Genomic DNA, 144179 nt, shown 5'->3' with positions numbered 1-144179 from the left:
TCTAGTGAAGGCTAACTCAAGGGACACACGAGTTTATTAAGCTAAGCAATCACATATGGAGATGAAATTAATTAAAGATCAAGTACGCAGCAAAGACGTTATGATGAAAAAGATATTATCAGAGAAAACTCAAGCAGATTTTTCTTTCACTTAGTGAAATGAATGGTAGTTTGATATATCTAGTACAAAGACCTACTTTGAGTATAAGTGGGAGAGTTTTTGGCGGCGGGTATACTCGAAAGCATGTTTTGAGTATAAGTGGGAGATTGTTAGGTTCGGTATACTGAAAAGCATGTTTCGAGCAGTTTCGCGCGAATAGAATCTTGCTTGTATACGTAAAACTCTACAATCCATTTTTAACCCGATTTAGTATTATTCGAGCAGTTCCGCACGAATAGAATCACTATTATTATTACATTGTGTTTGCTTGTGCATTTATAGGATGTTTTATAAACATTTAAATATATAAGAAGTAAACCGGTCTACTAAGCAAAAGATTTAGACTTTGTTTACTTCTTATACATTTAAATGTTTATAAAACATCCTATAAATGCACAAGCAAACACAATGTAATAATAATAGTGATTCTATTCGTGCGAAACTGCTCGAATAATACTGAATCGGGTTAAAAGTGGATTATAGAGTTTTACGTATACAAGCAAGATTCTATTCGAGCGAAACTTGCTCGAAACATGCTTTTCAGTATACCAAACCTAACAGAGAGTTCAATATTACTTCTGTAGTGGTTGTTCGTAATATTCCAATATAAGCGTGTATTAAATTGTGGGTTCAATTTAATTAGTAAAAAGCTAATTAGGCGAGCCCATATCCAAAACCTTCCATAGATCCCTGTCTGGGCCCAAAAGGAACTTAATATAAATAGGAGAATAAAGGAGACAGAAATTATTATTATTCATGATGAAAATTTCGATCATTTCTCTCTACAGAAGGAGACGATTTTTTCTTGTTATTTTCTCCTCCGTGAAAATTTCAGCTCCTCCTCTGTGAGGAATTTTCTGTCTTCTTTATTCGAGTCCTAGTATTTTGATAAGATCAGCCCATCCTGATATCGAGATACAGTTCGGGAACCAGAGAGAAGATCCGTCGTCTAGTATTGAAGATCTTCACGTGGAGAAGGCGCGAGCAATCGACGATTCTTTGGAGAATCAAATCGGTAACTCTAAACCATAGAAATTATGTTTAGGATTTATATTTTTCTAAGCATGAGTTATTTGCGTTCCAGCATGCAATTATTTGTTTAACATGTAAATTGATTAATCGCATAATCGGTCAAATAGATCTGTATCTAATTTATTTGTTTTGTAAAAGTCTTCCACTGTGCAAGGGGCACCAAACCCCAACAATCTTTTGACCTGTTTGCAGAACTTTTTCTCTTTTTCACTTATTTTGCCTTCAGCACCCCTTGCGTGATTTTAAACTATTTCCTGCACATTTTACAACTAATTTGCGCATAATATCTGTTTAAATGCGGTAAACTAGTTAGTAACCAAGGCACAAAACTCGGCTCATAAAGAGATAATAACCAAAAAAAGATGAAGATAGAATCAAGTATGCGAGCGAACGAGCGAGAGAGAGAGAGAGAGAATAAAGTCACGAAGTAAAAAAGTATTTTTTTCCAAAAATAAAAATGACTCTATTATGTTATAATGTCCCAAAAAAGAATACGACTCAATTAATGCAGAATGCATGGAGAATATTTAATCAATAATATATTGGCTATAATTTATTTACTACTCTATCCGTCCACGAATTATAGTCTTAATTTGACTTGACACGGGTTTTAAGAAATGTGTAGGAAAATGGTGAAAAAAGTTAGTGAAATGTAGGTCTCACTCTTATATATTAGCTTTGTAGTAGAATGTGAGTGTAAAAATTTAGTGGATATGAAGTACGGGCTTGAATCCCCTGCTCTGCTTCCTCCAAAGCAGGGGTTGTTGTGCTCTCTCAATGTAATATTTTACCATGCTGTGGAGGAAGCACAGAAGATCAATGGTCGTGGAGTCCACTACCTAAAATGAAAAAACTAAGTGGGACTTTAAATTATGGATGTCCCAAAATTGCAATTTGGGAAATAGTTAGAGTATACTATATAATATACTACCCCCTTCGTCCCACCATAAGTGACTCACTTTGCTTTTTTGGGACGTCCCACCATAAGTGAGTCATTTTCTTTTTGGGTAAAAAATCATCTCTCTTACTTTTCACTCACCTACTTTTCTCCCTCTCATACTTTACTCTCTCCATTTTAACATACTTTACTCTCTCCATTTTAAATCTTTAAATATCAATTCCTTAAATTTGTGCCCAAAAGAAGTGGCTCACTTATGACAGGACGAAGGAAGTATCATTAATGACTCCCTCCGTCTGTGAAATTTGTTCCATTTTGCAATTTCGGATATCTGTGATTTAAAGTCTCATTTGTATTTCTTCTATTTTAAGTAGGCAAATTCCACCACTCAACTAAATCATTACATTCACGTTCTATTATAAAGTTAAACGATTTTTTAAAACTCGTACTGCATTAAAATAAATTATAAATAGCGGTTAGAGAGAATCTCATAAAATAATCATACAACACTTTGCTGTAAAATTTGGTTTCTATTAGATATAATAATAACTATTAAATCTAATATGTATGGCATGAGTAACACTAACCTCAATCTTACTCCGCCAGCGAGCCTCTTCAGATATGGACTTTTGGGGTGACAATTTACCAATGGCACCCGCTATTGCTATTCTGTGTGGGTAATAATTTTTTAGGGACATGAGCGATTAATAATGTTTTGACCTATTTTAATGTCAGTGAAATAGTTAGTAGCATCCATCGATAAACTAAAGAATTACTAAGGGAGGTTTGTCAATAAAAATTTTATTAATAAACCCTACATTTTATAGTTGAAATATATATTTCTCCCTTCGTCCCTTAGTCCCTTATTAATAGTCCATTTTCGCCACTTTCATGATTCGTTTATTCACTATTAATTGTCCATTTTCACTTTTTACCATAAATGATAAGTAGGTCTCACATTCTATTAACTCATTTCATTCACATTTTATTATAACATTTTATTATAAAATAGATATACAAAAGTGAGTTCATATTCCACTAACTTTTTCAACTCACTTTCATTTACATTTCTTAAAACATGTGTGTCGGAACCAAAGTAGATAATTATTGAAGGACGGAGGAAGTATATTAGATTTTTTTTATGCACAAAAGGCGTTCATAATGCACAAATATAATATCACCAAACTTGAGGAAAGTTTCTATATACTGTCCAATTTGATTATTCGTACGACGAGTTCCAATTTTTATGTGGCTAAACAATGAGGGCTTACACTTGATCAATTATTCAACATTTAATGCAATTGGATCAATATTAGTCAATCCTTGGATACACTTTAGAAAGGGTCAAACCAATGGAGTGTAACTAAAATTTAAATATCTTAAAAAATCATTATTTATTCTTAAAATAACTTTCAACACTCCATACATACCTACCCACATATTTTGTATGAATTAAGACAAAATTGACTAACGAACTACAGTGATCTATCACTCTCTATATGAACCCTCAGTTACTTTTATAGCCTTGTATCCAACAGAAAAAAAAATTCTGATGATGTTTTGTTTAAAAGTAGCAACACTAGCTACAATTCTTGCTCTTGCTAGAGTTCAGGCCAGAAATATTCCTGGATATGCAACGAACATTGTAGTACTCCGTCCATCCCACAAGAGTATGTACTCTTTCCTTTTCAGTCCGTCCCACAAGAGTATGCACTTTTTTATTTTAGAAACTATTTTCTCTCTAATGTGGTGAAACTCGTTCTCCACTAATAATATTTTAATTACTTTTCTTTTTATCTCTCTCATACTCTACTAATCTTGCAATAAAATTCGTGTCCAAGTGCATATTCTTGGACGATGGAATATTAAGTTAATATCTTCCCCCTCTCTCTCTCTCACACACACACGCACGATAGTGAATTTTAAACATGATATCTTAAAAAGTTAATTTCAAATTGTGATTTTGCAGATGATCATGATGATAATCCGAGTATCAAGGGAGAAACTTTATTTAAATTGCATAGCATTTGCAATTCCATTTCCATCGGGATAGCTCATCACTCAGAATCGAGTAATCTTGGCAAAGACGCGCTGCCGCCGCCGCCGCCGCCGCCGCCGCAAGCAGGCACTGGACCGAGAGAGCTTAGTTCATACATACAAATGCCGCTGAAATCAACATTTTCTGAAAAATATTAGTGTAGTTTGTGTGAAAGGCTTTTGCTGTGGGGTTAATGGTCCTCACAGGATTATGTCTTGACTATCTTTTTATCTTTGTATTGACGTTTCTCAAGTTAGCTTTTTACAAGTGTGTGTGGTTTGAGCATCTACAACCTCACCCTCAAATCCCGTTTATTTCTGAATTATTATGATAAATCATCAAATTATGTTGTAAACAATTTGAGCATTGAAAAGATAATTAAGTAAATGAAAGCATGAAGGAATTGTCCCAGTCTGGTGAGACTTCTCAAAAATGAATACAAATCACATATGATGTGATGTGGTTAGAGCGGTAGACGATGAAAACAAGCCGAAAAGGTTTTTTGTGTTGGAATGATTTAAAACTCGCGTGGTGTTTGCGAATCAAGCTTATTTTTGTGAACTCAAATCGAAATGACTTCGTTTAAGGTGTGAAACAAACAATTTACCGTTTTTTTCAATTTATTTTAAATTTCCTAGGTTTTGTTTTATTTCTTATTGGGTCCCTTGGGTTTTTACGATCTTATAAATAGTGAATGTCTTTATTTTGAATGCATTTTTTTATTATTACGATTATTTACATTATCAAGAAACTAAGATCTACATTCCTGAAAAGTATGAACTACTACATCCATCCTAAAAAAATAGACTAGTTTTACTATTTTGGGTCGTCCCCAAAATTAGACCAAGTCCAAATATAGAAGTTTTTAACTAATTACACACCACTATAATATGGACTCCACAATCCAATAACACTACTTTCACTACATGTTCCCTCTCTCTTTTTTACTTCATCTCTCTCTTACTTTACCAATTACACATTAAAACATGTGCGATATATAAGTTTGTCTATTTTTTGGACACAGAGGGAGTATTTCCTTATTAGTCTGTCCTCGAAAAGTATTTAACTTTCTAATGTTGAAATAGTTAAACAACATATTACCCATGCACATCATTTTACAGACTAAAGATGTGTAGCCAACTCTCGACTAACACTACTTACACTACTCTTGATGTCTCTCTCTTACTATACCAATTATACATTAAAACTCATGTCGAATCAAATGTTCATATTTTTCACGGACGAGGGGAGTAGTATTACCTATCAGCCCGGTCATTGTTTATACATTTTTTCATCATGATGAGATGGAGGGAGTATTACTCCCTCCTACCCACTCCTCCCTCCAATGACGGACCCAGGAGTTAAAACTCGTGGGGTCGAATATAATAGAAAATAGTAATAAGTATAATATTTAAATAATTATTTTTTTTAAATATTTATAATTTAAATAGTTTATTTTCTAACTTAAAAATATGTTATTGAAGTTCAATTTAACTATTTTAAACTAATCTTATTGATGTTTATCAATAATTTTAAATAAAAATTTAATAATGCATATAATAAAATTATCAAATGAACATTATAATTATAATTATTCTTAATTAATCTATTACTAACTCTCATCACTTTTTAGATAAAGTAGTAGGCCCAAGCCCATTTCATACAAATGTAAAAATTAGATCTTCTTATCCATTGATTCTTTCCACAGGCGGCAAGTCGGCGATCCCTCACTCTTCATCTCCATCTCTCTCGTCTAATATTTCACTGTTATTCTCTATCCTTTTCATTTCCCGCAAAGAATAAAGATTTACGGCGGAGATTCGTGGGGTCGAAGGTGGAGTTGCCCGGATCTCGGAGGTCCATCAATGGAGTTTCCGGCATCTCTCGGCGGGCGACGGTGGGGCCGGTCGACCCCACCTGGGTCCGTCATTGCCTCCCTCCATCCCATAGAAATAAGCTTATGGGAGATGGCACGAGTGTTTAATGCGTAATTGGTAAAGTAATAAATAATGAGAAAAACTAGCTGAAATAATGTTGTGGATGGTGGGACCAATAAATGATAAAGTAAAAACTGAAATAAAAAAGAAGAAAAAGATTTTCATAAACGGATATAGACTATTTTTATGGGACCGGTGGAAAAAGAATTTAGCATATTTTTCTGAGACGGAGGGAGTATTTTTTTTTTAACGCCTCATTAGCGCCAAATATGTACTTGAGTCATGTATATATCAATTAGTCTTTGATCCAATGGTGGTTCCAAACGCATGATAAAACCGACGACTGAAAATATGTACTCCTTCTGGTCACTATTAAATGTTTCATATTTTTTTATTTAGATGAACCTTGATAAATGTCACATTCGCACATATTTTATTATAAAATCAATATATTAAAGTAGGACTTATTTCCATCAATATTTACAAAGTCAAAAAATTATTTAAAGTCCACCTATTAAACACGGGATATTTAATGAGTACCAAAGAGAGTAGATATTTGTTTGCGTGTGCACGTCTATCAATATATAAAGTGAGAGTTGTGTGAAGTTGTTTTTGGCGGGAAACATGATAAATTGTGGACAAACTAATGTTATATCTTCCGAAAAAGTTAATTGCCCATCGATAGTATAAATATTTGTTCGGGAATTAACTTCTCAAAGTGTGTTTGATAGAAAGAGATAGATCGGATTTTCTCGATTGACAAATGAAGAATGGGTACGGGAGTTTATATAGCCGCGAAGATTTCTAGGAGGTTCGATATGTTATCGTGGTGAGAGATTTCTGCTGAGGTCCACCGAAGACTTGGATGGTTCTTGGCCAGTTAATAGAAACATGGAGTAAAAGAGGAAAATTGAAGGAATCAAGAGAAAATGGCGTGAAACTGAAATGGAGAGTTCAAAGGTGAAATTTTGGAGAAGAGGAGTCGCGCCGCCCTATTTTGGGTTGTAGTAAACCCAGATTCATTTTTATTAGTTTTACATTAAGTTTTATGTTTTATACTGCTTCTCACACCGTGTTTCTTGCGAATCTATATCTAAAGTAATAAAGTCATCCAAAAAATTCTAAATTAGACTACTTTAAACATTTGTGTACAACATATTGATATTGAAAAAATATAATTTAGAGATCTATACGCACAGTTTTTGCTTTGTCGCCTAATTTGTTGAATCTACAAAATACTTTTGAGAAGGTCATGAGACAAGATAAACTATAAACTACTCCATTAAAGAAAATAATATTGTCTATTAAATAATACGCATAAAAATGTGGAAGTGTTACTGTTGTACAAAATGCTTTTCAGTTTTCAACTATGCAAAAAAATAAATCAATTTGCTAAAAGAATGTCACCATAGCATTTTCTGCTGTGGCATTTTATAAGCAGGGGATCCCAACCTGTTTGCTTATGGGTTTGATATAATAAAAAGTGGGCATGATTCAAGACCATATTTTCAATAATTAACATAATTACATTAATTATAAAATATAAAATTAATTCTGATAATACTACTCATTATGGATAATCTTATACATATAATCATTTAATACTAATTGGACCTATAAAAATATAATTGAAATATTCATAATTTAATACAAGTTTTAGTTATTATTAAAAATAATTTTTAATTAAATATTCTGAAATAAGGACAAATTAGTTGACATTTTATTAAATTTTATTTTATTTAACGGAATGAGTCGTGCCTGAACTTTTGTAACCTTTTCATATCTTTAGCAAAATGAATATATGGAAAGAAAAATCTCAACTTTGGTTTGAAGGAAATTAAAGATGCATCGTGGTTTGATATTTTATATAATTCTATTTATTTAATGTATAATATACTCATGCTAAATTATTTGCATCCATATATTTAAGATATTTTGATCCCTAAAATTATTAATTTTTCCAAAAATATGCTACTCCATTTTTCTCCATATGTTTTCTCATAGTTGAGGTGAAACTTTTTCGACACGAAGTTTAAGAAAGAAATGTTAAGTGTGTTAAATAAATAGATAAAAGAAGTAAGAAAAAGAAAATGTAGAGAGAATAAAGTAAAAAGTTAATAAAATAGAGATAATAAAGTAAGAAAGAAGTGAATAAAGTAAAGATAATAAAGTAAGAAAGAGAAAAAAGTTACTATCCCCTCCGTCCCGACTAAGATGACACATTTCTTAGCCGGCACGGGAGTTTAGGAGTTATTGATTAATGTATTTAATTAGAGGGAGTAAAGGTGGGTGTAAGTATTAAAATATAGAAATAAAGAAAGATGAATATTTAAATAGGAGTGAGAAAAAGTGGTTGAGTGTATTAATTGGAGAGAAAAAAGTTACCAAAAAATGAAATGTGTCATCTTAGTTGGAACAAACTAAAAAGGAAAACGTGTCATCTTAAGTGGATAGAGGGAGTACTATATATGGAATTGACTCAACTATGAGGGAACTTCTTGAAATGGAAAAATGACTCAACTATGATGAACGGAGGGAGTACAAAAGTGGTGTGAAAAGCATAAACTGTGGCATAACTTATTTTTTTTTACCAGCCCAATCCGCTTTTAAAATATTCTGGCAAAATTCGATCTACGTGGACAATTGTAAGGTATGCATTTGCACCAAAAATTTAAAATCTTACTCTCTCCGTCTATGAAATATTGTCCAAGTTTGACTCGCCACGGGATTTAAGAAATGTGGAGAAAAGTGAGTTGAATAAGTTAGTTGAATGGTGACCCCACATTTATATTAGTTTTATAATAGAATGTGAGTGTAAAGAGTTGCGAAAAGTGGGGTTCATTTACCAAAATAGACAAAAAGCAAAGTGGACAACTTTGCACGGACGGGCCAAAATGACAAAACTGGACAACATTTCACGGGCGGAGGGAGTACGATGTTATGTCCTTCCTAGCTTTTTCGATAAATCTAAGAATTTGACTAACAAATCGTACTTTGAATCGGCTAATATACGATTTTGTTTTTTAAATGTTTTAATTTTAACCATGTGATTTTACACATCATATGCTATGTGGAGAGAAGTAACAACAACTATGATTAAAAATGTTACGTAATCCATCTAGATCCACCTTCTGACCTGTCGTGAGAAAAATAAACGCCTAAATTTGTGATTTCTATTAGTACCAATTTTATAGTTCATGGGTAATTTTACGTAATCCATCTGGGACGCAAGGAGCAAAATTTTGGAAAGAGTGGGTGTGTATTAAATGGAGAGAAAAAGAGAGGGTGTAAGTAGGGATAAAGATAGTTGAATATTTAATTGAAAAGACAAAAAAATGGTTGGGTGAATTAACTGGAGAGAGAAATTACCAAAAAGAGAAATGTGTCATCTTAGTTGGCACAAACTAAAAAAGAAAGTGTATCTTCTTAGTTGGGACAGAGAAAGTATTCTTAAATTGTATTTTGTTTAATTCAATAACATTCATTCTCATAAAGTCGTTTTACTAAATATAAAATGTATCAGAGTGGGTTGAAAGAAAGTATATTTCTCTTTTTGTTATTGTTTATTTGTTTATAATGTTTTTAGTTGTTTATAATTGTATGAATGCTTATTTTAATTAATACATATATAAACATAATTATATTTTCTTTATCTTTATTATTTAAAAATCTTATGTCCCGTGCATAGCACGGGTGATAACACTAGTTATATATAAAACTACACTTAAAATATCAACTAAAATATAAGGGTTTGGTCTGAACTAATGTTTTGTTTGATTCAAATGGTTTAGTACGGATTCACTATTCTAATCTAGTAATGGCACTATAAATTATTAGTATTTGTTAAAAAATTATTAAATATGACACTAGTCATTCATAAATAAAGATAATAAAAATGTGTAAGCCAACATTATAAAATATTATAAAAATGAACAGTACAAAATATAAAAAAATTATAGTAAAAATAAGAATTCAAAGCAATGTGAAAAACATAAATGTACTTATCTTGGCGCATACTAAATGAATAATTTAACTCTATAATGAATGAAACATTTTAAATTCGGCAAATAATTTTATACAATTTTAATTTATGATCTAAGAGGAGTAAAAACAATAATATTAATGACAAATAAAATACGTGTGGAAAATGATCAAAGAGTATAAGTTAATTAAAATAAGATATACAAATAAGAAAAAGGAAGAGAACATGGATAAAATTTCGAAAACCCATATTTCGGAAAATTCGCATGCCACGATCCCATATTACGAAAGATTAGCTAACTTAATCCTAAATCTCGCGAATTGAGACCTTTTTTCTGAAATTTCTCGATTTGTGTGAGGCCTTTAATCTCTACACAGAATATAATTTTTTACCAAAGGATTTCTTGAATCTTCATCTCCATATGATGAATGATACAAAATCCTCTAATATTAATGCAAAAATGGAAAAAACTCAAATGTGTAAAACTGCTCATGCGTCTAAACTTTTTTTCCACCCATTTGAGTTTTAAATCTACACAATAATTGTTGATCTATATCTGAAATTACATTTTTCATTTATTTTCTGTTTTTTCACTTTTTTTATATCAACAAATTTTTTAGATCTATAAAAGATATGTTTTCAGTTTCAGATCTACAATATGAATTATTGATTAAAACTCATGATTATATTACTATTGTATTTTCGAAAACCAAAGGCTTTTATGCTAAGGAAAGTAGTTGTAGATCTAAATCTCGAATTTTGTTTAGATTAAATTCATATTGTGAATGATTTAGAAAAATTAAACTATGAAGACTTTTTAAATATTTACTTTTTATGTTCTTTTCTTCTACTTCACTATATTAACATCCTTTGTAAGCTATTGTTATAAATTTTTTGTTAAATCAAATATGCTATTACCTTACTGATTTTTGTAATCAGTTAGGCTTTTCTTGTTGATGATGATGAATTTACATAATTTATAGATGCTCAAAAGAAAATAATGCAATGATTAGAAACCATAAAACATACTTTTACCAAAAAAGAAAAACTGCAGTTATTAGTATTTACAGATTTACAGATTCAAGTTTGGGAATTCTGGTTCTTTAATTTGAATGCCTTTCTCTTCTCAATTCTTCATCTCTTCTCCTTCCTTTGTTGTGTGTAATGCCTGCAAAAGCTTATAAGATGTTGTAATAGAAGTGTTGTATATATTTCTTATTGTTTTATGCCTATATATAGGATCAAAGAGACAACAAACTAAAAAGATAAACACTGAAGCTAGGTAAATTAGTTAAGATTCATGAAATCCATAAAAATAATACTTTTAGATAATAAACAAATAAACTACACAAAATGAAAGAGAAAAGAAGTAGAGGAAACTATATCGTTGTTTTAGTCTCCTCTCTATTCAATTCACTTAAAGTTTCTGCAAAAAAATTGAAATTGTATTAGTAGTATTAAAGATTGTAGAGAGAGAGAAGAAAAACTGAAGATGCAATTTATCTTTAATAAAAACTGGTATTTATAGATCTCTGCCTCCAAAGTATTGTTGCATATTAATATTCAGAGTTGGGTATATTAACCATTGGTTCAAAGGTATAAGAGCAGATTCTTCAAATCTAATTCTATTATGGGTTTTTGGTTTTTTAAACCAAAACCTTTCCCCGAATTCCGGTTTTTCCCATAAACTATGAGATTTGTTTTTAAAACCACGAACTTTCATTTCGTTAGGATTTTCCCAACCCGACCCAAATAGCACATTTCCGACCCGAATAGCATAATAAAATGTTAAAGTTGTGTTTTGTTTATTCAGAAGTTGTCATTTGTTATGTAATAATTGTGACTGTATGTATTATTGTGCCAAATAGGATCCATGTAATCAATTTAGTGACAAATAGGATTAAAATTGATACGTAGACAACCCGGGTTTCGTCGTTGACCCGCCGGGGGAAAATCCTAACGAAATGAAAGTTTGTGGTTTTAAAAACAAATCTCATAGTTTATGGGAAAAACCAGAATTCGGGGAAAGGTTTTGGTTTAAAAAGCCAAAAACCCTTCTATTATCTAATGGTTGCAGTAATGTAAAGTAATTTTTGAAAAAGACAATTAAATAGTTTTAAAATAAACTACCAAAATATCCAATAGGCACAATTCCTCTTTGTGGTGAATTGATTTGGTCCTCCTTGATTAATTGATAACATAGTATGAATTAGGCAGATTAACTGTTGGTATAAAAAGATAAATTTAGTTTTTTAGAAACTAATTGTATTAACTGTTAGTTTAGAAAATGTCCTTCTTTTCAGTCACACGCACTACTTTTTAAGAGTCATATTACATTTAATACGTCCAACCATAGAATGAGAGATTTAATATATGAATCAAGATTTTTATAATATGCACAACTCACATTTTATTAAGTTAGGCGCCAAAAATAGCCAACAAAAACTGTGGAGTCAAACGCACTACTTTTTAGGAGTCAAAATACATTTACTATTTACTTACTATTATTTTTTCTTCATTTACTTACTATTACTTACTATTATTCTAATCTAGTAATGGCATTTTCCAGTATAATACTAGGACTTTATAATAATTTTATATTCTCTCAATTTCGCTATTAGTGAAGGCAATTTCTTCCGACACGGAGATTATAAAAAAATTATGATAAGTGAGTTAGATAAATGAAGAATAAAGTAGGAAATGAAAAATATAGAGTGATGAAGAATGAATAAAGTAAGTGAGAAGAAGTTTTAAATTTTTATGATTCAAATTATTTATATATATATAATGTGGATATGTTTAATATTCCATATATATTTTTTAAATTAAGCTATTAAATTTATATATAAATTTACCTATTATTCAGATTAATGACTTGCATAGCTCTATCAATAAACAACTCTCACGTATTTTCTTTATTTGTATATCTTATTCTAATTAGCTCATACTTTTTGATCTTAAGTCACATATCTTCTTTTTATCATAAATTTTATTGTTTTTACTCCACTTAGATTATAAATCAAAATTGCATAAATATTTCATTCATTAGGGAGTAGTAAATATTATTTCTATTTTTTTAAGTCTTCACGTGGCTTTGAATTCTTATTTTTTTATACATAAATTTATTATATTTTGTATCCATTATTTAAAACTCATATGTCGCGTGCAGTTGTGTATACTGTTGAGTTTCAGAAACGTGAATTGCCTCATGCACATATTCTTCTTTTTTTAAGCAACGAGGATAAACAACCTCCTCCTCGACGCATTGATGAGATTATATCAGCTGCACTTCCGATGCAGCAATTGACCCTCACTATTTTGAGAGCGTTAAAGAACTTATGATGCATGGACCATGTGGCATTGTACGAAAATCATCTCCATGCATGCGTGATGGACGTTGCTCCAAATATTTTCCAAAGAAATATGTTGCTGCCACAATGTTTGATGATGATGGTTATCCTGTTTATAGACGTAGAGATAATGGTCGTGTTGTTTTGAAGGATGGTGTTCCCTTGGATAACAGATATGTTGTTCCACATAATCGTTATCTCCTTATGAAATATGGTGGTCATATCAACGTTGAGTGGTGCAATCAATCGCGATCTATCAAGTATTTGTTTAAGTACATAAATAAAGGTTATGATAGGGTGACGACAACTTTTTTCCAACCTGATGTTGATGGAACTCAACGAAATTTGGATGAAGTGCAAATGTATATCGTCTTGTGAAGGTGCTTGGAGAATTCTTGGTTTTGAGATTCAATATAAGGATCCTTCAGTTGAAAGATTGAGTTTTCATCTTCCAAATGAGCAACATATTGTTTTTGATGAAGATGAGACATTGGATAGTGTTTTGGATAGTAAGACAAATTTTCAAAGCAAGTTCTTGGCTTGGATGGAGGCTAATAAGATATATTCTGAAGGTAGAGATTTGACTTATGGTGAATTTCCAACCAAGTTTGTGTGGAAGAAGGATCGTTGGCAACCTAAGCAACAACGTTATTCAATTGTGCGGTTATTTTACGTTGCTCCTGGTTCTGGCGATTTGTATTATTTGAGATGTTTGTTGAATGTTGTCAAGGGACCTACCTGTTATGAAGCCATTAGATCTATTAATGGTGTTCAGTATGATACATTTCGAGATGTTTGCTTCTCTTTGGGTTTGCTGGATGATGTTAAAGAGTATATTGATGGAATTGTAGAGGCTTCTTTTTGGTCATCAGCTCATTCTTTAAGATTGTTGTTTGTGAGTTTGTTGTCTTCAGAATCTGTGTCGCGACCGGAAATTGTTTGGCAAAAATGTTGGAAACATTTATCTGATGATGTTCTCTATAACCAACGAAAGTTGAGAAATCAACCCGGTAAGTTATAATTGTTATGTTTATAAAATTTTATTGTATAATTTAATAATTTCAAATAAGGGCTAATTGTATCACCTTCTTTGATGTTTCCAGGTTTGGTGCTTAATGATGATGATATTCAGAATTTTGTGTTGGCAGATATTGAAAAGTTGTTGTTGAATATTGGAAAAATTTGTGTGATTACCATGGTATGCCTTATCCAAAAGCTGAGTATTTTGAATCATGTGATAATAGATTAATTTTGGATGAGTTGTGTTATGATCGTGAAGCTTTAGCAAGAGAACACTTGGACTTTCTTTCAAAATTCACTGATGAGCAACTTCATGTTCATGATACGATAATGTCATATGTGCATTCATCTAAGGGAGGAATGTTTTTCGTTTATGGATATGGAGGTACTGGTAAAACTTTCATATGGAGGTCGTTGTCAGCAGGGATTCGTTCGAAGGGTTTTATTGTGTTAAATGTGGCATCCAGTGGCATAGCCTCTTTATTGTTACCTGGTGGTAGAACATCCCACTCTCTCTTTAAGATTCCTATCATTGTGAATGAAGATTCGATGTGCAATATAAAACCTGGTAGTGCACTAGCTGAACTTATCGTTCGTGCTAAGCTTATTATATGGGATGAAGCTCCTATGATTCATAAACATTGCATAGAAGCCATTGATAGGACTTTAAGGGATATTATGCGTGTACGCGGTGAGCACAGTTTGGAAAAACCATTTGGTGGAAAAACAGTGGTTTTTGGAGGTGGCTTTGGACAAATATTGCATGTGGTTCCTAAGGGTAGTTGACAAGATGTTGTGAATGCTACCATCAACTCTTCATACCTTTGGAGTAGTTGTACAGTTCTGAGGTTGACAAAAAACATGCGACTGTTGAGTCTTGAATCTTCTGATGACGCTTCAAAACTGAAGGAATTTTCTTCGTGAGTTGCTTCTATTGGTGACACAGTTATTGGTGGTCCAAATGATGGTGAAGTGGTTATTGATCTCCCTTCTAATCTTATATTGTCTAATGTTGGTGATCATCTGAAAATTATCGTTTCGAAGATTTATCCCTCTTATATGAATCCTGAAGAGTTAAGCAATTGTTTGCATGATCGTGCTGTACTTGCTCCCACATTGGACGTTGTTGATGAGGTTAACCAATACATGACTTCTTTGGATCACAACCAAGGTAGAGTATATTTGAGCTCTGATAGTATTTCAAACTTAGATTCAACTTCGAATGGTTCTAATGAGATACATTCAGTTGAGTTTTTGAATAATTTGAAGTGTTCGGGTACACCTAATCATGAATTGTTGTTGAAAGTTGGCACTCCTGTGATGTTGTTAAGGAATATTGATCACTCAAATGGGTTGTGTAATGGCACCAAATTGATAATTACAAGGTTAGGTGATTATGTTTTGGAAGGAAAAGTATTGGGTGGCCAAAAGAGAGGAAATAAAGTGTTGATTCCTAGAATGGCTTTGATACCTTCGGATGAAAGGATACCATTCAAATTCCAACGACGACAATTTCCTTTGGCTGTGTCCTATGTGATGACCATTAATAAGAGTCAAGGACAATCTCTTTCTAGAGTCACAAGCCGTTAAGGTCGGAAGATTTTAGTTTGTGGAGATGATGTTGATAGTAGAAATGATTCTACTGTTAATGTTGTTTATAAAGAAGTTTTCCAAAATTTATGAAATGTTGGTTTGTTGTTTTTCTATGTTTTTGTTTGCATATGTGAATATCTATGTTTTTGTTTAGAAGAGATTATGAACTTTTTATATGTGAGAAGAATATTATTTTTTTGTCTTTGGTCTTTTACGGTATTGTTTTTATTTGTATATCGAGTAGTTTTTGATCCACCATTTTCTTCTTTTTCATATATTTTACGTTATAATACTACACCCATATTAGATATTAAATTTATTAAATTGTATAAGATCGTATGCTGAATATTAATTTTTGATATTGGTATAAATGTTCATATTATTTATAATAGTATCAATACTTATTTTTCAATTAGAATACTTTAATCGGCGGATATTTTTTAGTGTAAAATATTTTAAATTATTTATGTACTACAATATTTTTTCTTTTATCTTCATATCTTGAAATTATTTTGTACCGTGCATAGCACGGATGGTGACACTAGTTATATATAAAACTACACTTAGAATATCAACTAAAATATAAGGGTTTGGTGTGAACTAATGTTTTGTTTAATTCAAATGGTTTAGTACGGATTCACTATTCTAATCTAGTAATGGTATTATAAATTATTAGTATTTGTTAAAATACAAGCAACGAATTGATTTTCTTTTCAAATCAAACATGGGTCAACAGTTTGGGTTTGCAATATGGACTTTAAAAAATCAATTCAATATTGCTGATGTCTTATTCAAAATGGGTCAACAGTTTGGGATCGGAGTATTATTCATGCATATACTCATGTGCATCTAGATATGCATAGTACATTCACCCTAATTCATTTCAAATTATGATTAATTAAGTTTAGTTGAGAATTACTAATATATTATAACTGTGAACTACTAAACTATCATTAATAATTTAATGATTAAGTATTACAACATTGTTATATATTTGATTTAAGAGAACTTGTCACGTGTAAGGTTAGAGATGTTGATGCATACACCAGTTGATCCACCTGTGTAAAATTGCAACATAGTGCTTGACCCTTGGAGTATTTGCTCTTTTTCCTATGGAATAATATGTCTAATATGAGTTCTCATTGACCATTTCATATAACGGTAGTCGTACAAATGTTAGTCAACACGTTACAAATATTAGAAATATGGTGGGTGTGAATTGGTCTAGTGGCAGTGGTAGAGCACGAAGTCAAATGTCTCATGTTCGAGTCTATGGTAACGCGTTCTTTGAATATATGTTTGTTTCCTGATAAGTCGTATTCTTAGCCTTGGTTACTGGTTAGTATGTCGTGATTTATATGTATTATCCGCAAGAAAAGTTGCCTAAGTGTGCAGGAAAAGAGTCTCAATCATTAGGAGAAGGTTCAGACAACTCAGGTGGAAAAGAGCGCTAGAAGGGTGTGATACTGACCAAAATTTTTGCAAGAGAGAAGGCTCGAGACAGAGAAGAAGGATTGCTGGGATGATCAACCATAAACAAGGGCAAAATAGTCAATTTGCGAAGGAAGTCTACCCTAAAAGTAAGGGCAAGCCTCCCTATAAAAGAAGCCACTTGGAGAGAGAGAAGGAGTTCGACCACTACACTTAGCTAGAATTCTCTCTCGGAAGATCAGTTCCTTCAGCATTGTCTACGTCTTTTCATTCCTCGCCACAGCCATGGTCACCTGAAGTTCCAAACGTCCACCGGAGAATCATCATCCACCGTTCCAGCCACTTCATCTCGTAGTAGTAGCAGTTTCATCGTCCGGAGTGGCAAAACAATCTTTAATCGCATCCTTAGTTTAATCTTTACTTGCTTTCTTCTTTGGATCTGTTGCAAACTTGATTCTTGTTATCTTTTGAAGTATTTCGTTAAGATCCAAACGTTTTTAGTAATGAAGTTTGTTTTACGCATCTCTTTTTGGTTCGAATCTGCTTCATTCTACCTAGGTAGGTTAAATCTATTTATCGCGTTTATTTTCTAAGTGTTTACGCATGTCTTCGTTTGAGTAGGCTAGATCTGGGTTTGTTAACTGGAATTTCGAGTTTCTCATTCGGTTTAAGGTTTCGTGCATGAGTTTTTCATTTTGCGTTACTGTTGTCACCTTGCATGCTAGCCAGTAGAAGTGGGTTGAGGAATTTTATTGATACCAGGTTCCAGTCGTCGTGCCAACGACTCAGCTAGGTTGGGATTTTCATCCTGATCAGTTGGATACACCCTTAAATTAACACAGCACCCGAAAACCCACTTTTTCATTTACTAATCAAAAAATTAAACATGGATCAAGCATAGTTATTAATATCAGAGTTTAAACTAACAATATCTTCCTACGTATGTATTGAAAGGATTACTTGTAATCTCTATATTGATTTAATAGAATTTTATCTGTTGAAAGAGATCACTAGTTTCTCCTTTGATATGCTCCCTCAATTAAAGTTAAGTAACAGGATTAATGAAACTTAATTTGTCCAAAATATCTGTGAAAATGATTGAGGTATTTACCTTGGTCAATATATCTGCTAATTGTTCTTCTGATAGAACAAAAGACAATTCGATAATAGCCCATCAATATTTTCTTTAACAAAATATTGATCAACTTTTACATGTTTGATTCTATCATGTTACAGTCGAGTTCTCTAAAATATTGTAGCCTTATTGTCACAAAATAATCAACATTCATGTATAGGAGTAAACTCAATCTCAACCAATGACTAACTCTTAATTTGTTACAAGCTATACCCGCAAGTGTATGGGGCTAGTGTAGTAGAAAGTAAAGAATATCTGATAAACACGGTTTTCGCATGTTTGTAAGACCTAGATTTGGCTCGTTTTGAATGTCAATCATGCATATTATGTCCATTATTGCTTAAATTTCTATATTTTGGTATCTTGACGTATTTGTGAGAGATTACAAAAAAAAAACTTGGAAAAATGTACTTCCTCAGTTCCATAGCAATAGAGTCATTTTGCCATTTTGGTACGTACCATAGTAATAGAGTCATTTCCCTTTTTAGTAAAAGTCAATACATTTTTCCAAACCTACTTCACTCTCTCTTACTTTTTTCTCTCTTCATCTCTCTACCTTTTTCATTTTTCACTTTATTCTCCATTTACTTAACTCACCTAACACAATTTTTCTTAATCTCCGTGCCGAAAAGAAACGTCTTCATGATGACACTATGGAACGGAGGGAGTACAAAATAGCCAAAACTGAAGTCCGGACCCAACAAGATGTACAGCAGCCTTAATTCGAGCCAATTAAAGCATCCCATTTTCTTCACCTTTGAAAGAGCTTCACGTACTGTATCTTGCACATCTTAATTGGAGTTCTGTTGAGAAAGTTATGACCATTCTACGAACATTATGCAGAGTAGTCAAAAGCTTAAAGAAATTAGGCAGAAATTCAAGGAAGGAAAGAAACTATTGTCTGTCCGGAGCCTTTGTCCTAGTGGCAAAGAGCTTAGACATTGTGACTGAGGTGTCGAGTTCCTCTTATCAACATTAACGGAACTGAATTTCCTCCAAAAAAAACATTCTAGAGTATGGAGCCACATACGGTGAAATCACTCATTATAAAAGTTTACTCAACACAGTTTTGTGTGTGAGTTGGTCAAGCGGTAGAAAGGTTAATGCCTGAAGCCAAAGGTCTCAGGTTCGAGTCCTTCGCGGCGGGGCCTTTAAATTTAAATTCATTTACACGAAAAAAATTAAAAATATTGCCTTATGAAGCCAAATCTCTTCTATTCCTTGTAGGATTCAATTCTTACCATGTTTAAACCTTTTTCAAGCCTATATATACCTTATAACCTTATTCATATTATTCATCTCTGAGCCTCAATCTGTCTCCATTTCTACACACAAATTCATCCCTAATTATGAGTAGCTCTGAAGACTACACATAGTTCATGCTTGTTTAGGCAACAGAAGACTGCACATAGTTCATCCTTATCTATGAATAGTAGTAAACATCTTTTGTGGAGTTTTTGGTGAAGGCTACTTTGATTATGTTTTGATTAATTGATTGAAATTTTTCTTAGTTCTTGTGACTATTTTGACTATTCTTGTGCTTTTATTGTTCTTTTGTTTGGTAAGCTCTAGAACTATGGTCGTTTAGCTATATTAATCGAGATATAGGTAGTTTTCATGTTTAAATATATAATCATCACTTAGATTATCTGCACGCTAGAGAGAAGATACCCTAGTTAAGAGGCTTGGGTCCATAGGAGCTACAAAAGTTAGATTCTAAATATTAAATGGAGACTTAAATACTCTCTCCGTCCCGAGGTAATTGAGTGGTATCCTTTCTTGTCTGTCCAAAGGTAGTTGAGTCATTTCCTTTTGTGGTAAAAATTTTATTTCTTCTCTTTCTCTTCATCTCTCTTACTTTATTTCCTATCTTAGTTTACTCTCTCCATTTTAACCTTTAATTACAATTCCTTAAATCACGTGCCCAAAAGAAATGCCTCAACTACCTTGGGACGGAGGGAGTATTAAAATTTAATCAACTGGGTAGGTGCACTCAAGAGGAAGACTTATCCTATAGTAGACACTTTCCTAATAATCTGATAGATATGTAAAGGTAGAGGTTCTGTGAGATAAATAATATTTAGTTGTTGTAGTTGGATCTTAAAACTCTACATTATTCGTATGCTTTATATATTTGATTCTATGCTTTCTATTACTACCTCCGTCCCACAACAAGAGTCACATTTGGTGCGGGCACGAGTTTTAAAAATTGTAAAGAAAAGTGGTTTGAATAAGTTAGGGGACTATGGGTCCACTTGTATATAATAGTTTTATAATACAATGTGAGTGGAATAAGTTAGTGGAATGTGGAGCATACTTATGATTTATGTTAATAGTGAAATGTGACTCTTATTATGGGATGGGCCGAAATAGCAAAATATGACTCTTATTGTGGATGAATGTAGTACCTATTTAGCTGTTTATGTCTATTTAATTTTGTCAAACCAAAAACCCCTTATCTTTAGTAGTATATGACACATAATATACGATAATACTCCCTCCATCCTAACTAAGTTGAGTCGTATTCCTCTTTGTGATGTTCCAACTAAGTTGAATCATTTTCTTTTTTAATAAAAAAGTAAACATCCAAGCACTGTTACTTTATTCCACTATCTACTTTACTCTCTCTTTATTTTTTGTACTTTATTCCTTTCTCCTACTTTTCATCACAATTTCTTAATCTCCGTCCCCTAAAGTTATGTCTCAACTTAGTTGGGACGGAGGGAGTATATGATAGTCAGTTGCAATCCTATTTCTTGTATTTGATATCCTAGTACTTACTTTTAGCTATACTATCTCTACACTGTATACTTGCAGTTAGTTGTAGTGCTAACAAAAAGTGCATCAGTATCGTATCCACGAAGACTATAGTTCCAAGACCTAAGTACTGCAACTAAATCTCGATCACTAACTATACGACCAACGTGAGATGAGTTAAATGACAAAATGAGAAATAAAAAGAAAAAATAAATCAAAAGAGCAAATATAATACAGTATCAAATGGAGGTAGAATCATGTGGATCAGATGATGATGACTCTATGACAATTTGTGGTCAATCAGTCTATGAGTTGTGCGGACTAGGGTCTCAAAAGTTGTTAAGATATCACTAAGGCAAATCATGTCTTCTCCTGAAGTACACGATTTGCAGGTTGCAAGCTAGGCCCAGAGTCTCCTTCTAATAAAAGGGTTTGTTTGCTTAATTAGAAAACAGATATGAGCTTAAGTTGTTGCATTTCGCTTGTTTGCTATGCAATTATTAATTTCTTGTTGGCCCGAGTTTACAGAGCGGCCCGCAATGTTTTCAGAAATGCAGTGTTTTCAAATCTGCCTAAAGTGGTGATTTATCATTTCTACCCATCCTTTTTTGACTCAACGTCAATTTTTCCCTCTAACTTGATTGGATTTCATCCTTCTACTAGAAGTACATATTCTACTTGGCAGACGTAGTACGTATTTCTTTGCTCCAATGGAATTTGCCATCATTCCATTGATAATTTTAACAAATGATAAAGCCAAATGCATGTTCAATTTGAGGCGCAGATCATCCATGCTATTGGAAAAGCAATTCATCCATGAAATTGGGCAAACATGAATTTTGGCGAGGATGAAGGAAATTATCCATTTGCATGACCTTCTTTAGAATTTGGGAGAATATGAATTTCAGGTCAACACAACTGGCGGAGCACTAGACTCCGACACATCCACGGTATAATCTCAATTTGTTGCTCGTTTCAAAGAAATTTTGGGGAAAATTTTGAAATACTCAAGCTAATTCAGGTTACATCTCTATTTGTTTGATTAGTTCTTTTTATTGTTCACTTTAAGATTTTGTGTATATATTTTTATAAGTGTTATGTGTATGTGTTATTGGGCATAATTTCCATGATTTATTTTAATGTTTTTTTATTAGAAAAATAAAATATGTTCACAGTTTATATGCTCCCTCCGTCCCATAAAAATATAGATATTTGGGACGGCACGAGAATTAATGCATATTTAATAAAGTAAGAGAGATAAAAAGAAAAAGTAATTATAATTTTTGTTAGTGGAGAATGAAGTCCACATAGAAAGAAGTTATCAAAAATTGAAAGAAATATTTTTATGGGACATCCCAAAATAGAAAAAAGTCCTTATTTTTATGGACGGAGAAATTATTAGTTGGAATTGAAATTTTACATATTTTCACATGTCAAAAATGCATTAACAGGACACATCAAATTGGACCGCCAACTTGGTATACCATGACCACTAAATATTTTCTCAATCTATGGGGGTATTTGTATGTGAATTCTTAAACTTCAATCCAATTGTGATTCTGCATACCAACTTTAAAATCCACCTATAAATTACCATAAATCATAATTCAACAATTGAAATTATTTAATGTAGTATAATACGATGTTGTTTCGCTGTTTAAAACGTAACGTCATCTTAATTGACATTTGATAATGTTACATAAATAAATAATCAAACTACTTTGGTATCAAAATCTTGATTAGTTGCACTTTTCTATATTATCAAGACCTAGAACCGGTAATATTAATCTTTCTCGGCCATCACTAGAGTCACCTCCACCACCTAGATCGCCTCCGGGGCCCACTCCGATAATTTATCGAGAGATCCAAGTTTTCTTCCACCAAGTTTCCACCACCAAGTTTGGGGATCTACTCTCATGTGTGATGTGATGAAAATAAGACTGTTTTCTTCCCACTACAACACCATTCTGTGTCTCATAGCATCACATGAGTCGTCTGATTAAGCGATTAATGTTTGAAATAGTAGGTAGGAGCACACAACTCAATTTTCACAATCATGGTTTAACAAATATACCAAATTCGATTCTAATGAAATGTACGTCAACATAACAGAAAAGGTTCAACACAGGTTATATGTAAAGATACCGACAAATACAAGCGAAACCTGCAGCAAGTCTTTCACATAATGTATATGAGAAGGGATAGAACTACCAAGAACCCTCAGCGCCCAGGGTGGGATTTTTGAAAGCATTGAAATCCCAGAAGGTCTTCAATGAGTATGGCTCCGAAACTGTGAAGCCCTCCTCTGTGATCTTCGCAATCTGGAACCAAGATCCATTATTAGGAACAAAGTCTAGGCAATTTCTGAATGAGTCAATACTAATAGTAAGAACGTAGGAACCAATTTTTTTATGCCAAGTCACATCTATAAGTATGATGTTTGAGAGCATTGTTTTCAAGTTATCTAAAGTAATCATAACCCAAGAGATAATAGTTCTGTAATGTGTTTTAAAAGACCTAACTAAACAAGCTCTAACTGTTTTCTAATTGGTAGTTAAATCACTGGTGTTATTAGGCTATTAATATTCTGACCTCTGAGTTGGTATTTTGCCTAGTCAAACATATAGGGATTACTACTCTGGTTAAAACAATATAGTACTATGATACACACCATTCACCATTCACTATTACACCAAAAAGATTACATATATATGCACATGGTTGAACCAACAAACATAAGCATACATTTCTTCCCAACACTCGGAACATAGTAGCCAGCCGAAGGAAGAGGTCAACAGGTACCAATATTTAACAATGGATTTCCTAAACAAAAGGATTATACTGGAGACATGATGGTCCATGAAAACAAACTGAACTATTTGAGCTCTAGAGAACTACTCCCTAACCAGACCTGTCTGTTTCGGAGAGACAATGTCATTAAATTAATTTATATCCAATAAGATCCTAACCAAATACATATACAGAATAACCAAATTAAATTTCATGAAATATGAACCATACCTGAAGTTTGTTGACAGCTGACCTATCACGGTAAAGAAGCACGCGCATGCATTTCTCTAGTAATTTCACACCTTCTTCATACGTCAGGTTCTCATGCCACTCATCACGGAGAATTGGCCTGGCCAAGTGGTTCCCAAATCCAGTTGCAACATGGTCGTCCTCATAATGTACGCCAATCATGCTTACCTGAAATTATATAACGAGAAAGTAAAAGCCCCTAGCTAGGACTAAATTTCAGTAACATGAGACAGAAAACTTAAAAACAATACGTACTGTTCCAAGATACTTCTTTCCATTTTTTATACCACCAAGTACAAGTGAATTCCATAGCGGATTGAACTTATTACGGCGATTATACATCACCCTTGTGAGATAGTTGTGCACCTCTTTAGGACCAAGGGAGTTTCCATCATCCCACATGTTGTCAAACAAGCTACATTCACAAAGCAAGCAGAAAATTGAGTCATATACAAATATCCAGTTACCATAAAGTAACATGAGCAGTTCAAAGAGTATTCACAATCAAAGAGATGCCCTTACATCAGCTCATCAAGGTAGCGCATGATCTCCTGAAAATCACTGATTTCGCCACTAGCACCAATGACAGAATGTTTCCCCACTGCCTTTAGTCTCTCCACAGACTTGTAACGAAGGGTAGACCCATATGAACCTATTATAAAAGAGCACTATGAACATTTATGGTATGCTAAGAAGCAGCCAAAGCATCTACCTTACACTAGTCAGCCAAAACAACAAAATCAACCATAGAATTACACCAAATCATACTTTTTCAACAGCTAGCATCACTACAACAATGAGGAACGAGATCAAGTAGGGAACATATGCTAAGAAGCAGCAAAAGCATCTACCTTGCACTAGTCAACCAAAATAACAAAATCAACCATAGAATTACACCAAATCATACTTTTTCAACAGCTAGCATCACTACAAAAATGAGGAACGAGATCAAGTAGGGAACGTATGCTAAGAAGCAGCAAAAGCATCTACCTTGCACTAGTCAACCAAAATAACAAAATCAACCATAGAATTACACCAAATCATACTTTTTCAACAGCTAGCATCACTACAACAATTAGGAACAACATCGAGTAGGGAACGTATGCTAAGAAGCAGCCAAAGCATCTACCTTACACTAGTCAGCCAAAATAACAATATCAACCACAGAATCACAACCAAATCATACTTTTTCAACAGCTAGCATCACTACAACAATGAGGAACGAGATCAAGTAGGGAACGTATGCTAAGAAGCAGCAAAAGCATCTACCTTGCACTAGTCAACCAAAATAACAAAATCAACCATAGAATTACACCAAATCATACTTTTGCAACAGCTAGCATCACTACAACAATTAGGAACAAGATCAAGTAGGGAACATATGCTAAGAAGCAGCCAAAGCATCTACCTTACACTAGTCAGCCAAAATAACAATATCAACCACAGAATCACAACCAAATCATACTTTTTCAACAGCTAGCATCACTACAACAATGAGGAACGAGATCAAGTAGGGAACATATGCTAAGAAGCAGCAAAAGCATCTACCTTGCACTAGTCAACCAAAATAACAAAATCAACCATAGAATTGCACCAAATCATACTTTTTCAACAGCTAGCATCACTACAAAAATGAGGAACGAGATCAAGTAGGGAACGTATAGAAGCAGCCAAAGCATCTACCTTACACTAGTCAGCCAAAATAACAATATCAACCACAGAATCACAACCAAATCATACTTTTTCAACAGCTAGCATCACTACAACAATTAGGAATGAGATCAAGTAGGGAAATCCTCTAATGTTTTTGTTTGTTATACATAATAGTTTCGATCACTTTCAATGTTGTCAAATAGCGGCTATGGCGGGGATATGGCACTATAGCATATCAGTTTTTAATGAAAACGCCATCGCCACAACGATACATGGCATTTTTCTGTGGCGGCCGCCATGCCCGCCACGGTCGTGGCGCCATGGCGCCACCATATCCCGCAATGGCGGTATTTTAGGCCAATTTTGACTTTTTTGGTGCTAATTTTGACTTTTTAATGGGGCTTTTTACATTTTAATTGAATTTTGCATAGGCCCAAAACTAAACCAGCCCACCCCAACAATTCTAACCCATTTAATATTTAATTAAAATGAAAAACTAAACCCTAATTCAACCAACGGCTACTCCTTCCACAATCTGCCGCCCAACCACTCGCCGCCGCCGCCTCCAGCAGCCCATCACCCTACAGCCCCTCCTATTCACAATTTGTCATCTAAACCCCACTCATCCCCACTCAGCCACCGCCCAGCCACTTGCCCCCGCCGGCCCCGCCGCCGGCCCCTCCTATTCACAATCTACCTCCTAAACTCCACTCAAAGAAGAGGAAAGAATCTTCTACATCTAGTACAAGTTGTCTTAGAGTTTCTAAGAAAAAAGAACCTATCATACCTAGTAAAGGGAAAGGGAAAAGGAAAAGGCTTGAGCTTGAGGATGAAGATGAAATGGATGTCGATGATAGTGATGATGATGAACTAGAAGACTATGTTGAGCTTGATGATTGATGTCTATTGAGCTTATCATGGTTTTATGTTTTGTTGAACACTTGAACTAAAGACTTTAATTACTAGACTTTTATATAATTGCCTTCTATTTTATGCTTTATTACATATTTTTAGAGTTTTTAATGTTATATTTTTATTATTTTCTAATTTTTTGAATTATATATGAATATATAAATATTATTTAATATATTTAATTAATGACCGCCATATCCCTGTGGCATTTTTCGGGCGAACCGCCATGGACCGCCATACTGCTTTGACAACATTGATCACTTTCATGAGAACCAACCTCCCATATCACTATCTTCAGAGAATATACATTCTAGAAAACTAAAATTCCACATGTTAAAAGTAGTTATACATATTGCAGAACCAACCTCCCATATCAGCAGCAAAGAGAAGGCCATCCTTGTACTTAATCCCAATCACAGAGGTCCCTGTAACATATGGATACCTACACAAAAAAAATCCATCATTACATCCATTCATTCACACGAAAACATGTAACTGAGCAATAATGGCTCGAATCAAACTAACCCTACAAATTACACCAGAAATTGAAGAAAAAAATGGTTCGCTCCTCATGTTATCATATAGAGGATACTATAAAAATCAAAATCGGGACAGCTAAAACCCTATTTCCTAAGATAAAATAATAATCAGATCTTCGCAAGTAAATAATCATACAGAGTTCTTTGAGAATCGGCTTCCGAACCGAGCAAATTGTTCTTAGCTGGAGCTGAATCGGCCAACTGCAAGCATTTTACCCCAGAAGATTAGAAAAATAAAAAAATTGAAAGAACAAGAACGATAATAGCATCAGTTTTATGCAATCACACGAACATAAAAATGCAGATCAGTGTAAACTTACATTCATCATTGTAATTTATGTAGCAGTTTCTGAAACGTTGATGAGAAACGAAAAACAATTTCTTTCTGTAAATCAGATGAACTGTGTTTATTAGTCAGAACTAAGTTTTCCCTTTCCTCAAGAAATCAGTGGGCTTTTCCTCGGATGGGCTTTAAGATAATAAACATAAGGCGTAACATAATTTTCTATGCTTTTGGGCTTTCATTTGGTCCAATAAAAGGTCAATTTGATGGGATGGTTGTATATAATTAATTAATGCATATTATTCCCTCCTATCCACGATTTTTATATATTTTGGATGTGCCAATTTAAATGATTCATTCATTTTTTATCAAAAAATTACATATCTCATCTCTCTTATTCTTTCTGTTCCACGTAGGGATGTCAATTGGGCCAGCCCAGCAAATTTTGGGTTAATCGGGTGCGTGCACTACTAAAAAATCATCATTTTATCACACTTAAAAATGTCAGCATATATAATTTTTTGTTACATTTCATCTATAATCACAGTTGGTGCAAGTGCATTAACAAAAGATGTAATAAGAGATTAAGTGTAACGATAAAGCTTCTAATACTTCATCTGAAAACGTAATGTAAAACTACTTGCAGTGTCACTCGAGAGTGTGATAAGACGTAATCTGAGATTACACTATCTTACTACACGTGAAAATTTACAAAATACCACCTGTGAATAGTTCTAATTACATCCCCACCCCCTAATCGTATGTAATTTACATTTGTCACCTACAAATTTCCATAATTTACATATTGATCCGTCAAATATTAAAAAAATATAATTTCTATCCTTTAAAAGCTTAAAATTTACATTTTTTAATATGTAATTATTTTTGTTACTTCCAATTAGTACAAAATACATAATAAACTATTATTAATAATCCAACAAACTTTTATCAACAAATCATCTAAATAAAATATAAAATTCGAATATATAAAAATCCAAAGTATTTCAAAACTCTAAACATGCATTCCAACAATGTGAAATGTCAATTCATTTTCTTCTTAAACTATGTGACCATACTAGTACAAACTATAATTAAATCTGTGAGCCTCTTCTTCCTACTTGTCCAAAGAACAAGTTCCTCTGCAACGTGCCCTGAAAAAAAATTAAAAATTTTAAATTACTATCATGAGTTGAAAAGTTACATGTGTTCTATAAAATAAAACCTCAATTAAATAAACTTCCTAGAACAAATTTATTAACACTGAAAGAAACACTAAACAGAAAAGCCTTAGTTAATAGTGTTAAATATCTAAGGGCTTAACAATATAAAATATTGTAGTCACAAATAAAACTTATAAAATAAAAAGTAGGACGTAACATGAATCAGTAATACAAGTAACATAATTAAGAGCATAAACCAAGATTGATCATGTAATCATTATAATTAGTTAACTAATTAACAATAGATTACCTTGAATCCATATGCAAATCAACATATTGCCACTACTCAATAGGCGTCACCTACATATATAAGTTGAAAATATACTTAGAATCAAACTAAAATGCATTTGGTAATTATATAGTAGCAATAAATAATAGATAGAGAATACCAAGGAACATGGCCAAGCAACCGTATCACCAATTGTTTGGGAAAGCTCTTGAAAGTTGTCATAAGGCCTAATCAATTGTTCCTTCGGCTCAATCACAACTTTAACACTAATTTCACACCAATTCAATCCTAACATTTGTCCGCCAACCTTTTTATTTGGATCAATGCTCTGAATAAATCCTTTAGCAACGATTTTCTGTGTGAAAATACTTCTCAAGGAAACATATTTTCCAACCTCCAAGAAACAAAAATAGATAAATAAGCATTTTAAATCTCTCTATATATAGGACTATGATATATATATTTCAGAACTGTAAAAAAAATAATGATACCTCATAAGTTTGAGCCGTCGTAGAACGTAGTGAAAGAGATTCGGATGCTATCGCATTTGGCCTTGCGTCTGCTTGTGAAGCACGAGGTCTTTGTTGTGCTCCAAGCATTGCCTCTAGTCGTGCATTTTTTTCTCTGTACTCACTTAGTAAACGGTCTGATGTGTTTATAGGAGTCCCATTCCATACATCTGAGGGACACACTCCTTGGCCCATTATTCTTACCTGACCAGGTTTGTCCTTCCCTATAACTTGGGCAAATATATCATTTGGAGCAATTACATTTTCAGAATCTTCAGATAGTTGATCCCTACATTCTGCCATAGCTGTCTGTTTATATAACAAAAATTAATGTATAGATTAAAATTAGTACATACTAAATTTGATATAATGAACATATCAATAACACATACAATTTTACTCGAGACAACGTCACTTGAGTTTCCATTTGAAGAAACAAAGCACGAACGAAATAGTTGAGCACGAGTCGGGCATCGTCCTTGTTCCTTTGTCTATGAATATGTATATTATTAGGTTACTAATATATTGTAAAAAACAATGATAAAATTAAATATATAAGAAATAAAACATTACCAATTTGGCCTTAACTTGCGCAAATGACGTTTTTCTGTTCTTTGATTCATTACCTTTTTTGCTCGAGCAATTTTATTTCTTTTACTTGTATTCTTAAAGCAAGTAAAAAAGGATTAGTAAATTCACAGTTTAAATGAAATGATTATTATATATATGTATTAAATATACCTTTGCCTTATCTGTTCTCCAATAAGCAAGGAGATTGATCCATTGATCTTCAGAAACTCTATCATCTCGGTCATGTATTAAATGCTCAATAGATACGTCGGCCCAATATCGTGGTTTTAAATGATGCTTCCAAGTTCTCCATTTAAGTCCGATGGAGGCTAAGATCCACTTCTCGGCAATGATAGGCATCTCGAACCGCGACTGCATGACACAAAGTCAGCCAATGTTAAAAATATGTATATATAATTGACTAGCTAAATGATAATTAAATAACCTTAGCTTTCTTTAAATGTTATTACCTTTACAATATTGAGCATCTCATCTTTATTCTCCTTTGGCATTGCGTGCCAACTTTTAATATCTAATGGACATTGATGGCCATTTCTTGCAATCGTACCTAAGAAATGACAAAGCTTGCTTTTCTCACCACCTATAGGTTGACCAAACTCGTTATATTCAACTGACATGAGGGGTAAGTTCAAAGGACGACCCCATATATTTTTCATATAGGTAGGGCCTCTACTTTCCTTTTCAACAATGCTAGCTCCAAATGCACCGTCTTGAAGCATAAAAAAAAATAATAGGATTAGTCTAAGAATAAAAAAGCTTACATAACTAATCACAGTGGTTGATTGTCCATTACCTTCATCTTCCTCTTGTTCAATGTCAATACTCATATCCTCATGGTTTGAATGTGTGACTGTGTTTGACTCTTCTTGATGTATGTTTCTAGTATAAACTCTTCTGCCTAATGTAGTCCTAGTAGTAAAATCTGCATATCATTATAAAATATTATGTTCAAATAAGTAAAATTATTTCATGTACAAAAGTAAGTCCACAGATAAACTTAACACACAAAGAGGAGAGACGCGATAAATGCAAGCTCCTTTGGCAAAAAATAATGAAAATGAAGAAAATCATACAACCTACAGATCACCCTATCCATTTGACACAAGGCTAATAACCCGAGAAGCATCAACGATAAATTCAGTAATCAGACACTAAATGCCTATTTTATATCCTTACTGATAAATTACAATAGACAAAGGCAAAATCAGCAGTGGAAAAACAATGCACAAAAGGATCAAAGATAAATCTCCATGCTACATTTCACATTCAAAGTAAAAAAAAGACCAGGTTATGCACGCCAGTAATATAAAACTAGTAAATATATATATATAAATTATAACACATCTTAAACAAAACACCCACAACATGAATCCCTCTCTTTTTAACTAAACACATTCAAGAAACATGAACATCCAAAATACAAAACTCACCTATCTACAAACAGCAGTGTAATGTGTAAATAACCCAATTTGGAAAAGAATATCATACACCAAAAATCAAATAAAACCAACTGTTGAGCATGAGCATGTTCTATCCAATTGTCTTTTTTACCTTCAGGATTTGTCAATCTTTGATGTGATATATTTGGTTCGTCTTGTAAACGAACATTTTTTTTACATTGCCTTCGTCCTTTAGAAGCCATAACTGCATACATTAGAGTAATAAAATAAGTATAGACAACTTTTAGGATTGAACGATTAGAATACTGAAATGAAATGGAAGACTATAGTATGTCGCCTTATTTAGTCTCTACAAATTTCATATACGAATTGAACGATTCAAAAATTCAATTACACAACAAAATGTAGAAAATTAAAAAGAAGCATTATAACAATCTGTAAATAGGACAAGGAAGATAAAAATACCAGAATACTCCTCACCTTTGCTGAGTAATCTGAAGCTTCTTCTGTATTTTTTCCGTCAAGAAGGTGTAGAGACTCTTGTGAGAGAGATAGGGTTTAGTTCTAGTAGGCGTCATAAAATACTGATTAAGTACCGCCACTATTTCTAATTCCTATGAAATAAGTACTATTTTAGTGGGAAAATTGCCGCCTCTATTTTTAATTATTTATGCACTTTTTAAACTTTCTATTCTTTCAACAAATTAGTGCTTAAATGTAAGTATAATATTTGACGGATTGCCACTTTCTAATTCCCATGTAATATTTTAGTGGGAAAATTGCCGTCACTTTTAAAATTTTCTACTCTTTCAACGAATTGCCACTATTTCTAATTCATATCTAATATTTTAGTGGAAGTTTCATGCACTTTTTTAATTTTATATTCTTTCATCAAATTAGTGCTTCGATGTACTATTATAATAATTGACTAATGTACATATTATTATTGTCATTACTAATTTATAATTACATAAACTTTGATTCCGTCTTTGTCAATTATATTTTGAATAATTTGTTTAATTACTTTCTTCATTAAGTAAAGTTCATTAGCAATTTGAAATTTTCTTTTTAGAGTCATGTATAAGTATTTGCCTTTAACAACTTCCGTGAGTTAAAAATAGGAGCAAATCACCATTGTTGTACTTAATAGAAGTGAGTATAGGACTGTGAGTATAAGACTGTTGAACTGACATTTAACTATAGTGTGACATCAGTGCATGATATAAATGTGAAGAAAGGTCAATGTATTGTATGAGTATCTATCCTCACAGTTTTAATAAAATGTGACTACTTTAATGTAATAACAGGCCATTTTTGTAGTAGCACTCAATCGGGTTGTGATTTCTTTTGGGTTATAAAGGTTCAACCCTAACCCTAAAAGCTCAGGTTTTAATCGAGTTGCTGCCGATAAAATTAACATGCGATCAATCCAATAAATAATGGTGGAAATTAGTTATATTTATAAAATGTAAAACATTTAATTATGATAAATTTGATAATTAGAGATATATGCTTAAACTTAAACATAAATATGAATAAATATTAATATTTGGGATTTGTGCAAAATGAAGTATAAACATATTTTGAGAAAATTTAAAACATGTTTTAAGAAATTTATATATATTTATTTAGTGAATTTTAAGTTTCTAATTTAAAATTTTAATATATAATTTTTATATTTAATATAAAATTGAAATTTATTATTGTAGTTATCTATATTATAAAAATAATCAATGAAGTGACGAATTATGAGTCAAATAAATAGAACAAAGAAATTTTATCGGATTTTCGGGACAGCCCATCGGGTTTTCGGGGCCCTAATGAGTTGCGGGTTAATAGGGTGCCGGCTAAAAGTTTTCAACCCTAACCCTATAAATTTGGCAGGCTATTCGGGCCAGCCCACGGATTGCTGACTCGATTTATTTTAAACACGAGAATTACCCGCAAGTGTACGGGGCTATCGCAGTATAGGCAAGTCAAGAGTATCGTATCCACGAAGACAAATTGTGTAACTCAAGTACCACGAACCGATTTGTGACTACTATCTAGAAAATCCGGAAAGGTTGGTTTTGATTTTGAAAAACAATTAAACATAAACAAGACAAAAACACGCAACAAAAGACGGGTTTCAAGTAAGAGAACGAGGTAGAGTCTTGGATCCAACTACAACGAACACGATGTGAACAACTCAACAACTTCGATTACCCATTTGAAGTCTCTAGGATTACTAGGAAAGCCGCTAGTCTAGACTAAGCCCTCTCTCGAGTGCACTTAACCAGTTGATTAATCATTAATATTGAAGTCTCCTTCTAATACTTAACAATTAACTCCTTAAAACAAAAGGCTCAAGCCCTCACTCTAGAATTCTTTCTCTCGAATGCAAATTATCTAGGTGTTGTTCATTCTTTTATCAATCCTAATTAGGTATCTCTCGATTACTCAAAACTAGGTCAACAAACCCAATTGGTAGCTAAGCAATTGAATTGAAAAGGCACAAGAACGAAACAAAGAAATCACAAGAGCAAAGGTAATCAAAAGTCCATGAATTAATCACAAGCATTCATTGTAGTCTTCACCAAAACTCTACAAATGATTTAGCTACTCATATCCAAAGCAAATTCATAAGAGAAATCCATAGAAAGAGATTTGAACATAGTAAACTAATAAAGATACTCCCAAGGGTGAATTGAATGGGCAAATCGTCTTCGTCTTCAAACTTGTTAATGAATCGGATTCTTTGTCACTTCAATCTGCTCTCAAAAGGTGGAAACTGCTTCTGGGGCGTGTGGAAAGTATCCTGGAGTCGAACCCTAGGTCCTATTTATACCCGGGGTGAAAATAGAAGAAATTCAGCAGTTACGAGCAATTCGCCCGGCCGGGCGATTTTTGAGTAACAAAACGCCCGACCGGGCGTTCTTCTTATCACACGGCTTGGGCAAAACGCCCGGTCACAGAGGATACGCCCGGGTTGGGAGGCCAAACGCCCGGGCTGGAGTATAAACACGCCCGACCAGTTGTAGTAAAACGCCCGGCCTCCTGCTTTGGTACCAGTTTCGTCCGTTTCCACCTGTTGTGACTACAAAAACTCGACAAACTCATCAAAACACTAAAATAAGGGATCATAGATGAAAACTCAAGTAAAGTGCTACAAAATACTCAATTATGCACTTTCAAACATCCTATACACTTGCTAAACTACGAGTTTATCAATTGCGGGCTGCACTGACATCCCTAACTTCAAGTGATTGGATTCTTATTTTTGTTTGTCTTACTATGATTGATTTCTATTTTTAATAAAAAAAATATCTCAGATACTTTTTCTTACTTTATTATTTCTTTCTTTCTCCACTTTATTCTTTTTGTACTTAACACAATAAATATAATTTTCTTCAATCTTGTGCCAAAAATAAATTCACCACTTGTAGTTGGACGAAGAGAGTACTTTATTCTATCTTCACATTTATACGTTATTATCTCTCATACTTACTCTCTTTCCACCTAACTCTTTAAATATCATTTTATAAAAAAATCTGTGCCTGAAAAACATCACACTTATGGCAGGACGGACATACTTAGTTTTAATTATCGCTCTAAGAACATCAACAACGGTGCTCTATGCGAAGGTATGGCCTTTCCATCGGGACGACACGCCATCGGAACACTAAGCATTCCGATGGAACGGTCATTCCTTCTTTGAGAGCACCGCTCGATCTAGTGGAACGACGCGCAAGCCCACGTGGCACGCTGTGGACGGGGCGGTGATGCCAGCATGCCCCCTACGAGTGGCCATCGTTTGGACAGTTGGATTTTTTTTTTCAAATTCATAAAAAATATAAAAAAATTTAGTTTTCCAAATTATTACCATTTTTTTTAACCCCCATAAATTGTCCATGAATACTCAATTCATGACCTATTTTTTTCACACCAAAAAAACTATCTCTCACTCATTTTTTCTCAAAAATTTCCATTTGCATTCTCAATTCAAGTATATCTAGAGGATGGGGACGGGACGGACCAAACCAAGCGATCCCCCAAACCTCCACGGTTGTTTTATCAGGAATGTTGTTCGTCGCTATAACGACCGACACTTTTTGTATGACGCGGTCACCGCCACCGCCGCCGGACCAAACCAAGCGATCCCCCCAAACATCCATAATTGTTTTATTGCATTACTCATGTCTCGTTTGAACATGTTGCCACCGCCGCCGGAAGAGTAATTATTTTTAGCTATTATATTAAATTATTTAATTTTTATTGTGATTATTAATTTTTAGGATTTTACTTGTGTAATTTTTAACTTTTAGGATTTTGTAATGCTATTTTCAGGTTTTTTTAATAATTTTTTATTAATAATATGTTTTTATGCTAATTATACTTTTAAATTGATGTATTGAAATGGTAGACTTATAAATAGTTAAAAAAATGAATGAATTGTGGAGGTGTTGTCCTTATTTAAGGAAAAAAAAATATAAAATGAATAAAAGTGGTGTGGGGCACATGAATAGTGTATGACATTCCTTAATTAAGAAATGTCATTGATGATGCTATAAGAGCATCCACAATGGGGTGAACGATAGCCCGCCCGATGCATCGTCCGCCCCATCGTCCGCCACTGTAGCTCTGCGGATGTGATACGCTCGGATTTTGCACTGTTTTAAGGCCATTATTTGGTCCGTTTTTTATGTCAAAGTCACTCTACACGTCCATTATTTGCATATTTTGTCTATTTTGGTATTTTGACGTGTTTTGTGAGAAATGTGCATGATTGAGCCAAAAAAGGGAGCCAAAACGCCAAGTTTGGGAATCTGGAGTCAGACGGCGACCGGCGACCGCCGGCGCCCGGCGGACAGATCAATGCAGCGGTCCGCCTCGGAAAAATGTGCTTAGAAGAGAAGTCTCGCCTGGCGACAGCCGGAGGATGTGCGGCGGTCCGCCGCCGAGGAAACAGACTCTCTGGAATCCAACGCGGCGACCGCCGGCCAAGGTGCGGCGGCCCGCCGGAAAAAGGCGGCGAATCCGAGAAGCCCTAGATTTGCGCCCAGTTTTACCATATTTTGGAGATTTTTTCCTTCTACAACAAGGCATGGATTTTCCCTATAAATAAGGCCTCAAGCTTCATCAAAAAAGGAGAGAACTTCTACTTGCAAAATAATTCGTAGAGATCAAGACCTAGAGTACTTCATTGGTGCAAGGAGTTGGAGAAGGATTTCAAGAACATCAAGAACGACAAGGATTCAACCTACGGGTTTTATTTGCTTTAGTTTTATGTTGAAATTGTCTTCCCTTCAATCTATGTTTTTAGCTTATTCAATTATGTGCAACTAAATTCATAGGATTCTAGGGATGTGTTAGTAACGACTTTGGTTATACAAGTTCCGTTTTCTATTTAATATCCGTTTTGTTTTTACTTTGTTTCTTCCCTAAGTAGTTTTGATGTTGCATGATTGAGTGACACAATCGTGTATGATTTAATATAACTTGCTTCATAACTGTGATAGAGTTCTAGCGAGTTAGATCCACTTAGTAGACACTACAATTAGCTTCCTTTAAAACGGCACTGTTAATTGAGAGTGAGGACTTTTTAAGGGTCATAGGAGCTTTTTGGAGTTACGTGTTAGGATCGACAACCCCAATCTTGTAATCAACGTTTGTTTCGCATGAGCATAACCTAGGTGACTCGTTCTATGAAAGTAATAACTGTGCTAGGGGTGCTAGGGTATTGTAGTTGGAATGTTGTATAACCATAACTGTGAACACACATCCCTGGGATTCCCTTATCTCTATTGTCTTTCTCTTGATTTATCTGCTCTTAGTTGATCTATGCTTTCTATTGTTTTCCGTTTTTCAAAAGTTTTCAAAACCAAAATGTTTTTCCAAATAGTGATTGAGTCTCAGTAGAGGATAGACACTTTGTGTTAGTCTTCCCCGTGTTCGATATCCGGTACTAACCTTTAGCTATACTATATATACTCTGTATACTTGCAGGTTTATTTAGTGCTAATAAAAAGTGCATCAGGATGATGGCTTCTCCTTCCTCCGCGGACGATGGCCTCAGATTACGCATCGTCCGGCCTATCGTCCGCCCCATTGTGGGGGGTGTGGATGATGCAACGCGTTTTCATTACTATTATTTATTTCTTCTATATACATATCTCCACTTTTCACATCAATTTAACACCTTTCACACTGCACTCTCTTCCCCCATCTCAATTTCTCTCTAGAATGAATCCCAGCAATTTCCCAAATCCGAATAGTTTCGACGGATTTCCAATGATCGGTCGCGGCGGTGGTGCCCAGTGGCCGGGTACAGAACCTGACGAATAACGGTTGTTCGATACACCGGGTTCCGGCGAGTCCAACTGGGATCTGAACACCTAGTACGATTCGAAATTCACCACGGATTCCTACTGGCTCTCCGACATGGAGCCGAGCCCCGCCCCCGCCCCCAAGGAAAGGAAGAAAAGAATGAAGTACAGAGCCAAGAAGTTGCCGCCTCCGGAGACCAACGAAGAATTAGCCCCAGGGAGGACAAACTACAGCATCGAGAAGACCATGCTTCTGATGAAGTGTTGGGTTGATATTTCGGAGGACCCGTGTTCGCCAACAACCAAAGACAAATTGCATCCTGGGAACGCATCGCTACGCGCTACAACGCAAACAAGTCAGCGCAGGAGAGAGCAGCTCTAAAAGCACTGGGATCCCAGGTGAAGAAGCAACTCAACTAGTTCTCAGCCGAGTACCTGAAGTGCTAGAGGAAGCAGGGTAGCAGCGAGAGTATGTCTGATTTACGCGATAAAGCGTTGGCGTCGTACATGTCATGTTTTTTTTTTTTCAATTTTTTTTTCTATTTAAACACCCAATTCTCATACCATTTTCCATCTTCCAATTTCTCATCTCTCACTTTCCAACTTTCTCACTAAAAAAAAAATCCCGACGGCGACGAATGGAGTACATCGGAAGGCATTACTCGGGCTTTATTCGATTGCGTTAATGATGTTGCGGCGGAATGCTTGACAGAAATGGAGTGCGAGCGTGAAGCGACGGAACAGGCGGCGGCGGCGCAGATCCCTTGGCCGATTCGACGTCGGACGTTTGTCCCCCGCAAGCACGACGTAGCTCACCAACGTCTGTTCGCAGACTATTTTGCCGATCAACCACGGTGGGGCCCGACAGTTTTCACCGCCATTTTAGTATGCAGCAAGATCTTTTTCTCCGCATTATCTAGACGTTGGGGGACATGATGTATATTTCCAGTATCGGGAAGACGACATCGGCAGACCCGGACTTACGCCGTTGCAGAAGTGCACGGTTGCGATCCGTCAGTTGGCCTATGGCACCACGGCGGATATGTTCGACGAGTAACTTCTCGTTGGGGAGACAACTGGTCGCGATTGCCTGAAGAATTTTTGTAGGGGAATTGTGGAGGCTTATAGCAGCACATATTTATGAAGGCCGACTGCTGAGGATTGCCAGAGCTTAATGAGGATGCACGAGAAGGTGTACGGCTTCCCTGGAATGCTAGGGAGCAACGACTGTATGCACTGGCAGTGGAAGAATTGTCCGACGGCGTGGAGAGGCCAATTTACCAGTGGGTACAAGGGCAACCACCCGACGATGATCCTCGAAGCCGTCGCTGACCATCGGCTCTGGATCTGGCATGCATACTTCGGTGTAGCGGGGTCGAACAACGACATCAACGTCCTCAACTCGTCCAACCTCTTCGCCGATCAATGCAGGGGTCGCGGCCCGGCCATCGAGTTCACTGCCAACAGACGCCAATATCATATGGGGTACTATTTGGCCGATGGCATATATCCAAGGTGGCCTGTTTTTTTGAAGACGATCAGCTTCCTAATGGGTGAAAGGAGAGTGTTATTTGCGGCAAAGCAGGAGGTTGTGTGGAAGGATGTGGAGCGGGCTTTTAGTGTGCTCCAATCGGGGTGGGAAATAGTGAAAGGTACGACGCATTTGTGGTTCAAGGAAGTCATCGCCGATGTCATGTATGCGTGCATCATCTTGCATAACATGATAGTCTAACAAGAAGCTGGACGTGTCACCGATTGGGCCGATGATGAAGGTGGATCTAGCTCCAGCACGACGACCCCGCCTCACGTTCGAGGATTACCGATGGGCTTCAGTGAGGTTCTAACTAGACAGACCTCAATGCGCAGCCAACAAGACCATGCTCAGGTCATGAACGACATGATTGAAGAAGTTTGGAAGCGTAATGACCATTGAGAATTGTAGTTTTTTTTTATTTCGTACTGTAATTTGAACTTTCAATGAAATGAAGTTGTTTTTTCCAATTTTTGTAGTGTTTAAATATTCAAATAATAAATAAAATGCTTAGGACGGACTATAGGGCGGCGGGCTATGGTCCGCCCTATTGCAGGTGGAATAGTAGGAGGATAGAATGATGATGTGGTGAAGCATAGAGCGGGGTTTAGAGCAAACTTTATTCCGTCTCATTATGGATGTCCTTAGTGGATAATGGATCTATATTATTAAATTGATATAACTTTTCAAATATTTTATTAAATAGAAATAGTCTATATTATGAAATAGTCTAAAATGAAAGAAGCGATATGCTGTTATGGAAATGCGAGTATTATTTTTTATACATGTCACGTGACTTTAGTGAGATAAAATTCTCTATTCTAGGTATACCACCTGATATGGTGGGTCCTACTTATAATATATTGTATAAGGAAAAAGATAAATTAATAAAAATTGTATATACAAAATACTCTTTAATTTAGTTCTATTTTTAGGATATAATTTTATGACTAATTCATCCTTATTTAATATTGACAGCACTGATTTAGATTATGAATTATTTATCGTAATACTCCACGAATTAACTCACTAGATAATTGAAGTACTATATTTAATTATAAAATAATTGCTAGTACTATATAATTTAATAAAGTAACATATATCTTTTAAAAGAAAATTATGTTTGATCATTTTATACTTTAATATTTAGTTTTTTTGTCATTTGTATTATTTTTTCTTGTTTGATCTTTTCTTGTTAATTATTTATTTTAAATTATCATGCGATATAAATCATCAATGTTGTGACAACAAAATAATTTAATATATGAAAAAATAAATTAAAATAATTAAGAATTTATAAATTGATATGTGGAATACATGAGAAAATATTATAACCATAATGATTTAACATTTCTTGCACTATCTTTTTATTTTTTTGCTATTTTCTTTTAATACTATTTTTCCTTAGCCGGTTTCCTTTTTCATTATACCCAAAAGCATATGTATGAATACTTGTTATTTTAATTTACTTTTAGTGATGGGTATTTTTATATTAAGAAAATATTAATCATTATTTCTTTCTTCATACATGCAGGGTGTTTATAGTAGAAATTAAGTACATGTAGTTGCATTTATATTTATAATTTTAGAATTATTCAATCATGAAATAGTTCAATGCAAATCATTTTAATTTACTTATTTTTTAATATTATATCAATTTTAATTTCATTCATAATTTTTTAATTCTAAATATAGAGAATAAAATGAAATTGACTTAATGATAATTAATTTGTTGAATGACTATACTCATGAATTAAGTACATATTCTAATCATTTTTATAGATTCCAATGTTTACTTTAGTCATTTTATAATTTACAATTTTTCGATGCGGATGACTAATATCGCTTTAATGTATTTTTTTAGTAGTACGTATCGAATTTATTTGTGTTTCATGGTTTTTAAATAATGTAGGGTAACGAGAAAATTGATCTAATAATTACCGATTAGTTGGGTGACAATAAAAAATTAAATATATAATAAATATAGTCACTTTTTAGAATTATTTAATAACAATAAATTAGTACGTGAATGACTATTAATTTTGTTTCATATTTTTTCAGTCAAGAAGAGTACATAAGTAAATTGACTTAATTGTCATTAATTAGTTGGATGATAGTACTAAACAATTAAATATATATATACTGCGGTTATTTTCATAATTTATAATTTAAGAATCATTCGATTTGAATGATTTTATCATTATTTTTTTTTGTTACTATTACTTATCAAAATTCTCTTTATTTCATGATTTTTAGGTCAAGATGTAGAGTATAATCGTATATATGCAAAGATATCGACGCAATGATCGTCAATTAATTGGATGATAGTACTAAAACAAACTATATACATGTAGTCATTTTTATAATTTATATTTATTACGATGATTTAATACTAAGGTTGTTGAATGTGAGTAATTGTTATCATTTAATCAATTTTCTAGTACACAAAAAATCAACGTACTCATCATCAATTAGTTGGATGAGAGTATTAAGAAACTAAGTATATATGTTATATATATTGTCATTTTTATAACTAAAATTTTTAAAATTGTTGAACATGAATGATTATTGTTATTACTTTAATTTATTTTTATTATTTTGTAACAAATTTATTTTTATTTTATGGTTTTAAGTCAAGATATTGAATACACAAAAAATTTGATTCAATGATCATCATTTAGTTTGATGATAATACTAAGAAATTAAGTAAATATACATATGGTTGTTGGGGAGTGTTAGGGTGCCACCACCTCTTAAAATAACAACATACCACCATTCCTAGCCAATCATTTGTACACGTGGACGAATAATAAGCTGCCACATGGCAAAAAAAATCTGAAAAAGACGGTCAGCAATATGTTGTACACTATACATCAATTTTTCTTGGCCAGCAATATCCAACACGCTATACAACAATCTATAGATTGTTGTGTAGCGTTTATAATATTGTTGTATAAGTGGTGTCACGGTGTCACTTTAAGGGGAGTTGTCATTTTAACATAAATCTATGGTTATTTTATAATTTACAATTTTAAAATTTACTAATAAGAGTATTAAAATAGTTGGCTACACATGACCGTTATCTATTTTAATTTAATTTTTACTACTTTATATTAATTTCATAATTTTTGAGTTCAAGATATATAATACTCAACAAAATAGCGTTAATTGATTTTTAATTAGTTGAATGGCAATACTAATTAATTAAGTGTATTTACATATAGTTTAGGTCATTTTTATTACACAATTAAATAATTTATTTTGAATAACTTTAACGTTTTAGTTTATTTTTATTACTGGTTAATTGAAATAATAATTTTCAATTAGTTGAATGGTGATACTAAAAATTAAAATAATAATATTTAATTAGTTGGATGACAATATTAAAAATTTAAATTCATCATATGATCTTTTTTAAATGACTACTAACATTTTATATGTAAATTTATTCATTAAATTTTATTGGATAAGGTATTTGAGTGTTGGAAAATAGAAGAAATTTAATATTCTTCAATACGTACCCAATATTTTCAAAAATGTTCGGTGAAGAATGTGATGAATTTATCTTTTTAATTTTGATTTAGCTATAATTATGTAGCTTTATGACATTCTTTCCTAAATGTGCAGCTATTGAACTTAGAAACTTAATCTTTCCTAAATAGTTATAAAAGGGTAAATATGTAATGTATAAATTATTATGAATATAAAATACCTAAAATATCCAGTTTTGTATACACAATTTTTGTTAATTTATCACTACCCTTGTTATAATATATTGACAAATGAAATCTACATGACTCCACTTTCAGCTGGAAATTACACCTCCACACATCCTACCAGACAAAATTTTACTTCAGCTGGAAATTACACCTCCACACATCCTACCAGACAAAATTTTACTTAAGCTGGAAATTACACCTCCACACATCCTACCAGACAAAATTTTTTAAATGGAAATTATGAATATCACGTTACTAGGCATAACCATATTATACACTCATACATAATATATATATACGCATTAAATGGTACTCTCCCCGTTTCTTCATAGTTAAGTCATTTTTTTATTTCACGAAATTTATTTATAGTTGAGTCATTTCTATACATGATAACCTTTTTCTCTTTCTTACTTTACTCTCTCTTACTTTATTCTCTCTACTTTATTCACTTTATACTTTATTCTCTGTACCTTTTCCTCTCTTTTACTTTTTTATCTATTTATTTAACACACCCAATATTTTTTACTAAAACTCCGTACCGACAAGTTTCGCATCAACTTGGCGAAACGGAGGGAGTATGACTTAAATCTCCCATTATATTTCCATAAACTGAAAAAATTATTTTGCAATTGTAAAATATGAAACTAATTCATTATATAATTAATATAAGTAATCACGTTTCACATAAATATTGATAGCATTGAACACGATAAATATGATTACATAGATTAAGTATTTTTATTTACTTGTATATTTTAATTACTACTCAATCCGTCCTGTAAGAATAATTTTACGATTGTAAACTATGAAACTATCATTGATTTCAGCTGTTGAAATGGAGTTAGTGTTGAGTGAATCCATTCCCTTCTAAATGAGGGGCCCCCTTGTAATATTAAATCACATTAACAACCTACCATATTAATAACTGACCAATTATTTTCGGCTAGCGTGACCACATTACTTAACATTAAGGTTCAATCCCTCTCAAGTTCGTATAACCTTGTCCGTGCCATTATTATTAGTCTGGATTCTTGACAGTTCCATTTACATTGGTCATATGGATATATACGTGGGATCTATTTTACTGCAAAGGACTCCCCGATCTCATAAAAATATAGACATTTGGTATTATTTGTAAGGTAAGAGAAATATAATAGGATTGTTAATGAAGAATGAGGTCTGTCTTGTAGAAAGAGAAAATTACCAAAAAAGAAAAGGATATTTTTGTGGAACAGTCCAAAATTGAAAATGTCCTTATATATTTGGGACGGGGAGAGTATTAAATATTTTAAACCTAAATAATATGTTTATAACTATTTCAATATATATATATAGGATTGTGTTAAAATGACAACATCTCTTAAAGTAACACCATACCACCATTCCTAGCCAATCATTTGTACACATGGACGAATAATAAGCTGCCATGTGGCAATCATAAAAATTGCTCAAGGGTAAATTTTCGCGGACTGCAATATTCAATACACTAGACTGCAATTTGTTCCGACTGCAATATCCAATACGCTGGACTGCAATCTATAGATTGCAGTCTAGTGTATTGGATATTGCAGTCTAGCGTTTATAATATTGCAGTCTAGCGTGGTGTCACAGTGTCATTTTAAGAGTGTTGTCATTTTAACGCACCCCAATATATATATATATATATATATATATATATATAATGTGATTTATAACAATGGCAAATGTACCGATTATTGAAATATTGTAGCCTTAGCAAGCAAATTCTTTATTACAATAAACCAAATTTAGAAAAGTAAATTAACAATAACTATAGCAAAGGTTAAAAAAAGCAAATAATGGTCTTCTTCAAATCGAGTCGAGGTATACATCTTCCTGCAAGACCAGATACGGATTGACATTACATCTCTGAAAATGAAACAACTTTCATCCTATCGAGTAGAAGCACCTCTAACTCGTAGGCATCGGCGAACTTGACGTCTAGTCGAGAATTGAGAAATGCAAAGCCACTAAATTTATTTATCACATGATTTGTCATTTATATTATTTGTTCATGATTTATATTCATGAAAATAATAAATACTATTAGAACAAATAAGTACTACATTGTAGTCTATAGACTCATGGTTATAGAATATCTTTCAATTGGTACCTTGTAATTAATTTTTTTTTTCTATATTGGTTTAATTTCAAGCTTATTTAATTTTATATTTATAATTATTCAACATATGGTTAGTATATACTTCCTCCGTTCCATAGTAATGGAGGAGTTTCTTTTCGGCACGGAGATTAAGAAAAATGTGTTAGGTGAGTTAAGAGCATCTCCAATGGTACTTCGGCCAGAAATCGGCCAGTAGTTTCTCCCTCTCCCACGTCAGCAGCACTAAAAATCCACCTGCCACATCAGATTTAGGCCAGCCATAGGCCAGCCGCAATAAAATAATTCAAAAAATACTACATTTGCGGAATTAAAATTACGATTAAATTACGGAATTAAATTTACGAGACATATACAGGAAAATTCATTAATTGCATTTAAAAAAGGTACATAGATAAAAAAAAAAATTACATTTAAAAAGGTACATAATAAAGAAAAAAAACTATCGCCGTGCAATCCTCCGTGCCCACAACTCTTCAATTATATCCTTTTGGAGTTGAATATGAGCATCCATTTGGCGCATGTTGGCAAATTCCTTGAGGCGGTCGGCTTCATCGAGAGGTACCCCACGTCGTACACTAGGGGTGGCCGTTCCGTGGCTTGGACCGACTTCATCATCATTGGCCCAACTAGTCAGTTATACGCCTTCGTCTTCGACGATCATGTTGTGCAGGATAATGCAGGCGTACATTATCTGGGAAACGCATCCGACATCCCACAAACGCGTTGGACCCTTAATTGCCGCCCATCGAGACTGGAGCACACCAAATGCGCGCTCCACGTCCTTGCGCGCCGACTCCTATCGTTCCGCAAAGTAGGCCTTCCTTTCATCACTTGTTTGCCTGATCGTCTTCACAAAGACCGGCCACCGAGGGTATATCCCATCCGCCAAGTAGTAGCCCATATTATGCCGGTTGCCGTTGGCCACAAATGAGACGGCTGGACCGACGCCCTGGCACTTCTCGTTGAAGAGGGGAGACGAGTTCAGGACGTTGAGGTCGTTGTTCGACCTGGCTACCCCAAAATACGCATGCCAGATCCACAGCCGGTAATCAGCTACGGCCTCGAGGATTATCGTGGGATTCTTTGACTTGTAGCCGGTCGTGTAGGCCCCCTTCCAGCCAGTCGGACAGTTCTTCCACTCCCAATGCATACAATCTATGCTGCCTAACATCCCGGGGAACCCATGCTTGCATCTGCATCAAATTCTAACAATCTTCGGGAGTAGGGCTTCGAAGGTACTGATCACCGAAAACGTTTATCACGCCCCCACAGAAATCCTTTAGACATTCAAGGGCCGTCGACTCACCGATGTGGAGGTACTCATCCCACATGTCTGCCGCGCCTCCGTAGGCCAACTGCCTGATTGCCGCCGTGCACTTTTGAATAGGGGTGTGGTCGGGTCTGCCAGCCGCATCGTGCCTAAAGCGGAAACACAGATATCGACGCTCTAATGCGCCAACGATGCGCATAAACAACTCCCTGCGCATTCTAAAACGCCGCCGGAACATGTTGGCAGGAAACCGCGGGTTCTCTGAAAAGTAGTCATCGTACAGCCGCTAATGTGCAGCGGCGTGATCCCGATCAATCACTGCTCGGTGGTGGATAACCCGTGGAAGGCGAGGTATCGCCTGCTGTTCCACCATACGCATGTACCGCTCCATCTCGCGGTTCATGTAGGCATTCATAGCCTCATTCATCCTCCGTTCGTACTCCTCAGCATCCCCACCACTACCACCACCGCTACCACCCGCGTTACTCATCGCTCGATGATGCTCTTGTACAGAAAGTTTTAGAGAGAGAGAAAACTCGTTAAAACAAGTGGTGCAAATGAAAATGAAACGAAAATCGCGTTTATATAGGTTTTTTAAAAACAAAAATCGCCGCTGGCCGATCGGGCCGCCACAATGGCGGCTAGCCGATCGGCCAGCGCATCGGCCAGCCCACGCCGGTCCGCTCGCCGATTTCGCGCTGGCCGCCTCCAATGGTTCGGCTAGCCGGTCGCTAGCCGACCATTGGAAATGCTCTAAGTAAATGGAGAATAAAGTGGAAAATGAAAAAGGTAGAGAGGTGAAGAGAGAGAAAAGTAAGAGAGAGTAAAGTAGGTGTGGAAAAATGTGTTAACTTTTACTAAAAAGAGAAATGACTCTATTACTATGGAACGTACCAAAATGACAAAATGACTCTATTACTATGGAACGGAGGGAGTACATTTTTTAATTTTTAAATCTTACGTGATGTTGTTGTTACTTATTTTATTAAATTTATTCACAAAGACAAATTTATAGACATAATTTATTTTAAGTCGCGCATAGCGCGGGAGTTAACACTATTACTTCTAGTAATAGAAGTAATAGTCTAGTTGTGAATTAGATTTAGTTCTTTATAATTCACAACCAAAGACGCGATATGCCATGATTCATATTTTAGCTTATTTTCACTATTAACCTATTTCGAAAACCTGATAGTATATTTAAGAATAACTATACAAAATAACACGAATTTATCTGTAATAAATAAAAAATACTCTTTCTGTTCTTTAAAAATAAATTATTTTTGTCATTTTGGGATTCCCTTAAATATAAATCAATTCTATTTAAAAAAAATTTTTCTCTCTAATGAGATGAGTCTCATTTTCCACTAAATAATACTTCAATAAGTTTTTCTGTTTACCTTTCTCTTACTTTACCAATTGTATATTAGAATCCATATTGTTTCAAATATTGTCTATTTTTTAGTGACTAATTGAGTATAATACATCACTTCAAAAATTAAATGACGGCAATGCTGCCTACCACCATCTACACAAATTCATTTGTTATATAGAATATCACATTTTTTTGCTTTCCCTGATTCGAGTTCAAACTTAGTTTGCAAAAGTAGAGGTTTTTAAATTGAAAAGGAACAACATTACAACTTGAACTTACATGACTCTCTTTCAACAAAACTCAGAATTAAAAAAGAGCATCAATCCTCTAGAGTGATATTCTGGGAAAAGAGAAATACAAAACGGCTACGGCAATTTCATAGCTCTGCTTGAATATTGGTTCATTGGTTGACAACTTTGTTCGGTTAATACGACAATTTATCTAAATAAAAACATGTTTGGTCTGAATATTGTAAATTAAGGTATATTTACTAATACACCCACCCTCAGATATTCCTCTTCCAAACAACAAATGAAAAATTACTTCGACTTCTTCTTTCAAACAGTACAACTGTGAGATATGAGGAGATAAAATTACTGCAGTACCTATTTTGGAATTTGGTTTTGTTCTCATCTCTTCACATTCTTGAAATACCCAAATGACAGAAAATAGGTTGTATAGCCTGATTTCTTGCAAAATTAGGCAATGGCAGAGATCGATTTTGTCGAAAAATAAAGGCTAGAAAAGGAATAAATGTTAGGGATCGGTGGTGCACACCCGAACTCCATATTAGTATGATATTGTCCGTTTTGGCTAAAGCCCTCACAGTTTTGCTTTTGGGGTACTCCCCAAAAGACCCCATACTAATGGAGTTGGGGTAGCCCATTTATATTTCTTGCAACTCTTTATCATTCTCCGACGTGGATATGATTTGCTCCCCCACAGACACAGTTTTGTCGGAGGGGGGAGGCGGAGACAGCGAGTCGTGGCACAATCCATCTCTGATTAAGTCTTGGATGAAGTTGTGGATAAAATATGTCCATCCGAACACGGGATTAATTATCTCTGGGCTACAATCTGTCCATCCGAACACACACTATATAGATGATTCTATTAGATGATTAAGCATTAGTAAGATGATTCTCCTCCAACCATTAGGTCAACAGTTCAAATTACCCCCAAAATAACTAGAGAACTAGTATTAACAAAAAATTTTAAAAGGAACAAGTCTATAGACTAATTAATTCATAAATTCAAAGAAAACTACCGAAGCCTGTTTGAACTTAATTGACCCATAATGCCGAAGCGTCGTTGTATATCTATTAAAATAATAGATCTAGAATATTTTCATCTGTGATTTTGTTACACAAAATTATTATCGAAATTAAAATTAAGTTACAATGGTAACTTTTAATATATAACGTCTTTCGAGAATAATAAGTAGATAGTAATACACAATAACACCAAGGAGTAGTCTTATCTTAAAAGAACCGGCTATATTAAATATATTAACACGTTTATTATGTTTTTTTTTTCATTTGAACATGGGAGAGTATCCAGTTAGTCAGGTTATACTTTGTTGCCATGGTCTATAATTCGTCTGACTTCCGATTGGATCAGATATTATTGTGCTAACAATGATCACGTCATATATTCGGACTATCTAGATGTCGTTAACGCTTCGATCCAGATTGTTATAAGAATTACGTAGGTTTATTGGCAAAGCTACAACATACAGGAATGGCCCGGCATTTAAGCACATCCTTAATAAAGTTTCCGGTGGTCTAGACTTCGCTATTGTTGCTATGTTTATCTGAGGTTTAACGCTCTATAGGCTATTGGACATTGTAAATTGTTATTAAAGACTTGAATTTTTCTCGTTTTAAAGGATACTTTATTGCACTGTCTTTTAGACAAAATTTCTTGTTGGAATAATTGAGTGAACAATTACAAAAAGCTCTCTATGATGATTAATCGAGAACGACGGAGAAGGAGCATAAGCTGTAGAGCGGAAGCGTACCTTGATCCATCGAGAATTGAACGGTGAAATTGCTTTGCAGCGGCTATGGATCTTCCAAACGATCAGAGACGTCATTTACAATAGTCTGCCAAGAGAATACAGAGATATTTAACATTCTTCAGATGTCTGGTGACCATAACCCTAGCTTATATTTATATTAAATATAAACTCCTTTATTTTTTAATTCGGTCCCTCATCAAATAGACACATTAACCAATAAACTCCATTTTTTCCCACCCCTATTATAATATTCATCTTTCTTTCTCTCTCTATTTTAATACTTCCACCCACTTTTTCTCTCTTCAATTAAACACATTAACCAATAACTCCTAAAATCTCGTGCCGACTAAAAAATATGTTATCTTAGTTGGGACGGAGGGAGTACTATCTCATCTCATTCTACTCGTACATCTCTTGTTTGACTAATTCCAAATTACTTGCATTTTATTTCTATTGTAAAGAATTTATATTTAATTAAGATATTAAAGTTAAGCAAATATTCTCTTATTACAATTAAAATACTAAAGTAATCATACTAATTATTAAATCCTTAATTTATCATTAAAAATGAAAAGAGGGAGTATATCTTTTTCCCTTTCCATTTTACAAACTTTCATCCTTTGACAAATAAGTTTTACTATCACTTACTATCACTATACATCTTTTTCTATTTCCATCCCACCAAACTTTAGAGTTGCACAATTAAGGTGTTTCCTTTTTAGCAATTCGACGCAATACCTTACATCACAACACACTACATTTTATAAATTCGAGACTCTCTGAGTATAACCTATAAAGGTGAAAAGAAAAGATAAATTAACAAAATTTCTGCATACAAATTACCCTTTAATTTAGTTCTATTTTTAGGATATATATAATATTATGACTAATTTATTCTTAATATTTAATGTTGAATATTTTTTACTCTATTATTTTAGGAAAATATCATTGATCTAGATAATGAATTATTTAAGGTATTATTAATTAACACACGACACAATTAAATTACTATATATAATTATAAAATAATTACTATATAATATAATAAATTACTATAAAATTTTTAAAATAAATTTATATTTGATCATTTTATAATTTAGTATCTAGTTTTTTTTTTCATTTTATTTTATTTTTTCAAATATTTACCCTTTTTTGTTAATTTTTAGTCCAAATTATCATGCGATATAAATCATCAATGTTATTACAATAAAATAATTTAATATATGAAAACAAATTTATAATAATAAAATTTCTATAATTGAAATGTGAACTGAATGAGAAAGTAATACTCCATCCGTCCTAAGATAGTTATTATGAGAAATTTCAAATAAATATTCTCTCATGAAAATGAGACAGTATTTATTTTTCATATACTCTCTCTGTCCCACGGTATTTGAGTTGTATTCCTTTTTGTTTGTCCTAAGGTAATTGAGTTATTTTATTTTCACGATTATGTAGCAAGTTCTATTAAATCATCACAGAATGTGTCACTCAAACATGAAGCAATTATCCAACACTTAGAGAAGAAACGAAGTAAGAACAAAATGGATATTAAATAGCAAAACGGAATTGTATAACTAAAGTCGTTACTAACACATCCCTAGAATCCTATGAATTTAGTTACACATGATAGAATAATCTAAAAACAGGAGTAGTTTGTAGGGAAAACAAAGTGAACATAAGAAATAAATCAAATAAAACCCAAAGGTTGAATCCTTGTAGTCTTGATCTTTTCTTAATTCCTTCTTCCAACCCTTGCACCTTGATGAACAGGTAAGAACTCTTAAATATTATACTCTGGAATTATGTAGCAGAAAGAAGATCCTTTTTGAAGAGGTTTGAGGGGGTATATATAGCTGAATTTTTCAATCCTCATTAGTTAAGGAAAAAAGGTGGCTAAGTATGTTAAATCTTGGGGAGAAAGTAGGTCAAATTGTGCTCCGCGTTTCACCAGCAGGCCGCTGCACCTTGGCCAGCGGTCGCTGTGGGTTGATCCGTAACCTCTGCCTCTTGAACAGCGGTCGTTGGCAATCATGCCGTAGCTTCTAGATCACTTGGAGCGATCGCTGCGTACACCCCAGTGGTCGTGGGCGTGTTCCTCTTTTCATGCACAACTTTCCCGGAGCGGACCGCTACTGGCTCAGCGGTCGGTCATTGCCAGCGGTTGCTGGCTGAGTTGCAGCGGACCGCTGGACGTCTCGAAAGCTCCAGATCTCCAACTTCGACTTTTAGCTATCTTTTTAGGCTCGAATATGCACATTTCTCACAAACACATTAAAATACCAAAATATAGAAAATATGCAATTAATGAACATTTAATGGAACTTTAACACTCAAAACGGCCAAAAGTGGCCTTAAAATAGTGCAAAATCCAAGCGTATCAACCGCCGAGACCGCCTCTTCCACCACCGCCCGCTGAGGCAGTCCTACTGTGGACACTAACTCTAAACAAACGAAGCCTAAGTAGAACATTATACTCCCTTCGTCCCAAAAAATATGTGCACATTCTATTTTCATGCTTCCCTTTAAAATATGGATATTTTGTGGAAAGTTATCCTCAACTCATTACCCATATATCAATTTATTTAAAATTTATATTACTATGTCATAGCTCACCATTACAATTCATTAAACACTAATAATAATGTAAGTCGCATTATTCATTAGCACTATTTTAACTATATTTCTCAACATCTTTCTTACATTACTAATTATGCGTTAATTATTCTGTCATTTTAATTACTCATATGTTAATGAGATGGGGAAAGTACAAAATAATAAGAGAAAGTCATTCAAATTGAACAAACCCTTTAGAATCTATTTATAGTGGCCAATTATATAAATAATTAAATATGGTACCCTTTTATCATGATAACTCGCTTTTCTTTTTTACATACGTCCTAATAAAAGTAATTCATATTTATGTTGAAAATATTTTAATTATTTAATTAATTTTTTTTTCTTTTATTTTATTTCTCTTTCCTATTTTAAAACACATAACATATTATTTTTCTTTTATTTTATTCGTGTTTCCTAATCTAATTTATCCAATCATTAATAAACCAAATAACGTATGATGATGTCTTAGGAATGGATCATATTTCCTTCACCCTAAGGTAATTGAGACATTTCTTTTGGACACGAAGTTTTAAAAATTAATTTATTTAAGATTAAAGTGGAGAGAAGAAAGTAATAGATAGATAAAGTAAGAGAGATTAAGAGAGTGTAAAGTAAGAGGGGGAATAAAGTTTTTACTGGAAAAAAAAATGACTCAACTACTTTGAGACAAACAAAAAAGGGCATATGACTCAACTACTGTGGAACTATTCCCTAACCAGAAGAGTAATGTAATAATTTTAACTCTAATTTCCACGCTTCCACACTTAATATGGTGTTACACAACACTTTACCTTCATGGGATTAAATATCCGACGAATTCTCTTATCTAAATTGATTTTGAGGACGTTGCATTGAGTATACAAGATTAGAATTTTCATATTGCAAATTTGGTTTTAAATTTTAATGATAAATGGTTCTGTGGCTCAACATCAAATTATAAAAGGTAATCCCTCCGTCTCGGCTAAGATGATACATTGCTTAGCCGGCATGGGGTTTTAGGAATTATTAGTTAAAATGTTTAATTAGAGAGAGAAAAGGTGGGTGTAAGTATTAAAGTAGAGAGATAAAGAAAGATGTATATTTTAATAGGATTGAGAAAAAGTGGTTGAGTGTATTAATTGGAGAGAAAAAATTTCTAAAAAAAGGAAATGTGTCATCTTAGTTGGGACAAACTAAAAAAGAAAACGTGTCATTTTAAGCGGGACGGAGGGAGTAGTACTTAGGAAGTTAGGTCATTGATGATATTTTATTGGAGAAGATGTACACTTAGAATTGGGACCATGTACTTTGGAATGCGTTGTCGACTTTTCAAGAAGATTCCCAAACTACATTTTGAGTCACGTTTGGTGTGTATATGGATTTTAAGAAATGTATAAGGAATATATGATTAGAAAAGTTAATAGAATATGGGGTCATTTTTTATATTGATTTTATAATAGAGTGAGAGTGAAGTGAGTTAGTGGATTATAGAAGGTACTTACCATTTATAATAAAAATGAATGCGATCCTTTTTGTGGGGCAGACCTAAATAGCGAAATGTGACTCTTATTGTGAGACAGTGAGAGTACCACCAGATCAACTAGTTGCGTATTTTTCTTCATTCTCAACTTTTATGTAGTGGCATTACTATCTTCGTCACATAAAAATTGATATTCTTTCCATTTTGTTATGTTTAATAAAAATGATCTACTTCTATTTTTGATAACTACATTCTCCACTAAAAATACTACAATCACTATTTCTCTTCTATCTCTCTTATTTTGTCAATTGTATATTAAAACTTCTATCATTTTAAAAGTGTCTATTTTTATGTATCAGATAAAATATAAACATGCATAGATGATGAATGCAGTGAATGATTGATAACACATACTGTGATGGATCCATAACACAATATTCATAGGGAAAAAATATAAGTTTGAGAAAAAATATTACTATCTCCGTCCCCCAAATTTTGACACACTTGGACACGGCACGAATTTTAAGAAATGTAATCGAAAGTGAGTTGAAAAAGTTGATGGGGTGTAGGTCCTACTTTTAAAGTATTAGTTTTATAATAAAATGTGAGTAGGAATGAGTTAGTGGAATATGAGGTTCACTACCAAAAATAGTAAAAGTGAAGTGTGTCAAATTTTCAGGGACGGACCGAAATGATAAACTGTGTCAAAATTTGGGGGACGAAGGTAGTATATTATACGTCCTTTAAATATACCAACTATTTTTATTTGGATCCATCTATTCAAATTTTTGCACTTTTAAAATTTGAAAAAAAAAAACTCTTCCAAGGTGGGAACCTTTATTTACTAACACTAATTTAATCCTTTTTCTCATTCTATCTCGCTCATTCGTTACTAATTATGCATTAAAACAAGTTTCATTTAAAAAATGGCTATTTTTGAAAAACAGAAGGTGTGTACAATTTTTTTTGTATAGTCATGTTTGTCAATCGAAAAAGTACAATTTTTGAAAATATCAGTCCCTTGAGACCTTCGAAAAAGAAATTATTTTTATTTTGGTATGTCTTTGAATAAAAACTTTCTAGTATTTTAGAAATACTCATTTTTTATCAATAATACTTTGATCACCTTTTATTTCTATTTCTCTTGCTTTACTGATAACATAAATTCGACGATCTCCCTTTCTTCTGCTCAACATATTAAACCAACCTCCCCTCAAATTTCATCAACTATACTAAACCACAGATATGAAAATTGAGGTGAAGCACTCGACGGTGGTGCGGCCGGCGGCAGAGACTCCGGCGGTCAGCCTGTGGAGTTCAAGTGTAGACTTGGTTGTGCCGAATTTCCACACCCCCAGCGTCTACTTCTACCGCCCCACCACGGCGGTAGACACGGCAGTGATGAGGGCGGCGCTCGGCCGCGCATTGGTGCCGTTCTACCCCGTGGCGGGGAGGCTTAAGGTTGATGAGGACGGTCGGATTGAGATCGATTGTGACGCTGAGGGCGTGCTGTTTGTGGAGGCTGAGACCGACGGTGCGGTGGATGATTACGGTGATTTTGCTCCGAGTTTAGAGCTCCGCCGCCTCATTCCGCCGGTGGATTACTCTCAGGGAATATCCACATTCCCTCTTCTCGTGGTGCAGGTGTGTTTTTGGTCTCTTTTTTTTAGTGAAAACACTTCCTCCAATGGAAAAGTTTTGATAAAACAATACTCTCGTCATTTCACGGTTGATGAGTCACTTTCATTTTTTTTATGTTATATCATGAATTATTACTTAGTTTATTTACTTTCCGCTTAGCTTATTAAATATATCAATTTTTAAATAGTGTGTCTAAAACAAATGTGTCAGCTTGTGGGGACATTTTGTTATATACACTTATAAAAAATAATATTCTATCCGTCTTTTAATATGTGTTCCACTTTGACTCGACACAGATTTTAAAAAATTATAAAAAAAAGTGAATTTAAAAAGTTAGTAATATATGAGTCATATTGTTTTATACTTAGTTTTACAATAAGATGCGAGTTAAATGATTTAATGGAATGTGATGCTCGTTACTAAAAAGTAGTAAATATGAAATGAGAAAATCAATAAGAGATTAACTAAAACGGAAACTAGGACAAATAATGGAGGACAGAGGGAGTATACTGAATCAATTGTTGATTTTTTATGATAATTATATTCCCACCAATTCTAAAAGGATTAAGCTTTTAATTTTATAAATAGTTTTTAAATTCAAAATAATTCTCTTCAAATAATAATTATAGTTTTATATTCTAAAAAAAATTATATCACATCCTTAAAGTCATGAACAGGTCTTAAAAAAACATACTCCAAATGGAGGGTTTTACAAATACTAAGTTTTAAAATGAAGAAATGCAATGTTCGGTTTGTTTATTCGAACTTTAAGCTCATGCAATTAAATCCAAGTTTTTGATAGTAAAATAAACTTTTCCTTGCACTTTAAATAGTTTTTTTTAATTAAATCAAGAAAGTACACCAAAAGGACTGACATAATTTATTAAAAAAGTTGATAATAAACTCAATTAAGTAAAAAAATAGACTCACTCCATCCATGATTAAGAGTCTCAAGTTTCCTTTTTGTCCATCCACAATTAAATTTTTTATTTATGTTTTCCTACTTTTAGTAAGGAACTCCACTTTTGACTAACTCATCACATTCATATTTATTTTTAAAATTAATGCTCGACTAAATTAAGTTAAATGAGATAGTAGAATGTGTGATCAATTATCAAAAGTAATAAATAAAAATTAAAATTATCAATTAATTGGAGATAAACTAAAAGTTTTTTTTTTTGGCTAATTAATGAAGTACGAAGGGAGTACTAAATTGGGTTCCGATCTATCAATAGGGGAAATTTGAAGATTCACTCAACTTTTATTGAAGATACAACCTATGTAAGTTTAACTATCAATTGGATATTCAGTTACAGATTTAAAAAAATGAAAATTTGTTCGATCTAAGTTTAAATTGATTAATTGAACATCCTATTGAATCATAAAGATTGATTGAAGTATCTAATTCTACAATTAGTGGAATGTGGTCCTATCTTTATATATCAGTATATTGAAGTCTCCTTTGCTAGTGAAATTGACCATGCACGTTTCCTGAAAACGTCTTAATTTACAATTTTGTTGGAATAATACTCTTTTTGTCTTTTATTAAGTGTTCATTTTAATTTATTATAATTGGTAAGTAGACTTCATACGTCAATAACTTATCCACTTACATTTTATTGTAATACTACTATAAAGTAAGACTCACATTTCATGAACATTTTCAATTCACTTTTTTTTTTCACATTTCTTAAAACCTGTTACAAAATAACTTATTCACTCACATTTCATTAACATTTTCAACTATTTTTTTTTTAAAAATTTGTTAAAATCTGTTGTCTAAAAAAAGTGGACACGACGAATGGAGTATATCATAAACTATAGACTATAGTGAATATTGTTTATATAATGATTGGTGTGAATAACAATTCAAAGTTGGTTATTATACATACAGGTGACATTTTTCAAATGTGGTGGAGTCTCCTTAGGTGTGGGAATACATCACCGTGTGGCGGACGGATATTCCGGGCTTCACTTCATCAACACATGGTCCGATATGGCTCGGGGGCTAGACATGACCCTCCCGCCATTCATCGACTGAACCCTCCTCCGGATGCGCAACCCCCCTCGGCCCCAATTCGAGCACATCGAGTACCATCCCCCACCGGCCATGAAGACGACAACGACTCATCGAGGTATGGATGAGCCAGTGGTTTCGATATTCAAGCTAGCGCGACAACTACTTGATGCTCTGAAAGCCAAGTCCAAGGACGAGGGCGAATCGGTGACTTATAGCACCTATGAGCTACTATCGGCCCACATATGGCGTTGTGCCTGCAAGGCACGTGCTTTACCACATGACCAACTCACAAAGCTATACACCGCAGTAGAGGGGCGGTCAAGGCTCCAGCCCCCGCTCCCTCCTGGCTACTTTGGCAATGTCATTTTCAATGCCACGCCAGTAGCCTTGGCACGGGACCTGGAGTCTAAGCCCCTCTGCTACGGCGCTAGTAAGATCCATAATGGATTGGCCCAAATGGATAATGACTACTTGAGGTCGGCTCTGGATTACTTGGAGATCCAGCCCGACCTCGCCCAGCTTGTTCGAGGGCCCCACACCTATTGTTGCCCTAACCTCGGGATAACCAGCTGGGTGAGGCTCCCGGTCCATGATGCTGATTTTGGCTGGGGAAGGCCCATCTTTATGGGGCCTGGTGGCATCGCGTACGAGGGTCTGGCCTACGTCTTGCCTAGTCCGACCAACGACAGGAGCCTATCCGTCGCCATTTCCATGCGGGCGGATCATATGAAGGTCTTTGAGAAAGTGCTCTATCAGATTTGACTTGCCAATATATATATAACCTATGTTTATCATCTTTAAGGATTTTAATTCTATGCTTCAATTCCATTTTGGTGTTTAATTCCTGGCTTGGCAAGTCTTGGAGTCTCGACAAACGTATTTATGTATTCAACACGATAAGAAACAAATAAATTATTATAAATATTTTTCGTAGAAAATAAGTTATAGCGATAGGGAACATTAATTTAGCATTTAGAGAATGATTATAGGGCTTTAAAGGATAAGATAGTTTCAACTTTCAAATCTTGGTCAGAAATGGATATGCGTGTCAATCTCAATAGGTATGTAGACAACTAACACGTGAAATTCACATGAAATACAAGTACATGCAAATAACACTCAAACTTATCCATTTAATCATTTGTGATTATTGTAATTCTTAATGTGTCACTTGATCTATTTTTATGTTTTTAGTTTTTGTTATCAATTAGTACAATATTTTCGTGTTCATATTAATTCTAAAAATAACAATCCTCCTTATAACTAATTTAGCAAGAGTGCCGCGTGAGCGTGACGATTTAGGAAGGAAAACCTTACTGAAAATAATGGGCATGGGAAGAAAAGCAAGTGGGACAAATTTGTGAAAAAAGCTAAATGTTTTGTGAAAAGCAAGTGGGACAAATAAATGTTATTAAATTTATGACGCAAGAAACAAAATTAAGTGGCCAACTTTTTTAACATTATAAAGTTTTGTAACTCAGGTAAAATATTATCACAAGTTTAATTAATACAATTTTTTTTTCGCAAAGTATAATGCTAATAAATGTTTATGTATGGGTTATTGCCATCCTTCTACAAGGCTCTAAATATGTTATAGTGAAAAAAAAGTACATATTGATTTTTATTTCCTCGGTCCTTAAAGAATATGAACTATTTCTTTTCTCCGTCCGTCCCAAAAAAGTATGAACTTTCTAAATTTGAAAAATTCAAACAACATATTACCGTACATATCATTTTGTTTGCAACTTATACCATTAACAGTAACAACTTATACCATTACAATAATGTGGACCCAATCTCCACTAACATTATTGATATTCTCGTGGGTCACGGTTGTCTGTGTTAATTTAAGAGAGGTGCGTCCAACTGATCAGGATTAAAGTCCCAACCCAGCTGAGTCGTTGGCACGACGACCGGAACCTGGTATATCAAAAAAATTCCTCAACCCACTTCTACTGGCTAGTATACTGGAGGTAAGGGTCGAATCCCACAGAGATGGACATGTTCGGATAATTGCGGTGATAATCTGGGAAGGTTTTGGTTAGCTACCACGCTTTTGGGTTGAGGTTTTACCTAGACGGAAACTAAAGATGGTACTCTACTGACTAGTGGGTGTGAAAGTGACTGGCATGTGGTTGCGTTCGTGAAAATAGGGGACAAAGTATCTCAGAGACATGTGGAAAGTAGATAGTTACTAAATAAGGAAACTTAGAATAGCAGGGTATATTTGGTGGCTAGGTGGCTACTCTGACAGGTCTGGAGGGTACAACTGAAAAGTAAAGGACAAAAGCAAAAAGTAACTAAAAAGCAAAAGTGATCCAAAGCAAAAGTAGATTGTAATGTTTTCTTCTTCAACAAGTATTAACAGAAATTACATGAACTCAAACTCCATGGATGAACTCAGATCAACAAATTGAGACACAAGATCCATCAATTAAAAAGCTTAAACTTAAGATTAATGGCTAAACTGCAGTTTACTCCTACTAGCTAACAAGCAAGGTGGTGATGACAACGCAAAACATGAAACTCATGCACGAAAACTTAAATTGAAACATGAACTGAAAATCTCGATCAACAACTCCAGATTAGCCCACTCAAACGAGAACATGCCAAACACTTAGAAATTAAAAGCGACAACTAGATCTAACTTTCTTAGGCAGATGGAAGCAAATTCAAACCAAAGAGAGATACGAAATAAGATCATCATAATTAAACGTTCGGATATTAACGAAATACTTCAAAAGGCAACAAGATCAAATGTTTGCAACATATCCAACAAAGAAAGAAAGTAAACATAAACTAGGAAAGCGATTAAAGATTGTTTATGCCACTCCGGGCGATGAAACTGCTACTGCTACGATATCAAACTGGCTGGAACGGTGGGATGATGATTCTCTGGTGGACTGCTGGACTTCAGGTGACCATAGCTGTGGCGAAGAACGAGAAGATTGTGGACAATGCTGAAGGAACTGATCGTCGAGAGAACTCTAACTAAGTGTGGAGGTTGGGCTTTTCGAACTCCGATTCTTTCTCTCTTTCCAAGTGGCTTCTTTTATAGGGAGGCTTGCCCTAGCTTTTAGGGTAGACTTCCTCCACGAATTGACTTTTCTGCCCTTGTTTATAATCATCCCAGCTATCATTCTTCTCCATCTCGAGCCTTTTCTCTGGCATGCATCCTGTTCAGTATTGCACCCTACCAGCTCTCTTTTCACCTGCGTCGTCCGAACCGTCTCCTACTGACTTGGACCCCTTTTTCCTGCACACTTAAGCAAATGTTTTGCAGATAATACATGCAAACCAAGACATACTGACCAGCAACCAAGGCTTAGAATACGACTTATCAAACTGCTCACACTTACCACATGTTTGTCCTCAAGCGTGAAGACAAACAAAAAGAACTAAGTCGAATTCGAGCCTGGTTACTCACCCTGACCGACTCTACCTAAACTAGACACAAGACTTTAGACTTTGACGCAAATAGAGAAAACAAATAACGACACACACATAAACACATAAAAAAAACAAAACACATAGAACATGCTATATTTTCAACCATCCCTCCTCTTGGGATCAGGTGCAATCCGGCCTTAGACAGCCTTGAACTTCCGCCGCCCCCCTTTTTCCTTCCCAGTCACTACATCTGCTTGTTAGGATAACCCAACTCTAGGCCAAACACTGGATTCACTCAGTCACTCATTCCTCACAGGGGATGTTAGGACTATTTTTTTCTCAATGCCAAACCACAGACGCTTTGGACTCAGATCTCACGTGCAGCTCCTGAAGGTCTTTAAGGCTTGTAACGGGACTATTGGTTTGTAGTGTTTGGGGTGGAGGTTCCTAAAGCTCTAAGGTTAAAAAACTAACTATTTTATTTGATGTGGGGGAACTGTGTGCATTTAGGCTTCTGGCTAGTGCTTCTCTTCGGCTGGACAATTTCTGATATTGGCCTCCAATTGGTCAGTGGCTTCGCCACCCTTATTCCTTCTTTCTCCTTTTTTTTGTGGTCAAGTCTTTTCGACCATTTTCTTCGATCTTTTTATGTGGCTTTGCCACCCTTATTCCTTCTTATTATTTTTTTGGACCTGGAATTTTTTCGGGTCGATTTTCTCCTTTCTACTTGACTTTCTCTTTTTCAGCTGGTTCTTCTTGTATGTCCTCCTGGCCAGTTGCCTTTTTGCCTTATGCCTTGTACATACACAGACACCTTGCCCTAGACATCATATGGCAACCACTCTTCTTTTTTATGTTTTTAGTGGATAGTAGTTCCACTTTAGGCTTCTAACTCACCATTTAAGAGGGCTTTTGTGTCTGACCTAAAGGATGGATTTTTTCCTTCATACTTGCATCATCTATACCGACTAGGGGCTACTTGGGGGGGGGGGGGGGTGGTTTCTGTTTTCCAGCATGCCTTATCTCCCTCAATTTTCCTCACCGTCAGTTTGAAGTAGTTGAGTTTTAAGCCCATTCATAAAAACATATACATAAATCCTGGACTTAAACAAATCCTAAAGACACTAACATGTAGCTGACTCGAATAACACATATATACATGTCATACTGGCCATTTGCTCCCCCCTCTCTCTTCACAAGTGTCTGCCCCAGATATAGGCCGTGAAGTGAAAAATGGGAATGGCTAGTATGACAGACACACATTTATAACAAAACACATATTATATCTAAAAACTTCTCATACTTAGACTATGCAATAGACTAAGTGGGAGAGTTTTAGACACATACATAGACATAACAAAACAAAACAAAATATGACTAAACATGACACATAAACATATAAACTCCTCACACTTAGACTACGCAGCAGGCTAAGTGTGAGTTAGCATGCATATGACAATAACATATAAACATAAATACATGCGCCAAAGTAGCAAACCATTTACTTCTCACACTTAGACTATTGAATAGGCTAAGTGTTGTGAATGGGGTTTGCACACATAAACTACACATATAATCCTACCTACACAACAAAGGTAAAGAAAATAGAAATAAAAGAAAAAACTAAAAATTAAAAAGAAAACTAACTGCTCGGCGGGGTGCCTTGTCGAACGTTCCTCCTGCTCCTTCTTGGGGCAAGACTCTGTGCAGGTGATTCCTCGGGTTCTTCCTCAGCAGCATCTGTCTGGTTCCCTTCTGACTCCACTAGTCCATCGCTTTCTTCCTTCTCGGATTCAGTTGGTTCATCATCATGGCCTCCATGACCACTTGGTCCAGCTCCGGTACCTTCTTTTCCTCTCGCTAACTCCATCAGGCTTGTCAGTCTTGTCAGTCTCGCCATATCTGCCAGTCTTGTTAGTCTCGCCATCTCTGCTCGCGATTGCTTGTTCTCCTCTGCTAGCTCGGCTACTGCCCTCTCCAGATTTGCTTGCCTCTGTTTATTGTGACCTCCCACCAGGGACTTCTCCCATTGGGTTGAACTGAGGGACTCCTTCTCGGTAGTACACGATGTTGGTACGGACGAAGAAGGGGATATCCAACAGGCCAGGAGAGTCGACCATGTACATTGGGGATAGGTTATCTACTTTAGTCACAATAATGTTGTTGCGCACGAAGGCTCCTGGTATGTTGCAGAGGGACAGGTTCCTGGCTGGGTGGGTAGCTATCAGGTGTCATTGGTAGGCTGTCCAGAATCCCAAGTGCAGCCTCCTTGGTATTCTCCTCTCTCGGCTTCTCCATTCCGGTCCTATAGCCTCCTCCAGTCTACACATCCCCAATCGCATAGTCCACTCGATCAGACTCATGGACAACTCCCTACCAAACATTCTGATGGAAATTGACACCTCGTCTAGGTCCGTTTGTGACTTGGAACCTAAACGTAGTGAAAAACTCCTTGGCTAACCTTACCGATATCTCCGGGTCCCTATTCTCTAAAAGCCATTCAAAACCCAATGCTCCCATACTGGCCAGGAAGGAGTCACGCACAGACAACTCAGTTAGAGAGGGTATGTGGAGTACCTTGCCGCATTTAACTTGCTTGCTGCTATCCTCCTTGTCGTCAAAGGCATCTTGGAGCTTTTTGGTGTTGTAGTGCTTCATGTCCTCCATTAGCTTATCAGTGAGCTCAACCCGCCACCGTCGGTACACAACCCTCTCCACCGGAGGGTGGACTAGCTCTTGGTGGTTGTCGGGGAGCTGCTGCTCATGGTACTCCTCACCGTCTAGAGAGATGTCACTCTCTGACTCCGACTCTTCGCTGGAAGTGTAACCACTGTCACTTAACCTCTTCCTCTCTTCTGGCTCTCCGATCACGATGCTGGTGTTGGCTGTGCGTTGCTTCATTACGACCTGCTTCTTCTTGGCAGGGATCTTCCCTTTCCGCTTCCTTTCCTAGAGGTATTTGTCTTCCTCTTTGTCTTCCTTAGTTTTCTCGACGGCTGGTGTTGAAGGTTCCTCTTGGGCAGTAGGCTCGGTCACCCCGCAGGCACGAGTGTTATCATCCTTCGCCTCCCCTTGACCTACTGACTTTGATGCGAGGTCCAGACCCTCAGCCACCTTGTCAGCTCCTTTCTCTTGGTCATTTGGCGTTGGTGGAACCGTCCCTGTTGCCATTGGGGAGTCCTTCTGACTAGTTGTCGAGGGCTCATCCCCAGGTTTTGTAGGAGTAGTCCTCTCATCTTCACTAGAGATCTCCACTGCATCTGCTGCCGTGTTTGCTCCTGCCTTGCTGGACGTCCACTTTCCTAAGCATCTCTGTGACACTCTCTTGGGTTTCTTCCTTTCTGCCTTGGGGTCGCTTCTCAACACCAATTTCCTATTGGCTGACTTTGGCTTTGCCACAGTTGGGTTTATAGTTTCCGGCTCCTCAGGTTGTACTCCGGCCTCTTCTTCTGCTCCTTTTTCACCCTCCTTCGCTTCTAACTGGGGTGTCTCTGATTCCTGCCTCTCCTCTTCAGGCTGCTTCACTTCTTCAGTTTGTTTTTCTCTCATCTCCTCCACTAGTTGGTGGACAACACCCTCTGACTCCTCTGCTACCATGGATGCTTCACCTTCCCCTACTGCCTGGGATGCGAGGTCCAGAACCTCAGCCACCCCCTCAGTATTTATCACTATCCTGTTTCCCTCACCTAAAACCGACTAGAATTCATCATCAGTCATTAGCCCCTTCTTCCTGGCCATTTCATTTAGATTTATCTCCTCCCTCTCTGCTTCTTGGATTATGGGCCCTGTGATTGGTGTTTGCTCTGATTTATCCTCCTCTCCTTCGCTCACCTTCCTTTCGCTGTATTTCTCTTCTGTTTCTCCCCGGTTAGGGTCTTGATAGGCGGAAAGGGGCTAACGTCGAGTGGCTCTGTTTGTTGGTGTTTGGGAGAAGGGTTAGAGGGTTCCGACGGTGCAGGTGTCGTTGGAGAGGCCTTTTCGGATATGGGATTTGAGGAAGTTGGGGTGGTGGTAGGCAGGTTGACGGTGGTCGGAATTTCTGGGGTAGGGGTCGGTATTGTCGGCATTCCTCCGGCCAGGCTAAATCCAGTCAGGGTCGCCGTCCAATCCTTGTTCTGGTCTTGCTGCCTGAGATACGCCGCCAGTGCGTCTGAAGGAACCATTGCCGGAATTTATGGCGTCGGCGTTGGCTGAGATCATTGCGGACTTGGCGGCCGCGTATCTGCTGTTGTTCGAACTTCTGGGTGGTTTTCGTCGGTGGTAGAGGTTGGGTTGTTGGTTGCTTTCTTCTTTCCCATGGTTTGTATCGGTGGTGGTTCACTGTTTCCGGTGGTGGTTCACGGTGGTTATTTGGAGGGGGTGGTTGTCAAGAGCGGTTGTTTTGGGTGAGAGAATGCAGGTAAGGGTTTGTAAAGTGAAGGGAGATAGGCGGTTGGGGCCTTTATAGAGTGGTGGGTGGTTAAGGGTTTTGACCAGTTATAGGCGGTTCCAGGCTGCGACATTTCGGGAGAGACGCGGTTGGGCGTTCTCGTTGCTGATTGGACATTGCCTGTCAAGTCTCGGCCACACGCGCCCTCCCAGTCACTGTCCTCGCCTGCAAAGCTGCACCACATGGCTAAATTCAAACCTCCACTTAATATCTCCCTCTAACTTAACTAAAATAGAAATAAAGTAAAAAAATGAACTCTTAAATGCAATTTAGAGTTTCACCAAATTGGTATCCTTGTGGTCAGTACGTACCCCAAATTAATATTTAAGGTCCGAAAATCTTTTTGGTATTTTTATTCTTTTCCTACATTCTTAAAATTAAATCACTAAATATTTATAATATTTACATCATTACTAAGGCCGTTTGAAATTCTACCTGGTCGATAAGCACAAATCATATAAAGTTGGCTAGGTGGAATTCCAAACCCCTATCCTACTGATCATTAGACGCTATTAGAGTGTACTTGAATTTTTTCCACTACACACATCTCTGCATTTTCTCTATATATTTTCAGCCTATGTCCATTCACGACAAAAGGTTCAGAGTTGGGGATACTCCCTGAAATCTCGACCGCTCCATTAGAACGAAGTGCGGTGATGATGTAAGGTCCTGTCTATTTCGACTTGAGTTTCCCAGGCATTAGCTTCAGCCTCGACTGGAAGAGTAGTACTTTCTGGCCAACTTGGAGATTCTTGGTCCTCAAATTCTTGTCGTGCCACATCTTAGTTTTGTCCTTGTACTACATGGCTGAGTCGAATGACTACAATCTGAGTTCCTCCATCTCCTGTAACTGCAGCTTCCTTTCCTCCTCACAGGCTCTAGCATCCATGTTAACTTGCTGAACTGCCCAGTACGCTCGGTGTTCAATTCCCACTGGTAAGTGACACATCTTTCCAAAAACAATACGGTATGGGGACATCCCTATAGGCGTCTTGTAGGCTGTTCGATACGCCCACAGAGCATCTTCCAACCTTGTGCTCCAATCCTTCCTGCAAGGGTTGACCGTCTTCTCCAGGATGCTCTTTATCTCCCTGTTAGAGATCTCCGCTTGCCCATTGGCTTGAGGGTGGTAGGTGCAAGATAGGCGGTGATGGACCCTGTACTTTTTCATCAAGGCTTCAACTGTACGGTTGCAGAAATGAGTTCCTTGATCGGATATGATTGCCCTTGGTATCCCGAATCGGCTGAATATATGACTCTTGAGGAACTTAGCAACCTCCCTGGATTCACAAGTGCTCGTGGCCTTGTCTTTGATCCACTTTGATACATAGTCGACTGCCACCAGGATGTAGGAATTCCCGTAAGATGAAGGGAAAGAACCCATGAAATCCATGCCCCAAACGTCGAACACTTCACAAACAATCACTGGAACTTGTGGTATTTCATCTCTCGCAGAGATCCCACCGGTCAGTTGGCAACGGTCACAGCCCTTGCAAAACTCGTATGCATCTCTTTTAAAGTTGGCCAGTAGAATCCGCTGTCCAGTACCTTCCTTGCGGTCTTCCTAGGACCAAAATGTCCTCCACATGCCAAGGAGTGGCAGTGTATCAGTACATCTTGTTGCTCCCAATCAGGAATAAATACACCTCCTTATAACTTGGTCAGCTCCTGCCTTCCACAAATATGGATCGTCCCAGAAATAATACTTGGCTTCACTCTTGATCTTCATCCTTCGAGCCTTCGTAATGTTTGGCACTCATGGAAGTTCTCCCGTTACTAAGTAGTTAGCCAAGTCCGCAAATCATGGCTCTTGACCTATCTTCTCCTTCCCTTTGGCCGTTACATCCTGGCCAGTAAGCTTCATTACTTCTTCCCAATCGATCTTCCTCGCGGAGAAGATCACCTCACATAAGTGTTCCTCTGGGAATCGATCTTGCACATCCTCACTGTTCCTTTCTTGCACTATTCTTCTCAAATGGTTTGCGACCTTGTTCTCGACCCCCTTCTTGTCTTCTACTTCCCAATCAAACTCTTGCAATAGGAGTACCCATCTGATCAATCGGGGTTTTGACTCCTTCTTTTCAATGAGATAATGGTCGCATGGTCAGTATAGACGATGACCTTGGATCCTAACAAGTACTGCCTGAACTTCTCGAATGAATAAACAACAGCCAACATCTCTTTCTCGGTGGTGTCATAGTTTCGTTGGGCTTGATTCAAGGTCTTAGATGCATAGAATATCACGTACCTCTTTCCATCGATCTTCTGACCCAGTATGGCTCCCACGGCATAGTCACTAGCGTTGCACATCACCTCAAAGGGGTGATCCCAGTTGGGAGCATGGATGATTGGTGCAGATATCAACTTTTCCTTGAGAAGGTTTAAGGCAGCCTTGCAATGCTCGTCGAAAACGAACTCCACCTCATTCTGGAGGAGTCTGGTAAGAGGTTGGGCGATCTTGGCGAAATCCTTGATAAATCTCCGATAAAACCCAACATGCCCCAGAAAACCTCTTATCCCCTTCTAGTCAATAGGGAAAGGTAGCTTGGATATAACGTCCACCTTGGATCCCCTTTTCTGATACCACGTGCCCCAAGACGATCCCTTCTGTAACCATAAAATGACATTTTTTCGAAGTTCAAAACCAGACTCTTTGCTTGGCACCTTTCCAGTACGACATCCAAATGTTGTAAGCACAAGTCGAAAGAGTCTTCGTAGACAGTGAAATCATCCATGAAGATCTCTATGCAATCTTCTATCAAATCCGAGAATATGCTCATCATACATCGTTGGAAAGTACCTGGAGTGTTGCATAAACCGAAGGGCATACGTCTGTACGCATAGGTTCCAAACGGGCAGGTGAAAGTGGTCTTATCTGTTAGAGTTTGTATACTAGAAATCACGTTTCGAGTGATTGAATATTGTAAAACAGATTATTTTTATCATAATGTTGTTATGTTTTATATTTAATGGATGTTTATGCATGTTTAAATGTATAAGTTAACTTAACAAAGTCTAAGTCTTTGTTTTAGTAGACCTGTAGTGGGCGGCGTCCACTTTAAGGTAACACGATCAGTCCTAAACAAAGAAAAAGAAGAATTTCACAACCTAGTTGAAATTAGACTATCCATCGAGAAAGGTTGCAATGTCAGTCCGCATATTTCTAAGCCTTACTGAAATAAGATGACATTGGTGTGGTATAGCACTGAACGGATCTAACAGCAAGACTTGTCCTTAGGCTATCTACTAAAATGCGAGGTCTTGATAAATATTTATTTCTTAATCAATGTAGGTTAGCATTAGGCATACGGTATTGATTATGCATTACTTTGACTTATCAAATGGTGCGGGTTTTTCGTAATCCAATGATCCTGATATATTGGGTAGTGGTGATTAATATCTAGTGGTGCTAGGATTGCTATTATATTGAATAGTGCGCAAGGTAAGTCTCGTTTGATAATGTCCTCAAGAGGAGCGCGAAACAAGATTTTATTATTCGGAACCTAGCTAGTTGGAGTTTGATTACTCTATGAATAATAAATAAGCGTTTCATGCTAAGTCCACTCTTGGAATTAATAAGAAGTTAGTTAATTAAGTTCATAGCATACATTAATTAATTAATGGACATTTTTATCTTAAGCACGGGAAATGAAAGTTAAAACAGAAACCCGGATTACTTATAGTTTCGGATTCGGATGGGGAGAGTTCAATATCACTTCTGTAGTGGCTGCTCGTAATATTCCAATTATAGCTTATATTAAATTGTGGGTTCAATTTAATTAGTAAAAAGAAATTGGATGAGCCCATATCCAAAACCTTCCATAGATCCCTGTCTGGGCCCAAAAGGAACTTAATATAAATACGAGAATAAAGGAGACATAAAATATATATTTAATATACTATCATTTTTGTCCCCCACTGTCTAAGAGGAGCTCGAAATTTCTCCCATTCCAAAAAGGATTTCTTTTGTCTTCTTTATTTAAGTCCTAGTATTCTGGTGAGATCAGCGCACACTGATATCGGAATACAGTTCGGGAACCAGAGAGAAGATCTTTGGTTTAGTATTGAAGATCATCGTGGAGAACCTGCTAGCCATCTTCTATTCTTTGGAGAATTAATTAGGTATTATTTTTGCTCCGTTGAAAAGCATGTTTTAGGTTTCAATATTCTTAAAGCATGATTAATTCAAGTTATGAGCATGATACATGTGAGAATTACGTGAATAGATTTTGTCTAAATATTCTGCTAAATAGATCTGATTATTATGTGATTTATTTGTGCGATTAATAATTGTTAAATTATGTTAATCTGTCGCAACGCTTCCGCTACCGGTTCCTACAATTGGTATTAGAGCCAGGCTTTGGCTCTGATTATTTGGATTTAAATTTCGCGAATTTCATGTATGTATGTCTAATTTGATTACGAAGCAAATAGTAAATTCTTCTGTTTGCAGTGCAATAAAATCCTTCAAGATGTCTTTTAATCCTCTTTCTGCAATTCTCAAAGAAAACAAACTCGAGGGCCAAAATTACATAGAATGGAAACAAAATTTGGATATCATTCTCACAGCTGAAGAGTACAAGTTTGTGCTCACTACTCCACGCCCACCAGTGCCGGCGGCAAGCGCCACGTAGGCACTGCGAGATGCGCATAGACGGTGGCATAAGGCGAATGAGATGGCTATGTGCTACATGTTGGCTTCTATGTCTTCAGTACTCAAGCATCAGCATTCCGCCATGGAAACTACCGCCGAGATTATGCAAAATCTCGCAAATCTTTTTGGTACTGAGAATCGAACGACTAAGTCTCAAGCCTTTCAGAGTATCATGACAAAGACTATGAAGGGAGGCACATAAGTGAGGCAACATGTCCTCGAGATGATGAGCCACCTCAACCAGATTGAGGTTTTGGGAGGGACGATCAATCCCGAGTCCCAGGTTACTATAATCCTTGAAGAATGTTACTAAAGTGGGAGACGTTTATTTGCGTTTTTCTAGTGATAGATTTTTTATTTTGAAGAATGTTTTGTTGATACCTTCTTTTAGAAGAAATTTAATTTCAGTATCTAAATTGTCTTTTGATCGATATTCGATTTCTTTTAATGATAATTGCGTTATTAAGAAAGAGGGTTCTTATATCTGTCGAGGTATCATGGAAAACAATCTGTACACAATCACTCCTACACAGTTTAATCAACGTAAATCAGAACTCAATGCTACATCGATAATTTCTAAGAAAAGAAAAGAACCTTCAATTTCAATGAATGAAACATACTTATGGCACCTTAGACTTGGTCATGCCAACGAAAGAAGGATTCGTGTGATGGTTGATCAAGATCTTATTAAAGGTTTTGAAAAGGAACCATTTTCGAAGTGTCAATCCTGTTTGGAAGGCAAGATGACCAAGAGACCTTTTAGGTCAAAGGGTAATAGGGCCAAGGAAGTACTTGAGCTCATTCATACTGATGTGTGTGGACCAATGTCAACCGAGGCAAGGGGCGGTTTTCGATATTTCGTCACCTTTATAGATGAATTCTCGAAAATTGGATACGTCTATTTGATGCGCTACAAGTCTGAAATATTTGACAAGTTCAAGGAGTTTAAGGCTAAAGTAGAGACGCGTCATGGCAAGAGTATCAAATGCCTGCGATCTAATCACGGAGGCGAGTACCTAAGTGTCGAGTTTTTGGACTCCTTATCAGCGTCTGGAATTCAATCCCACATGACTGCGCCAGGCACACCCTAGCAGAATGGCGTAGCTGAAAGAAGGAACAAGACTTTATTAAACATGGTCCGATCGATGATGAGTTATGCACGGTTACCTATTTCGTTTTGGGGGCATGCTTTGCTATCAGCAAGCTATATATTAGACAACTTACCTTCTAAATCAGTTCCTACTAACCCATATGAGTTGTGGACTGGGCGAAAGCCCGATCTGGAACATCTCAGAGTGTGGGGGTGTCCGGCCCATGTATTGGAAAAGGATCTAACTAAGCTGGAATCTAGTACGGAGGTATGTGTGTTTATAGGTTACCCTAGAGGATCGAAAGCTTATGAATTCTATAGTCTCCGAGATCAGAAAGTAATTGTGAGCACTCATGCCACATTCTTAGAGGAAGACTTTGTAATGAATTATAAGACCAGCAGTGAGATAGCTCTTGAAGAGCTAACTCCAGTCACAACTTCTATTAACCAAGAACAATTACCTAGTGTAACAACAATTCTAGAAACATCAACTAATACTCCAGATGTTGTAGTGCCACGTCGCAGTGGGAGGGTCTCTCATGAGCCCAAAAGATACATTGGTATGGGAGAGTGTAATGATCACTCCTCGGACAGCAATGTACTTGATCACTGGAATCTTGCAGAGGCGCAGGCAGATGTCGATCATTGCGAATGGGTGAAAGCAATGGATTCGGAACTACAATCTATGGTAGACAAAGACGTCTATGATTTGTCTGTCCTACCTGAAGGCTGTACTGCCATTGGGTGCAAGTGGTTATACAAACGTAAACGTGGACCCGATGGACGAGTTAAAATCTTCAAGGAAAGACTAGTGGCTAAGGGGTATACCTGAAAGGAAGGCATCGATTACGATGAGACCTTCTCCCCAGTGGCCATGCTCAAATCGATTCGTATATTTTTGTCTATAGCAGCTTACATGGATTGGGAAGTATGGCAGATGGATGTCAAGACTGCGTTTTTAAACGGCAGTCTTGAGGAGACCATCTACATGGAACAACCCGAAGGCTATGTGGTAAAGGGCAAGGAACACATGGTTTGGAAGCTTAAGAAGGCCATTTATGGCCTCAAGCAAGCATCTAGATCATGGAACCAGTGTTTTGATCAGACTGTTCAAAAGTTTGGATTCGAAAAATGCCCCAATGAAAGTTGCGTGTATAAGAAGGTTGAAAAGGGAAATGTTGTGTTCTTAGTTTTATATGTAGATGACATTCTTCTAATTGGAAACAATAAAAAGATGTTGTCATCAGTACGAACTTGGTATTCCAGCCAGTTCGAGATGAAAGATATGGGTGATGCGGGACACATTCTCGGTATCAAGGTTTTTCGGAACCTTGCAAAGAGAACGTTATGCTTATCCCAAGAATCTTACATCGATAGAGTACTTAGACGCTTTAGCATGCAAGATGCCAAGAAAAGTTTCTTACCTTTTAGACATGGCATCCATTTATCTCAAGAGATGTGTCCTAAGACAGCATCTGAGACAGCGGAGATGAGAAGAATACCATATGCCTCGGCTGTTGGTAGTCTCATGTATGTTATGCTTTGTACTAGACCTGATATTTGCTTTGCTATTGGCATGTTAGCAAGATATCAATCGAATCCCGGCCAAGGACATTGGACTGCCGTAAAGAACATACTCAAGTACCTTAATCGGACTAAGGACTATGTTCCAGTTTACAATGCAGCCGAGCTCTGTCCTTTAGGATATACAGATTCAGACTTTCAAGCTAATGTTGATTCGAGAAAATCAACTTCCAGATATGTGTTTACCTTAGGAGGTGGAGCTGTAATTTGGAAGAGTGTAAAGCAGAAATGCATTGCAGACTCTACCATGGAAGCCGAATATGTGGCCGCTTCAGAGGCTGCAAAAGAGGCTGTATGGCTTAAGAACTTCCTTTTGGAGTTAGGTGTGGTTACGAATATGCCCAAGAGCATCACCATTTATTGTGACAATTCTTGTGCTGTGACAAATTCGAGGGAACCACGGGCTCATAAAGCGAGCAAGCACATAGAGATGAAGTATCATATCATTCGAGATATAGTGCAGAGAGGAGACATAAAAGTGGTCAGGATTGAGTCAGAAAACAACCTGGCAGATCCTTTCACGAAGGTTTTAGCGGTCAAGCCGTTTGAGAGCCATGTTGAAGGATTGGGAGTTCGACTTGTACAAGACCTCAATCCGCTTTCAATATAAGTGGGAGAATTAGACGTTAGCACACATTTTGTATACTCGAAAGTGTTTTGAGTATAAGTGGGAGATTTTTAGAGTATGTATACTAGAAATCACGTTTCGAGTGATTGAATACTGTAAAACTCTTATTTTATTTTCCAAGGAATAAAACAGATTATATTTGTCATAATGTTGTTATGTTTTACATTTAATGGATGTTTATGCATGTTTAACTATATAAGTTAACTTAACAAAGTCTAAGTCTTTGTTTTAGTAGACCGGTTGTGGGCGGCGTCCACTTTAAGGTAACGCGGTCAGTCCTAAACAAAGAAAAAGAAGAATTTCACAACCTAGTTGGAATTAGACTATCCATCGAGAAAGGTTGCAATGTCAGTCCGCATATTTCTAAGCCTTACTGTTTTATTATTCGGAACCTAGCTAGTTGGAGTTTGATTACTCTATGAATAATAAATAAACGTTTCATGCTAAGTCCACTATTGGAATTAATAAGAAGTTAATTAACTAAGTTCATAGCAGACATTAATTAATTAATGGACATTTTTTACCTTAAGTGCGGGAAATGAAAGTTAAAACTGAAACCCGGCTAACTTATAATTTCAGATTTGGATGGGGAGAGTTCAATATTACTTCAGTAGTGGCTGCTCGTAATATTCCAATTATAGCTTATATTAAATTGTGAGTTCAATTTAATTAGTAAAAAGCAAATTGGATGAGCCCATATCCAAAACCTTCCATAGATCCCTGTCTGAGCCCAAAAGGAACTTAATATAAATAGGAGAATAAAGGAGACAGAAAATATATATTTAATATACTATAATTTTCATCCCCCTCTGTCTAAGAGGAGCTCGAAATTTCTCCTATTCCAAAAAGGATTTCTTTTGTCTTCTTTATTTAAGTCCTAGTATTCTGGTGAGATCAGCCCACACTGATATCGGAATACAGTTCGGGAAACAGAGAGAAGATCTATGGTCTAGTAATAAAGATCATCGTGGAGAAGCTGCTAGCCATCTTCAATTCTTTGGAGAATTAATTAGGTATTATTTCTGCCCCGTAGAAAAGCATGTTTTCGGTTTCAATATTCTTAAAGAATGATTAATTCAAGTTATGAGCATGATACATGTGAGAATTACGTGAATAGATTTTGTCTAAATAATCTGCTAAATAGATCTGGTTATTATGTGATTTATTTGTGCGATTAATAATTGTTAAATTATGTTAATCCATCGCAACGTTTCCGCTGCCAGTTCCTACATTATCCTGGTCCTCGGGGTTCACGTAAATTTGGAAATAGCCACTGTACCCGTCCAAAAAATAGAATTACTTCCTCCCAGCCAGTCGCTCCAGCATTTGATCGATGAATGGCAGGGGGAAATGGTCCTTCCTGGTTGCAGTGTTCAGCTTGCAGTAGTCTATACACATTCGCCATCCAATGACCAGTCTGGTGAGCACTAGCTCATTCATCTCATTCTTCACCACCTGGATCCCGGATTTCTTGGGGACCATATGGATCGGACTGTCCCATTCAGTATCAGGTACCGAATATATAATGCCTAGCGAGAGCAACTTTAAGATCTCCTTCAGTATCTTTTCACGCATATTGGGGTTCACCTTCCTCTGCGAATCTCTATGCGCCTTGGCTCCTTCCTCCAACCTAATGTGGTGCATGCAGACATCTGGACTTATCCCCACTAAATCTGTAAGGCTTCATCCAATAGCCTTCTTGTTTTTACTCAGCACGGTCAGTAGCCTTGCCTCTTGCTCTTCAGTTAGTCCGCTATTGATGATCACATGGAACGAGTCTTCCTCCCCGAGGTATTCATACTTAAGGTTTGCTCGCAACTTCATTAATTCCACTTGTGGGGTAGTTTGTCTGTAGGTAGAGGGTTTTGAAGGAACTGGCAGCGGAAGCGGTTCTTGCGTGGGATTATCATAATTTAATAATTATTAATCGAGCAAATAAATCACATAATAATCAGATCTATCTAGCAGATTATTTAGAAAAAATCTATTCGCGTAATTCTCACATGTATCATGCTCATAACTTGAAATAATCATGCTTTAAGAATATTGAAACCTAAAACACGCTTTTCTACAGAGCAGAAATAATACCTAATTAATTCTCCAAAGAATTGATGATGGCTAGCAGCTTCTCCATGTGACGCTTTGAATACTAGACCACAGATCTTCTCTCTGGTTCCCGAACTGTACTCCAATATCAGTGTGAGCTGATCTCACCGGAATACTAGGACTTAAATAAAGAAGACAGAAATTCTACACCACAGGGGGGGACGAAAATTTGAGAGGAAAAATAACGAGTTGTGTTATTTTTCTGTCTCCTTTATTCTCCTATTTATATTAAGTTCCTTTTGGGCCCGACAGGGACCTATGGAAGGTTTTGGATATGGGCTCATCCAATTTACTTTTTAATAATTAAATTGAACCCACAATTTAATATAAGCTTTAATTGGAATATTACGAGCAGCCACTACAGAAGTGATATTGAACTCTCCCCATCCAAATCCGAAATTATACGTAATTCGGGTTTCTGTTTTAACTTTCACTTCTCGCGCTTAAGATAAAAATATCTATTAATTAATTAATGTCTTCTATGGACTTAATTAATTAATTTCTTATTTACGAGCATGGAACGCTTATTTATTATTCATAGAGTGATCAAACTCCAACTAGATAGGTTCCGAATAATAAAACCTTGTTTCGCGCTCCTCTTGAAGACATTATCAAACGAGACTCGCCTCGCGCACGATTCAACATAATAGCAATCCTAGCACCGCTAGATATTAATCACCACTACCCAATATATTAGGATTATTGGGTTACGAACAACCCGCACCATTTGATAGTGAAAGTAATGCATAATCAATACCGTATGCTCAATGCTAACCTACATTGATTAAGAAACAAATATTTATCAAGACCTCGCCTTTTAGTAGATAGCCCAAGGACAAGTCTTGCTGTTAGATCCGTTCAGTGCTATACCATACCAATGTCATCTTATTTCAGTAAGGCTTAGAAATATGCGGACTGACATTGCAACCTTTCTCGATGGATAGTCTAATTCCAACTAAGTTGTGAAATTCTTCTATTTCTTTGTTTAGGACTGACCGTGTTACCTTAAAGTGGACGCCGCCCACAACCGGTCTACTTAAAACAAAGACTTAGACTTTGTTAAGTTAACTTATACATTTAAACATGCAATTAACATCCATTAAATGTAAAACATAACAACATTATGACAAAAATAATCTGTTTTATTCATTGGAAAATAAAATAAGAGTTTTACAGTATTCAATCACTCGAAACGTGATTTCTAGTATACATACTCTAACACTGCTGTGCAGCGAGCAATTCTCCCGTCATGTCTTCCATAGACCTCCTTGACTTGTTGGGGTAATGAGACTGATTGGGCCCTTGGTGTCTGTTGTATTTGGGGGGTTGGTTCTGCTGGTAGTTCTGGAAATTTGGTTGGTTTTGGCTCGGTGGGCATTGGTTATACTGGGCAGGAGGGTTGTACCGGTCCTGGTTGTTTTGGTTCTGGTAGTTTTGGTAGTTTCCCTGATGGGGTGGCACATAAACAGGGTTTGGGTTTGGGTTTTGGTTTTGGTTTTGAGGGTTTTGGTTCTGAGGTTGCTGGTTTTTTCCTGCCCAGTTAGACTGGTGGTCAGGATTCGTTGGGCCACGGTTGAAATTTTGGTTCTGGTGGGGGTTGGGTTGATTCTGACCTGGATTTTGGTTCTGATTTTCATTTCCATCTCCCCATCGGAAATTGGTGATCCCTCCATGTTGCGTCCCTCTGCTTCCCCGGAATACAATTCCCATTAGAATTGTAGTACCCTGCGGCATTGGCTTGTTCCACATCAGGCCGGTCATTTGGTTGATCATATGGCAACTCTGGAGCCTCGTTGCCACCAGTTGGAGAAGGTGGTAGAGTACTCTGTTTGATTGCGCTTAGCAACTCCTTCTTCATTTCTTCCCTTGCGTGGTCGTACGCCTTTTTCGCATTCAACAATTTGCGTAGGACCTTCTTGGCTTCACTGACCCTCAACTGTGTGAAGTCACCTCCGGATGATAAATTCGTGTAACACCTGACTTTTTCTACTTCTTTTTATTTGTTTTTCGAAGACGTCGTTTGTGCAATTCAATCTTCTTTTTAAGCTCGAGTTCCTTATATGTTTGAGGGACTCAATTTACGACTGATGAGAAGGATTTGAACGAGGCATGTGAAGATGGAAAAAGAATTTACTTTTTGGGCCCCATCTTCCTTTTAAATGAAACTATTTGAAGAAACGAAATGAAATTTTCAAACGCATGTTTTTCTCAAATCTGTTACCTAGCAATCTGGCTATGATTTGTCGCGAGTCTTGAAACCTGAAAAATAGGAATATATCAGCAACAACCTCTTAAACCAGTTTTCATTATTATCACACGACTCCCACGTTTCAAAACTGAAACTCTGCAAAAAGAAGTAGAGGAAGAACGAGAGCAAAGAGAAGTGAGAATTTGAGAGAAAGCAGTGGAACCCATGTTCATGATCAAGGCAGCCACTAAACCAATCAATATCCTGCAGTTTACATGGAATCAAATAGGAGATGGAGAGGAGAGATATAGGAGACAGCAGCGGCGGCACGGCTCCAGTTGGGATGCCACTGACCTTCCGACGACGGCTCAAGATAGAGCTCGATTAAACGGATACGACGGCAGCGATGGCGGAGAGCAGAGGGAGATGGATTCGGTGATGTTCAGACTCCGGCGGATGGCGATGGCGGCGTGGCTCGGGCTGGAGCAGCGGCGTGACGAGCTCACTGGCGAGCTACCTGGGTTCGACGGATCGAACAGGGACGGAGAGCGACGGCCGGGCTGGATAGCTACGAGCATGAACCGAAGGAAGAGCTGCGAGCTGAGGAAGAGTAGGGAGGGTGATTGCTGTAAAAATTGAGAGAGAATCAGATGGAGAGACAGAGCGGCTGGCGATGCAAATCGCGTGAGAGAAACGAGGGGGAATTGGAGCTCTCTAATGATTTTGAGGATTTTCAATTTCTGGGAGTATAGAGGGAGACGACTTGGTGCTGTACTTGTGTTGAGAGATGAGGTAGACGTAGTGTGTTAGTTTCAATGGGGCAAGTAAAATTAAATGCTTTTGGGCCGATGATTTCAATAGTAGAGTGGGGCTGATGTGTTAATTGGGTTTGGGCCAGCAGAACTTATATATTAAGGAGAATGAGTTTAGTAAGATGAAGTGGCTTAGGAGGCTTGGCTTAGTGGATAGATTTTGGGGAAAGAAGAGCACTGACTTTCTCAAACAACCCCCCCAAACTTGAATGCTTCATTGTCCTCAATGCAAGCAAAGAAGAACATAAAAAGTAAAGGGATAGAAGACTCCCCCAAACTTGGCATGAAATCCGTAGCATATGGGTGGGAGGGTGGGTGTATCTTCCATTGTAAGTGTGCTCCCTCGTAAACTCCAATGTGCTCCCTACAAAACAAAACAAAACAAAACATAAAGAAACACTCAATTCAAAATAAATGCTAGAGGAAAGAATTGAGCAAACAAAACCTCCAACATATGAAAATTAAAAGAAAGAAAACAACATAAAAACTTGGGTTGCCTCCCAATCAGCGCCTTTGTTTATAGTCGTTGGCTCGACCTTCTTCTTTGCAGCTTTCCTATCCAAACTCCAATAGGCGCCCCTTCGCCTTCTCCTGCTCAATCACAACATTCTCCCCATCAACTCGAAACATGACCGTATTTGTCTTGGTCTCAATCACAACATCACCGGTTGCTAAAAATGGCCTACCAAAGAGAATAGGCATGTCCTTGTCCTCTTCCATCTCTATGACAATGAAGTCAACCGGGAGTATAAATTTATCCACCTTTACCAAGACATCCTCGATGATTCCTTTAGGCTTAACAATTGAATGATCCGCCAACTGAAGGTCAATGTCGATTGGTTCAATCCTTGCTTCAAGACCGATTGACCTCGCAGTTTTCAAAGCCATCAATGATATTCCCGAGCCTTGATCAAGTAGGCACTTTGGGAACTTCTTATCTCCCATTTCACACGGGATCACACAACTTCCGGGATCTCTTCTCTTAGCCGGCATCTTTCCCTTCACAAACTGTGAGCAAAATGCGCTCAATATCACCACACCATCATCTTGTATCTTCTCCTTTTTCGCAATAAGGTCCTTGAAAAACATGGAGAATTTAGGAAAATGTAGGAACAAATCCACCAAGGACACATCTACATTAACTTTCCTAATAATATTCATCATCCAATCGAGTCCCTTCTCTTGAATTATTTTCTTTCTCTTCTTCTCGATTGGGAAAGGAGGCGGCGGTATAAATCTGGAAAATTAAATGGACTCTTCGGATCCATTGCCGGACTCAACGACTTCTTCTTCTTCGTATCACGCCGACTTGCATCTTCTTTATCTTGTAGACCATCTCTAGTTTCTGTAGTGGCCCGCTCACTCCCCTCGTCCGCCCCTGCGTGCGAGGTTTGTGAGCCTAACAACTTGTCCGCCCCTGCGTGCAAGATGTTTGGGCCACTATGTACCACTTTCTCTCCAAGTCTCTCTAGCTCTTTCCCACTTCTCAATGTGACTGCTTTGCATTGCTCATTAACCTTTGGGTTCGTTATCGTGGTGTTTGGAATAGTTCCTTGGGGTCTGGTTTGCACAACCGTTGCAAGTTGGCCTATCATCATCTCCAAATTCTTCATTGTGGCCTCGATGTGGCCAAACTTCTCATTCACTTTTTCCTTGAATTGATCATTCTCCTTTTGATTCTTGATCATGAAGGAGTAGATCTGCGCAACTTGATCATCACTAGATGGCTTCGTCTCAAAACTCGGAGATTGAGTGTTGTTTCTCCATTGGTTGCCAGAAGCGTTACTAGGACCAGCTTGATTCCAGTTTCCTTGTTGAGGCCTCCAGTTTTGTTGATTGGTATATTGAGCTCCTTGGTTGAAACCTTGACGATTGTTGTCAATGTAGTTCACATCCTCCACTGGTGCTCCTTGCAAACTAGGACATTGATCTGTATAATGTCCTCCTTGACACACTCCACACTTCATCATAGGCGCAACTTGGGATTGAGGAGTCAACTGCATAGATTTGACAGCATTCGTCATCGACGAAATTTGAGTACTAAAGTCAGCCATTTGAGCTTCTATAGCTGACACTCTTTCCGACTCCTTAGTAGCACCAAATGTATCTCCCGCGGCCATCTTTCTTGGATTATGCCAATTCCTCTGATTATTCACTAATATTTGAAATAGCGCACTTACTTCATCATGGGTCAAATCGTCCAAGTTCCCACTCGAACCTGCAGTAACCAACCCTGTGCCTTCATGATTAAGTCCCTTGTAGAACTTCAAAAGATCATGCCCCGGATCTAGACCATGACTTGGGCATTTCCTTAGCAAATCTGTAAATCTTTTCCAAGCTTCGGCAAATGACTCATCATACTTTTGCCGAAATGAAGTGATCTCCTCTCTCAACTTCTCTATCTTCATTGGAGAATTGTGCTCTAAGAGAAACTTCGACTTCAACTCCTCAAATGTTGCTATGTTGTAGCCCGGTAGTGAGTCATACCATTCCCTTGCTTTCTCTCTCAATGAGAAAGGAAATAAAGCTCTCTTGATTCGATGATGCTCCACATTTGGCGGTCTATGAGAGTTCGTCAATTCATAAAAGGCATTCAAATGACTCATCGGATCTTCTTCATCTCGACCATGGAAAAGATTTCCACCATTCACCAAACTAATGTAGTGAGGTGGGATGTTGACATCGTCATGTGCATAGGCAAACTCCCCCGCGTAATCAACTCCCGATCTAAGGATGTCGCCAAACCTTCCCATGGGTGGAGCATTGTTATCGTCTTCAGCCATTTCGGTGCCTGACTCTGTCCCACAACTACTTTCTGAACTGGACTCGAAGAGTGGGTTACTTCTAACTGGACTCTGATAGTCCGGATAAATCTCAATCTCTGAACCTCTCGGCCCTCTCTTTCTTTGATAACAGAGTAATCCAAACGGTGGTGTACCCTGTGATCTTGTGTGCATTCACAATTTTTTTTTTTTAATTACCTTAACCTGCACAACAGAAAAGAAACCAAGCACATACACAAAATATATTTCACTACAACCGAAAGCGAGACCTCTCGACAACTTCGGGGTAAGTTCCTATAAAACGTGTGTGCTTTAGTGAAAACTAAATAATCCTAATCACTAAACTAAGAATTAAAAAGATATCACCTAATATAAACACTCCTTCGTCTTCAAGTCCCGACGTGGTAGATGGCTATCACCCCCAAGAACACGAAGTGTGTGCCTAAACAAAACAAAACAAAAGATCAAATAAAATAAAACAAAAATAAAACTACTAAGTATTAAACAACCTATTGCCTCCCCGGCAACGGCGCCAAAACTTGATGCGTATTTTAGAGTATCTAATTCAGTTCACACAAGAAATCAAGTTTAATTAATTAACTCTAATAATACTACGATACTGCAAGATTACAGCGTCGATAGTAGTATTTCAAGTGTCGATCCACAGGGAGGTAGATGATTGTTTAAAACTTAAAAACTTAAAAAGATGTAGCATAAAGATTTGATTTTTGGTTTTGAAAGATGTTGACAAAATAAAACTACAAGTTAACTAAAGAAAGACTATTCAAATGAGAAAATATGTCACTCCAAGTTACTCACTAGGCTTGTATTGTTCTATACCTATACAACGAAACATATGAAAGGATTAAAACATCAACCTAATCACATACACTGAACATGTACACAATGAATAGTTCACAATTAGCTGAACACATAACCTATGAACCAATCTTCAATGTTTATAAACTCCTGCGGAAGCGCTAGAGAAATAAACATCTACTATGATCACCTACTTAATCCACTATCAAATTATCCTCTGAACAAATCTAATTCGATAGCATACCAACAATCTAACATTCCTAAACTATGTTAAAGAGACAATAGCAAAGGAAAGAACAACACTACATTATTAGCCAAAAACATAGTGTATAAACATTAAGCACATTGTTGGTATCAAACACATGAGTTCAAAGGTGTAGAAACATCCATACAAAGCCTAGATTACAACTTGGAGCAACATATAGTGTTTAGCCTAAACACATGGTAGAATTTGCAACAAAAACCATAGGAACCATGCTCTCGTTGAGTGGAATTGGGATTTGGAGACGGATCGTCAGAATGTTGGCCGGAATTTCTTCCTTTTCTTCTTCCTCCTCTCTTACTCTCTTTTCCTCTCCCTTTTCTCGTGTCTGAATATGTCTGAATATCTTCCAAAACCGCCCCGGAAACCAATTTGAAACCTAAAATTCGGCAGTTTTCGAGAAAAACGCCCGACCGGGCAAAATGGTGCCAACCCGGGCGTTTTTGATGCCAACCCGGGCGTTTCCACTGTCCCCGGGCGTTTTTAATGCTGAAAACGCCCGACCCGGGCGTTTTTGCCGGTTTTGACTGCTTCGCGCAACCTTCTTCAAATGGTCATAACTTCTTCATCCGAGCTCCGATTGAGGCGTGTAATATACCCACGCGAAGCTATTTCAAAGACGAAGATAATGGTGGTAAGATAAAAGAATTTGGACACCATCTTGATAGGCAACGAACAGTTTCAATCAGACCCTACTCCACATGTACATCTATCAACTAATATATAATAATCAAACCTTAAAGATCAATTGATAGATGATTGAAATATACAAAATAGGAGAAAACTTGGAGTATAATTAGTATCATTTGATTCACATCAAATACCCCCAAACTTATTTACTTGCTCGCCCTCGAGCAAGATCACTCAAAGCATTATATTTCAAAGTTCAATTCACAAAGGTTTTCATCACAAAGAATCATGTAAGGACATGAATGACAAAATCTAAACCCCCAACATTTCCAATCAAGATTTCCCACTCTCAAGAACAATCACTCATCCACCTAGAACTTCAAGTCAAGGTGCACTTCAAAGTAAGTCCAAACATTAGATCCTACAACTCAAACCGTCGTCATTGACTCATCAAGCATTACTTATCACATAGACTCGCGGATTTCAAATCAAACTTCTTTAACTCTACCAAGCTATTTACAAAACATCCACAATGTATCAACAATAAGGTCCAAGGTCTTAAATTATAGGTTGTAATGGGGCTAGGGATTAGGTAGGATAAATATGGATAGTGAGCTCAAAAGCTACACATTTGAGTGCCAAATTCTTCACTCCTACAACTTCCTTCTAAAGAACCAAACAATATACATTTCACAACCCATACTTTCACTCCCCCAAACTTGAGATCTTTTCTAGACAAGAGTATATCTTTACAAAGCAATGGAAGTTCTACTTTTTCACTTTTTTTTTCCATTTTCCTTTTTTTTTTCTTCTTTTTCAAAGGCCTCGACTTTTACAATTTGAAGGCCGTCTTTTTCCTTACAAAGAACTTCCTTCTCAACACTTATACATTACATCAATTCTGAAAAAATCTTTAAACTTTGATCGAACACCACCCAACACTCACAACACAATCAACAAAGCTCAAACGTGTATTTAGCACCCAAATAGTAGTAAGGTTTATTGATGAGGCTAAAATGAGGCTTATTTTAGTAGCTAAGTGATTGGATAAGTATTTGTACAAAACAATGGGGATTAAGCTCAAAGTGGCTTCTAGGGGATCATTTGTTGGACTAAGCATGTGAATATTTGGCCATGAAGTTCATTCTAGTGCCTTATCATCCCATATCATTGACACATATGAATGCAAGCACCCAACTCAATAAAACAAATCAATCCAAGATAATTTCCACAAGACATATGACTTTCATACTCTCCTCAACTCAAGAAATCGGTTGTAGTCACAAAATACTCTTTCAAATAAATCAATGCACAGATTCCATCCATCCTAAGCTTCAAAGATCAAGTAAAATCAAACAAGATTTCCCAACCAGAAAGCCGAAGATAAAGCATGCATCCGTCAGTTACATTGATTCAAAACACCTTTAGCATACAATACACCCAAGAAAACATGCATCATGCATAAAATTCATTCAAACTCAAACAACCCCCCCAAACTTGAATGCTTCATTGTCCTCAATGCAAGCAAAGAAGAACATAAAAAGTAAAGGGATAGAAGACTCCCTCAAACTTGGCATGAAATCCGTAGCATATGGGTGGGAGGGTGGGTGTATCTTCCATTGTAAGTGTGCTCCCTCGTAAACTCCAATGTGCTCCCTACAAAACAAAACAAAACAAAACATAAAGAAACACTCAATTCAAAATAAATGCTAGAGGAAAGAATTGAGCAAACAAAACCTCCAACATATGAAAATTAAAAGAAAGAAAACAACATAAACTTGGGTTGCCTCCCAATCAGCGCCTTTGTTTATAGTCGTTGGCTCGACCTTCTTCTTTGCAGCTTTCCTATCCAAACTCCAATAGGCGCCCCTTCGCCTTCTCCTGCTCAATCACAACATTCTCCCCATCAACTCGAAACATGACCGTATTTGTCTTGGTCTCAATCACAACATCACCGGTTGCTAAAAATGGCCTACCAAAGAGAATAGGCATGTCCTTGTCCTCTTCCATCTCTATGACAATGAAGTCAACCGGGAGTATAAATTTATCCACCTTTACCAAGACATCCTCGATGATTCCTTTAGGCTTAACAATTGAATGATCTGCCAACTGAAGGTCAATGTCGATTGGTTCAATCCTTGCTTCAAGACCGATTGACCTCGCAGTTTTCAAAGCCATCAATGATATTCCCGAGCCTTGATCAAGTAGGCACTTTGGGAACTTCTTATCTCCCATTTCACACGGGATCACACAACTTCCGGGATCTCTTCTCTTAGCCGGCATCTTTCCCTTCACAAACTGTGAGCAAAATGCGCTCAATATCACCACACCATCATCTTGTATCTTCTCCTTTTTCGCAATAAGGTCCTTGAAAAACATGGAGAATTTAGGAAAATGTAGGAACAAATCCACCAAGGACACATCTACATTAACTTTCCTAATAATATTCATCATCCAATCGAGTCCCTTCTCTTGAATTATTTTCTTTCTCTTCTTCTCGATTGGGAAAGGAGGCTGCGGTATAAAATCTGGAAAATTAAATGGACTCTTCGGATCCATTGCCGGACTCAACGACTTCTTCTTCTTCGTATCACGCCGACTTGCATCTTCTTTATCTTGTAGACCATCTCTAGTTTCTGTAGTGGCCCGCTCACTCCCCTCGTCCGCCCCTGCGTGCGAGGTTTGTGAGCCTAACAACTTGTCCGCCCCTGCGTGCAAGATGTTTGGGCCACTATGTACCACTTTCTCTCCAAGTCTCTCTAGCTCTTTCCCACTTCTCAATGTGACTGCTTTGCATTGCTCATTAACCTTTGGGTTCGTTATCGTGGTGTTTGGAATAGTTCCTTGGGGTCTGGTTTGCACAACCGTTGCAAGTTGGCCTATCATCATCTCCAAATTCTTCATTGTGGCCTCGATGTGGCCAAACTTCTCATTCACTTTTTCCTTGAATTGATCATTCTCCTTTTGATTCTTGATCATGAAGGAGTAGATCTGCGCAACTTGATCATCACTAGATGGCTTCGTCTCAAAACTCGGAGATTGAGTGTTGTTTCTCCATTGGTTGCCAGAAGCGTTACTAGGACCAGCTTGATTCCAGTTTCCTTGTTGAGGCCTCCAGTTTTGTTGATTGGTATATTGAGCTCCTTGGTTGAAACCTTGACGATTGTTGTCAATGTAGTTCACATCCTCCACTGGTGCTCCTTGCAAACTAGGACATTGATCTGTATAATGTCCTCCTTGACACACTCCACACTTCATCATAGGCGCAACTTGGGATTGAGGAGTCAACTGCATAGATTTGACAGCATTCGTCATCGACGAAATTTGAGTACTAAAGTCAGCCATTTGAGCTTCTATAGCTGACACTCTTTCCGACTCCTTAGTAGCACCAAATGTATCTCCCGCGGCCATCTTTCTTGGATTATGCCAATTCCTCTGATTATTCACTAATATTTGAAATAGCGCACTTACTTCATCATGGGTCAAATCGTCCAAGTTCCCACTCGAACCTGCAGTAACCAACCCTGTGCCTTCATGATTAAGTCCCTTGTAGAACTTCAAAAGATCATGCCCCGGATCTAGACCATGACTTGGGCATTTCCTTAGCAAATCTGTAAATCTTTTCCAAGCTTCGGCAAATGACTCATCATACTTTTGCCGAAATGAAGTGATCTCCTCTCTCAACTTCTCTATCTTCATTGGAGAATTGTGCTCTAAGAGAAACTTCGACTTCAACTCCTCAAATGTTGCTATGTTGTAGCCCGGTAGTGAGTCATACCATTCCCTTGCTTTCTCTCTCAATGAGAAAGGAAATAAAGCTCTCTTGATTCGATGATGCTCCACATTTGGCGGTCTATGAGAGTTCGTCAATTCATAAAAGGCATTCAAATGACTCATCGGATCTTCTTCATCTCGACCATGGAAAAGATTTCCACCATTCACCAAACTAATGTAGTGAGGTGGGATGTTGACATCGTCATGTGCATAGGCAAACTCCTCCGCGTAATCAACTCCCGATCTAAGGATGTCGCCAAACCTTCCCATGGGTGGAGCATTGTTATCGTCTTCAGCCATTTCGGTGCCTGACTCTGTCCCACAACTACTTTCTGAACTGGACTCGAAGAGTGGGTTACTTCTAACTGGACTCTGATAGTCCGGATAAATCTCAATCTCTGAACCTCTCGGCCCTCTCTTTCTTTGATAACAGAGTAATCCAAACGGTGGTGTACCCTGTGATCTTGTGTGCATTCACAATTTTTTTTTTTTAATTACCTTAACCTGCACAACAGAAAAGAAACCAAGCACATACACAAAATATATTTCACTACAACCGAAAGCGAGACCTCTCGACAACTTCGGGGTAAGTTCCTATAAAACGTGTGTGCTTTAGTGAAAACTAAATAATCCTAATCACTAAACTAAGAATTAAAAAGATATCACCTAATATAAACACTCCTTCGTCTTCAAGTCCCGACGTGGTAGATGGCTATCACCCCCAAGAACACGAAGTGTGTGCCTAAACAAAACAAAACAAAAGATCAAATAAAATAAAACAAAAATAAAACTACTAAGTATTAAACAACCTATTGCCTCCCCAGCAACGGCGCCAAAACTTGATGCGTATTTTAGAGTATCTAATTCAGTTCACACAAGAAATCAAGTTTAATTAATTAACTCTAATAATACTACGATACTGCAAGATTACAGCGTCGATAGTAGTATTTCAAGTGTCGATCCACAGGGAGGTAGATGATTGTTTAAAACTTAAAAACTTAAAAAGATGTAGCATAAAGATTTGATTTTTGGTTTTGAAAGATGTTGACAAAATAAAACTACAAGTTAACTGAAGAAAGACTATTCAAATGAGAAAATATGTCACTCCAAGTTACTCACTAGGCTTGTATTGTTCTATACCTATACAACGAAACATATGAAAGGATTAAAACATCAACCTAATCACATACACTGAACATGTACACGATGAATAGTTCACAATTAGCTGAACACATAACCTATGAACCAATCTTCAATGTTTATAAACTCCTGCGGAAGCGCTAGAGAAATAAACATCTACTATGATCACCTACTTAATCCACTATCAAATTATCCTCTGAACAAATCTAATTCGATAGCATACCAACAATCTAACATTCCTAAACTATGTTAAAGAGACAATAGCAAAGGAAAGAACAACACTACATTATTAGCCAAAAACATAGTGTATAAACATTAAGCACATTGTTGGTATCAAACACATGAGTTCAAAGGTGTAGAAACATCCATACAAAGCCTATATTACAACTTGGAGCAACATAGAGAGTTTAGCCTAAACACATGGTAGAATTTTCAACAAAAACCATAGGAACCATGCTCTCGTTGAGTGGAATTGGGATTTGGAGACGGATCGTCGGAATGTTGGCCGGAATTTCTTCCTTTTCTTCTTCCTCCTCTCTTACTCTCTTTTCCTCTCCCTTTTCTCGTGTCTGAATATGTCTGAATATCTTCCAAAACCGCCCCGGAAACCAATTTGAAACCTAAAATTCGGCAGTTTTCGAGAAAAACGCCTGACCGGGCAAAATGGTGCCAACCCGGGCGTTTTTGATGCCAACCTGGGCGTTTCCACTGTCCCCGGGCGTTTTTAATGCTGAAAACGCCCGACCCGGGCGTTTTTGCCGGTTTTGACTGCTTCGCGCAACCTTCGTCAAATGGTTATAACTTCTTCATCCGAGCTCTGATTGAGGCGTATAATATACCCACGCGAAGCTATTTCAAAGAAGAAGATAATGGTGGTAAGATAAAAGAATTTGGACACCATCTTGATAGGCAACGAACAGTTTCAATCAGACCCTACTCCACATGTACATCTATCAACTAATATATAATAATCAAACCTTAAAGATCAATTGATAGATGATTTAAATATACGAAATAGGAGAAAACTTGGAGTATAATTAGTATCATTTGATTCACATCAGAATGAAAGAGGAGAAAATTTTTATAATAACGATAAAGTAAAATCTTTCCGTGAGGGATTGATTTCAAATTGAGAAGAGTATTTGTTGATGAATGAGAAAAGAACGAGTTTTGAAGGGGAATGGATTGTTTTTCACTAAAGGAGAGAGTTGATTGATGGTCTTGAGAATGTTAGATTTTTTTGATAAAAGTGTGAGTTTTGAAGAAAATGTTTGCTTTGTTTGTAAGCATGAGCGAGAGACTATTTTTCTTTGAGTTGGTGAAAATGTTTATGGTTATAGAAATTTATTGAAAAGTTATGAGAATTTTTGAATTTGAGGGAAGACATGTTAGCACTTTTTTTTCTTTCGGGAAATGGGGTTACAAAGTAATATGAGAACTGTGATGATGACATGATATGAGATGGGAGATGTTATATGCATATGCCTTTCGTTATTGAAGTATGAAGCAAGTAATAAGCTATGGGTTATGTACGTTGAAGTATGATGTTAAAAGTGTCGAGGGAAGGAAAGTATTAGTGCAATCATAGAATACCTAAGATATATGTTAGATTGAATGATATTGAACTTAGTTGTTGACAATTTATCTATCGCTTTCCCGAGCGATGAAAATGAACGAGAAATGGAAACTGGGGCAAAATTCCTAAATTATCAAGATATGAGACGAGAAGATCGAGATAGAGGATGGAGGCCGGTGGACCATGAAACATTTTCTATTTCTTAGAATTACACGAAACTTTGGAGCAAGCTATGTGCGAACCATTTTATTTGTAGTTGGATAATTACTATTTCTTATCGTTTCCCTAAGCGATAAGAACATAAGAGTATGATTAAGATCTCAAGAAGAGAAGGATAGTAAGAACTAAATGAAGTTTCAAATGTGCAAGGGTTCGAGACAAGAAGATTTTTTAGATAATGTATCCATGCAACGACGAGAGATCGTAAACACGATTTAAATTAGTATAGTCTATCTTGCATAATTTCCCAAAAGTAGCAACACGATGGAGATGGCCTTTATTGCATGCAGAGAAGCACACGGACGATTAAAATGTTTTAAGAGAATGATTGTTATAACGTGCAAGAAATTGGAGATGCCCTTATAAATTCGAACACATTGATTGATCGTATCATTCTTTGAACAATATTTTGATATTGTGAGCTTCCAGCATTGTTTCTTTTTCCTATGAAAGTAGTGACTCACGTCTAGTTTCCGGATATCAGGGTTTTTCCTCATATTTTCAGACACCTTGAGGGGTTGTAGTCTTTTGACTCATCATTCATTTGAGCAAGAATTTGATTTCGTGAGCTCTTGTCATATAACTTCATGTGTATGGTTACCTTCACTATGATCATGTATCCCAGACATGCTTCTGAAATGGTGGAATATTCTTCTTGAACTATTGTTCGCTTTACTTTAAGTCATGTATTTGGGCAAGTTCTTTCTTGCAGAAGTGAAATTCTTTTTAGCCCAGTTCCACTACATATATTATTTAACGCTCAATGATTCTTCTTTCTGCAACACCAAGTTAAGGCTACCATGTTCTATTTTTCCTTAACGTCTTTGACCTAGCTGATTTTCCTAAAAAGTTCACTTCACGTTGGTTGCAAACCCGTGAATCCATTGATGTGATTTCATTATTCAATAGCATGATGTCTCGAACTATGATCAGTGCTACTTCATGACATTTGTCTATGCTTCTAAACCCTCCCACGATTGACCATCTCATGTCATGACATGGTTGAGCCATCATTCATTCATGCCGGAATTTTGCAAATTTGATTTGACAATTGAACTATCTTATTTGGCAGCCTACAATGGAATTTGAGACTTAATTCAGATTCATCATGTTATCATGGTCTATCTAATGACCTTTCGAGCTCTCATCAGAAGTAAATTCTCAATTTCCATGGAATTTTATTTGATAGCTTTTAAACCATTTAATTCTCTGAATGGATGTGTCAAGTTCAATGGATTTAGTCCTTGCTTTGTTTGCAAACCAATTTTCGCAAGTTGGTGATGAGATTAAGAAGAGTCGAGCTAGAAATGTTGTTCTTGTTTTCCTAGATTAAATTTGAGTGTTTCATATTAAAGACATTTTCAATAGTGATTCTTCAAGTTGAAATCAGTTCCTATCCAAGTAAGACTATTTGATCAATTTTTGAGTTCTTGGTACTAGACTCTAGTGAAAGAATGAAGTTGAGCTTTTCGGATACACACGAGGAATAAGTTTCTTACCAACCATGAGCGTCAACATAACTAAAATACAAAACGTTAAATATTCTGTATCTACGTACCGTCTGTAGCGAGCTGCTAAGGTATCGAACATTATGCGATATACATATATAATGAGTCTCCGAAAGAAGAAATGTGAAGGATTTTAAATATACCCAACAACCTTTTTATGCTACGAGAAAGGTCGAGACGGAAGAGGATGAGAGAGAGAGCTAGGAAAGGGAGACAGAGTTGGGATTCTCTGATTTTGGAATAGAAACTAAACCGAGGGAGAACTACTCGAGTGCGAAAAAGAAGTAACAAGTGTGAGAGACGATCGAGAAAAGGATCGCGTGCATGCACCACCACTCCCATGACTGAAGCATAAAAATTATAAATATATTTATAAGAACCAGCGCAAGAAAAAGGAAAAGGAGCTCTACGACCAAGAGCAACGGAGCCCACACCCATATTTTGGAATTATGAATAAAAGCCAAGGCTATGATACAAATGAAAAGAGAACGAGCAGCAGCAATGGGCAGCAAGGGGGGCTGATCGCGATGGCAGGGTGACTCCATCAGCGGCTGGTGGTGACTTGAACGAGAGGTCGATGGTGGACTGGTCCCGGCTCAGCCAGCAACTGAGACTCGTCGCGATTCAATATTGGACGGCGGTGGATAACTCCAGTCAAGCGGTGACTCGAGCTGGGAGGCAGCGGGGACGGAGAGACTGGGATGGACGGCGGCATTTGGCTGCGCGGTGGAGAAGAGAGGGAGTTGAACTTCTATGAAATTAAAATTTGATAGAGGAAGTTGAAGAGGAGGACTGGAGCGCGAATGTCGGCTAATGTCGGCACCAGCGACGCCATGGCCGGCCAGAACTCGAAAGTGAGAGATGAGCGACGACGCTGTGACATATTTTTGTTCCAGTTGAGAAGAAGACGAAAGAAAATTAATTTTGGGGATCTTTCTGTTAGAGAGAGTAGACAACGGAGGAGAGATGGAGAAGAGAATGGAGAGTTAGAAGTTGTTGTAAGAACAAATTTTGAAGGAGGAGAGAATTACGATGGGGGAGTAGAGAAGAAGTTGCTGCTGTCAACTTAAAACAAAATGAATTGGACTCATTTCTTGTGGCTTTACTTATTTGGATTTTAATTGAGGTTTTGGAGTTGCTCTTTATTAAAAATTGGTCCGAAGAGTTAAGACTACTTGGTCTAGTTACAAAACATGATCATATGGAATTACATGGAAAAGGAGAAGAAGTAGTTTCTTGTTAGGACCAGACTTGGAGATCAAAATCGTTATGAAAGGCTACATGAATATTTCAGGAAAGTACGAAGGAGAAGTATCTAAAACTGTCCAACGACGTAAGCAAATTTCGGGACGAAATTTTTGTTAAGATGGGTAGATTGTAACACCCGACTTTTTCTACTTCTTTTTATTTGTTTTTCGAAGACGTCGTTTGTGCAATTCAATCTTCTTTTTAAGCTCGAGTTCCTTATATGTTTGAGGGACTCAATTTACGACTGATGAGAAGGATTTGAACGAGGCATGTGAAGATGGAAAAAGAATTTACTTTTTGGGCCCAATCTTCCTTTTAAATGAAACTATTTGAAGAAACGAAATGAAATTTTCAAACACATGTTTTTCTCAAATCTGTTACCTAGCAATCTGGCTATGATTTGTCGTGAGTCTTGAAACCTGAAAAATAGGAATATATCAGCAACAACCTCTTAAACCAGTTTTCATTATTATCACACGACTCCCACGTTTCAAAACTGAAACTCTGCAAAAAGAAGTAGAGGAAGAACGAGAGCAAAGAGAAGTGAGAATTTGAGAGAAAGCAGTGGAACCCATGTTCATGATCAAGGCAGCCACTAAACCAATCAATATCCTGCAGTTTAAATGGAATCAAATAGGAGATGGAGAGGAGAGATTTAGGAGACAGCAGCGGCGGCGCGGCTCCAGTTGGGATGCCACTGACCTTCCGACGACGGCTCAAGATAGAGCTCGATTAAACGGATACGACGGCAGCGATGGCGGAGAGCAGAGGGAGATGGATTCGGTGATGTTCAGACTCCGGCGGATGGCGATGGCGGCGTGGCTCGGGCTGGAGCAGCGGCGTGACGAGCTCACTGGTGAGCTACCTGGGTTCGACGGATCGAACAGGGACGGAGAGCGACGGCCGGGCTGGATAGCTACGAGCACGAACCGAAGGAAGAGCTGCGAGCTGAGGAAGAGTAGGGAGGGTGATTGCTGTAAAAATTGAGAGAGAATCAGATGGAGAGACAGAGCGGCTGGCGATGCAAATCGCGTGAGAGAAACGAGGGGGAATTGGAGCTCTCTAATGATTTTGAGGATTTTCAGTTTCTGGGAGTATAGAGGGAGACGACTTGGTGTTGTACTTGTGTTGAGAGATGAGGTAGACGTAGTGTGTTAGTTTCAATGGGGCAAGTAAAATTAAATGCTTTTGGGCCGATGATTTCAATAGTAGAGTGGGGCTGATGTGTTAATTGGGTTTGGGCCAGCAGAACTTATATATTAAGGAGAATGAGTTTAGTAAGATGAAGTGGCTTGGGAGGCTTGGCTTTGTGGATAGATTTTGGGGAAAGAAGAGCACTGACTTTTTGAGATGAGCTCAGAATTTATAACTAAGAATGAAGGGTAAGATTTATACCTGCATCGTTGATATTAAATTTATTTTTCTTAAAGTCTAATTTTTAGCATATTATGTTCTTTTAAAAAGGGGATGATTTTGCATGCTATTTGAGAACGGAATGGAAACACGAGTTGAGGATTTAAGCGAATGAGGTGGGCTTTCTTTTTAAATAAGGACTATGTCCTAAGCATGTTATCTTTTAAATGATGGAAGATTGGGAGATATGTTTGTCATGCCATATTTTCTTTTTGTGATGCCGTGGGACCTATCTGAAGTGGCTTTTTCCATGTATGGTTAACGAATTCAGGCCTGACTAGGGAGTGAGTCCCTACTCAGGCTGGTGTACACCCAGTAGATCGTGCGCTATCTCTTTGGGTTGGCTGGTCTAGTGACTTGGAATGTGGCCACATTCCTTGTCATGTAGTTCAGATATGGTATGGTGATGTTGATGATGTTGATGTTGATGATGTTGAGGTTGATGGTGCTGATGATGTTGGTGAAATGTTTTAGTGACTCGGGCCCTTTCAAAGTTAAAACCCCGAGGCCACTCGTTAATGGCATGATAAATAATTTTTATAAAAATGTTTTCGGCATGAGTCCACTGAGTGCATCAAGTACTCAGCCCTGCATTTGTTTTAAAAAATGTGCAGGTTGAGCTGTGACGAGCGTGGTGGGTGTTGAGCATAAAAGTGGAGAATGTCTATCAAATGTTCGGAATATGTTGTGTCTTCATACATGACATTATTCTACTCTCGAAATGCTTCGTCTTTTGAGTTCTTGTATTGTTGAGATAATATTCTTTTTGAGTTGTTGATTGTTGAGATACTTTGACATTATTCGAGTTATTCCAATTTATATCGAGCTTTGGTTGAGTTTTGTTGTTTTCCCCTTTCTTTCCCGCTTCTTTAACCCTCCCCTAGTCGTGATCAACCGTGTTTTCTATCCTTAGAAAATACGGTCGTGACAATTCGCCAGATCCTTTGTTTCCTTGTTCATCCCCTTATAGAAGGTGTGGTGCACCTCTATTTCCTTCATACGATGGTTCGGGCATGACTCCAGAAGACTCATGTATTTCTCCCAGTACTCGCTCAGGGTCTCATCGTACTCTTGCCTTATACATGATATCTTCCTCTTCAGTGTTGTTGTCTTTGAAGAAGGGAAAAACTCAGCTAGGAAAGCTGACTTGAAATCGACCCATGTGTTGATGGAGTCACCTGGTAGGCGCATGAACCAAGTGTTGGCCTCTCCCTTTAGGACAAACGGCAGGGCTTTCAATCTGTAGTCATCCTCGCTTGCTCCTGCTGATCTCCTCTGCGCCTTACAGATTTTGCAGAACTCATTGAGGAACTCGTAGGGTCCCTCGTAACTCTTCCCACAGTATGTTGGCAGAATTGCAATAACATGTGATTTTACATCACAGGCTATTTGGCCTGGTGTGACCACTATGGCTCGTGGGGGATCTCCGTCGGCATGCGCAGTAAGCGTTGCGAGCTCTGGGTCGTCCTCACCTTGGTCAGCCATTCTCACCGGTGCTCTTACTGGTTGGAGTGGAAGCTCCGGGAGTTGGTACTCTTCGTCTTCTTTCTCCTTGTCGCTACTCGTGCCTAGGTCACATTTTGGCATTTCGATCTGTCCACAATAGGAGTCACATTTCACTTTTTACCATAAATAGTATGTAGGTTTCGCATTCCACTAACTCACTCCAATCACATTCTATTATAAAACCAATATAAAAAAATGCATATTCCACTAACTTTTCAACCCACTATTCTTTATATTTTCTTAAAACCCATGGCCTCACCAAATATCTTATTGTGGGATGAGAGAGTATATAAGAGTTAGAACCCACATTTTACTAATTTTTTCTAACTCAATTTTTATATTTCTTGAAACCTATCAAAGTGTGAAAAAACTTGTGAGAAAAAGGAAGTACTACAATTTTATTAAACACCTCAAATTCGAATTTTGCCGGGAGTATAATCATTCGTAACCATATTTTATTAAATCAAAGAAGAAGAATAAACCGAACTTAAAAATGCTATCCGCTTCGTGTTTGATTAGTATTTGATAAGTGAAATGCAGGTATGGCTGCTATCTGTTTTACGAAAGGTCTCTCAAATATCTCATTTTCATTCTTCCATACTCCCCTAACTTTTTCACTCACTTTTCTTCAGATTTCTTAAAACTCGTGTCGAGTCAAACATAGACAACATTTTACAGACAAAGGGAATAATAAATAGTTAAAGTGGATGAATAGAATGAAGTAGAGGAGTTAAAGTGGATGAATAGAATGAAGTAGAGTCTCTTACTTTACTTTTTTCCACTATAACTACTTATTATTTATTTTTCCAAAAGAGTGACAAAATGAAAATCCTCTATCAACATGGAACTGACTATAATATCGAAACTGGCACTATATGCTTCATTTATGGAAACTAGGTGTGACTCAATGTGAAATTGATCTGGCTTGCTGGAACGTAGTTCAGAAGAATGAAATTGTTGATTATCAAGTTTGATCATAAGCAAGTGAGGCTGAAAACCTTACTACATCAACAATTTCTACATTAGTCAAAGCTGTAGGTTGAAGATGATATGCCATGTGACGATGCAAATGTTGCGGTGGTGTCTCCGTTGAGGTACGTCTTGAGGCGATCCAGATCATCCGCGCAGTCGAGCATTGTAGGGCGTGTGGAGGGCGACTCCCGCATGCAGAGCAATCCCAGCTCCATCAGCTCTACAATGGCCACTTCCCACATCCTCTTCACCTCATCTCTTTCCTGCCACAATGCCCTCAACAACACTGTGTCTACCACGCATTCACCTTCGCTCTGGAAGTGCCTCTTCACGTAGCTCTGCAGGCTCAGTCCTCCAACGAACATCTCATCTGTTGGCCACTTCCTCGTCACCATCTCCAAAACCACAACTCCAAAGCTGTATACATCGCCCTTCGTTGAGGTACTCGATCCACATCCGTACTCTTGGAGGTTTGATAAAGGAATTATGAATTTATGATCATCAAGTTTGCTTTTTTGCATTTGTCACTCTGCTTAGAATAAGAGATGTACATACCTGGCGCGATGTATCCGATTGATCCACTTAGCATGTTGGCCGTTGAGTCGCCCATATTCTCTATAACTCCGGCCGCATTTCCTGATCCTATGGCCACCAGCCTCGCTATCCCAAAATCGGAGACTAGAGCAGTCATGTCGTCGTTGAGAAGGACGTTGCTAGGCTTGAGGTCGCAGTGGATGACCTTAACCGGGGAGTGATGGTGCAGATAAGCCATTCCTTGTGCAATGTCACTGCAAATGTTGACTCTTTGAAGCAGGCTCAGATCAGAGGAGTCCGGCCTCAGGCCGTCTGCTGCTTGCATGTAGAGATGGCTGTCCAAGCTTCCATTCACCATGTAGGGCAGCACGAGAGCTTTAAAGTCCGGGAGGCTGCACGCTGTGATGATCCGTATCAGGTTCCTGTGGCGGATACTCTTCAAGACTTGGCACTCTCGGGCGAAGCTCTTGGTTGAGTTCCCTGTCTGCAGTTGTAGGACCTTGACTGCTATCTGTGTGTCGTGGTCTGAGAGAATACCGCGATAGACACGGCCATAGCTCCCAGAGCCAACTAGCCTCTGCTCGTTAAATCCATCAGTCGCGTCTAGCAGTTCCTTGTAGGTTATTCTCGGATAATTGTGTGTCAAGTCTAGTTCTTGTTTTCTCACGCTAGTAGCTCTCGATCTCCGGTATCCCATCAAACAGCAGACTATTGTGCATATTCCTGATATAAATATGACAATGCATAAGATGATCACGAAGATGTGGGAGTGGAAGTTGTGTCGCCCTTGTTTGCAGACTGGAATGCCCGGTATTCGCCCACAGAGATCCTGGTTGCCTATGAAGGACAGATACGTCATGGAATCAAATCTGCCTCCGGAGGGAATAGTTCCATCAAAGTTGTTGAATGCGAGATTCAACAAGGTCAGCGTGGTGATCTTGTTCAAGCTCACGGGGATCTTGCCTGACAACTTGTTTCTAGAGACATCAAACGCCACGATGCTCTTGAGATCACCTAACGATTCCGGGAGATGCCCTTGTAGAGAATTGTTCGACAGGTTTAGCACCTTCAGCTCCAAGCAGCTTGATATCATGTTAAAGATGTTGTTGCCACTGAAGTAATTTGATGACAGGTCGATTTCTTCGACTGATGAGAGCTTGCTAAGATCCATTGCTCCCTTGAGTTGGTTGTGTGATAGATTCATAAACCTACGCATTTCATGGAATCCTGATAACTCCGGGGGTACGTTCCCTGTCAGTTGGTTGTAAGAGAGGTCGAGGGCTTGGAGGGCCGTGCAGCTCCCTAAGCTCGGAGGTATCTCCCCTGAGAAAAGGTTATTGTTCAGGAACAGAAAACATAGCCCTGCCAAATTTCCGAGTTCTTCAGGGATCCGTCCCGACAGATTGTTATGCGAAAGATCCACCAAACCGAGAGACGATAGGTTTCCTAACGGGGTTAAAATTGTGGTGAAGAAGTTGAAAGAGAGGGAAAGTTGTTCCAAATGTTTCAGCTTGCCTATTTCTTTAGAAACAGTGCCAGTGAAAAGGTTGGATGTCAAATTCAGTATTGTTAGGCTTTGCAAGTGTCCTATTTGAGGAGGGATTGATCCAAAGATATGATTTTCTTGCAGCTGCAGCTCCCCCAAATATGTGCTCAGTCCTCCAATGGAGTGTGGGAGCGTCCCACCAAGCCCGTTGCTCGCCAGCTGCAGTTCAGCTAGCTCGGTGCAGTTTGCCAGTGCGGTGAAAAATGGCTCAAGATCAGAGTTGTTGCTGTGACTAATCATGTAGTTGTTTGACAAATGAAGATACAACATCTTGTGTAGCTTTGCCAGCATCTCCGAGGGAAGCTCACCGGATAGATAGTTGTACTCGACATCCAGATTGTAGAGGCATGTCGCGTTCCCTAAAGATGCGGGGATTTCGCCGTGGAGCTTATTGTTGTATATGTTTACTGCCAGGAGGTCGGGACAGCTTCCGATCTCACCTGGTATCGTCCCTGTTAGTTGGTTGCTTGAGAAATCGACTACTTTCAGCTTCGTGCAGTTGTAGAAGAACGATGATGGGATTTCACCACTCAAATTGTTGTGATCCAGAGTGATGAAGGTGAGTCGGGAGAGGGACGACAATGAGTGTGGGATAAGGCCGTGCAAATTGTTGCTTCCAAGTTCGAGTTCTTGAAGGTGTCGAAGGGATGAGAATTCTTGAGGAATGGAACCAAAGAAATGGTTGCGGGAAAGAGACAGGTTCCGGAGTTGGGTTAGATTTGCAAGCACGGGCGACAGCAGCCCTGAGAGGGCGTTGTCGTTGAGGTTCAAATCCACCACCCGATGATGCAGCTTGCCACATTTCACAAGCGTGAAGTTGCACACGTCGTTGTGCTCATTCCAGTTGGCAAGGCTCGAATAGGGGTCCAACGACATGCCGTTCTTGAATGCTAGAAGCGCGGCTTTATCAGTATGGATAGAGTAACGCGCTTGTGGATGATGCCCCCGGCCGAGTAGAGGGACGAAACACTGCAGCAGGGAGAATGTGAGTGTGATGATCTTGTAGAACATGATCGAGGCAAGGTGTTTGCTGATGAACAGTTTCAAGAAGTAGGCATTGGCTTTTACATCAGTGAGGGTGGGAATGTGTACTAACTAGAGTTCAAATGAAGCATGATTTGGGGAGTGAATGTGTGAAAAAGTGGGGGTTTTAATGCAAATGGTGCGTGGATTTCCAACTGAGATGGATGTTGATTAGCAGTTGACTTGATGATCTTATACGTTTGGCTGATGTAACATTCAAGTGGGAAGGATTACATTTGGTGTAAGAGTGAGTGAGTGAGCTCCATCAATAAGATTGATTGCTACCCAATTTCATATGTACTCACAAATTCTACACCATAATCGAGTGTCATTGAATTTAGTAACCATTTTTTGAGGAGTATATATGTAAAAATTTGAAAATAATTCGGCCCTATATTCAATCAAGTTGACAAGTTGACAATTTCAAATTGCCTGATAGAATAAAGTGGTAGTTCCAACTTATATATAAAATTGGGCCAATTGGGAGTTTGTGGATATTCCTAATTATTTTTCATTTTTCCACTTTTCTACCCACATACTCCATATACTTTCTCCGTCCTAAAAGAATATACACTTTGGATTCAGCACGAGTTTTATTACAAAACTAGTGTTAACCGACGTGCGATGCACGATGAAATATTTTTCGTCATACGATTTTAAATTATTTAATATTCCATCCGTCCCCCATTAGGAGTAGCACTTTGACCGGGCACGTGTTTTAAGAAATGTAAAGAAAAGTTGGTTGAAAAAGTTAGTGGAATGTGAGATCCACTTTTTTATATTGGTTTTATAATAAAATGTGAGTGAAATGAGTCAGTGGAATGTAGGACCTACTTACCATTTATGGTAAAAGTGAAGTGTTACTCTTAATTGGGGACGGACCAAAATGGAAATTAGTAACTCTTATTCGGGGACGGAGGGAGTAATTGATTAAAATAAAAAATAATATAACTATATAAGTTAAAAATAGAAAAATATACTATAAATAACAATTCAATAAATATACTCCCCTATTTAAAATGGAACCAAGACAAACACAATTATTTGGACAACGAAGAAGAGAGTATTAAGTGGTGATACTTTTGAAAAATATGTTTAAAACAATTATTCATCTCTCTCTACTGAAAAATGTAAATCATAATATATACACGCGGTACTCTAACTATTGTAAGAAATATTGGGATACAATTCTCAAACCATATGTACACGCGGTACTCTAACTATTGCAATTAAAAGAAAAAAAAACAATACATGAAATGGAAATTACAATAAAAATTATAAAATAAATTGAACTATAAGTCTAGTTGAGAAAACCCCTCTTTCAGCAAGACAAATTATATTACGGTTAGTGCTCTAGGATTGACGTATTATCCCCAAAGATGAAATCCTCCTAACGTACATAACATCTCAAACACGCTAGACACCGATGAACTTGATGGGGCTCCAAAAATTGAGTAATACAATGTTCCTAAAATGTACAATAAAAGGTTGAGAACTTGAGAGAGAATAGAGAATGGAGAATGGAGAATGCTTTTGTTGGTGTGTGATTCATCCACAACTCTATGCCTTTTATAGGCACAAATTTAGTCCATGAGAGATCATGGAATTAAAACCACATAATTATAAAATTAAGACAATAGAGATTACAAGATTTGACTTTTCTTATTCATATTTGTTGTTATTAGCCATGGATTAAAAGTTATAATAGGTTTCTTATTGTGAATAAATGAGTTTTATTGCATATTTGTTTAGTCCACCATGATGATTGACCGTTACTTCACATTGTATACATGAAATAATTTATAATTAATTTCTAAATAATAATTGAAAATTTATAATTGCAATGTCAATCATAATCTATTTTATACTCAATCACCCATAACTCATAAATATTCATATTTAAACCTCAAAACTTATAAATATTTCAAAAGAATGCCAAAATTCGCCTTTTATATAAGTATAGATTCGTAAAATAAGAGAGAGGTAGAGAGAAAAAATAATTAAAGTATCGTTAGTGGAGAATGTCCCACCTCATTAGACAGAAAAAGATTTCCAAAATTAGAAATTGCATATTGTTGTTGAATGGATTAAAAAGAAACTAGTGCATATTCTTGTAGGAAAAAGAGAGTATGATACATTGATAACATGAAGGAAAAGAGGTGGCCTCGTGAATTTCGTGTGCCTAACTTAGTTTGTTGCACACTAAAATTTAGTTAATAAAACACACTCATCATCTCTATTTGATTTTCTTGTTGGTATTTTTACTAGATCATGTTGTGCATTTTAATCAAGTATAATGATTATGTAGAAGGAGCCTTTTCAAAAGAGAAGTGCTAATGGTTTGATTGTTATTACAATAAAGAGGAAAGGTAATCCTACTCCATATTAGGATTAGGATGGTTATGATTAACTACTGTTGAAAACCTAATTATTGATTCTCTTATCTATGTTTATGTTGTTTAGTAAACGACAATAGTCGAAATAGTAAAAGTTTGTTAGACAACTGTTGGATATTTTAGTGTAATTGAATTAACTTGATCGATCGGTATTATTATAACGATACATCATATAAGTATGGAGGGTGCGGAGTGCACACTTATTTGAATTCGTTATGATGTTAGGGGCGAAGCCCCTGAACAGATGACCGGGGGTCCGGGGGCAGCGCCCCTGGATAGCGGGGTCCAAGGGGCAAACGGAGTTGCTGTTTAAGAAATTCATCCGAAAATGTAATTTCGGAAAAGTAAAAGGACCAATTTGCAATTTCGAAAACCTTTAAAATTCTGTTATTTTCGGGTAGAAAATGAACAGACGCGTCTGTTCATGTTTATAAACCGATCCGATCGTTACTTATGGTTCTGATCATCTTCAACAATTAGCATTCGAAAAAGTTCAAACAATCTTCTGAATTTTATCCGATCGAATAGTTTGGTAGAACCGCCAAATTGATTTGATCTGAAAGTGTTTATCACGACTTTCAGATATCCGTTTTTCTGTTTTATATATTGAATCTCCCCAACAAAGATCAAATCAATTAAAATGTCGAACAAGGAAACGGTGAAGGAAGGAACGAAAGGTTTCGCGAAGTTGGATAAGTTTGCTGGCCAGGATTTCAGACGCTGGTAGAAGAAGATGCATTTCATGCTGACGAATCTCAAGGTCATGTATGTTCTGAGTACTCCCATGCCCGAGGCTGTTGAAAACGAAACTCTGGAACAGACGAGGAGGCGGATGAAGTGGGAGAACGATGACTACATATGTCGTAGTCACATCTTAAACGGTATGTTTGATTCTCTGTTTGATGTGTATCAAAATGTTGAGTCTGCTAAGGAATTGTGGGATTCCCTCGAAGCCAAATATATGGCAGAGGATGCCTCTAGCAAGAAATTTCTTGTTGGTAATTTTATTAACTATAAAATGGTTGATTCGAGGCCTGTCATGGAACAATACAACGAGTTGTTGAGGATATTGGGACAGTTTTCCCAATATGATATGAAGATGGATGAATCCATTTCTGTCTCTAGCATTATTGATAAACTGCCACCTTCTTGGAAGGATTTTAAAAATAATCTGAAACATAAGAAGGAGGAGTTGAATTTGGTCGAACTGGGACATGACTTCCAAATTGAACAGTCCATACGTGATATGGAAAAGGGCTCTGTTGGTAATGCTAAAAACATGGTTGGTTCTTCTGTGAACATGGTGGAAGAGGGTGAATCCTCAAAGGCTGGTAAAGAGAAACGTAAGTTTCAAGGCAAACGGAAGTTTCAAGGGAATAACAGTAAGGATGGGAATAAGAAGCCCAAACTGACTTGCTGGAAGTGTGGCAAATCCGGGCACTTCAAGAAGGATTGTAAGTCTGGAAAGGGTGGAGGAAAAGGGAAAAACGAGGCTGGTCCAAATGGATCCAAGGATCCTGAAAAGCAATCAGGTTCGTTTTTTGTACCTAATGATCATTCGATTGAGAATTAATATGCATCAATAATCTCTGAAGCATTTTATGTGCAGGATGATGATCTCTCATGGTGGATTGATTCGGGTGCAACATGTCATGTATGCAAGGATCATCAATGGTTCAAGGACTTAAAACCAATTGAAGATGGATCTTCCTTGAAGATGGGCAATGTTGCAACTGAACTAATCAAAGGAATAAGATCTGTTAGCCTAGTATTTACCTCTGTAAATTCCTTATTGTTAGAAAATGTTGTTTATGTACCTGGAATTCGTAAAAACTTAGTTTCTGGTATTGTATTGAATAGTTGTGGCTATAAACAAGTGTTAGAAAGTGATAAATACATTCTGTCAAGGCATGGTAATTTCATTGGTTTTGGTTATCTATGTGGCATGTTTAAGTTGAATTTAGATGTCTCTTTTGTTAATAATTTTGTTTGCATGACTTCTACTAGTTCTAGTAATCATGTTAGTAAATCAGAATTGTGGCATGCTAGACTTGGACATGTACATTACAAGAGATTGAAAGATATGTCGAAAATGAGTTTAATACCAGCATTTGAGTTGAATGGTGAAAAGTGTAAAACTTGTATGTTAACTAAGATAACTAGACAACCTTTCAATAAGAATGTCAATAAAGAAACTAAGGTATTAGAACTTATACATAGTGATTTGTGTGATTTTCATTCGACTCCATCACTTGGTAATAAAAAGTATGTAGTTACTTTTATCGATGATGCTACTAGATTTTATCATGTCTATTTATGTCATTCAAAAGATGAAGCTCTTGATAAATTTAAAATCTTTAAAGAAAGTGTAAGGCTTCATCATGGTGTGAAGATTAAAACTCTTCGCACTGATAGGGGAGGTGAGTATTATGATCCAGCATATTTTGAATCTACAGGAATAATACATCAAACGACTGCTCCATATACACCACAACAAAATGGTGTAGCGGAAAGAAAGAATAGAACGTTGAAAGAAATGATTAATTCAATGTTGTGTTATTCTGGCCTAAGTGAAGGATATTGGGGTGAGGCTATGTTAACAGCCTGTTATTTGTTGAATAGAGTTCCTAATAAAAGGAACAAGATAACCCCTTATGAACTTTGGCATAAGAAACCACCAAAACTGAGTTATCTCAGAGTTTGGGGTTGTCGAGCAGTGGTAAGACTGACTGACCCTAAAATGAAAACCATAGGTCAAAGAGGTATAGATTGTGTGTTTCTTGGCTATTCTGAAAATTCTATTTGTTATAGCTTCTATGTAATAGAACCCAATGACTATGTATCTGTGCACTCTATTATTGAGTCAAGGGATGCTGATTTTGGCCATGAGGATAGATTCACGTCTATACCTAAACCTGGAGACATGACTGTAAGGTCTAGTAACTCTGGTGTAACTGGAAAAGTGATTGATACACCTCCTGATGTTAGGAGAAGTAGTAGAGCAAGAAAAGCTAAGTCTTTTGGAAATGATTTCCAATTGTACTTACTTGAAGGATCAAGAAATGAGATTAATTTTCAATATCAATATTGCTTTACTATTGGTGATGATCCAAGGACCTACAAAGAAGCTATGGCTTCAAGGGATTCTGCATTATGGAAAGAGGCAATCCAAGAGGAGATGGATTCTATAATTCAAAATGGTACTTGGATATTGACTGATTTACCACCTGGTTGTGAAGCTTTAAATAGCAAATGGATCTTCAAAACGAAGATGAAGGTGGATGGAAGCATAGACAAATATAAAGCCGGATTGGTTATCCAAGGCTTTAGACAAAAGGAAGGCATTGACTACTTTGATACCTATGCTCCTGTTGCTAGGATTTCCACAATTAGATTATTGTTAGCACTTGCTGCTATACATAATCTTGTAATTCACCAAATGGATGTTAAGACTGCCTTCTTGATTGGTGAATTAAATGAAGAGATTTATATCAAACAACCAGAAGGCTTTGTCATGCCTGGTAATGAACATAAGGTTTGTAAATTGGTAAAATCTCTTTATGGACTAAAGCAAGCCCCTAAACAATGGCATCAGAAGTTTGATGACGTGGTGTTGTCTAATGGTTTTGTATTAAACCAAGCAGACAAGTGTGTATATAGCAAATTTGATGCTACCGGTAAAGGAGTTATCATTTGCTTATATGTGAATGACATGTTGATCTTTGGTACTGACCAAGATCAAGTTGATAAAACAAAGGCATTTTTGTCATCTAAGTTTGAGATGAAAGACATGGGGAAGGCTGATGTGATTCTTGGAATTAAGATCACACATGGAGAACAAGGAATTTCCATTTCTCAATCACATTATATTGAGAAGATGTTGGAAAAATTTAACTTCAAAGATTGTTCTCCAGTTAAGACTTCTTTTGATCCTAGTGCAAAACTCGTGCCTAATAAACGAGTTGCTGTGAATCAGCTTGAATATTCAAAGGCTATTGGATCACTAATGTATGCTATGATTAGTACTAGACCCGATATAGCCTTTGCAGTTGGAAAGTTGAGTCGATATACTCATAATCCAAGTTTAATCCATTGGCAAGCCATGAATCGAGTATTTAAGTACTTAAAAGGAACAATGGATTATAGGTTGTCTTATTCTGGATTTCCTTCTGTTCTTGAAGGTTTTTCAGATGCAAATTGGATCACCAATATGGAAGATCATTCTTCCACAAGTGGTTGGGTGTTCTGTCTTGGAGGTGGTGCTATATGTTCGGCATCAAAGAAACAAACTTGTATCACGAATTCAACAATGGAATCAGAGTTTGTGGCATTAGCAGCAGCAGCTGGTAAAGAGGCTGAATGGCTAAGAAATCTAATATATGAAATTCCATTGTGGCCTAAACCGATATCACCTACATCTATCAGATGTGATAGTGCAGCTACAACTTAGCCGATCATTTAACCAAAGGGTTGAGTAGAGATCTTGTGTACAAATCGGCTAAAGGGATGGGATTAAAGTCCACTACAAATCTCTGATATTAATACCCAATTCCCATTTAGTATGACACTAGATGCAGAATTCAATGTGGAAGACTTAATATTTGGAGATTGGAACACATTTGAAAATCGTCCCAAGGTATGTGTTCGGACCTACAAGTTAAGGAGGTTGAATGTATATATTCATAATAGTTCTTTTGAAAAATTGCAAATGTAGGTGCAAGAATAAAGGAGCTACATATATAAACATGAAGTTTAGCCGCTTCAAGAAGCTGGGACTTGGTTTCGATATGTTTATGAAGGATAAGGACATAGGCTAGAAAAATATAGTGTCAAGATAGAACATATTCGTATGTAAACTTTTGTGTACATTATCTTCGGGTATTCAATGTGAGTTCCCAGGGTTCAATCCTTAGTGACACCCGGGGTATTCGAATGTATGGAATGTGTAATGTACTAAGGTGGAATTCAATCGTTACGATATTTCATTTATGCAAAACTTTGAATGTTTGAGATGACTTGTTTTAGTTAATCAAGGAGTGCACTAAAATAGAGGAGGATTGTTGGATATTTTAGTGTAATTGGATTAACTTGATCGATCGGTATTGTCATAACGATACATCATATAAGTATGGAGGGTGCGGAGTGCACACTTATTTGAATTCGTTATGATGTTAGGGGCGAAGCCCCTGAACAGATGAACAGGGGTCCGGGGGCAGCGCCCCCGGATAGCGGGGTCCAAGGGGCGGCAGCCCCTGGCTGGGGTCGTAGTTGCTGTTTAAGAAATTCATCCGAAAATGTAATTTCGGAAAAGTAAAAGGACCAATTTGTAATTTCGAAAACCTTTAAATTCTGTTATTTTCGGTTAGAAAATGAACAGACGCGTCTGTTCATGTTTATAAACCGATCCGATCGTTACTTATGGTTCTAATCATCTTCAACAATTAGCATTCGAAAAAGTTCAAACAATCTTCTGAATTTTATCCGATCGAATAGTTTGGTAGAACCGCCAAATTGATTTGATCTGAAAGTGTTTATAACGACTTTCAGATATCCGTTTTTCTGTTCTATATATTGAATCTCCCCAACAACAACTTATGAGTTATGAGAATTGAACATTTCAGATTTTGAGTTGATCTCCGTAAAGAATGTTGATGATTGCAGTCTTGTCATTTTTTACACTTTAGATTCAACACAGGTTTTAATGCAAAATTGGTAAAGTAAGAAAGATAGAGAAAAAAAAATAATTAAATTGTTGTTAGTAGAGAATGTGTCTCACCTCATTAGAAAGAAAAGAGTTTTTAAAATTAGAAAATGCATATTCTTATGGAACAGATTAAAAAAAATAAGTGCATATTTTTATTGAACAGGGGAGAAAGTATGGTACATTGATAACATGTAGGAAAAGAGGTGGCCTCGTGAACTTCGTGTGCCTAACTTAGTTTGTTGCACACTAAAATTTAGTTAATAAAATCCACTCAGCATCTCTATATTGATTTATTGTTGGTATTTTTACTAGTTCATGTCGTGCATTTTAATCAAGTACTCCCCTCGTTCTATTATAAGTGGGGCGTATTCTCTTTTAGATCGTTCCACTATAAATTTTTATGGCAAAATGCAACACTCTATTCCTCTCTTATTTTTTCTCTATTTTTTTCACTACTAAAAATATGTGCCCAAAAGTTTTGGCTCACGTGAAATGTGACGGAAGGAGTATAATGGTTATGTAGAAGCAGCCTTTTCAAAAGAGAAGTCCTAATTGGTTTGATTGTTATTACAATAAACAGGAAAGGTAATCCTACTCCATATTAGGATTAGGATGGATATGATTAACTACTTTGAAATAGTAAATGACAATAGTCGAAATAGTAAAAGTTTGGCATACAACTTATGAGAATTGGACATTTCAGATTTTGAGAGAATTGATCTCTGTAATGAATGTTGATGATTGCAGTCATGTCATTTTTTAACAACATTGTGAACTTTGTTGTGTTGGTCTCAAATTAGAATTAACTTACAGTCATTTTATTATATGAATATAGTATTCCACTTTTGCCAGTCATCCTCAAAAATTAATTCATTCTATTTTAGTAAATTTTTCTTTCTAATAATATGTATCATGTTCATTATATTTTATTTCAATCTCTCTTATTTTATTAATTTTATATTAAAATAATATGATTTCTAAAGTCTCTGTTTTTATGGAATATGAGGAGTATTAAATTTCAAAAATACATAGGCAGGAGAAAGTGGTATTGATGCATTTCTATTATACGGAGGTTATTTTAGGGAAATAATTGATAGAATCCAGACTTGTGATACTCTTCAACATTTGCAACAACCACGTATACCAAACCGGCCCTTGTTGCTTTTCAAACTTACTTCCTCTCATTAAAAATGAATGAAACATTTGTTCGTCGGCACGAAATTTTTGTAGGATTGTTTTGTCAGTTAATAAGAAGAGAATAAAATAAGAGAAAAAGAAGAAGTAGAGATGATGTTGTTTTTATTATCGAAAATATTTCCTTTTTAATGGGACAATTCAAAAAGGAATACTCCCTCCGTCCCACTGAAGATGACCCACTTTCCTTTTTAGTTTGTCTCACTCAGGATGACTCATGACCAAAATTGGAAATCTCTTTATCTCTACTTTATTCTCTCTCTCTTACTTTACTCTCTCAGCCTAACACATAAAATAAAACTGCATAAAATCTCGTGCCGCCCAAGGAAGGTCATCTTCCTTGGGACGGAGAGAGTACGTTACAATTTTAATGGGACATATGAAGTAGTTTTTATTTGTATCTTCTATTAGTTAATTATTTTTCTCTATGTATACTTAAAAATTCATTAAGTTAATTTAATTTGAAGTAGAGTTGTCAACTGCCGGGCTGGCCCAGCCCAGCCCAGGCCCGGTGAGCCCTGATGTTGTTGAGGCGCAGCTCGGCCTAGTCCCGGGATGTGAAGCAAGGTGGGCCGGTCGGGCTTATTTTCATACATCTCAATCCAGTCCAGCTTAGTCAGTTGACCAAGTTTGACAGATTTATACTTCCTACGTTTCTTGTTAATAGAGACGTTTCTTTTCGTCACGGAGTTTAAGAATAGTATGTTAAATGGATGGTAAAAATGTAGGAGAAAATAAAGTAAAAGAGATAAAGAGAGAATAAAGTAAGAGAGGTGGTTACCTTTTATTAAAAATAGAAGTGACTCAATTAACTTGGAACTTCCCAAAATGGTAAAATGACTCTATTAGTATGGAACGGAGGGAGTAATACTCTAGTCAATTAAAACAAAAAAATCTGCCTCTCTCCTCCATAGCCGATTACATTTACATGTATTAAGAGTAGAACAGTTAAGATTATACTAGTTGGAAACTTGGAATTGAGGAATCAGAAGTAGTGAAGAATATCGATAGAGATATAATTGCTAGTGGATGGTTACTGGCTGCAGAGAGGTATGAAACTAAAGGGAAGAGAAAAGAAAGACCGAAAGAATGATAATTGAGATTAAAAAGGCTGGATCTAGAAAGTAACTTTTATAAACCACTTTTTTAATTAAGTTCAAACTAACTTATTAATAATGTCTACTGCCATTTAAATCCTAAACCTAAATATATTTAATTAGGTGGATTGATTATGGGCTGGGTTTACAAATAAAACCAATGGAGCCTGTTACACTCAACAAGACCAGCCCAAACCTGCTTCATTTCTCAAACGAGCTCGGCTGGGTTAGTATGGCCAGTTGACAACTCTTATTTAAAGAAGAGTGAACTACAAAAATGGTCCCTTAACTATGGGTTTATCTCGCTCATAGTTCCTGGACTTTAAAATATCGTCAGACATCCCTGAGCTAAGGGTTTATCTCAAAAATGGTCATTTTTCACTGTTTTCGGTCGAAAATACCCTTTTAAAGGGTTTTGGGAGGTTTAGCAACTTGGTCCTTTTACACTTTTAACATTTTAAATCTGATATTATTTCAGTCATGTACTAAATCTGATATTATTTCAAAATTATCATTCTTCTTCCCTGTTGTCATCCTTCACTTTGTTTCTCTATTTCAATATTAGAGATAATTTTATAAAATTAAATTTTAAATTTCAATTTTTAAATATCAATAATTTTTTTAATTGAAACTATTAATTCATGGACACTATAAATATTGATTAAAATTATTAATTTTTATTATTTAATATAATATTCAGCTGAATTGAAAGTACAGAAAAATAATATTGATCATAATGGAAAAATAAGAGCTATTTAGCCTTCGTTCGGTTGTTATAATTGTTTGTGATTGAATATTATGAAGTTGACTACAAATTTGATCCTACTAAATATTTTATATAGGAGTATTTTTGTTGAAATTTTCTAGTAAAATTTGATTGTTTTCAAATTATTCTCCTCTTTCCATAGTAATAGAGTCATTTTTCCATTTTAGTACGTTCCATAGTAATAGAGTCTTTCCATTTTTAGTAAAAGTCAATACATTTTTCCACACCTACTTTACTTTCTCTTACTTTTTTCTCTCTTCATCTCTCTACCTTTTTCATTTTCCATTTTATTCTCCCTTTACTTAACTCACCTAACACAATTTTCTTAATTTTTGTGCTGAAAAGAAACGTTTTCATAACTATAGAACGAAGGGAGTAATAAAAGAAAATTATATTAGTCTTACATTAGATGCGTATTTATTTCAGAATAAATCGTGTTATATGATCCATTTATGATTAAAACTATTAAATATTGATTAAAACTAAGGCGTTGTCATACCTTATTGAATAAATATTAGACACTATCAAATATTGATTATGACTATTCATTTTTGTTATTTAATTATTTTTATGATTAAAATAATTTATTGATATTTAAATATTGAAATTTAAAATTTAATTTTGTAAAGTTAAATCTAATATTGAAATAAAGAAACAAAGTAAAGGATGACAAAAGGGAAAATAAAGGATGATTTTGAAATTATATCAGATTTAGTACATAACTGAAATAATATCAGATTTAAAATGTTAAAAGTTGGTCTGTGAAAATGGATATCGGGTATTGGATTTCCAAATCCGACAAAGTCGGGTAATTGGATACCCGAAACCCAATTTTTCGAGTTTCGGATCGGGATCGGGTAGTGGAATTTTTTATGATCGGATATCGGGTTACCCGATACCCGATTGGGTATACCCGAATTATCTGATTTTTTTTTTAATTTATGATTTATGTATTTATTCTGATTTTTAAATATGTTTAAATATTTAAGCAATTAAAATATTGAAATAGTGATCGCATGTGTTCCATAATCAATTGTATCTTTTTAAATCCAATTTTTTAGGGGTGGTATTTTTTTAAAAGTTAATGTGCATATTTTCCTAAAGTCACTTATATTTTAAAAATTCTAAATCTATATGATCTAAATCTGTATGCGACAACAAAAACTTACTGTTCGCATTGATGAATTAAGGTGCACGGATGAGTTATAAGAATTTATTTACACTCGCCCAAGAATTAATCACCTAAAATTTTTATAAAATTTAATACATCCAACCTATGCAATGTTTTCATTAACCGAAGAATATAGGATGCTTATCAGAAATGAATAATACTTCCTCTGTCCATTAGAAATGAAACGTTTTCTTTTTTAGTTTGTTCCATTAAAAATGAAACGTTTCTAAAAATAGAAATAATACTCCCACTACTTTTTCTTCTAACTTATTTTACTCTCTCTTCATTAACTCACAAAACAACACTACCTAAAATCCTATGCCGAAAAACAAATGTTGCATATTTAATGGGACGGAGGGAGTATATCATATCCATATTGTTATGTGCAATTTAATTTTTCTAATCCATTGGCTTTATAAAAACAAATAATTTATTTTAACAATATCACAATCACAATCGAGATTGGATACCCGGTTTTTCAGGACTGAATACCTGAGTCGGGTATCCGAGTACCCGAAATAAAATTCGGGTCGGGTATCAGGTATGAGATTTTGGGAATTTCAGGATCGGATACCCAAAAATTTCGGATCGGATATCCGCGGGTATCCGATTTGACAGGCCTAGTTAAAAGTGTAAAAAGACCAAATTGTCTAAACCTCCTCAAAAGGGTATTTTTGACCGAAAACAGTGAAATAAAACCATTTTCAAGATAAACTCTTAGTCCGGAGATGTCTGGCAATATTTTTAAAATTCAGGAACTATGGGTGAGATAAATCTATAGTCCAGAAACCATTTTTTAACTTATAAATGCAATAGATTTTCAATGAGAGCAATAATATGAGCTGTGTAAGAAAGTAAGAAGCCTATTTAGTCTTAAGCCCATAGTTTATAATATGTGGGCCCAAATGAATGTTCAGTTATTTTACCGCCTTCTCCAGAAGTCTATTCTTCATCTTTCTACTTCCTCCTCGAACCCTCCTCTCCACCTATCACCTATACATATACATACATATATATAGACACGCATACACCCCTCTAATAAACAATAACCATCAACACAATTCAGAAAGCAATCAAATATCCATTCCCAAGCCAAATCCCACACACACTCTTTACTCTATTTGAAAAATCATCATCGTCAATTCATCAATGGCAAAAACACAAGGCAAGGCGATCGGCATCGACCGCGGCACCACCTACAGCTGCATAGGCGTGTGGCATCACGACCGCGTCGAGATCATCCCCAACGACCAGGGCAACCGCACCACCCCTTCCTACGTGAGCGCCTCATCGGCGACGCCGCCAAGAACCAAGTCGCCATGAACCCTCACAACACCGTCTTCGACGCCAAGCGCCTCATCGGCCGCCGCTTCTCCGTCCAGTCCGACCTCAAGCTCAGGCTCTTCAAGCTCGCCCCTCATCCTCGTCCGCTACAAGGGCGAGGAGAAGCAATTCTCCCCCGAGGAGATCTCGAGAAATCGCCGAGGCCTTTTTAGGCCAGGCCGTGAACGATGCCGTCGTCACTGTCCCGGCCTACTCAACGACTCCCAGCGCCAGGCCACCAAGGACGCCGGCGCCATCGCCGGCCTCAACGTAATGAGGATCATCAACGAGCCGACTGCGGCCGCGATTGCTTACGGCCTGGATAAGAAGGCGTCGAGAACAGGGGAGAAGAATGTGCTGATTTTTGACCTCCGTGGCGGCAGGTTCGATGTGTCGATTTTGTCGATTGAGGAAGGGATTATCGAAGTCAAGGCGATCGCCGGCGATACGCATTTGGGAGGGGAGGATTTTGACAACCGGATGGTGAATCACTTCGCGGCGGAGTTCAAAAGGAAGCATAAGAAGGATATTGGCGGGAATGCGCGTGCGTTGAGGCGGCTGAGGACGGCGTGCGAGCGAGCCAAGCGCATGCTGTCCACCACTGCGCAGACTACAATTGAGATTGATGCGTTGTGTTGGAAATATAACTTGAGGTGTCCCAATTTATGTTGGGAAGAGAATGTGTGAAGTCCCAACCTATTGGGAAGAGAATACCATTTATAATCTAGAGTTCCAATGAGTGTTCCTAGGTATATTTATATCTAGAATCCTGTAAATACCTATGTAGAATGTATCTCAAATAACAATTCAAATCAATCACAATGTAGTCTTCAAGAGTTCTTCAATTTTATTTTTCGCATTTTACTTTTCAACATGGTATCAGAGCAGGTTCGATCCCTCGCATAGATCAATCTGTCTCTATAGCAAAAAAAAAAAAAAAGGAAGTCGTGCAGTTAGCAAGAGGCTGAAACTCTACCCTGCAGTTAGCAGCTACAGCAGAAGATGTTGTTCTTCACTAACAAAGTGATGGTATAGCAAGACCCGACGGAACAGCGTCACGACGGCAATGATAGTGTGAGTCTGGGATTGGCGCTGGCAGTAAGGAGGTTGGGCGAAGCCAGCACGGCGCCGGTGGTAGGCAAAGGCGATGGCAATGACAGCTGGACAGAACCATGAAGCCATGAAGTGTGGTGTTTCCAAAGAAATCTCATCGCCAATAAATGAGCTGATGGAGAGAAGAAGAGAGGCCTTCAAGACGAAGGCCGAGAAAACAGAGGAGACAGGCTGCGACCCCAACCGCTGTCAAAATAGAGGAGAGGAAAACAGATGAGGAGTGCCTAGGGGGAGAGAAAGTATCCGACCGAACAACCCTCTCTAAATTTATGTTGGAGAAGAAGGCAGAGATGACCGGAGTAGGAGGAACGAGCAGAAACCCGCCAAGAGAGGAGGGGCTACTGCCAAAGAGGGGGCAGCCATGAGAGGCTAATGTATGAAGTGTTTGGCCAAGGGGATATCAGCCACCGCCAAACCATTCATCTCCTAATCAAGGAGAGAATCGCTGAGGACGAAGGCAGGGCAACCAACATCTGCGCAGCGAGGGGGAGAGAGATAGTGTTTCCGCACAGCCTCAGTATGGGTTGTGGCGGCGATCGGAGTAGCTACAGCAGCAGTCGGGAGGAAGATGGAGATGTTGAGTGGATGGCCGCCATAAACTCGGTGATCTACTCGGAAGTGTACCCCTTCGATGGCGCAACTCATCGAAAGCTCTGCCCAGAAAGCTCTTTCTGGATGCACCGAAGAATAAGAAGAGAAGCAGGAGTTGTGTGTTGAAGGAAGGGAAATTGGCAGATCTAAGACGAATCACATTTCTAACACTGCTCAAAGTTTCAAGCTTTATTGTATAAGGGGGAATCAATTGAAGGGTTATGGAAAATTGGAGGGGACAAAGCCATTCCTGAGTTCAACTCCCCACGTGTCCGACGAAATGCCGCAATTGAATTGGATTCGAGAACAGTTGAACGTGGCAACGGCAGCAAATCGAAGGCAAAGCCGCCGTGATGGCTGAGATAGGAGAAACCAAAGTGAAAGGGTTACCACAGAAGTCTCAACGCCGGCTATTGGTGATGCAATTCGTGAAGGGATGACGAGCAACCGATCTAGTAGCCAAGAAGAGGCTGCCCGGAATAGTGAGAATTCCGGATACACGGGAAACACAATGCCGGAGAAGCCACGACTGATTTACCGGAGAAGAAGGTAGCGGCTAGGAAAGGGCGCACTAAAAACGTTGAGAGGGCGAGAAAGCCGCAACAGTGAAGTTGTCATGTGACATCTGGAGAAGGCGAGTGAATGGCGAGGGATAGGCGTAAGGGCGCATGGAAGAATGCTGAGAAGAGAGTCAGCAAAGCAGCCCGTAGAATATGCGCCGCGGAGAAGGGTGAGGCAAAAATCGAGCATATGCAGTCGAGAAAGCTGCAGGCCTAAGGGCCGGCATAGGCAGATGCAGCAGAATAAGCAGTCATCGAGAAGGAACGATCAAGAGCTAGCCTTACAGATACCCGCCTGGATAAAGAAGCCCGAGATGGAACCGCCACGCCCAGAGATCCTTAAAAAAGCAAGAAGGCTGTGAAGAGCTGTTGTTGGTTAGGCACCAACAAGCCTACAAAGGCGGCTGCGACTCTTCGAAGGTAGCCGCCATGATGAAGGCAAGAGGAGAAACCAAAGTGAAGGGTTGACTGGAGAGGTCTCAACATTGGGCTAGTGGGCTCGGAAAGTTTTTTAAAAAATGAAAAAGAATATGGGCTCATTGTGTTTGAGCGGAATGGGCCAAGTATAGCCTTCCAAAAATGAAGTTTTGGGCTGCCAATTAAATTCAGTCCAAAGACGAGTGCACTCCTCGACACGAGTCAAAACTGTCAGAATGAGCTCCTCGACACGAGTCAAAACTGTCAGTCAGAGAAAAAAAAAGAATGAACATTGGCTCCTGGATACAAGCTAAAACTGTCTAAGATGACTCCCGGACATGAGTAAAAATTGTCTAGATTGGCTCCTTGGCACAAGTTAAAATTGCCAACCAAAAAAAAATTGAAGAGCTCTATGACAAGAGTTAAAATTGTCAACGGAAAATTAAAGAAGCTCCTTGAAATGAATCTAAACTTTCAATAATGAAGAGCTCCTTGATAAGAGCCTAAACTTCCAATGAAGAAAAAAGAAACTCCTTGAAACGAGTCTAAACTTTCAATGAAAAGGGAAGGACTCCTGAATACGAGTATAAACTATTTATCAAAATGAAGATCGTGCAAGTTAAGTGTCGAAAAAACTCGATACTTAACTTGAGGGGGAGTGTTGGAAATATAACTTGAGAGGGTCCCAATTTATGTTGGGAAGAGAATGTGTGAAGTCTCAACCTATTGGGAAGAGAATACCATTTATAATCTAGAGTTCCAATTATAGTTTCTAGGTATATTTATATCTAGAGTCCTATAAATACCTATGTAGAATGTATCTCAAATAACAATTCAAATCAATGACAATGTAGTCTTCAAGAGTTCTTCAATTTTATTTTCCGCATTTTACTTTTCAACACGTTGTTTGAAGGGATTGATTTCTACACCACGATTACTCTGTGCGAGGTGAGGAATTGAACATGGATTTGTTTCAAAAGTGTATGGAGCCGGTGGAGAAATGCTTGATCGATGCTAAGATCGACAAAGCCCTGATCCACGACGTCGTTTTAGTCGGCGGGTCGACGAGGATTCCGAAGGTGCAGCAGCTGCTTCAGGATTTCTTCAACGGGAAGGAGCTCTGCAAGAGCATCAGCCCGGACGAGGCCGTGGCGTACGGTGCGGCCGTGCAGGCGGCAATACTCAGCGGCGAGGGGGACCAGAGGAGCAGATATTCTCGACCTACTCAGACAACCAGACCGGGGTGCTGATCCAGGTCTACGAGGGCGAGCGGCCGATGACAAGGACAACAACCTGCTCGGGAAGTTCGAGCTCACCGGAATTCCTCCGGCACCGAGGGGAGTGCCGCAGGTGAATGTGTGCTTCGACATTGACGCGAACGGGATACTGAACGTGTCCGCGGAGGACAAGACGACTGGGGTGAAGAACAACGTCACCATCACCAACGACAAGGGGCGGCTGAGCAAGGAGGAGATTGAGCGGATGGTGGCAGAGGCGGACAAGTATAGGGCAGAGGACGAGGCAGTGAAGAAGCGCGTGGATGCCAAGAACGCGCTTGAGAATTACGCGTACAGCATGAGGACTACGATCAAGGATGAAAAGGTGGCAGGGAAGCTTGGCGGCCCAGACAAGGAGAAGATCGAGAAGGCGATCGACGAGGCGGTGGAGTGGCTGGAGAGGAATCAGCTGACGGAGGTGGATGAATTGGAGGATAAATTGAAGGAGTTGGAGAGTTTGTGCAACCCCATTACTTCTAGGATGTATCAGGGCGGCGGCGATGCTGGCAGCGCCATGCCGGGTGCGAGCTCCAGCAACAGCTACGGCAACGGTGGTGCCAGCCCGAAGATTGAAGAGGTTGATTGAATTGAAGAAACCAGAACAACTGTGGTTTAGTACATTTTATCTATACTTGGTGTGTGTGTTTTTACTTTCTAAATAAATGCTTTTGTGGCAAATAGATGTTTATCAATAGCTATTAATGAAATAAGAGTCCGTTACGATTTCCAATGTTCATATAGCAACTGCTTGAAATCGAGAAATTGAAAGTGATTTTGTAAAAGCAAAAGTCTAATGCAAAACAAGAAAGAAATGAAAGAAAATGCTAGCAGCTACGCTAAATTTAAGTGCCATTAACACTTCCAGAATGCCACTATACGACAACTAATCCAAGGTCTTAAGAAGCCTAAATAAGCCTGCTGCTTCTCGGATCCTCGAGAACTCGATGCAGAACGATTGCACTTCGAGGAAGATGTCATTCACTGCAAATACACACAACGCATTATTTATGTAATCATCTAAATTTTTTGTGAAAATTTACAAAATGCTGACCATTGATTATTTTGTTTCGGATTAAACTTTGCAGAAAAACGCAAACCAGTCTCACAAGTCTATTCTGCATATACCGGTCCTGCAAGATAAATGAGTTGCTAATAATAGTTAGGGATCCCGGAAATAAGGATGTAAACAGTCAACTATATTTCAAGAAAAGAGAATACACGGAATAGTAAGAGATATGAACTACGAACCTTGATACCCTGACAAGCACTTATACAGTTGGAAATATAAGTGTGTAAGAACATCGTAGGAAGTTCAATTGTAGTGGTCAGCCTATTTACAACTTCCATGGAATGAAGACTCATCTCCATATTTACAAGAACTGTAAAATATCTGAACAGTAGGGAAAGAGAATTTGCAAAGAAAGTTGTAAGCACTGTACGCCAAAATAATACTCAACTCTCTATCAGTCAAAAGCCAAAAGCAATGAGCAATATCATACTCCTTAATTTCGGATGAATTCACCAACTTAATCAGCACTTCAACAGCAATCATGGGATTATTTTCCACTAGGTCCTGGAGAAAGTGTTGCAATACAATTATAAGGCAGGAACCATGTTTTCACTTGGAAATAACACCCTTAAATGACATACTGGGAGCTTTTTGGGTGTTAGTCCACAATGATATACAAGCTTCGGGTCATTTGCTAACTCCACCAGCACTTGCTAAAGAAAAAAACATATATTAGGAACATTTAAACAACTCAAAGGTATTCGCAACTTCCTTTACCAAATTAAAGGGGTCAAGTAAAGGATAAACCAGTAAATTTACATTTGAAACGAAGAAAGAACAATGTTTTGTGACACTTCTGCATGACAAAGTGAACACTTGCTAACATATTTCTGTGACAAAAAAGAATAACTACCATCTAGCACCTTTAAGTTTAATGGCCTTCAGTAAATCATGAACAAAACTATGAGACACATACAGCCATGCTCAACGTTAGGAGCTACATTTTTTCAAAACGTTCAATTTGACATCCAAGATGAAATACATAGCCTTTAAAATCATAGTACCTCTTGTTGCACAGGAACAAGCGGCCCCTTCAAAGCTTTTGAAATTAAATCTCTTACAGCAACTGCTCTACTAGTATCAGCACACATCCCATAATCCCATAAAAGCTCATGGTTCATATCAGGGTTCAGCCACAATAGCTGCTCGAGACCAGAAGATATTTTTTAGAAGCATACATATTTCATACGTTTGTTATAGAGTGTCTCATCAGCTAATAGTTACTGCTTACACATTACCTCACCATCCATTACTGGAAGCCTTGGAGGGAGCGGTCTGATCCATTGTGGACCTAATCCATCCAGTGAAAGAGAAGACATCAACCCAACTACAGTTTCTTCTCTACTCCCAGATCCGATTTTAGATGTGACTCCAGGCTCTGCGTCAAACCTGAAATGTGAATTTCAATACCAAGACAAAGAAAAACAATCAACTGAAAACAATTATGTGAGGAAACTGCGCTCTTGTGATGAATATCACTGTAAAGTCACATGAAGTCACTAGTAAAAGTCATACTCAGATGAATTACTATCACATCCAAGGGGCACATCAGGATCAGGCACTATATTTTTCACAGTGTTGTCCTTTAACAAGCTTTTACATGGCTCTGTCTGAACTTTGACACAACATTGTTGCTGCAACTGCTCACGTTGTGGAAAGGACTGGAAAATTCAAAGGAAATGTATAAAGGATGTGGTAAAGAAAGAGTTAAAAAAAAGCTTATAAAAACTAAATTTTCTAAGCATAGGTTGCAAAAGACCTGGCTACAAGCAATATTTATTTGCGTAAACCAGAATGTCAAATCCATCTACACTTACATGTGATGAAAGATCAAAGTTACTTATGTAATCTGCGGCAGATTGCTTGAGAAACTGTACAGAAGATAATCAATTATAGAAAGTGGATAAACAAACAACTTCTGCAAGTAAAATAAATATTCTAAAATGCATGTTAATTTCCTCGGAAGCGGCCTTTTTCCGTTGTAAGTATAGCATGACTTTCTCATTAAGTGGGAAACATCTAAACAAAGATAAAAATGGCAAAACTGACAAGCATGACAAAGTTGGAAGTTGGAACTACAGAAAGAGAAATGATTGAAGAACCTCTCTGCCATTCACACTGGTTGAGCTCAATAAAAGAAGAACAAATGCCCTTTCATACTTTTCAGCTACGTCATCACATGCTGCCTGAAAATTGATAACACAGTTAAGCAAAACTATAACTGGTTCTTAAAACAGAACTTCATCGTCAAACAAATAATAGTATTAATTTAGTAAAATAAGGTAAAACTGTAAAGGTTTGCTAAAAATTGACGTAACATTACGCTGTGGGAAAGTTAACTTTGAACAGAAATTAAACATTAAATGCACTCGGAACACTATTTATGTGATCAAAGTATTGAATACTGAGAGTTTATAAGCTGCAAAGATCAAACTTTCACAAATGTAGAAGGACTACGAGAAATGGTCCTCTGAAAATTGTGAGAAGAAAAGTCTCATCTAGCAGTGAAAATAATATTGTCCTGTGGAATATGTTTATTAAGCATTAGACTCCTCTACACAATTACTGAAAGTGAGTAATGATAAAAAATAATCATTTCCACAGATTATCATTATGTAAAAACAAAACCTGAAAGATTTATGCAAACTAACATGCTAAACTTACACTAACAAGCTTGGAAATGAAAGGGTTTGAGGAAGGCTGCTGTGATGAATATGCTTGATGAATGATTGCAAACGCAATTAACCGCTGACTTGGATTTAGAAATTTCTCCTGCAGCAATACGACTTGAAACTTTAGCTTACATGCCACTTAAATGTTTTAATCATAAAACACATATATGTGCCACTCATAAGCAAAAGGCTTAAAAATTATAGTTCATACACAAATAAAAAAAGACGAGAGGCTTAATTCACTCAGAATTCGCCCACTCCGTGGCTTGCTGAAAAACTACGATTTCCATTGGATCAGTTCTAACTTGCAAACTAGTCAGAAAAACTTAATCCTATCCGCAAATAAGAACTCCAAATGCTGATCCAATTCCACGAATTATTTCAGCGTATAGCGAATTTTAGAAATCAAGCGGCCAAATAAATACTATAATCAATTCAATCAATGTTAAATTAACATAGAACAGTAGCAACGAAAGAATTGGAACAAAAATCAAAGAGAGAGCTAAGAAAACCCTAACCTTGGGGTCAGTAGTGAGGAAGTCGAGGGCGGAGCAGGCATAAAAATGCAGAGAGCGAGGGAATTTGGAGTTGTATTCCGCCACGATCTCTTCGACGGTCTTGTTTTCGCCGGCGCTGAGCAGCCGGAGCAGCTTGCCACAGTCTTCAAAGCCCAACATTTTCAGTGAATCCGAGTCAGAAGAAGGGGAACTGATGATTTACGTTTGATACGCGAGACTAATAGTAGCCAATAATTGCAAACAGGTACCTGAACTTTCAAGACTCCTTCTCTTCAATCCTATATATTTCACGTTTTAATACTTCCGTCGTCCCATAAAAATATGAAAAATGAATATGACACAAGAAATAAGACAAAATTGGCAAAGTAAGAGAGAGAATGAGAATGGTATCGTAAAGTAAGAGAGATGAGGAGAATGGTAGTTAAAGTAGTGTTACTGGATAGTGAGACCTACATTATTAAATTGATATATTTTCCAAAAATGGAATACACATATTTTTGTGGGACGGACGAAAATGGAAAGTGTACATATTTTTATGGGACGGAGGGAGTATATATTGCGATTTAAGGTCATCCCTACTCATACCATTATCTCATCACTTAAGATCATTATTCATGGGACTCGGCACATTATTTTTCAAATATCCCTAAACACTCTGGTGACTCTATAATGGCGTTGTGATGAGGGTTTTGAATCCGAGGAACACCACGATTCCAAGGGAGAAGTGGAGAAGTACGTAGATATTCTTGATCTAGTCGGACAACTATCCATTTGAGTTGGTATACTGGAAAAGCGTATGAATACGATAAACTTCGAATTCACTTTTACCTGTTATGAAAAGATGAAAAGAAATAATTTTATCATTTACTTCGTGTTGTGCTTGCTCATTTCATTTAAGATATGTTTTACAAACATTGTCAGAGCATACATCTCACAAGTGTTTTGCATTGTAGAATGGATAGTGGAGCAAGTCGTCAAAGTAAATTACTCAGTCGGTACCTTGAAGAAGTCAAACGACATTTCACAATCTAGATAGACTTTAGCTACCAATCGGTAAAGATTGTAGTTTCAATACGAAAATTTTCTTACCCAAAGAGATTAACGACACTGGTGTTATATAGCACTAAATCGATTTATTAGTAAGATAATGTTAGAGTTTTGTGTACTCTATATCACCTTTTGAGTGATTGGATATTGTAAAAACTCTAATTTTATTTTTCGAAGAATAAAATAGATTATTTTATCATAAAGATGTTTTATTTTACATTTAATAGTTGTTTTGCATATTTAAATGTACTCCCTACGTCCCGTAATAGATGTCACACTTTGGAAAAAGTTCCCGCTCACATCAATTATAAAATTATATTTTCTCTCACCACTCAACACACAAAATAACATCTCCTAAAATCTCGTGTCATCTCCCAAGTGTGACATTTACTATAGGACGAAGGGAGTATAAGAAACAAAACAAGTCGAAGTCTTTGGTTTAGTAGAACGATTGTGGGCGTCGTTCACTTTAAGGTATCTCAGTCAGCTCTAAACAAAGGAAAACAATATTTCACTACCTAGACAGGCCTTGACTACCTATTGAGAAAGTTGCATGTTAGTCCGTATATTTCCAAGTCTTAACGAAATAAAACGATATTGGTGTGGTATAACACGAACACAGCTCATAGTGACACAAATCTTTTTGCTATTTACTGAAAGACGTGATCTTGATAAACTAATCTTAATCAATATATTTAGCTTTGAGCATACGTTATTAATTATGCATTGCTTTGATTTATCAAATGGTGCGGGTTTTTCGCAACCCAAGAATCCTGGTATCTTGAGTAATGATAATTAATATCCTAGCAGTGCTAGAATCGCTATTATGTTGAATCGCGTCTCAGTGAGTCTGGTTTGATAATATCCTCAAAGAGAAACTTGAAATAAACTTTTATTATTCGGAACCTAGGTAATTGAAATTTTATTCCATGAATACTCCCTTCGTCCTCTAAAAATAAGGACATTTTCCATTTTGGGATGTCCCATAAAAATATCCCCTTCTATTTTTGGTAACTTCCTTCTCTCTAATAAGGTGGGTCTCATTCTCCACTAACAAGACTATAATTACTTTTTCTTTCTATCTCTCTCATACTTTACCAATTGTGCATTAATTCCCGTGCAATCCCAAATGTCCATATTTTTATGGGACGGAGAGAGAAATAAATACTCCATCCGTCCCGGATAATTACTCTCACTTTGACCGGGCACGAGTTGTAACGACCCGCCCATTTAGGGTATATTAGATGCGGCGATCGTTAACTAGGCGGACTTAAATGCAACAAGATCATAGGCTAGGGTTTCATTTAAAGGAATTTTCCCTAAGTATTTAATGAGCAACTATCAATAAGAGAAGAAATAATGCCTTAGTAATGAGATTCAATGAAAAAGGGCTATCACAATTAACATTCCCAAAATGACAAGGTTTCAAAAATAACCCCAACTGTATCATGTCTCAATATCCCAACGAAATAAAATAATTCGAACTTCAAAGAACTATAGAAAGTTTCATATTTTTCAGCGGAAGCAACCAAGAGAAGGTGAAGCCATGTATGAAGACACAACTACACACGAAGTACCATAACAATCATTTTATTCAATTATCCCGCTCAACACCGCCAACCGCTCATCACTACTCAACCTGCACATAGGGAAAAACACATGCAGGGCTGAGTACTATAAACATACTCAGTGGACTTATGCCGAAAGCAGATTTATAAACAATAGTAATTATCATGCCATTTTCAAGTGTCCATCGGGGTTTTATCTTTAGAAAGACCCGAGGCACCAAAATATATTCTTTATCAAATATCACGGTCGCGCAACAATTTTTCACATCGACGTTTACCATATCCTCATTCTACATGACAAGGAATGCGGCCGCAATCCAGATCACTAGACCGGCCGACCCGTACGTCAGCACTCGGTCTAACATTGGTGTACACTAACCCAAGTAGAGTTTGCGGCTCTACGAGGATCCGAATTCGATTAATCAATAGTGGCATAGCCACGAGGGATAGGCACGACAAAACAAATCAAGGCATGATAATACAGATCTCATTCTCATCAATAAAGATTTAGGACCATGTCCTTATTTTAAAAGAAAAGCCCACCTCGTCGGCTTAGCTCGAAAGTATTCTCTTCTCCTTATTTATCACGCTGAGAGCGCGAATTATCACCTTTAAATTAGGCGTATCACAAATCAGTTTCGAACATTGATTCAAAAATCATGCATGTTCCCACATTTCCCTTTTGCCATGAATTCGTTTTAATATCACGGTTCAAAATCAATATACGATTATCATATCACTTTTATTCGCACAACAACTCTTGATTTATCATCAAATCGTGTCACGCATGAGTGTTTTTCACACAACACACGCACACACACACAACACGCATACCGAGGCATGCACATACACACACACACGGTTTCACACACACACCTATTCATCCCAAATTCATCAATTGATCTCCCCTTCACTCAATCTAAATGCATGTGAACTCAAGAACACCGATTAATCGGTAGAGGAAGAAAGATTAATATAGAAAATACCTTTTTCAATAGAACGAACGGTAGAAACAAATTCTTCAACAAATTCTTGAATTTCAACTTCAATTCTTAGTAAAGAATGAAGAGATCTTGAATAAAATAGAAAACAAGTTGAGGAAGTAGTGGAAGGAGTGGGAGGCGTTTTTCTTCAAGAGAGAGGGGGCGTGTATTTTGATTTTTAGGGTTAGGATCTCTCTCTTATTTATAGAGTGCAGGATATAATATCTTTAATTAAATAAATCAAAGATTTGGTAGAGATATGGGAGAGATTGGCGTTAAAATGGTTGAGAAAATAAGGGGATTTTCAAATTCTAGGCTATTTAGTTAGCCTATGATTTTATTTGGATATTTTACGAAGTAGAATAAAATATCACGGAACAGAATAAAAATAATAAATCCTCCCAAACAATATAGGAAGTGACGTGATTTTGGCTCCTCCCACAAGGGATTTAATTTCAATATTATTTAAAAGAAGATATGGCAAGATCTTCTTAGATATGGTAAGATATGCTAGGATATTTGAATTTATTTATGGAAGAGAATAAACAAGGGATCAAATAATATAATAAAATAATCCCTTCTCCCAATAATAGGAGATTTTCGAAAATCTCCTTGACACAATCATGGGGGCCGAAAATTTGTGAAATAAATTAGGAATAATCGGACTTTGGATTTAACTCGGATAATTATCCCAAGTAAATAATTAAATCCAAGGAAATAGGATTTCTTCTCCAATAATGATATGGGTCGAAATTTCCAAATAAATAAATAATGCTCCTATTTAATTCTCACTCATCCCTTAGGAAAAATAATTCACCACAATATTATTTCACCCCACATCAAAATATTCACATATTCGAATTTCACCTCCACTTCACATTTTCCAACGACTTTGACCATTCCACGGCCACGTCATATTTTCCAAATCTTTGACTTTTCAACGCCACGTCATATATTTGACTATTCAAATAAATCTCAATTCCACAACGCAACTAGGTCACAAAGCAATCATGCAATTAATTCACTCATCAATAATACCATAGCACTAAAGGCACTTAATGCAAAAAAATTTATAACCCAAAAATTAGGGTTCGAAAAAGCGGGGCGTTACACGAGTTATAAGAAATGTAATGGAAAAATGAGTTGAAAAAGTTAGTGGAATGTGGGTCCTACTTTTATGTATTAGTTTTATAATAAAATGTTAGTAGGAATGAGTTAGTGGAATATGAGGTCCACTACCAAAAATGTAAGAAGTGAAATGAGACAAATTATGTGGGACATATCGAAATAGAAAAATGAGACAAATTATCTGGGACGGAGGGAGTAAGCATTTCTTGCTAAGTCTACTCTTGGAGTAAATAAGATATACATTAATTAAGTAAATGACAGACATTAATTAACTAATAGACTTTTATATCTTAAGCGCGGTAAATAATTCATTAAAAGAGGACACCCGAATTACTTAAAATTTCATATTTGGATAGGTAAGTCAATATTGTTACTGTAGTGGCTGATAATAATATTCTATTTGGGCTTTAATTAAATTATGGTTCAATTTAATTAGTTAAACCCAAATAGGTGTGGCCTGCATCTAAACCTCCAAAGATCCTTGATTGAGCCCAATACGTAACTAAATTTAAATAGGAGAGAATAAAGGAGACACAATTGAGTGAGAACACAAAATTTTCGTCCCCTTCTCTCTCCTAGGCGATATGCATTCTCTCTTCCCACTCTATGTGAGATTCATGCCTCTTCTTTATTCAAGTCCTATATATTTTGATAAGATCAACTCATTGATATCTTAATATAGTTTGGGAACTAGTCAGAAGATCCATGATCTAGTAGAAGTAGCAAGCTATCTGCGATTCTATGTAGAATCATCAAGGTAATTTGTTCTCCTCCGTAGAAAGCATGTTTTAGGTTTCAATTAATCAAAAGCATGATTTAATTCAAGTTTTATGCATGATACATGTGATAAATGCGCAAATATATTTAGTCTAAATAATTTGCTAAAAATCAAATTCTGATTTATTCTTATTCCGCAGTGCAATTACCAACAGATAAGTCTTTCTTGACTGCTTACTGAAAGATGAGTTCTCGGTAATTATTACTCCCTCCGTCCATGATTCTCATTTCTAAATGGCGCGGATTTTAAGAAATGTTAAGAAAAGTGGGTGGAAGAAAGTTAGTGAAATAGGAGTCTCACTGGTATATATTAGTTTTAAATGATATGTGAGTGGAATGAGTTATTTATCTACATACTCAGAGACACATCCATACACATATTAAATGATAAAATACATGTCATGGTGTAACTAGAATGCATATATGTGAATACTATATTTATCAAAATGCATGTGTAATGCACGCACATATACATATCCATCATATCTTTATTTTTAGCAAAAGCGTATACAATTGGGATTCAATTAGTTTACTTCTATAACATCCATACTCAAGATAACTACACATATACAATATTCCCAGAATGGGTTCTCATAAAGTTAAACTGGAGAATTGGTATTTTGGATCTAGGTAGAAGTTCAAGAAAAATTTAGTCTTCAATTTTATTTTTGAAAAAAAATCTATTTTAATTAATGTACGTGTGGTTGGGATTGATTATTATAATATTTGTGATAAAAAGGTGAAGGAGCAGTCGGCCCGAGTCAGTTGGATAACAACAAAGAACGGAGCTGGTAATCATCGAGTTTTATTAAGCTCATTCGAGGTAACATGTTCAACATTAGGGGGACAATAATCCTCTTAAGCTCTTTATTTGACTATGTGATTATGTGATTTGATATGCGGTAGAATTGTGATTTAATATGAGATATGAAATGTATATATTGAAAGTGATTTAATATGAGATATGAAATGTATATATTGAAATAAGAAAATTTAAGGAATTAGAGGTACTTGGTTATAAGTTTCTAAGTCATGCGCTTGGTTATTGCTTCTGCCTATAATGATTTTGGTTTCGCCACGTTGCCTAGGTAGAGTTATCTACTCTATCAGGGGCTATTAGCCATGATGATTTGGATTTTGCCACGTTGCCTAGGTGGAGTATTATACTCCATTAGGAGCTATTGACTGTTATGATATGTGATGCACCACGTTGCCTAGGTAGAGTTAGACTCTATCAGGGCTATTGGCTATGATGATATGTGTCACACTGCCTAGATACATCGACATGCTTTATCAGGGGCTACTGGCTTGAATGTTGGGATGTGCCACACTGCCTAGATAGAGTGTTATACTCTATCAGGGGCTATTGGCCATGATACGATAGATGGAGGTTGGTGGATTGTCTATGCCATGTAGCTATACTATGATTGAAAAATCTTGATATTGTCGTTGTGATGCCTTAGAAATTAATATACTTTGTATAATAGATCTTTTGTGATCGAGTCGGTTTGATACGAGGGCATGGATAATATTAGTAAAAAGATTCATTTGAGCTATTTATTTTATTTTATTTTATTGTGATAGAGCTTTGGCTAAAATATTAGATGTACTACCAGGTGAGATGATTGAAGATCGTTGTGGATATTTCTTTTGCTTCTTCGTCAGCACCAAATTCTTATTTGATCATCGATAACCATCTTTTGTTATGGATTATATCTTTTGTAGTCATGACATGTTAGGCGTAAAACTTATGGAGTATAACTTTTGCTATGTTTGTAAAAGAAAGTATGTGAATATGCTTCTATATTTTGGTGTGCAATGATATTATATTATGTTGACTATTAAATTTTTAATGACTGAATTAAGACATAAAAACTATTATGTTATATAGTTTTTTTTAATAGTGACATTCTCTATTCGGCCAGTCGCTGGTTGGGTATGGGGGCAATACACTACGCAGATTGAGCAGAGAGAAAGGAAGGAAGTGAGAGAGGACAAGGGCGACGGCAGCGGCATCGTGGTAGGGGAGGCGGTAGTTGAGCATGAAAAGATGGAGTTAAAGTTAACTCAGAAGAGGGCTTTTCGATTTTTTTCCAAAGAGATAACTGTCATTATTGTTTTTCCTTTCCCTAATAGAAATAAATGAATTACAGTAAGTGGCGTCAAGAAAGAGGCGTGACCGCTTAATTTTTCTAAGATTAAAAGATTAATATCTTGAAATATATTGTAGAATGGGCTAGAAACTTTTCTTTTTAATTCGTACTCGAAAGTTCATTAAATGTATATTCAAATCTAAAATTTCAATTAATGTTAGTATTTTTTTATATCTAAAAATCAACTTAATTTAAAATAAACACATAATTTAATGATTATAGAATAAAATGAATGTTTCTTCATTTCTTATTATTTTAGTTTATAGTTAAATTTTCTGACCTTATTATTCATATTCAAATTATTTTAAAATTTTCAAAATTAGGGATGTTGTGGAAAAGTTATACTCCCTCCGTCCCGGCTAAGATGACACATTGCTTAGCCGGCACGGGATTTTAGGAGTTATTGGTTAAAGTGTTTAATTGGGGAGAGAGAAGGTGGGTGTAGGTATTAAAGTAGAGAGATGAAGATAGATGAATATTTTAATAGGAGTGAGAAAAAGTGGTTGAGTGTATTAATTGGAGAGAGAAGGTTACCAAAAAAGGAAATATGTCATCTTAGTTGGGACAAACTAAAAAGCAAAACGTGTCATTTTAAGCGGGACGGAGGGAGTACTATCTTAGTCCCATAATAATAACACATTTTGTGATGACACAAATTTTTTAATATAATTAGCAAAATAAAAGAGATTATTTTGTGATGACACAAATTTTTTTAATATAATTAGTAAAATAAAAGAGATGTAAAGATAAATAGTGATTGTACATATTATTATTAGTGGAAAATAAAATTCACCTAAAAAAAGAGAAAAATAATTACAAAAGATAGAAGTATCTATTTTATAGGACAAACTAGTAAAACTGTCTATTTTTATGTGATGAAGTGAATATTTGTTTTTAGAGTTATAAATATGAATTATTTAAATTAAAATATACTATATTTGTATAAATAATTATATTCAATTAGTATTTTAAATATTTATTATCTGGTTCAATCCCATGATAGTTAGTCCATGGATCTACTATTACTAGGGTTTGCCGTTTGCTACTTTGTTTAAATTTAGATTTTTGATGGCACACCACGTTATGTCACTCTGTAAATGTCATTCCACGTCTCCATCACATCAGGACCACCACACCTCAACTTTCACCGACACTTACTACCTACTTCAATGCAATCCATCTCTAAGAGCATCCGCAATGGTACATAGGCCAGCAATAGGCTAGCCATTCTCTCCCCTGCCACGTCAGCAACACTAAAAAATCCACCTACCACATCAGATTTAGGCCAACCATAGGCCAGCCGCAATAAAAATAATTCAAAATATACTATATTTACGGAATTAAAATTACGATTAAATTACGGAATTAAATTTACGAGACATATACGGGAAAATTCATTAATTGCATTTAAAAAAGGTACATAGATAAAAAAAAATAACATTTAAAAAGGTACATAATAAAGAAAAAAAACTATCGCCGTGCAATCCTCCGTGCCCACAACTCTTCAAGTATATCCTTTTGGAGTTGAATATGAGCATCCACTTGGCGCATGTTGGCAAATTCCTTGAGGCGGCCGGCTTCATCGAGAGGTATCCCCTGTCGTACACTAGGGGTGGCCGTTCCGTGGCTTGGACCGGCTTCATCGTCATTGACCCAACTAGTCAGTTGTACGCCTTCGTCTTCGACGATCATGTTGTGCAGGATAATGCAGGCGTACATTATCTGGGAAACGCATCCGACATCCCACAAACGCGTTGGACCCTTAATTGCCGCCCATCGAGACTGGAGCACACCAAATGCGCGCTCCACGTCCTTGCGCGCCGACTCCTGTCGTTCCGCAAAGTAGGCCTTCTTTTCATCACTTGTTTGTCTGATCGTCTTCACAAAGACCGGCCACCGAGGGTATATCCCATCCGCCAAGTAGTAGCCCATATCATGCCGGTTGTCGTTGGCCACAAATGAGACGGTTGGACCGACGCCCTGGCACTTCTCATTGAAGAGGGGAGACGAGTTCAGGACGTTGAGGTCGTTGTTCGACCCGGCTACCCCAAAATACGCATGCCAGATCCACAGCCGGTAATCAGCTACGGCCTCGAGGATTATCGTGGGATTCTTTGACTTGTAGCCGGTCGTGTAGGCCCCCTTCCAGGCAGTCGGACAGTTCTTCCACTCCCAATGCATACAATCTATGCTGCCTAACATCCCGGGGAACCCATGCTTCTCCCCGTGCATCTGCATCAAATTCTGACAATCTTCGGGAGTAGGGCTTCGAAGGTACTGCTCACCGAAAACGCTTATCACGCCCCCACAGAAATCCTTCAGACATTTCAGGGCTGTCGACTCACTGATGTGGAGGTACTCATCCCACATGTCTGCCGCGCCTCCGTAGGCCAACTGCCTGATTGCCGCCGTGCACTTTTGAATAGGGGTGTGGCCGGGTCTGCCAGCCGCATCGTGCCTGAAGCGGAAACACAGATATTGACGCTCTAATGCTCCAACGATGCGCATAAACAACTCCCTGCGCATTCTAAAACGCCGCCGGAACATGTTGGCGGGAAACCGCGGGTTCTCTGAAAAGTAGTCGTCGTACAGCCGCTGATGTGCAGCTACGTGATCCCGATCAATCACTGCTCGGCGGTGGACAACTCGTGGAGGGCGAGGTATCGCTTGCTGTTCCACCCTACGCATGTACCGCTCCATCTCGCGGTTCATGTAGGCATTCATAGCCTCGTTCATCCTCCGTTCGTACTCCTCAGCATCCCCACCACTACCACCACTACCACCACCGCTACCACCCGCGTTACTCATCGCGCGATGATGCTCTTGTACAGAAAGTTAGAGAGAGAGAAAACTCGTTAAAACAAGTGGTGCAAATGAAAATGAAACGAAAATCGCGTTTATATAGGTTTGTAAAAAAAAATACAAAAATCGGCGCTGGCCGATCGGGCCGCCACAATGGCGGCTAGCCGATCGGCTAGCGCATCGGCCAGCGCCCACCAATCGGCCAGCCCACGCCGATCGGCTCGCCGGTTAGCCGCTTGCCGCCTCCAATGGTTCGGCTAGCCGATCGGCCAGCCCGAAGAATCGGCTAGCCGTCGCTAGCCGACCATTGCGGATGCTCTAATATCAGGCAAACAATTCAAAACCAATTTTTTTTTTCTAGATACAATTTTACTAATTTAATTTTGTGTGTTTTCTTTTGGATTGTGATGGCTTTTATTTACATTAATATATATATTAAAAAGAATTGAGAAACACAATGGTTTTGTTTTTATAATATGTATTTTTTGGCTAAAATTGTGTTTCTCTACTTTTCAAAGTTAACAGAGTCATTTTACTATTTTGACAAATTCGTAATTAATTGAGTTATTTCTATCTTTTGGCAAAAAGTGATTATCTCTCTTGCCTTATTCTCTTTTCATCACTCTTACTTTATTTTCTCTTACTTTATTCAACATCTACTTAACACACTATTTTTAAACTCCATGTCGAAAAGAAACGTCTCTATTAATAAAGAACGGAGGGAGTATTTTATTTAAAAATATAGATCATCGGCTCCCACGGGGTGTATAGCATTGCCTGCTATGTTTCTCAATTGTTACGTATATAGGGATGTCAATGCAGTACGCAACCTGTGGGCCGGCCCGAATAGCCCGCCAAATTTATAGGGTTAGGGTCAAACACGAAAACTCGATAAATTTGTATTGTTCTATCTGTTTGACTTCTAATTCAACACTTCATTGATTATTTTTATAATAGAGATAACAAAAATAATAAATTTTAATTTAAATTAAATATATAAATTATATATAAATTTTTTATTAATATAATACTAATAGATAAATAAATTAGAAACTTCAAATTCACTAAATAATATTTAAATTTCTAAAACATGCTTCAAAATTTCTCAACATATATTACTGTTTTATTTTGCACAAATCTCAAATAATAGTATTTGATCATGTTTATGTTTGACTTAAAGCATATGTCTCAAATTTATCATAATTAAATGTTTTACATTTTATAGATATAACTAATTCTTATCATTATTTTTGGATTGATCGCATGTTAATTTATCGGCAGCAACCCGATTAACCTGTTGGGCTAGCCCGATACCCGAGCTTTTAGTGTTATGGTTGAACTTTTATAACCCAAAAAAATACAACCTGATTAGCCCGTACCCGATTGACCTGCAACCCGAGTATGGTTGGCCCGAAACCCGCTGGGCCGGCCCGATTGACACCCCTAGTTACGTAGTACTCCCGCATTCGCATTCAAGATGTCCATAATCTTGAGTGACACGAGATTTTAGGAGGAGTTGTTAGGTGGGGGTTAGTAGAGATAAAAAAAAAGTAGTAGAATACTTTAATGATGAGAGAGAGATTTATTTCCATCTTGAGTGTGACAAACTAAAATGAAAATGTGGACGTCTTGAGCGGACGGAGGGAGTATTTTGAAATTATTTTCTCATTTTGTGATGTGATAGATTGGTGATTTTATGCATATTTTTTTTAGATAGGTAAATAAATTTAAATTTAAATGTCGAGCCACGGAGGACTCGAAACTGAGACCTTTAGTTTCAGACAATAACCTCTCTAATGTTTGACTACATTTTTTAGATGTTTCATTGGCTGGCTCTGTAAGCTGTCGATTGGGCACCATTCACTACGTCGTCGAATTTCGGGTTCCATCGCGCGAAGATGTTTAAGGAAGGTTATGGTCAAAATTAGGGTTTCATTGCGATTGCTTTGCTCGAGGGTGACCCAAAACCAAAATGTTTCGTATTCTTGATATTCGAACTTTGTTTGCATACTCCACCCATTAAAAATAGTAGCATCGGTGGACGACACGGATTTTAATACGGAATTGGTAAAGTCAGAGGGAGAAGGAGAAAATGTGAGTAAAGTATGAGAGACAAAAAGAAAAAGTGGATATATTAGTGTTAAAAATATGAGAAAAACTTTCTATTTCGGGATGGGACTATGTAGTGAAGTTGCTATTGGTACTCCCTAAAATATGAGAAAAACTTTCTATTTCGGGATGTGACTATGTAGGGAAGTTGCTATTGGTACTCCCTCTGTCTAAAGAAAGATGACTCATTCTTTGAGCTACATAGGATCTTATGTATTTTTTTATGTGATAAGTGAAGAGAACAAATTAAGAGAGGAGAACAAAGTAGAGATAAATGTGTTTCCATTTTTAGTAATGAGTCATCTTGGCTGAGACAAACCAAAAAAGGAAATGAGTCATCTTTGGTGGAACGTATGGAGTATATATGTATCTATTTAAGATTTTAATCTTACCATATGTTCATACTCCATATTTTACTTATTTTTTGTATATACTAATTCATTATAGATACTGATTATTAAGATTGAAAGATATACTTAATAATTTCTATATTTGTATTTAAACCAATTAAACCGGTGGGCTAGCCTGAAACCCAATTGATAATGTTAGGATTCGAAATCCACAACCTGATAAAATTCTAACCTGATTAACCCACACCCAATTACCCTAGAAACCATATATGACTAACCCAAAATCCTTTAATATGCCCCAATTGACATCCCTACTTGTATAATACTATCAAAACTGAGACCATTTGTAAAACTGAATCTATATATGATTAAGAATTGGGAAATTGTCTATAAAGCCATGAACTTTCAAATAGTTTGTTTTTTCCCGAGAACTTTAAATGTTGTATGAAAAGTCATGGACTTTACCGGACTGTGTAAATTTCTCATCCAACCTAATCCATAGATTTCCGACATAAACTTATTCTATGACAAATTTATGGTACAATTCGAATTGTGGAATTAATGCTACTTTTATGTTGAATTTGATTTGTACTCCCTCCGTCCCATAGAAATAGGCCCTTTAGGATTGACACGGGTTTTAATGCGTAAATTGGTAAAATAAGAGATAAAGAGAAAAGGTAGTTGAAAATGTGCAGTAGGGGGTGGGGCCCATAAATGTTAAAGTAAAAGAGGAGAAAAAAAGTTGTGATAAATAGATATAGACTATTTCTATGGGACAGATGAAAAAAGAAATATGACCTATTTCTATGGGAATGTGAGAGTATTTTTTATATCAATTTGTATGCTGAATTCGATTCGTGGAATTCAATTTGTATTTTTTTGAGCAACTTGTATAATTATGATAAGTGCAAGATACGAGATTGCAAAAGATATAATCAGAATTAGTTAAGCTTTGCCAAGTCACAACTCCGGCACTCCATGAAGATAGTTTGTGTTGAAAATCTATCGGGTCAGTTCGTATGAGAAATTTATGTAGTCCATTAATATTCATGACTTTTCATGCAACATTTAAAGTTCACAAAAAAAAAACAAACTATTTTAAAAGTTCATGCCTTTAGACAATTTGCCCTTATAAATACTAATAATACAAATATGAACTGATTATAGTACGTGGCCCCCTCACCGATATACACTCACAAAAGGCCAATGCTGAGCAAGTACATTGGGCCGCTGAATGTCGAGTCAGCCTATAGAGGATCAAATTCCAATCATCGATCACATAACAAATTTCTTATGTCAATTAAAAGAAAATATTAGCAGCTACGTTCAATTAAGTGTCCATTAAAACATCCTGAAAGCCACTATACAACATCTACTCCAAGGTCTTCAAAAGCCTAAATAAGCCTGCCGCTTCTCTGATCCTTGAGAACTCGATGCAGAACGCTTGCACTTCGATAAAGATGTCATTCACTGCAAAAACACAACCCATTTTATTTTGCAAGTTTTCATTATCTTAGAGTACCAACGGTGAAGCCATCTGAGAATGCATAGTATCATGTAACAAACAACTTACCATTGATTATTTTGTTTCGGATTAAACTTTGCAGAAAAACACAAACCAGTCTTACAAGTCTGTTCTGCATATACCGATCCTGCAAGATAAATGAGTTGCTAATAATAGTTAGGGATCCCGGCAATAGGGGATGTAAACAGTCAAGTATATTTCAAGAGAAGAGAATACACAAAACAGTACTCCCTCCGTTCCACAGCAGTAGAGGCGTTTCTTTTCAACGCGGGATTTAAGAAAAATTGTGTTAAGTGGGTTAAATAAAGGAAGAATAAAGTAGAAAGTGAAAAGGGTAGAGAGATGAAGAAAGAATAAAGTAAGAGAGAGTAAAGTAAGAGATAAGAAATGTGTTGACTTTTGCTATAAAAGGAAATGACTCAACTACTATGGAACGTACCGAAATGGCAAAATGACTCAACTACCGCGGAACGGAGGGAATAAGAGATATGAACTACGAACCTTGATACCCTGACAAGCACTTATACAGTTGGAAATATAAGTGTGTAAGAACATCGTAGGAAGTTCAATTGTAGTAGTCAGCCTATTTACAACTTCCATGGAATGAAGACTCATCTCCATATTTACAAGAACTGTAAAATATCTGAACAGTAGGGAAAGAGAAATTTCAAAGAAAGTTGTAAGCACTGTAAGCCAAAATAATACTCAACTCTCTATCAAAAGTAATGAGCAATATCATACTCCTTAATTTCAGATGAATTCACCAACTTAATCAGCACTTCGACAGCAATCATGGGATTATTTTCCACTAGGTCCTGGAGAAAGTGTTGGAGTACAATTAATACACAGGAACCATGTTTGCACTCGGAAATAACACCCTTAAATGACATACCGGGAGCTTTTTGGGTGTTAGTCCACAGTGATATACAAGCTTCGGGTCATTTGTCAACTCCGCCAGCACTTGCTAAAGGAAAAAACATATATTAGGCACATTTAAACAACCCAATGGTTGTTAGGAGAGCGCTTTGTCAACTTTGTGACTGATCTATTGTGACTCGCACAATAATATATTCAGATAAGACAGAAAACTCACACAATCTTGCTGATAAAGATAGTGGAAAATTACTATGAATTAATAATAAAATTCTCCTCTTGCAAGAGCTTGACCTTTGCCAAAAAAATACTCTCCCTCCCCTCCGTCCACGAAAAATAGGGCACATTTGCAATTTTTGGCTGTCCAGAAAAAATAGAGCACATTTAAAAAAGGAAAGTTTTCAACAACTTCTCTCTTACTTTTTTCCCTTCTCACTTTTTTCCCTTCTCTCTTACTAATAATATGGACCCCACATTCCAGTAACACTACTTCTCCCTTACTTTTTTCCCTTCTCTCTTACTTTACCAATTCCACATTAAAACCCGTGAATGACACAGTGTGTCCTATTTTTCGTGGACGGAGGGAGTACTATTTTAAGCTATATCTCCCCTTCAACTTCTAGGGCTATACACACTTGAGACTCCTGGAGTGTAATCAAATGATAACAAGCTTAATTTGATAACTTTGATAACTAATCAACTCATTATACTAAATATGTCAACACAATGCCATTAGCATGTCAACACAAATTTAGATTGACATGTGTCTTTGTGTTGACATTTAAATATAGATGTCAATACAAAGACATAAACACATAAGTATGTCAATTCATATTTGTGTTGACATACTAATGTTACTGTGTTCACATTTTTAATGTAATGAGAAGTTACTAAATTAAGCTAGTTATCATCTTAACACGACTATGAGCCTCCTACTTTAACTAGGAAAAGAAAAGATAAAGATAACCTAAATAATTTTTAAAGATAAAGGTAGCCTAATCCAACTAATTTTCGAAAAGATAAACATAATTAAAGATCTTCCTAAATAAGAACTCTATCTCTTCAAATCCAACTCTATATTCAATCCCTGATTTGTATAAATGTTAATCACAACTTCCTATAACAAAGTAAACCAGTATATTTATCTAGGTGTTTGAAATAACGAAAGAACAGTGTTTGTGACACTTCTGCATAACTAAGTGAACACTTGCTAACATATTTATGTGACAAAAAGAATAACTACCATACTAGTACCTTCAAAATTAATGGCCTAACATAAATCATGAACAAACCACAAAATAATTGTACTTAATATAACAACAAAAACAATTATATCCGAATTGTCGAAGGCATTGCAGTATTTGGCAATAAAAGACAATAATCCAGATATTTGGCTAATTTTGCAAGAAATTTGCTTCCAAAAAAGATACTCCATATGATACTCCGCAAGACTGTAAGTTGTTTTTCACAGAATAAAGATGCACCCTTACTTATACCTCAGCTCAAGATACTTATATTAGTTCTGATATGTTTGTGCATAATATCAAGAACAAGGTTTCGTTACCCAAAGGCCAGATGTAATTCAACAAAACTATTGCACACATACAGCCATGCTCAAGGTTAGGAGCTTCATTTTTTCAAAACATTCATCATGATTTAACACCTGAGATGAAATACATAGCCGAAACTTTTTAGGGATGGACCTTTAAAATCATAGTACCTCTTGTTGCACAGGAACAAGTGGCCCCTTCAAAGCTTTTGAAATTAAATCTTTTACAGCAGCTCCTCTACTAGTATCAGCACACATCCCATAGTCCCATAAAAGCTCATGGGTCATATCCGGGTTCAGCCACAATAGCTGCTCAAAACCAGGAGATATTTTTTAGAAGAATACATAATTCATACGTTCGTTCGAAAGTCTCATCAGCTGAAAGTTATTAGTGCTTACACATTACCTCTCCATCCATTACTGGAAGCCTTGGAGGGAGCGGCCTTATCCATTGTGGACCTAATCCATCTAGTGAAAGAGAGGACAACAACCCGACTATAGTTTCTTCTTTATTCCCAGATCCAATTTTAGATGTAACTCCAGGCTGTGGATCAAACCTGAGATGTGAATTCCAATACCAAGACAGAGAAAAACATTTAATTCAAAACAATCATGTGAAGGAAGTGAGCTCTTGTGAAGAATATCACTGTAAAATCACACGAAGTCACTAGTAAGAGTCGTACTCAGATGAATTACTATCACATCCACGGGGCACATCAGGATCAGGCACTATATTTTTCACAGAGTTGTCCTTTAACAAGCATTTAAATGGCTCTGGCTGAACTTTGCTAAAATATTGTTGCTGCAACTGCTCACGTTGAGGAAAGGTCTGGAAGTTCAACCGAAATGTATAAAGGATGTGGTAAAGAAAGAGACAAAAAATGCGTATAAAACTATATTTTCTCAGCATAGGTGGCAATAGTTTTTTTTTTTAATGAATATCTGCTACTAATTAGCATAGGTGGCAATAGTTGGCTACAAGCAATATTTATTTGTGTGGACTGGAAAATCAAATTCATCTACACTTACATGAGATGAAAGATCAAAGTTATTTATGTAATCTGCCGCAGATTGCTTGAGAAACTGCACAGAAGCAATAACAATCAGAAAGTGGATACACAAACAACTTAGCAAGTAAAATATATACTCTTAAATGCATGTTAACTTGACGTTTCGTAGGAGGGGCCCCTTTCCCGATGCAAGTATGGCATGACTTTCTCATTAAAGTGGGAAACAGCTAAACAAAGATAAAAAATGGCAAAACTGACAAGCATGACAAGGTTGGAACTACAGAAAGAGAAATAACTGAAGAACCTCTCTGCCATTGACACTGGTGGAGCTCAACAAGAGAAGAACAAATGCCCTTTCATACTTTTCAGCTACGTCATCACATGCTGCCTGCAAATTGATAACACTGTTAAGCAAAACTACAACTGGTGCTTTTATGGGACTATGGGGAGGTAATGTGTAAGCACTAATAACTTTCAGCTGATGAGACTTTCGATAACGAACATATGAATTATGTATTCTTCTAAAAAATATCTCCTGGTTTTGAGCAGCTATTGTTAAGCAAATTGATAACACTGTCACTGTTAAGCAAAACTACAACTGGTGCTTAAAACAGAACTTCATCGACAAACAAATAAAAAGTATTCCATTAGCTTAGTAGTATAAGGTAAAATTGTGAAGATTTGCTAAAAATTGATTTAACATTAAGCTGTGGCCAAGTTAATTTTATACAGAAATTAAACATTAAATGCACTTGGAACACTATTTATGTGATCAAAGTATTGAAAACTGGGAATTTATAAGCTGCAAAGAGTAAACTTTCAGTCTTTCACAAATGTAGAAGGGCTACGAGAAATGGTGCTCTGAAAATTGTGATAAGAAAAGTCTCATCTTGCAGTGAAAACAATATTTTCCAGTGGAATATGTGTATAAAGCATTAGACACCTCTACACAATTACTGAAAGTGAGTAATGACAAAGAATCATCATTACCACAGATTATCATTATGTGAAAACAAAACCTGAAAGATTTATGCAAACTGATATGCTAAACTTACACCAACAAGCTTGGAAATGAAAGGGTTTGAGGAAGGCTGCTGTGATGAATATGCTTGATGAATGATTGCAAACGCAATTAACCGCTGAGTTGGATTTAGAAGTTTCTCCTGCAGCAATACGACTTGAAACTTTAGCTTACATTCCACAATGTTTCAATCATAAAACACATATTTGTGCCACTCATAGGCAAAAGGCAAAGGGAAATTAAAAGTTATAGTTCATACACAAATAAAAAAGACGAGAGGCTTAATTCACTCAGAATTCGCCTACTCCATGGCTTGCTGAAAAACTACGCTTTCCATTGGATCAGTTCTAACTTGCAAACTAGTCAGAAAAACTTAATCCTATTCGCAAATAAGAACTCCAAATGCTGATCCAATTCTACAAATTATTTCGGCGTATAGCGAATTTTAGAATCAAGCGGCCAAATATACACTATAATCAATTCAATCAATGTCAAATTAACATAGAACAGTAGCAACGAAAGAATTGAAAAAAAATCAAAGCGAGAGGTAGAAAAACCCTAACCTTGGGGTCAGTAGTGAGGAAGTCGAGGGCGGAGCAGGCATAAAAATGCAGAGAGCGAGGGAATTTGGAGTTGAATTCCGCCACGATTTCTTCGACGGTCTTGTCTTCGCCGGCGCTGAGCAGCCGGAGCAGCTTACCACAGTCTTCAAAGCCCAACATTTTCAGTGAATCCAAGTCAGAGAGAGGGGAGCTGATGATTTACATTTTGCACGGGACACTAATAACTAGAGAGGCAATCTGTCCAGCTAAGCAGGTTTTGGGTGAAATTTTCAATTTTAACCTTAAATGATCGGATTTCGGGTTAATTAAACGAGTTAATCGGACTACAAACTACTCCTTCAGTTTTGCAATGGTGTAGTCATTTGCCATTTTAATAAGTTCCATTATAGAAAAGTCATGTCTTTTTCTAACACAAGTCGACATATTTGTCTCTTTTACTTCATAAATTCTACATTTTTCATTTCTTACTTTATTCTTCATTTACTTAATATTACAATTTTTCTTAAATCGTATGCCGAAAAGAAATATCTTCACTACTATAGAATAGAGGGCGTATTAATTCAAATTACTCACTCCGTTCACCAATATAAGGTTATGTTTGACCGAGAACGAGTTTTAGGAAATGTATTGTAAAGTGAATGTAAATGATTAGTGAAATGTAGGTCCTACTTTTATATATTGGTTTTATAATAAAACCTGAGTGAAATAAAGTTAGTGGAATGCGGGGTTCATTACCAAATGTAGTAAAAAAGAAAATGAGACATTTATTGGTGGACGGACGAAAATGGCAAAAAGGGACGTTTATTGGAGGGCGGACGAAAATGGCAAAATAGGCTAGCAATAGCCTAGCCAATGGGCTAGGGCATTGGTTAGGCTATTGCTAGCCTATTGCTAGGCTGTTACTTGGCTAGAGCAGTGGCTAGGCTGTGGGAAGGGCATGATGATGTGTCAGGAGGAGTTTTTGGCTAGACTATTGTAGATATATGCTAGTTATAAATAACCACTTTCTCTCCTCTCAAAATCATCCTCAAAGCTTTAAATGTACGTATAAATGGGCTCTAACTAAGGTTGCTGCATCTAGTTTCCAGAATTTGCCCCTTTTCTGTCCATTTTTTAGCTTTATTTTGTACATTTCTCATAAAACATGCCAAAGTATCAAAATGTATAACACATGCAATAAACAGACATGTAATGCAAATTTGGCACTCACTACCGACCAAATAATATCCTTAAAACAAAACAAGAAAGAAACAGAAATAAGAAATGCGGATGCATAAGGACTAGACTTCTTAGTTGCCTCAAATCATGGAAAAGATACATTTTAGCATAACAGAACACAAATCAAATCAAGCAAGACATATCAATGCACTTTCCTTACTAGTTCGTTGATCACATTGAAATCATGCGCTCACGAGTATTGTTGGGAAGCGTGTTAATCGCTCACTCTCATAGTGTATAACGTAATATGATGATAAGCTCTTAGAGCATACTTTATGCAAAGTTTACCATAAGCTTGGTCTAAGTCTCATCCCTCCTCTACTTGTTGTGATTAAGCATAAAAAATTTAAAATGTCTTTATTTTGATTGTAATGTAGGCTCTTTGGTATGTGAGTAATATCTATATCTATAGTCTATACTAATATAAAGGACCAGTTGGGTGAAATCACTATTATGCCCTTTTTGGTGGGAAAGTTGTCCATTGGTTGATACTCTCTCCGTCCGCGAATAGGAGTCCCGTTTTTTCATTTTAGTCCGTCCGTGAATAGGAGTCTTGGTTCACTTTTACCATATATGATAATACGGTCTGCCTTTCACTATCATATTCCACTCACATTTCATTTAAAAGTAATACTCCCTCCGTCTCATGTTAGTTGCACTGTTGCTTTTCGGCTCGTCACAAACTCCTTACACTATTTATAGTTTAAGTTAGAATTAATGCATAATATGTTAGTTTAAGTTAAGAGCTCCTTTATTAAGTGATGTCTCGTTACACTTAAAATTCTAATTTAATTATACTAAAAAATCAATCCTAAATTTACAGCCTAAAATGAAAAGTGTGAGGAACATGTGACTGAGGGAGTATATACAAGTGAGACCCTCATTCCACTAACTTTTTTCCACTCACTTCTTTTTTACATTTCTTAAAATCCGTGCCACCATAAAATGGGATTCCTAATGCCGGAGAGAAGGAGTAGTTGTTTATTCATTAAATACCCATTTGGTTTGATAGTTTGGATATAACAAGATAGTTATAATGAGATAGAATTTTCGTGCTAAATAGTTTAAATTAATGTAAAATGTAAATTTTTGTTGTGTTGTTTGGCATTCGATATAATTTAGGGTTTCTATTTAAATAAGAGTTGAAAAGATAAAATTGTCCTCATTGATTACATATGTTTAAACAAACATCCAAATTTAAGAAAATTGAACCTAAATTAAAATTAAATTAACTAAAACATCATAATTAAATAGGATCAAAATTATAAATAATGAATAAACTGAATCTAAATGCCTAACAAAATAACCAAGAACATACAAAGTCAAGAACACTTAAACCAAACTGAATCTAATTTTAAACCAAATAACCAAGAACATCAAATTAAAACTGAATTCAAATTGAAACTAAACTAACCTAGAAAATCAAGAAAAATGAAAAAAAAAATCTCATAGAACGAAATTTTTCAGAAAACTAAATCCTCACTAATTTGACATATTATTGTAGAATCACAAAAAATAGCTACTTGAGAAAATTCTACAGCCAAAAGTTATGTTGCTATATTGATTTTTAGCCTCCACTTAATCATTCCCCTTCCATATTTTACAATGTCGAGGAGAGTGGAGCACGGATATGATGTATACACCGGCAGTTAAAGGCGCATTTGTGCTGGCTCTACAGATGGTCGTGGATCGAGGCTCTCACTACCGTCGGAGATGGTGCAACATCTTGGAGGGGTGAGAAGAATGAAGTAGTGGTGGTGAGAGTAAGGTATAACTCCCTCCGTCCCACTTTAGGAGTCTCGGTTTACCATTTTGGGGTGTCCCACTTTAAGAGTCCCGGTTCGAATATTCTATAAATGGTATTATGTTTCATATTCCACTAACCTTTATCCACTCACATTTTATTATAATACTAATATAAAAAAATAGGACCCACATTCCACTATTTTTTTTCACCAACTTTCCTTTACATTTCTGAAAACTCGTGCCGAACTC

At 36.8% G+C, this 144179-nt stretch overlaps 6 protein-coding genes, 1 long non-coding RNA gene, 2 other non-coding genes and 4 pseudogenes across 12 annotated transcripts; 5 read left to right on the top strand and 8 right to left on the bottom strand.

Moving 5' to 3' along the window:
• Positions 1–23359: 23359 nt before the first annotated feature.
• On the bottom strand, positions 23360–27938 carry LOC125192326 (proteasome subunit beta type-4-like). Its single transcript, XM_048089868.2, has 7 exons — positions 27796–27938; positions 27612–27676; positions 27302–27378; positions 24894–25023; positions 24627–24786; positions 24354–24539; positions 23360–23653 (listed from the first exon to the last, which is right to left on the bottom strand). The coding sequence occupies exons 1-7, from the start codon at positions 27802–27804 to the stop codon at positions 23540–23542; spliced, it is 741 nt and encodes a 246-aa protein (XP_047945825.1). The 5' UTR covers positions 27805–27938; the 3' UTR covers positions 23360–23539.
• Positions 27939–28719: 781 nt separating this feature from the next.
• Positions 28720–32291, bottom strand: LOC125193392 (uncharacterized). 2 transcript variants are annotated; one of them, XM_048091173.2, is made up of 11 exons: positions 32188–32291; positions 31859–31951; positions 31101–31229; positions 30757–31016; positions 30458–30658; positions 30343–30381; positions 30109–30207; positions 29699–30025; positions 29368–29601; positions 29229–29278; positions 28720–28909 (listed from the first exon to the last, which is right to left on the bottom strand). In XM_048091173.2, the coding sequence occupies exons 2-10, from the start codon at positions 31947–31949 to the stop codon at positions 29261–29263; spliced, it is 1398 nt and encodes a 465-aa protein (XP_047947130.1). In that variant the 5' UTR covers positions 31950–31951; positions 32188–32291; the 3' UTR covers positions 28720–28909; positions 29229–29260. The 2 variants fall into 2 exon arrangements, with proteins under 2 accessions (XP_047947130.1, XP_047947132.1); XM_048091175.2 differs by lacking the exon at positions 30343–30381.
• Positions 32292–55217: 22926 nt separating this feature from the next.
• LOC148928437 (shikimate O-hydroxycinnamoyltransferase-like) lies at positions 55218–58647 on the top strand (annotated as a pseudogene). Its single transcript, XR_016137625.1, has 2 exons — positions 55218–55789; positions 57681–58647. The product of XR_016137625.1 is annotated as a shikimate O-hydroxycinnamoyltransferase-like (transcript).
• Positions 58648–63427: 4780 nt separating this feature from the next.
• LOC125194775 (uncharacterized) lies at positions 63428–65359 on the bottom strand (annotated as a pseudogene).
• A 13883-nt stretch (positions 65360–79242) lies between these two features.
• Positions 79243–81644, bottom strand: LOC148928435 (uncharacterized; annotated as a pseudogene).
• Positions 80977–81083, top strand: LOC148928436 (small nucleolar RNA R71). Its single transcript, XR_016129734.1, has one exon. It is a non-coding gene; the product is annotated as a small nucleolar RNA R71 (small nucleolar RNA).
• Positions 81645–85026: 3382 nt separating the features above from the next.
• Positions 85027–87429, bottom strand: LOC148928433 (uncharacterized). Its single transcript, XM_089056045.1, has one exon. The coding sequence runs from the start codon at positions 87427–87429 to the stop codon at positions 85027–85029; it is 2403 nt and encodes an 800-aa protein (XP_088912171.1).
• LOC148928434 (small nucleolar RNA R71) lies at positions 86762–86868 on the top strand. The gene has a single exon (XR_016129733.1). It is a non-coding gene; the product is annotated as a small nucleolar RNA R71 (small nucleolar RNA).
• Positions 87430–96427: 8998 nt separating the features above from the next.
• LOC125197157 (uncharacterized) lies at positions 96428–99723 on the bottom strand. The gene is made up of 2 exons (XM_048095865.2): positions 97093–99723; positions 96428–97000 (listed from the first exon to the last, which is right to left on the bottom strand). The coding sequence occupies exons 1-2, from the start codon at positions 99626–99628 to the stop codon at positions 96588–96590; spliced, it is 2949 nt and encodes a 982-aa protein (XP_047951822.1). The 5' UTR covers positions 99629–99723; the 3' UTR covers positions 96428–96587.
• A 13224-nt stretch (positions 99724–112947) lies between these two features.
• On the top strand, positions 112948–117880 carry LOC125193366 (heat shock 70 kDa protein-like; annotated as a pseudogene).
• Positions 117881–117947: 67 nt separating this feature from the next.
• Positions 117948–121710, bottom strand: LOC125192121 (uncharacterized). Of its 2 annotated transcripts, XM_048089582.2 has the most exons (12): positions 121509–121709; positions 120983–121090; positions 120421–120504; positions 120136–120189; positions 119834–119979; positions 119557–119707; positions 119323–119460; positions 118900–118971; positions 118749–118822; positions 118498–118639; positions 118301–118379; positions 117948–118230 (listed from the first exon to the last, which is right to left on the bottom strand). In XM_048089582.2, the coding sequence occupies exons 1-12, from the start codon at positions 121665–121667 to the stop codon at positions 118133–118135; spliced, it is 1305 nt and encodes a 434-aa protein (XP_047945539.2). In that variant the 5' UTR covers positions 121668–121709; the 3' UTR covers positions 117948–118132. The 2 variants fall into 2 exon arrangements, with proteins under 2 accessions (XP_047945539.2, XP_088913336.1); XM_089057210.1 differs by lacking the exon at positions 118900–118971 and having other exon boundaries at positions 121509–121710.
• Positions 121711–127564: 5854 nt separating this feature from the next.
• On the top strand, positions 127565–129164 carry LOC125191746 (uncharacterized). Its single transcript, XR_007171231.2, has 3 exons — positions 127565–127641; positions 127751–127834; positions 128937–129164. It is a non-coding gene; the product is annotated as an uncharacterized LOC125191746 (long non-coding RNA).
• A 6335-nt stretch (positions 129165–135499) lies between these two features.
• LOC125191994 (uncharacterized) lies at positions 135500–141209 on the bottom strand. The gene is made up of 12 exons (XM_048089444.2): positions 140967–141209; positions 140438–140545; positions 139687–139770; positions 139402–139455; positions 139056–139201; positions 138779–138929; positions 138544–138681; positions 136843–136914; positions 136692–136765; positions 136452–136593; positions 135999–136077; positions 135500–135895 (listed from the first exon to the last, which is right to left on the bottom strand). The coding sequence occupies exons 1-12, from the start codon at positions 141123–141125 to the stop codon at positions 135798–135800; spliced, it is 1305 nt and encodes a 434-aa protein (XP_047945401.1). The 5' UTR covers positions 141126–141209; the 3' UTR covers positions 135500–135797.
• Between the last annotated feature and the right edge of the window lie 2970 nt (positions 141210–144179).

This window comes from Salvia hispanica, chromosome 4 (assembly GCF_029641045.1).
Source record: "Salvia hispanica isolate PSC_SH4W2 chromosome 4, Shi_PSC_v1, whole genome shotgun sequence".
In the NCBI taxonomy this organism is placed as follows: domain Eukaryota; kingdom Viridiplantae; phylum Streptophyta; class Magnoliopsida; order Lamiales; family Lamiaceae; genus Salvia; species Salvia hispanica.
This window is presented reverse-complemented; position numbering and strand designations above follow the sequence as displayed.

Coding starts and splice junctions, on each gene's coding strand:
- LOC125191994 (XM_048089444.2), bottom strand. CDS start 141,125: ATGTTGGGCTTTGAAGACTGTGGTAAGCTGCTCCGGCTGCTCAGCGCC. Junction 136,915..138,543: donor TTGTTCCTGTGCAACAAGAG/GTACTATGATTT, acceptor TTTTTCCTTTAG/CAAGTGCTGGCGGAGTTGAC. Junction 135,896..135,998: donor CCGAAACAAAATAATCAATG/GTAAGTTGTTTG, acceptor GTGTTTTTGCAG/TGAATGACATCTTTATCGAA.
- LOC125192326 (XM_048089868.2), bottom strand. Junction 27,379..27,611: donor GCCGATTCTCAAAGAACTCT/GTATGATTATTT, acceptor TTTTTTGTGTAG/GTATCCATATGTTACAGGGA. Junction 24,540..24,626: donor GAAAGAAGTATCTTGGAACA/GTACGTATTGTT, acceptor ATATAATTTCAG/GTAAGCATGATTGGCGTACA.
- LOC148928433 (XM_089056045.1), bottom strand. CDS start 87,429: ATGCACACAAGATCACAGGGTACACCACCGTTTGGATTACTCTGTTAT.
- LOC125192121 (XM_048089582.2), bottom strand. CDS start 121,667: ATGTTGGGCTTTGAAGACTGTGGCAAGCTGCTCCGGCTGCTCAGCGCC. Junction 118,823..118,899: donor TAACACCCAAAAAGCTCCCA/GTATGTCATTTA, acceptor CACTTTCTCCAG/GACCTAGTGGAAAATAATCC. Junction 118,231..118,300: donor CCGAAACAAAATAATCAATG/GTCAGCATTTTG, acceptor GTGTATTTGCAG/TGAATGACATCTTCCTCGAA.
- LOC125193392 (XM_048091173.2), bottom strand. CDS start 31,949: ATGGCTTCTAAAGGACGAAGGCAATGTAAAAAAAATGTTCGTTTACAA. Junction 31,017..31,100: donor TGAACAAGAGGAAGATGAAG/GTAATGGACAAT, acceptor TTATGCTTCAAG/ACGGTGCATTTGGAGCTAGC. Junction 30,659..30,756: donor AGATGCTCAATATTGTAAAG/GTAATAACATTT, acceptor TGTGTCATGCAG/TCGCGGTTCGAGATGCCTAT.
- LOC125197157 (XM_048095865.2), bottom strand. CDS start 99,628: ATGTTCTACAAGATCATCACACTCACATTCTCCCTGCTGCAGTGTTTC. Junction 97,001..97,092: donor AATCGGATACATCGCGCCAG/GTATGTACATCT, acceptor CAAACCTCCAAG/AGTACGGATGTGGATCGAGT.